The 143,689-nt window shown below is 47.5% G+C and overlaps 2 protein-coding genes, 5 non-coding genes and 1 pseudogene across 7 annotated transcripts in view; 7 read left to right on the top strand and 1 right to left on the bottom strand.

The window, feature by feature from the left end:
• Positions 1-53,199, top strand: part of STK38 (serine/threonine kinase 38) — a 74,478-nt gene extending 21,279 nt beyond the window's left edge. Inside the window, exons 3-14 of the mRNA XM_038749540.1 lie at positions 13,713-13,764; positions 22,646-22,768; positions 24,722-24,805; positions 30,989-31,112; positions 35,232-35,386; positions 42,670-42,772; positions 43,643-43,704; positions 48,388-48,505; positions 48,624-48,747; positions 48,876-48,971; positions 50,425-50,519; positions 50,900-53,199. Of these exons, the coding sequence (XP_038605468.1) occupies positions 13,713-13,764; positions 22,646-22,768; positions 24,722-24,805; positions 30,989-31,112; positions 35,232-35,386; positions 42,670-42,772; positions 43,643-43,704; positions 48,388-48,505; positions 48,624-48,747; positions 48,876-48,971; positions 50,425-50,519; positions 50,900-51,030 (1,267 nt within the window). The 3' untranslated portion in view covers positions 51,031-53,199. The remainder of the gene's footprint in view (positions 1-13,712; positions 13,765-22,645; positions 22,769-24,721; positions 24,806-30,988; positions 31,113-35,231; positions 35,387-42,669; positions 42,773-43,642; positions 43,705-48,387; positions 48,506-48,623; positions 48,748-48,875; positions 48,972-50,424; positions 50,520-50,899) is intronic.
• Positions 53,200-59,820: 6,621 nt separating this feature from the next.
• KCTD20 (potassium channel tetramerization domain containing 20) lies at positions 59,821-110,418 on the bottom strand. The gene is made up of 8 exons (XM_038749652.1): positions 110,376-110,418; positions 79,948-80,123; positions 76,442-76,661; positions 74,973-75,075; positions 72,900-73,020; positions 67,205-67,402; positions 66,476-66,586; positions 59,821-60,626 (listed from the first exon to the last, which is right to left on the bottom strand). The coding sequence occupies exons 1-8, from the start codon at positions 110,384-110,386 to the stop codon at positions 60,325-60,327; spliced, it is 1,242 nt and encodes a 413-aa protein (XP_038605580.1). The 5' UTR covers positions 110,387-110,418; the 3' UTR covers positions 59,821-60,324.
• Positions 110,419-113,207: 2,789 nt separating this feature from the next.
• Positions 113,208-113,371, top strand: LOC119931031. The gene has a single exon (XR_005451900.1). It is a non-coding gene; the product is annotated as a U1 spliceosomal RNA (small nuclear RNA).
• Positions 113,372-116,195: 2,824 nt separating this feature from the next.
• Positions 116,196-116,339, top strand: LOC119931066 (annotated as a pseudogene).
• A 4,563-nt stretch (positions 116,340-120,902) lies between these two features.
• LOC119931043 lies at positions 120,903-121,066 on the top strand. The gene has a single exon (XR_005451911.1). It is a non-coding gene; the product is annotated as a U1 spliceosomal RNA (small nuclear RNA).
• Positions 121,067-121,642: 576 nt separating this feature from the next.
• Positions 121,643-121,806, top strand: LOC119931019. Its single transcript, XR_005451889.1, has one exon. It is a non-coding gene; the product is annotated as a U1 spliceosomal RNA (small nuclear RNA).
• Positions 121,807-122,395: 589 nt separating this feature from the next.
• LOC119931008 lies at positions 122,396-122,559 on the top strand. The gene has a single exon (XR_005451878.1). It is a non-coding gene; the product is annotated as a U1 spliceosomal RNA (small nuclear RNA).
• A 4,542-nt stretch (positions 122,560-127,101) lies between these two features.
• On the top strand, positions 127,102-127,183 carry TRNAS-AGA. The gene has a single exon. It is a non-coding gene; the product is annotated as a tRNA-Ser (tRNA).
• Positions 127,184-143,689: the final 16,506 nt, after the last annotated feature.

The following is a 143,689-nucleotide window of genomic DNA, read 5'->3' as shown; positions in this document are numbered from 1 at the left end:
AGTCCCTACCCAACAGTGGGCTCACAGTCTAAAAGGACTTGCCACTTGCCTGTTGAGTGACATCAGGCAGGTCACTTTACTTCTCTGTACCTCAGCTACCTCATCTGTAAAGTGGTCATTAAAACTGTGAACCCTGGGTGGGAAATGGAGTGTGTCTAACCTGATTAGCTTTTTTCTACTCCGGAGCCTAGTACAGTGTTTGGCATATAGTATGCACTTAACAAATACCATTAAAAAATATGAAATCCAGCCCACATTCTCCAGGGTTATAAATAGCCGACAAATAATAATAAAATAATAATAATAATAATGGCATTTATTAAGTGCTTACTATGTGCAAAGCACTGTTCTAAGCGCTGGGGGATACAAGGTGATCAGGTTGTCCCACGTGGGGCTCACAGTCCTAATCCCATTTTACAGATGAGGTAACTGAGGCACAGAGAAGTTAAGTGGCTTGCCCAAGGCCCCACAGCTGACAAGTGGCGGAGCCGGGATTCGAACCCATGACCTCTGACTCCAAAGCCCGGGCTCTTTCCACTGAGCCATGCTGCTTCACGTATACAAATATTCTTTAGATTCACAGTAACTGTTTGAATCTCTTCTGCTTGAAGTATTTGTTCTATAGGGCAACACTCATTTACTTGGCTGGACTTTCCCTGGTTGGGATTTACACCATAAATTTAAACTCACACATTAAACTCCTCAGAGAAGTGTTCCTCTCTAACGCTAAAGAAGATTGTTGATGCGTATTTAATTAGGGTTTTCACTTGTCTATTTGTTTTCACTTGTCTACCCCAAATGATCAGGTACCTTAGTGTGTTTGGAAAAAAAACAAAACAAGGTATTTGTGAAGCACTTACTATGTGCCAGGCACTGTACTAAGCGTTGTGGTAGGTGTAAGATAAGTCCCTCATGGGGCTCACAGTCTTAATTCCCATTTTACAGATGAGGTAACTGAGACCCAGAGAAGCGACCTGACTTAAGCAGGGTCACACAGCAGACAAGTGGCCGACCTGGGATTAGAACCCACGTCCTTCTTACTCCAAGGCCTGCGCTCGAGCCGTTAGGGCACACGGCTTCTCACCAATACTAATATGTACAAATTAATAATAATAATAATAATAATGGTATTTGATAAGTGCTTATTATGTACCTAGCACTGTTCTAAGCACTACGGTAGGTACAAGGTAATCAGGTTGTCTCACGTGGGGCTCACATTCTTAATCCCCATTTTACAGATGAGGTAACTGAGGCACACACAGCAGACAAGTGGCTGACCTGGGATTAGAACCCACGTCCTTCTTACTCCAAGGCCTGCGCTCTAGCCATTAGGGCACACGGCCTCTCACCAATACTAATATGTACAAATTAATAAGAATAATAATAATAATGGTATTTGATAAGCGCTTATTATGTACCTAGCACTGTTCTAAGCACTAGGGTAGGTACAAGGTAATCAGGTTGTCTCACGTGGGGCGCACATTCTTAATCCCCATTTTACAGATGAGGTAACCGAGGCACAGAGAAGTGAAGCGACTTGCCTGAAGTCACCCAGCTGATAAGCGGCGGAGCTGGGATTAGAATTTCCGACCTCTGATTCCCAAGCTTGTGCTCTTGCCACTAAGCCGCACTGCTTTTAATGTAGTGTACTTTCCCAACCGTTTAGTACAGTGCTGTGTACACAGTAAGTGCTCAATAAATACCCCTGATGGATCAGCGGAAAATGCAGTGAATAAAAAAAGAGTATTCTGCCATAATAAGCAGAGGTTTGGGTGGGTGGGAGTTAGTGTTCTCTATAGTTTTCAGTCAAGGCCCACTGTTGTAGAGGGCTAAGGTTTTTGAGGCTCAAGGTGAGAATTCATTTCCAGGTGTTTTCTATTTCTTTAGGCTCAGAATAAAAAAGTGGGCACAGGGGAGAGTGTTCGTTTGTGGTAAGCCCACAAATGTTGCTATCATCATCATCAATCATATTTATTGAGCGCTTACTATGTGCAGAGCACTGTACTAAGCGCTATCAAAAGGGCAATTGGGCCCTGGGTACTGACTGAATCCCTTTAGGGTGGTATTAATAGTGCCTCTTTTTCTCATGGTAAACCTACTGAACAGGGGGAGGCCTGGTGCCAGTTCTCTAATTCATTCATTCATTCGATCGTATTTATTGAGCGCTTACTGTGTGCAGAGCACTGTACTAAGCGCTTGGGAAGTACAAGTCAGCAACATATAGAGACGGTCCCTACCCAACAACGGGCTCACAGTCTAGAAGGGGGAGACAGACAACAAAACATGCAGACAGGTGTCAAAACCGTCCGAATAAACAGAATTAGAGCTATATGCACATCATTAATAAAATAGAGTAGTAAATATGTAGAAGTAAAATAGAGTAATACATCTGTACAAATATATACAAGTGCTGTGGGGAGGGGATGGAGGTAGGGTGGGGGGGGATGGGGAGGGGATGGAGGTAGGGTCGGGGGGATAGGGAGGAGGAGAGGAAAAAGGGGACTCAGTCTGGGGAGGCTTCCTGGAGGAGGGGAGCTCTCAGTAGGGCTTTGAAGGGAGGAAGAGAGCTTGTTTGGCGGATGGGCAGAGGGGAAGGATGTGGGCCGGGGGTCGACGGCGGGACAGGCGAGAACGAGGCACAGTGAGGAGGTGAGCGGCAGAAGAGCTCTAATCCCAGCTCTGCCAAATGTCTGCTGTGTGACCTTGGGCAAGTCACTTCACTTCTCCGGGCCTCCATTCCCTCATCTGTAAAATGGGGATTAAGAGCGTCAGCCACCCCGTCCCCCAGCCCCAAAGCACTTACGAATATATCTGTAATTCTATTTATTTGTATTGATGTCTGTCTCCCCGCCTCTAGGCTGTGAGCTCACTGTGGGCAGGTATTGTCACTGTTTATTGTTGCATTGTACTTTCCCAAGCGCTTAGTAGAGTGCTCTGCACACAGTAAGTGCTTAATAAATACGATTGAATGAATGACTGGGACTGTGTCCAACCTGATTAATTTGTATGTAGCACAGCGCTTAGTAGAGTGCTTGGCACAAAGTAAGTGCTTAAATCAATCAATCGTATTTATTGAGCGCTTACTGTGTGCAGAGCACTGTACTAAGGAGCGTGGAGAAGCAGCGTGGCTCAATGGAAAGAGCCCGGGCTTTGGAGTCAGAGGTCATGGGTTCAAATCCCGGCTCCGCCAACTGTCAGCTGTGTGACTTTGGGCAAGTCACTTAACTTCTCTGGGCCTCAGTTACCTCATCTGTAAAATGGGGACTAAGACTGTGAGCCCCCCATGGGACAACCCGATCACCGTGTAACCTCCCCAGCGCTTAGAACAGTGCTTTGCACATAGTAAGCGCTTAACAAATACCATTATTATTATTATTATTATTATTATTATTATTATTATTACTAAGCACTTGGGAAGTACAAGTTGGCAACATAAAAGTACCATAATGTACCATAATGAGATTCGCTTGTATATAATGTGATTAGCTTGTATTTACCCCAGTGCTTAGTACAGTGCCTGGCACATAGTAAGCGCTTAACAAATACCACAATAATAATAATTATTATTATTAACAATAGTAGTGAGAGGAATTAAAGTCCTGTTGTCATGGGGCATTCCGTCATAGAAAGCACAGCATCCATCTCCTCCCCTCCATACGTGTTGCCCCAGCCAGTAGAACACGGACCGGCTTGGTGAGCTGGCTTCTAGCCAGAATAATAATAATAATTTGTGGTATTTATTAAGAGCTTACTATGTGCTAAGCACTGGGGTAGATACAAGCAAATAGGGTCGGACACAGTCCCCGACCCCCACGGGGCTCACAGTGATAGTCCTCATTTTTACAGGTGAAGTAGCTGAGGCCCAGAGAAGTGAAGCGACTCGCCCAGGGTCACACAGCAGGCACACGGCAGAGCTGGGATTAGAACCCGTGCTCTTCCCACTGGGCCATGCTGCTTCCCTAGAAGCAGTGAGATCGAATCAGGAGATGGTTTGGGGTAGGTGGCAAGAATTTTGTCTGGCTTCACGTAGGTGGAGGCTTAGCTTGTTTGGGAGAGAGGAACTGTAGACTGAACGCTCCTTGTGGGCACCCAGCAAGCGCTCAATAAAGCAGGAATTTTGGGCGTAAAACAGCTCCTCTTCTCCCCTGTCCTCCTTGGAGACCTTTATTTCAGTTCAGTCGTATTTACTGAGCATTTACGGTATGCAAGGCACTGTACTAGAGAAGCAGCGTGGCTCAGTGGAAAGAGCACGGGCTTTGGAGTCAGTGGTTGTGGGTTCAAATCCCGGCTCTGCCAAGTGTCAGCTGTGTGACCTCGGGCAAGTCACTTAACTTCTCTGGGCCTCAGTTCCCTCATCTGTAAAATGGGGGTTGACTGTGAGCCCCCCGTGGGACAACCTGATCACCTTGTAACCCCCCAGCGCTTAGAACAGTGCTTTGCACATAGTAAGCGCTTAATAAATGCCATTATTATTATTATTATTATTACTACATGCTTGGGAGATGTACAGTATAACAGGGAACAGACCCATTCCCTGCCCACAGCAAGCTTACCGTCTAGAGGGGGAGATGGACATTAATCTGAATAAATACGTATTTATAAATATTTCTTTGTGGAGCTGTATGAGCAGTGCCCACGGGTTGCCAGTCCGCACGGCACCTGCAGCAGCACCACCCTCGTGAGTTCTAATCGTGGTCATGGGTTCTAATCCTGGCTCCGCCACTTGTATATATGTTTGTACATATTTATTACTCTATTTATTTTACTTGTACGGATCTATTCTATTTATTTTATTTTGTTAGTCTGGTTTTGTTCTCTGTCTCCCCCTTTTAGACTGTGAGCCCACTGTTGGGTAGGGACTGTCTCTAGATGTTGCCAACTTGTACTTCCCAAGCGCTTAGTCCAGTGCTCTGCACACAGTAAGCGCTCAATAAATACGATTGATTGATTGATTGTCAGCTGTGTGACTTTGGGCAAGTCACTTCTCCGAGCCTCAGTTCCCTCAACTGGAAAATGGGGATTAGGACTGAGCACCCCGTGTGGGACAAGCTGATTACCTGGTATCCCCCCCAGTGCTTAGAACGGTGCTTGGCACATAGTAAGCGCTTGAGAAATACCGTCATCATCATCATCATCATCCCCCGCCCTGGTAGTCAAGCTGCTCCTCGGGAGCCTTGGCCAGAATCTCGTTTAAGAACAGGTTCCAGTTGCCAGATGTGGTCCAGCCCATCCCACAGATGGGTATGTGATCTCCAGAAGGGAGTTGGCGGCCGGGTTTTTCAGGCTCTACTGAGACGCGTCTGGATAAACTCTCTGGATCCACTACCAGAACGATTGCAGATGGAGGGCGGGGGGTTCTGGGAGCGATGCGTCCTTGGAGTCGCTATGGGTCGGAGATGTCTCGACGGCATAAGACAAGACGGACATCTGTAGATCATCATCATCATCATCATCAATCGTATTTATTGAGCGCTTACTATGTGCAGAGCAGTGTACCAAGCGCTTCAGAAGTACAAATTGGCAACATACAGAGACAGTCCCTACCCAACAGTGGGCTCACAGTCTAAAAGGGGGAGACAGAGAACAAAACCAAACATACTAACAAAATAAAACAAATAAATAGATCGTCATCATCATCATCAATCGTATTTACTGAGCGCTTACTATGTGCAGAGCACTGTACTAAGCGCTTGGGAAGTACAAATTGGCAACATATAGGGACAGTCCCTACCCAACAGTGGGCTCACAGTCTAAAAGAAATAGTAAGCGCTTAACAAATGCCATCATTAATATTATTCGGCTTTTCTGAGGAGTTGGGCCCCAGACAAGGGCCTCTCCCGCCCCGGCTCCCTTCCGACGGGACTTGCCCCAAGTCACACAGCTGACAATTGGCGGAGCCAGGGTTTCTAAGTGAACTGTCAATAATAATAATAATAATGATAATAATAATGATGGCATTTATTAAGCGCTTACTATGTGCCAAGCACTGTTGTAAGCGCTGGGGTCGATACAAGTTTATCAGGTTGTTCCACTTGGGGCTCACAGTCTTCATCCCCATTTTACAGATGAGGTAACTGAGGCACAAAGAAGTTGTGACTTGTCCAAAGTCACACAGCTGATAAGTGGCAGAGCTGGGATTCGAACCCACGCCCTCTGACTCCCAAACCCAGGCTCTTTCCAGTAAGCCACTCTGCCTCTCACGGAGATTAGAATTGGGAGCCCCATGTTGGACAGGGACTGCGGCCAACCTGATTAGCTTGGATCTATCCCACCGCTTAGTAAAATGCCTGGCACATAGTAAGTGTGTTAAAAAAAAAATATATATATATGTTTTTTTTAAAAAAAAGACCCATCTCGTAATGCCTCGAGTTCACAACAAGGCTGCACAATGAATAAACTCCTGAGCAAAGCAGAGCAGCATCGTGGTCCCCATCTTCAAAGCCCTTGTGAAATCACCCATCCTCCAGGAAGCCTGTTTATATCTGTAATTTATTTAATCTATTTACATTAATGTCTGTCTCCCCCTCTAGACCGAAAGCTTGTTGTGGGTAGGAACGTTTCAGCTGTCACTGTCCCAAGCACATCTCGCAGTGCCTTGCACACAGTAAGCGCTCAATAAATACAATTGAATGAATGAAAAGCCTTCCATGATGAATTTCCAGTCTTCCTAAATTATTCCCCTTAGTGCCTCATTAGCATTGCTATGCTTCTTGAGCAGTTGGGCCCTCTCTTGAGGACATATTTGTGCTCTATCACTTCCTCCTATTGGTAGTGTATTTTAGCATCTGCCTCTCCCACTAGATTATAAACTCTCTGAGGGTTATTATAAGCCCTCTCTGAGGGTAGATTATAAACTCTCTGACCACCTTTTGGAGGTCAGGTGGGTCCCAGTTGGGTGCTTTGCTGCGCTGACCTCTTCGCCTCTAGACTCTCCCTTCTCCAGTCAATCAATCAATTGTATTTATTGAGCGCTTACTGTGTGCAGAGCACTGTACTAAGCGCTTGGGAAGTACAAGCTGGCAACATATAGAGACAGTCCCTACCCAACAGTGGGCTCGCAGTCTAGAAGGGGGAGACAGAGAACAAAACCAAACATACTAACAAAATAAAATAAATAGAATAGATAGGTACAAGTAAAATAAATAGAGTAATAAATATGTACAAACATATATACAGGTGCTGTGGGGAAGGGAAGGAGGTAAGATGCGGGGGATGGAGAGGGGGACGAGGGGGAGAGGAAGGAAGGGGCTCAGTCTGGGAAGGCCTCCTGGAGGAGGTGAGCTCAGTCCTTAGATCACTCTGCTGCCTCAATCATTTTTCTAAAACAACATTCAGTTCACGTCTCCCCAGTCTTCAGAAGCCTTCTGTAGTGGCTATCTACCTCTGCGTCAAACAGAAACTCCTTGCTCAAATACTTTTGATGGCATCAGTCAATCAGTGGTATTTACTGAGCACTTACTGTTTGCAGAGTACTGTACTGAGTGTACAATATAAAAGAGTTGGTAGACATATTCCCTGCCCACAGTAATAATAATAATAATGATGGCATTTATTCAGTGCTTACTCTGTGCAAAGCACTATTCTAAGCACTGGGGAGGTTACAAGGTGATCAGGTTGTCCCATGTGGGTCTCACAGTCTTAATCCCCATTTTACAGTTGAGGGAACTGAGGCCCAGAGAAGTGAAGTGACTTGCCCAAAGTCACACAGCTGACAATTGGTGGAGCCGGGATTTGAACCCATGACCTCCGACTCCAAAGCCCGGGCTCTTTCCACTGAGCCACACTGCTTCTCAGTGAGTTTACAGTCTAGTGGGGGAGACAGACATTAATGTAAATAAATTACAGATAAGTGCCTTGGACTGAGGGAGGGTTGATTATTCATTCAGTTGTATTTATTGAGTGCTTACTGTGTGCAGAGCACTGTACTTAGCTCTTGGAAAGTATAATGTAGCCACAGAGACAGTCCCCACCCAACAAGGGGCTCACAGTCTAGAAGGGGGAGACAGACATCAAAGCAAGTAAACAGGCATCAAAAGCATCAATATAAATAAAGAGAATTAGAGATATGTGCACATCATTAATAGAACAATAGATATGTACATATATACACAAGTGCTGTGGGGCGGGGAGGAGGGTAGAGCAGAGGGAGGGAGTCGGGGCGATGAGGAGGAGCAGAGGAAAAAGAGGGGCTCAGTCTGGGAAGGCGTCCTGGAGGAGGTGAGCTCTCAGTAGGTCTTTGAAGGGAGGAAGAGAGCTAGTTTGGTGGATGTGTGGAGGGAGGGAGGGCATTCCAGGCCAGAGGTGGGATGTGAGCAGGACAGGCAAGAAGGAGGCCCAGTGAGGAGGTTAGCGGCAGAGGAGTGGAGTGTGTGGGCTGGGCCTTAGAAGGAGAGAAGGGAGGTGAGGTAGGAAGGGGTGAGGTGATAGCTTTGAAGCCAATAGTGGGAATAAAGGAAGCAAATCAGGGTGGTGCAGAAGGGAGTGGGAGATGAGGAAATGAGGGTTTAGTCAGGGAAGGCCTCTTGGAGTCGATATGCCTTCCATGAGGCTTTGGGTTGGAGGAGAGTAATTGTCATCGGTCGTGTTGCCCTCTCCCCTTCCACCTGTTGGAGGTCAGGTGGGTCCCAGTTAACCGCATATTGGGTGCTTTGCTGCACTGACCTCCTCGCCTCTAGACTCTCCCTTCTCCAGTCCTTAGATCAGTCTGCTGCCTCAATCATTTTCCTAAAACAACATTCAGTTCCCCTCTCCCCAGTCTTCAGAAGCCTCCAATGGTGGCTATCTACCTCTGCACCAAACAGAAACTCCTTACCGATGGTTTTAAAACACTGTCAGCTCACCCCTCGCTATCTTCTCTGATCTCCAATTACAACCCAGGCCAAATGCTTCACTCCTCCAACCCCAGCCTACCCTCTGTCCCTTGATCTCATCTGTCTTGCCACTAACTCGTTGCCCACTTCTTAGGCTTGGAACTCCCTCTCCCTTCATTAATGCAGACCCCTCCCCACTCTCCTCACCTTCGAAGCCTTATTACAGGCATATCATCATCGTCATCAATCGTATTTATTGAGCGCTTACTATGTGCAGAGCACTGTACTAAGCGCTTGGGAAGTCCAAGTTGGCAACATATACAGTCCCTACCCAACAGTGGGCTCACAGGCTAAAAGGGGGAGACAGAGAACAAAACCAAACATACTAACGAAATAAAATAAATAGAATAGACATGTACAAATAAAATAAATAAATAGAGTAATAAATATGTACAAACATATATACATATATACAGGCATATTTCTTCTGCGAGGCCTTCCCCAGTTGAGCTCTCACTTCCCCTTCTCCCTTCTGTGTCACCTGTGCACTTGAATCAGTGTCCTTTAAACCCTTACTGTTCACCCACCCTCAGCCCCACAGCTCTTATGTACCTCCCTGAAATCTTATCCCCCCACCCTACCTCTTTCCCCTCCCCACAGCACCTGTATATATGTACAGATTTATTACTCTATTTATTTTACTTGTACATATTTACTATTCTATTTATTTTGTTAATGATGTGCATCTAATGATTCGAACCCATGACCTCTGACTCCAAAGCCCGGGCCCCTTCCGCTGAGCCACGCTGCTTCTCTGTTGTGTAGTGTAATGTTCTGCACACAGTAAGCACGTAAGAAATAGAGACATGGGATGGCGTAGTAGAGCCCAGGCCTGAGTGTCAGAAGGTCATGGCTCTATTCCCGACTCCGCCACTTGTCTGCTGTGTGACCTTAGGCAAGTCACTTCACTTCTCTGGGCCTCCGGTTCCCTCATCTGTCAAATGGGGATTGAGACTGTGAGCCCCGTGTGGGACAGTGACTGTGTCCAACTAATGCCCTCCCTCCGCACATCCGCCAAGCTAGCTCTCTTCCTCCCTTCAAAGCCCTACTGAGTGCTCACCTCCTCCAGGAGGCCTTCCCAGCCTGAGCCCCCTCCTTCCTCTCCCCTCCTTCCCCTTCCCCATCCCCCCGCCTTACCCTCCTTCCCCACTCCACAGCACCTGTATATATGTATATATGTTTGTACATATTTATTACTCTATTTATTTTACTTGTACATATTCTATTTATTTTATTTTGTTAATATGTTGTGTTTTGTTGTCTGTCTCCCCCTTCTAGACTGAGCCCGCTGTTGGGTAGGGACCGTCTCTATATGTTGCCAACTTGTACTTCCCAAGCACTAGTACTGTGCTCTGCACACAGTAAGCACTCAATAAAAACGATTGAATGAATGAATCTAGCTTTATTTCTATTTATTCTGATAATAATAATAATAGTAATGATGGCATTTATTAAGCGCTTACTATGTGCAAAGCACTGTTCTAAGTGCTGGGGAGGTTACAAGGTGATCAGGTTGTCCCATGGGGGGGCTCATAGTCTTAATCCCCATTTTACAGATGAGGTAACTGAGACACAGAGAAGTTAAGTGACTTGCCCAAAGTCACACAGCTGACAATTGGCGGAGCCAGTTGGATCTCTGATTCCAAAGCCTGTGCTCTTTCCACTGTGTCCACATGTTTTGTTTTGTTTTTCTGTCTCCCCCTTCTAGACTGTGAGCTCGTTGTTGGGTAGGGACCATCTCTATATGTTGCCAACTTGTCTTCCCAAGAGCTTAGTACAGTGCTCTGCACACAGTAAGCGCTCAATAAATACGATTGAATGAATGAATGACTGTCTCCCCCTCCAGAGTGTAAGCTCCTGTTGGGTGGTGAATGTGTCTCCCAACTCCTCTGTATTCTCCCAGGTGCTTAGTAATAACCACTGTGGTATTTGTTAAGCGCTTATTATATGCCAGGCACTGTACTAAACACGGGGGTGGTTACAAGCAAATTGAGTTGGACCCACTCCCTGTCCCATGTGGGGTTCACAGTCTCAATCCCTATTTTACAGATGAGATAACTGAGGCACAGAGAAGTGAAGTGACTTGCCTAAGGTCACACAGCCGACAAGTGGCAGAGACAGAATTAGAACCTATGTACAGTGCTGTGCACACACTAAGCACCCAGTAAATACCATTAATCCAGTGAGTCGGGGCTCATCGGCCTTGACTCGAATTGTGCTTTCCAGGCGCTTAGTACAGTGCTCTGCACACAGTAAGCGCTCAATAAATGTGATTGAATGAATAAGGCCCCGGAACTTTAGCTCCTGTCTTCGCCCACCAGGTAGTAGAGTTTGAATTTGTCAGGATAGCTGGAAAAACTGAGCCTTGAAGGGCGGGCTGTCAGTTGAAGCCCAGTAGAAGGCATTTCAGTCAGAGATATACAGTCATATGAAGGGACTGACAGTCAGTCAGAGGACCTTAGACTCTAATCCCAGCTCCACCGCTTGTCTGCTGTGTGACCTTGGGTAAGTCACTTCCCTTTTCTATGCCTGTTACCTCATTCGGAAACTGGGGATTAAGACCGTGAGCCCTGTGTGGGATGGGGACCGTGTTCAAACCAGTTACGTTGTAGCTGCCCCTACAGTGCTTGACTGTAATGCAGCGCTTAGCAAGTACCATAAAAAAGACAATCAAAATAATTTCTTCAGCTCTTCACTTCACGTGGGCCTCGAAGGCCTGGCTCGTTTCCACCCTGTTAGAGCATTTGAAACTGGGGCAAAAAACATCAGGACCTGGGGAAATACATTCAGTTCTTCCACGATGAAGACTTTCCCAGACTGAGCCCCTTCCTTCCTCTCCCCCTCGTCCCCCTCTCCATCCCCCCCATCTTACCTCCTTCCCTTCCCCACAGCACCTGTATATATGTATGTATGTTTGTACATATTTATTACTCTATTTTACTTGTACATATCTATTCTATCTCTTTTATTTTGTTAATATGTTTGGTTTTGTTCTCCGTCTCCCCCTTTTAGACTGTGAGCCCACTGTTGGGTAGGGACTGTCTCTATATGTTGCCAACTGGTACTTCCCAAGCGCTTAGTCCAGTGCTCTGCACACAGTAAGCGCTCAATAAATACGATTGATTGATTTGAGCTCGTTGTGGGCAGGGATAGTCACTCTTTATTGGTGCATTGCATTTTTCCAAGCGCTTAGTACAGTGCTCTGCACAAAGTAAGCACTCAGTAAATACGATTGAATGAATAAATGAGTGAATGAGTTTAGCTCCGAGTTTTGGATAGGAGCATTAGGGAATGTTATTCCAGCAGCAGGCCTCAGTCCAGGTAGATCACGACACGGTATCGAAAGAAATGGTGTTGCACACTCTTTCAACCTGATGAGTCTTCCTTAACGCACCGTCCGACAGGAACGTAATCCCCGTGTTTGAAGAGAACCAAGCGTCCTTGGCTCTACTTCCATCCAGGGTGACGATCCTGGTTTCCGAGCCGGGTTGTCAGTCCCCTTTTTCCAGGTTACCGCTCCCTCCTGGATGGTCTCTAATGCAATTAAGGCCTTGGAGGGCAGCGTTCCCTGGCATAAAATCTGAGCCTGCTCTCTGAGCTGCCCATCCAGTGGGTTCATCTGCCACGCAGCCTCAACTGTGGAGAGGGAGGAGTCCTTCCTGCCCAGCTGGGGAGTCCTGCTGGGGTTCCCGTTTGTTCCGGGCAGCCAGGCGTGCCTTGGTAACCTCCGAGCCTTCACATCTGTTGTTTACCCACCCCATGTGCTTGGGCAATGGTGTGGCAAGGCGGAGGAGGAAGATGTGAAATGGAAGGAAGTAGATTTCAGTCCCTAGGAGAGGGACCTTGGGGGTAAGAGGTTATCAAACACCAGCTGTGTTGCGGTTTGGAGGAGAGGAAGTTCTGCAAGAACAGAACCAAGAGAAGACTTTCATGTTGAATAGAGGTCTGGGTTGCATCAGTGTTTTCGGGGGCCGCTTGCTTTTTGTAAATGCAAAAGCGAGAGAGGAGAGCTGCTTTGAAACTTGTCAAGAGCAGTGTGTTTCCCTGTGAAAAATGACCCTTTCTGATCTCCCATCCTCGTGTCTCTCCCCACTTCAGTCCATACTTCATGGTGCTGCCCGGATTGTCTTTGTCCAGAAACGCTCTGGGCATGTTACTTCCCTCCTCAAAAATCTCCAGTGGCTATCAGTCAATCTGCGCATCAGGCAGAAGCCCCTCACCCTGGGCTTCAAGGCTGTCCATCACCTCCCCCCTCCTACCTCACCTCCCTTCTCTCCTTCTCCAGCCCAGCCCGCACCCTCCGCTCCTCTGCCGCTAATCTCCTCACCGTACCTCGTTCTCGCCTGTCCCGCCGTCGACCCCCGGCCCACGTCCTCCCCAGGGCCTGGAATGCCCTCCCTCCCCACATCCGCCAAGCTAGTTCTCTTCCTCCCTTCAAGGCCCTACTGAGAGCTCACCTCCTCCAGGAGGCCTTCCCAGACTGAGCCCCCTCCTTTCTCTCCCCCTCATCCCCTTCTCTATCCCCCGTCTTACCTCCTTCCCTTCCCCACAGCACCTGTATATACGTATATATGTTTGTACATATTTATTACTCTATTTATTTTACTTGTACATATCTATTCTATTTATTTTATTTTGTTAATATGTTTGGTTTTGTTCTCTGTCTCCCCGTTCTAGACTGTGAGCCCACTGTTGGGTAGGGACTGTCTCTATATGTTGCCAACTTGTACTTCCCAAGCGCTTAGTACAGTGCTCTGCACACAGTAAGCGCTCAATAAATACGATTGATTGATTGATTGAAGATGACATGGAGTTATTTCTCAATCTTCTGTGTCTTTCTAGGCAAAAGAAACTGGAAAAAGTGATGGAAGAAGAAGGTTTAAAGGATGAAGAGGTAACCCACGCAGGAACATCGTGCTCTGAAACCTATTTTTTTTATGGTATTTAAGCGCTTACTGTGTGCCAGGCACTGTACTAAGCACTGGGGTAGATAGAAGCTAATCAGATTGGACACAGTCTCTGTCCCACAGGGAATTCATAGTCTTAATCCCCATTTTACAGAAGAGGTGACAGAAGCCCAGAGTAGTGAAGTGACTTGGCCAAGGACGGACAGCAGACAGATTGGGGAGCTGGGATTAAGATCCAGTCCTCCAAGCGATGTAGTGTCTGGGAATAGGTTGCTGGTTCTGAGAGGAGCAGAAACAATTGGGCAATGAGTATATGTTCCCCTTCTGGTTAGAGCACGGGCCTGGGCGTCCGAAAGGCCTGGGTTCTAATCCCGGCTCCCCCACTTCCCATTTCACAGTTGAGGTAAGTGAGGCGCCGAGAAGCGGATTGACTTGCGTAAGGTCACCCAGCCAAGTGGCAGAGCGGGGATTAGAGCCCAGGTCCTTCCAACTCCCAGGCCCGTGCGCTCTATCCACTAGGCCACACTGCTTCTCCTTCTTTCCCACCTTGTGGCTCTGAGGGAGTCCCAAGCAGAGCAGGCTGGAGGGGAAGGGGCCGGGGCGGCCGCGGAGAGACACCGTTTAAATACAGAAGTCACACGGACCAGGTTCTCTTCCTGGTTTGCAAGATTGGGCGACATCTCAGGGCCTGGGGCCGTGGGTTTGGTCTGCCAGGAATCAAGGGCGCAGAACCGATGTGGAGGTTTAAAAGAGCCACAGGTAGGGCTGAGGAATTCGGGAAGGGTGCTGAGTTTACCTGGAGAACAGGTGGGAATTTGAAATTAAGTAATTTTTTTAAAAGTATGTGGAAATCTATTTTTTTAAATAGATTATTTTATTTAGCACTGTCACTTGCAATCTTTAGCCCACCCCCTTTTTTAAAAATTAAGAAGCATCTTTACAGTCACCCTGTTGCCTCATCTCAAGACACAATAGAGATGGAGAAGGCCACCAAAATGAATGGACCACCTTTCCTCAGAGGAAATATGAATACATTGGGGTGCAAACGAAGGCTGAGACCGACCTGATGAGTGGGTCAAATTTGGAATGGTGGGGGTGGGGCATTATTGTTCACTAAATCCTACACCAGCGGGACTGAGGAAAACCACTGAGGGTTGTAAGTGGTAGTTCAGGACTAACAAAAGGAGGAAATTCTTGACCCATCAGGTGCAGGAGGTTAGCATTTGGAATTCACTGCCACAGGAAACTGTGCAGGCAGAAAATAGGAGGAGGTTCAAGAAAGGAGTAGATTGATTCATGGACATTAGAACCGTGATGGATTTGTTTCTGAGGAAAAGTTAGCATTGGCCAGTATATCCAGTTCCGGACTGCAGGGATTACAGTTCTTGCAGAACCCCGCGTTAAGGAAAGCTCACGTTCCCTCTAGACTGTGAGCTCGTTGTGGGCAGGGAATGTGTCGTTATACTGTACTCTCCCAAGCGCTTAGTACAGTGCTTCGCACACAGTAAGCACCCAATAAATACGATTGAATGAGTGAAAACTCAGTCTGACACGGTGTCACAAATGTAAGATCGTTTCTTCTGCCACTGCACCATACTGTGTCCAGGCGGACGCGTGTGTCAGAAGAACATCCCCTAATTCTTCCATTGCATTCTAGCCGAGGCACATGGTAAAGACATGCGTTCAGGACACAGCGTACAGCTCTAACCAAGCTCAAACATTCGTTGGAAGCAGAATTCCACCCATCTGATCCAGTGTGGCTTGTATGATGGCAGTAACTGTGGTATTTAATTGAAGTGCTTACTCTGTACCAGGCACTCTGCTAAGCACGGGGGTGGATACAAGCAATTTGGGTTGGACACAGGCCCTGTCCCATATTCATTCATTCGTATTTATTGAGCGCTTACTGTATGCAGAGCACAGTCTCAATCCCCATTTTCCAAATGAGGTAACTTGAGGCCCAGAGAAGTGAAGTGACTTGCCCAAGGTCACACAGCAGACACGTGGCAGAGCCAGGATTAGAACCCAGAACCTTCCCACTCCCAAGCTGTGCTCTATCCACTATGCTGTGCTCTTTTGGGACTCGATAAGGAGTAGTTCAGAGAAATAGCTAAGACTTATAGGAGTAGTCATATTTATTGAGTGCTTACTGTGCAGAGCACTGTACTAAACGCTTGGAAGAGTAAAATGTGACATTATGCAGATACATTCCCTGCCTACATAACAAGCTTACAGTCTAGAGGACGAGTAGAGTCAGAAAAGCCGAAGGAGAGATTTGACGCAACTTGTGAAATATATAAAGAAAAACAAGTCATCTTTAAATATGTATTATTTCATCTCAGTGAAGATGTGTGTTTTCACTCCTACGTGCCCATCAGGAATTTTTGATCAGTAGACACCCTTCCTGTTGTTCGTCTTGGGAAGAGCGGGGCTAGGAGAAAGCTGATTTGGGGAGGAGTTTCAGTGGGGCTGGAGAGAAGTCTTGGTTTTCCTAAAGCTGGGTAGCGTCTCAGCCCCTTACTATTCTATCATATTTACTATTCTGTTTATTGTGTTAAGGATGTGCATCTAGCTTTATTTCTCTTTATTCTGATGACACCTGTCCGCCTGTTTTGTCTTGTTGTCTGTCTCCTCCCTCTAGACTGTGAGCCCGTTGTTGGGTAGGGACCGTCTCTGTATGTTGCCAACTTGTACTTCCCAAGCGCTTAGTACAGTGCTCTGCACACAGTAAGCGCTCAATAAATATGATTGAATGAACGAATGTATTCGGGGGAGAAGCCGGAGGAACCGTGCAGGGATCTGGGTGGAGGGTGATGATTCCAGAATCCTCATAGCCTGGTCTTTGGCAAACCTCCCGCCTCTCCCTCCCTAATGTCCCATGGATCCGCTCTCTCTGGCCACCTCTCCTGCTGCCCTTCAACATCTGGCATTGGTATCAGGGGCGAGAAAGAGGTAAAATAAAACCTCGCCCTCTTTGTCGTCAGTCAGCAACATTTATTGAGTGCTTACTGTGCGCAGAGCACTGTACTAAGTGCTTGGCAGAGGACAGTATAATAGGTAGACCAGACCCCTGATCACGAGGGGTTTAGATACTAGAAGGGGAGATGGACGTGAAAATGCAGTTGTTCAGTGTTTTGTTTTGGGAAGTCTGTTTCGAAAAGGGAAGTGAAATCAGAGCATTCATTCATTTAGTCGTATTTATTGAGCACTTACTGTGTGCAGAGCACTGGACTAGCACTTGGGAAGTACAAGTTGGCAACATATAGAGATGGTCCCTACCCAGCAATGGGCTCACAGTCTAGAAGGGGGAGACAGGCAACGAAACAAAACATGTGGACAGGTGTCAAGTCGACAGAACAAATAGAATAAAAGCTAGATGCACATCATTAATAAAATAAGTAGAATAGTAAATATGTACAAGTAAAATAAATAAATCTGTACAAATATATATACAGGTGCTGCAGGGAGGGGAAGGAGGTGGGGAGGAGGAGAGGAAAAAGGGGGACTCAGTCTGGGAAGGCCTTTTGGAGAAGGTGAGATCTCAGTAGGGCTTTGAAGGGAGGAAGAGAGCCATTTTGGCAGATGTGTGGAGGGAGGGCATTCCAGGCCAGGGGGAGGACGGGGGCCGGGGGTCGACGGTGGGACAGGCGAGAATTTATTCATTCATTCAATAATATTTATTGAGTACTTACTCTGTGCAGAGCACTGTACTAAGTGCTTGGGAAGTACAGTGAGGAGGTTAGCGGCAGCAGAGGAGCGGAGGGTGCGGGCTGGGCTGGGGAAGGAGAGAAGGGAGGTGAGGGAGGAGGGGGCGAGGGGATGGACAGCCTTGCAGCCGAGAGAGAGAGAGAGAGCAGAGCCCAGTCCCACGCAAATTAGAGCGGGGGGGAAATCTAGGAGTAAGGGAATGGGAAGATGTACATGAACACGTCTGCTGTGTCACATGTCACAACTTCTCTGTGCCTCAGTTACCTCATCTGTAAAATGGGGATTAAGATTATGAGCCCCACCTGAGACAACCTGATCACCTTGTATCCTCCCCAGCGCTTAGAACATTGCTCTGCACATAGTAAGCGCTTAGCAAATGCCATCATTATTATTATTATTATTATTATTATTATATGGAGAAATAACCCTCAGGCCTTGGGCCTGGGGGGGGGATCTCCTCCATTTTCCCTACTGAGAGCTCACCTCCTCCAGGAGGGCTTCCCACACTCAGCCCACTCCTTCCTCTCCCCCTCCTCCCCCTCCCCCCCTTACCTCCTTCTCCTCCCCACAGCACCTGTACATCTGTATATATGTTTGGACGTATTTATTCCTCTATTTTATTTGTACATGTTTGTTCATCTTTATTTGTACAATTGTTTATTTGTACATTTATTTGTACTTTGCAATTTGTATTTGTACGTATTCTATTTATTTTATTTTGTTACTATGTTTGGTTTTGTTCTCTGTCTCCCCCTCCTAGACTGTGAGCCCACTGTTGGGTAGGGACCGTCTTTATATGTTGCCAACTTGGACTTCCCAAGCGCTTAACACAGTGCTCTGCACACAGTAAGCGCTCAATAAGTACGATTGAATGAATCCCCCCCTTCCCTCCTTCCCCTCCCCATAGCACCTGTATATATATTTGTACGTATTTATTACTCTATTTATTTGTACATGTTTATTTTATTTTGTTAATATGTTTTGTTTGGTTCTCCGTCTCCCCCTTCTAGACTGTGAGCCCGCTGTTGGGTAGGGACCGTCTCTAGATGTTGCCAACTTGGACTTCCCAAGCGCTTAGTACAGTGCTCCGCACACAGTAAGCGCTCAATAAATACGATTGAATGAATGAACCCAGCCATTAACTATCCAGTTCCCTTAGAATGCAGGGCCTATGAATGAGGAAAGCACACGTGGCCCTTCTCCCCCACGTTTACCACAGCGGGCAGACAACTTGTTTAATACCCGTTCTTCTCCCTACCTAGATGTGAGCCCTGTGGGGGACAGGTACGGTGGCCAACCTAATTAGCCTGTAGCTTCCCCAGTGCTAAGAATAATAAATAATAATAAGGATGGCATTTATTAAGCGCTTACTATGTGCAAAGCACTGTTCTAAGCGCTGGGGAGGTTACAAGGTGGTCAGGTTGTCCCACGGGGGGCTCACAGTCTTAATCCCCATTTTACAGATGAGGGAACTGAGGCCCAGAGAAGTCAAGCGACTTGCCCAAAGTCACACAGCTGACAACTGGCGGAGCCGGGATTTGAACCCATGACCTCTGACTCCAAAGCCCATGGTCTTTCCACTGAGCCACGGTGCTTCTCTGAGCAGTGCTTCACGTAGATAGGACACAGCCCTGGGAGTCAGAAGGTCATGGGTTCTAATCCCAGCTCCACCATTTGTCTGCTGTGTGACCTTCGGCAAGTCACTTCATTTCTCCCGCCTCAGTTACCTCATCTGGAAAGTGGGGATTGAGACTGAGTCCCACATGGGACAACCCGATGTCCAACCCGATTCTCCTGTATCCACCCCAGCACTTAGTACAGTACTGCTTAGAGAATCAATCAATCAATCGTATTTATTGAGCGCTTACTGTCTGCAGAGCACTGTACTAAGCGCCTGGGAAGTACAAGTTGGTAACATATAGAGACGGTCCCTACGCAACAGTGGGCTCACAGTCTAGAAGGGGGAGACAGACAACAAAACAAAACGTATTAACAAAATAAAATAGGATAGATATGTGGCTCAGTGGAAGCAGCACGGGCTTTGGAGTCAGAGGTCATGGGTTCAAATCCCGGCTCCGCCAATTGTCAGCTGTGTGACTTTGGGCAAGTCACTTCACTTCTCTGGACCTCAGTTCCCTCATCTGGAAAATGGGGATGAAGACTGTGAGCCCCCCGTGGGGCAACCTGATCACCTTGTAACCTCCCCAGCGCTTAGAACAGTGCTTTGCACATAGTAAGCACTTAATAAATGCCATTAAAAAAAGTATCTGGCACGTAGCGCTTACCAAATACCACAATTATTATTATTGCTTTTATCATTATTATTATTATTATTATAATTACTACTACTGCATGTGCACCCATTTCTTAACCCATTTTGCACTGGAACATATCCAGCCAGATGTGCCTTGTTAGGTGACCCCAAATTCTACCATCATGTTCATGCATAGTGAAAACCTGCATTGTGGCAGAATGCTTTGCACATAGTAAGCGCTTAATAAATGCCATCATTACTATGTGTATTTGATTTGGTCACAACCAGTTTTTGGGGACTTAATCTGTGCAGATCTTCAGATCTTCAAGCTGCAGATCTTTAAGCAGCGTGGCTCAGTGGAAAGAGCCCGGGCTTGGGAGTCAGAGGTCATGGGTTCGAATCCCGAGCCTGAGCGTGGCTCAGTGGAAAGAGCCCGGGCTTGGGAGTCAGAGGTCATGGGTTCGAATCCCGGCTCTGCCACGTGTCTGCTGTGTGACCTTGGGCAAGTCACTTAACTTCTCTGTACCTCAGTTACCTCGTCTGTAAAATGGGGATTCAGATTGTGAGCCCCACGTGGGACAATCTGATCATCTTGTATCATCCCCAGCGCTTAGAACAGTGCTTTGCACATAGTAAGCGCTTAACAAATGCCGCTATTATTATTATTATTATTATTAAAGGCCCGAAAAATTGAAAAGGAGGAAACATTAAAGGAACCGAAGAAGAGAAGCAGCATACCCCAGTGGATATCGCACAGGCCTGGAAGTCAGAAGGACCTGGGTTCTAATCCTGGCTCTGCCACTTGGCTGCTCTGTGTCCTTGTATGCCTCAGTTCCCTCATCTGCAAAATGGGGATTAAGAGAGTGAGCCCCACGTGGGACAGGGACTGTGTCCAACTTGATTAATTTGTATCTATCCCAGTGTTTAGAACAGTGCTTGGCACGTAGTAACGAGTACCATAATTATTGGAGAAGCAGCGTGGCTCAATGGAAAGAGCCCGGGCTTTGGAGTCGGAGGTCAGAGGTTCAATTCCCGGCTCTGCCACTTGTCAGCTGTGGGACTTTGGGCAAGTCACTTAACTTCTCTGGGCCTCAGGTACCTCATCTGTAAAATGGGGATTAAGACTGGGAGCCCCTTGGGACAATCTGATCACTTTGTAACCTCCCCAGCGCTTCGAACAGTGCTTTGCACATAGTAAGCGCTTAATAAATGCTATTATAAAAAAAAATTATTATTTATTTGATTTACCTACCCCAGTGCTTAATACAGTGCCTGGCACATAGTAAGCGCTGAACACATTTCATTAAAAACAAAAAGATTAGAACCCAGGTCCTCTGCTCTTTCCAGTAGGCCGCACTGCTTCACATTGAGGATAAGGTTCATAATTCCTGGCTCTGTTTTTCTTTCCCAAGGGCTTAGTTCAGTGCTCTGCACCGAGTAAGCACTCAACGTATACTGTTGTTTGTGGAGTACCCTCAAGTAGCTCGCTCCGTGTGGTACAGAGCGCTGGTCCCTCTCGCCCATCGTCCATCTTCCACTCCTGGGGTGGTAATGCCCCAACCTGCGGTGACTGACAGCTTGGCGGGGGGATTGGGGGTACACATGGCTGCAGGAACACCCCTCCCCTTTCACCCCCCAAAACCCAGCTCTAGTGGCACAGGTCTTTCAAAAAACTAGAGAAAGCCTGGTCCTAATTGTGGTATTTCTTCATCATCAATCGTATTTACTGAGCGCTTACTATGTGCAGAGCACTGGACTAAGCGCTTGGGAAGTACAAATTGGCAACATAGAGAGACCGTCCCTACCCAACGGTGGGCTCACAGTCTAAAAGGGGACTAAAAACAGTCTAAAGTCTAAAAATAAATAGAATAGGTATGTACAAATAAAATAAATCATCATCATCAATCGTATTTATTGAGCGCTTACTATGCGCAGAGCACTGTACCAAGCGCTTGGGAAGTACAAATTGGCAACATACAGAGACTAGGTACGAAGCACTGTGTTGTGTGCTGGGATCTCTGTTAAACATATTGGACGCAGTCCCTGTCCCACATGGGGCTCACGGTCCGAAGGGGAGGGAGAAGAAGTATTGTTGAATCCCTGTTTCACAGATGAGGAAACTAAGGCCCAGAGAAGTAAAGTGACAGCGGACAAGTGGCGGATCTGGGATTAGAACCCCCCAGGTCTCCTGGTTTCCAGTTCTCAATCAATCAATCAATCAATCAATCGTATTTATTGAGCGCTTACTATGTGCAGAGCACTGTACTAAGCGCCTGGGAAGTCAAATTGGCAACACATAGAGACAGTCCCTACCCAACAGTGGGCTCACAGTCTAAAAGGGGGAGACAGAGAACAAAACCAAACATACCAACAAAATAAAATAAATAGGATAGAAATGTACAAGTAAAATAAATAAATAAATGAATATTCTGTGCTCTTTTCACTAACCCCCCAGCTTCCTGGTCCCACTAAGACTCCCTTCCCGCGGGCTTCTCCTGGCCCTAAGCCTATGATAATAATAATTATAATAATGATGGCATTTATTAAGTGCTTACTATGTGTAAAGCACTTTTCTAAGTGCTGGGGAGGTGACAAGGTGATCAGGTTGTTCCACGGGGGGGCTCACAGTCTTAATCCCCATTTTCCAGATGAGGTCACTGAGGCACAGAGAAATGAAGTGACTTGCCCAAAGTCACACAGCTGACAATTGGCGGAGCCGGGATTTGAACCCATGACCTCTGACTCCAAAGCCCGTGCTCTTTCCACTGAGCCATGCTGCTTCTATAGGGAAAACTGAGGCTCCACAGTCCTGCCGTCTTCATTGGTCAGAAAGGAGTTGGTGTCTGCAGAATTCAGTAAATAATTTTGTTTCCCCCCCGCCCCCTCTCTCCCATCTAAACCATTAGAAGCGACTCCGGAGATCTGCACACGCCCGCAAGGAAACTGAGTTTCTTCGTTTAAAGAGAACAAGGCTTGGCCTGGAAGATTTTGAATCTCTAAAAGTAATAGGCAGAGGAGCCTTTGGAGAGGTAAAATGCACCGTAGCGTTGGATCAAATCCAGTCAGCTCTCTTAGTGCTTGGGGGGTTGTGCTTCCGAAGCACCTAACATTATCGTTCTTTCGCCCTGACCATTCTCACGTGGGCAAGGCTGTTTCTTCCCACACTGTCACGCCGATTCCAGCCGTGATGCGTGAAGAACATTCCCCTAATTCCTCGGAGTTTCATCCACTTTGGGGGGCGGGTAGTGAAAATACGGAACTGGCCAAATGGGAGTGGATCCCTATCCCGCCCGTGACTTTATAGCTCCAAATCAACACCAGAAGCGAGGGTGGGGCCCAACTTCTGACGTAGATTAGAGGTCTGTGGTTGAGGAGGAAATGGCAGCAGCGGCAGACACAGACGAGAGGAAAACTGACCGGACTAGGTAGACACCCCTGCCTGCCCCCCAAAAACAGCCTCAGTGATTTTTGACAGTGTTGATTTAAAGGGCATTAGGCATTTTTTCCAAAAACTGTCGAGACACTGTCATCAGTACATGAACCAAAGAGGGACGTCGGGTGGTTGTCTACAGGTAAGAAGCCTCCAGCTCATCGTGGTCCGGGCTGTCCCACGTCTTTGAACAAGTGATTCTTACAGGTGTCCCTTACAAGGTCTTACAGGTGTGGTAACCTAAAGCCCCTTCCCACGAGTCAAGGGGCTCTGACCCATCTGCCTCGCAGCTGTCTCCCTCTGGACCTGGGCTGGAAGGCCTTTGGGAGGGGATGGGACAATAATAGTAATAATAATGATCACATTTTATTAAGCGCTTACTATGTGCAAAGCACTGTTCTAAGCACTGGGGAGGTTACAAGGTGATCAGGTTGTCCCACGGGGGGCTCACAGTCTTAATCCCCATTTTCCAGATGAGGTAATTGAGGCCCAGAGAAGTTAAGTGACTTGCCCCAAGTCACACAGCTGACAGTTGGCGGAGCCGGGATTTGAACCCATGACCTCTGGCTCCAAAGCCCGTTACCCTTTCCACTGAGCCACGCTGCTTCTCGAAAGATAAATCCATGAAGTTTGACAAGTTTATTCATTCATTCATTCAATCAGTCATATTTATTGAGTGCTTACTGTGTGCATGCTTTGTGCGTAGGAGGCATTCATTCACACAGTCCTATTATTTGAGCGCCTACTGCGTGCAGAGCACTGTACTAAGCGCTTGGGAGAATACAACAATAAACAGACACATTCCCCGCCCACAACTAGCTCACACTCAAACACGCAAACACCACCAACTAAATATTAATAATAATGATAATGGTATTTGTTAAGCACTTACTATGTGCAAAGCACTGTTCTAAGCGCTGGGGAGGATACAACGTGATCAGGTTGTCCCACGGGGGGCTCACAGTCTTAATCCCCATTTTACAGATGAGGTAAGTGAGGCCTAGAGAAGTTGATGTGACTGGCCCAAAGTCACACAGCTGGCAGTTGGCGGAGCTGGGATTTGAACCCATGACCTCTGACTCCAATGCCCGGGCTCTTTCCACCGAGCCGTGCTGCTTCGCTGGAAGATGGCAGAGGTTGGGGAGACGGGAGGGGGGGGAGCCAATTTGAGTGAAGGGTGCAGAGGGACTTCCATGTGCAAGTGCCCCCTTCCCAGCCCACCTCCACCCCCTCTAAAAGCCAGACGAGTGCCCGTGGCCCGTGAGGAGGCAGCTGCCCACCTGTGCCCTCGAGTGCCCTTCCTAAAATCGGGGAGAGACCCTATTGTACCATCCTTGGTCTCTCACAGGCCCTCCTGCCTCTCCTCCCTTGAGCCGGCCCTTTCCGGTCTCCTTTCCCACACAGTAGCGCGCTCTTCGGATTCCCTTCGATTAGTCCTCTTCGATGGGGAAATCTCCCTTTTGCCGCAGCGTCCGCCTTCCAGTTAAGAACAACAACCCGGCTCGTGGTTCCAAATTTCCAACAGTCTGTTTTTCCTCGTTGAACCCGACAGGTGCGGCTCGTTCAGAAGAAAGACACGGGGCACGTGTACGCGATGAAAATTCTACGCAAAGCGGACATGCTTGAAAAAGAGCAGGTAAAGAGAACCCCCAGCAGAGTTGAGGTTCAGGATGTAAGGGAGCGGGTTTGTTCTGACCTTCCCGCCTTGGTTCAAGAAGCCTGAAGTGATGTCCCTTTCAGCTTGGTGGAAAATTCCAGTGCCTCAAGTATTTTTCTTGAGCTCTCTCTTGGTTACGTGTGTGGTTTGTGAGTGAGTGTGTGAGTGGGTGGTTTTTATTTTTATTATTCTTTTGAATGAGTAATCATTCCCAGGGACTGCCAGGTTTTTAAAATAAAAATAGTTTTCGGGATTTAAAGCGTGAATTTTTGTAGAGGTGACCCGCGCTGGCTCTTCTGTTGAACTGCTGACTGCTCCCTGCAATTCGCAGTATTAGCGCGGTGCTAGGAACTCAGAACCTAAATGGAGCGGAGGCAGAAATACGGCCCGGCACAGTGGGGAATAGGACACCGGCCATGTTAGGTCAGGCCTGTGACATCAGATCTTTCAGGTCCCATGGGATTAAGTCCTGAGGCAGCTGGTGAGGATGATGAAGGTATTTAAGTGCTTACTAGGTGCCAGGCACTGTACTAAGCACAGAAGCAGCGTGGCTCAGTGGAAAGAGCCCGGGCTTTGGAGTCAGAGGTCATGGGTTCAAATCCTGGCCCCGCCAATTGTCAGCTGTGTGACCTTGGACAAGTCACTTCACTTCTCTGTGCCTCAGACACCTCATCTGTGAAATGGGGATTAAGACTGTGAGCCCCCCCAAGGGACAACCTTACCACCTTGTAACCTCGCCAGCGCTTAGAGCAGTGCTTTGCACATAGTGCTTAAGAAATCATCATCATCATCAATCGTATTTATTGAGCGCTTACTGTGTGCAGAGCACTGTACTAAGCGCTTGGGAAGCACAAATTGGCAACATATTTTGGCAACATTGGCAAGAAATGCCATCATTATTATTATTACTAAGCTCTGGAAGTGCCCTCACATTAATTAGTTCATTTTCAACCCTCACAACAACTGTGTAAGGTAGGGACACAAGGCAGATGGGGGGAAACTGAGCTACAAGGAAGTGAAGTGACTCACCCGCGGTCACACAGCAGACGGACAGAACAGCTTGGACTCGAGCCCGGGTCCTCCAGAGTCCCAAGGGCGGTGTAGGGCAGTGGTCTCTGCCTGCCGGGGGAAGCGTTGCCCCATTTCCCAGCTGCCTTTTGAGTTTGGATCCCATTCCGTGGCCCCCCGAGAAACTCTGCCGCCCCACCCTTCCCCTGGCCCAAGCCCCCACTTGTGTGTAGAGAAGCAGCATGGTCTAGTGGATAGAGCATGGGCTCGGGAGTCAAAAGGACGTGGGTTCTAATCCCGGCTTTGCCACTTGTCTGCCGTGTGGCCTTGGACAAGTCACTTCACTTCTTTGGGCCTCAGTTCCCTCCTCTGGGGATAGGGATCAAGACTAAGAGCCCCGTGTGGGACAGGGACCGTGGCCAACCCAATTTGCTCGGAACCAGCCCTGGGTTTAGTACAGCGCCTGGCAATAGCACTTAACAAATACCACAAGTATTATTATTACTTAAAGATTGAAATGGGGGCCCCGCCTATTTGGCGAGCTCACTTTGGGGTGGGTGGGGGTGTCTGTTGTTTAACACTGCAGGCGAATTAACTGTTTAACTGTTGCAGGGCAACAGTGGCCTCTCTCTTTTGAATTAATCCAGGGTGTGAGACCATCTCCTCCCCATCGCCTGCAATGCAACCCGTCTCGGGGCTGGGTTTGGGGCAGCGCCGAGTCCTGGAAATGTTTCTGCCTGGAACTTCCTGGAATGTCCTCGATAATGGCCAGGACTTTCCACCCCTTCCTGCTTCTGCCCCTCAATCAATCAATCAATCAGTCGTATTTATTGAGCGCTTACTGTGTGCAGAGCACTGTATTAAGCCCTTGGGAAGTACAAGTTGGCAACATATAGAGACAGTCCCTACCCAACAGTGGGCTCGCAGTCTATAAGGGGGAGACAGAGAACAAAACCAAACATACTAACAAAATAAAATAAATAGAACAGATATGTACAAGTAAAATAGAGTAATAAATATGTACGAACATATATACATATACACAGGTGCTGTGGGGAAGGGAAGGAGGTAAGATGAGGGGGATGGAGAGGGTGTCGGCAGCTGAGGGGCAGTGAATCAGTCGATGGCATTTACTGTGCAGAGCACTGTACTAAGCGTTTGGGAGAATACAGTACATCAGAATTGTCAGGCAGGGAATCTGAGTGTTCGGTGCTTTGGTCTCTTTAGGGGGAAAAGCAGACCGAATTCTAGGTCTTTGTGCCCAAGATGATAGAGGCCAGGGGTCCTCAGGGACGTTTTTGCCACTATAAAAGTTGGATATAAGTTCCTCTAGAGGATTACGGCTTTCAGAAAGTGGGATACCTGATATGGGATAATGTTTATTAGTTATGTTCAAATACAGATGAAGAAAACCTCAAGCTCCAACAGGTGTTTGCCTTCGTGAGTTTGGTCATTACACAAGGCCGAGGGCAGCTTCCTTTGTCTCGGGTGGAGAGCCCAACTCGGGCCCTCTTTTCCACGTATCTTTTCTAAAAGATCGGAGAGAGGAGACATAGTGGGAAGTTGAAGACCGAAAGCAGCATGGCCTAGTGGATAGCACATGGTCCTGGGAGTCAGAAGGTCATGGATTCTAATTCCGGCTCTGCTGCTTCTCGGCTGGGTGACCTTGGGCAAGTCACTTCACTTCTCCGAGCCTCAGTTCCCTCATCTGTAAAATGGGGATGAAGACTGTGAGCCCACTGTGGGACAACCTGATCACCTTGTAACCTCCCCAGCACTTAGAACAGTGCTTTGCACATAGTAAGCGCTTAATAAATACCATTATTATTATTATTATTATTCTCGGCGTCTCAGTTCCCTCATCTGTAACATGGGGATTAAGACTGTGAGCCTGAAGTAGGACAGGGACTGTGTCCAACCATTCATTCATTCAATCTTTTTTTATCGAGTGCTTACTGTGTGCAGAGCACTGTACTAAGCGCTTGGGAAGTACAAGTTGGCAACATATAGAGATGGTCCCTACCCAACAGTGGGCTCACAGTCTAGAAGAGTGGGCTCACAGTCTAGATGCAGACTTGCATTCCTCCCAGTGTGTAGTACAGTGCGTGACACACAGTAAGCGCTTAACAGATGAGAAGCAGTGTGGCTCAGCGGAAAGAGCCCAAGCTTTGGAGTCAGAGGTCATGGGTTCAAACCCCGGCTCCGCCAATTGTCAGCTGTGTGACTTTGGGCAAGTCACTTCACTTCTCTGGGCCTCAGTTACCTCATCTGTAAAATGAGGATTAAGACTGTGAGCCCCACAGGGGACAACCTGATCACCTTGTAACCTCCCCAGCGCTTAGAACAGTGCTTTGCACATAGTAAGCGCTTAATAAATGCCATCATCATCATCAGACACCACAGTTGTTGCAAATACCACCACTACTCAAAGCCAAGAGTGACCGAGAGTTGTAAAGTGGAGTGTCCAGGCCCGCCTTTTCCATTTATCTTTCCTAGCAGACTGGTCCCCGTCATCCAGAACGGGGTAACGGCGAGGAGAGACGTAGGCAGAAAATGAAGACTCAAAATCAAGACTGATTGAGAAGTGTAATGAGCCAACTCACATAGAGAAACACCTGTTGGGGCTTGAGGTTTTCTTCCATCTGTATTTGAACATAAATAATAAGCATTACCCCGTATCAAGTATGCCACTTTCTGAAAGTCATAATCCCCTAGATGAACTTTTATTCAGTTTCTATAGTGGCAGAAGTGTCCTTACTAAGAAGTGGTATGTGTATTCCCAGAGTCCAGGGGCTGTATAGAATAGGTGGCTGAGGGGTGGTTTTCTCAATCAATCGCACTTACTGTTTGCGGAGTCCTGAACTAAACATGTGGGAAGAGGGTGCAGTAGAAGTAGAAGACTCAGCATGGATAGAGCCCAAGGATCTGGGTTTTAATCCCAGCTCTGCCACATTCATTCATTCAATCGTATTTATTGAGCACTTACTGTGTGCAGAGCACTGTACTAAGCGCTTGGGAAATACAAGTTGGCAACATATAGAGACGGTCCCTACCCAGCAGCGGGCTCACATGTCTGCCGTGTGACCTTGGGAAAGTCACTTGTCTGGGCCTCAGTTCCCTCATCTGTAAAATGAGGATTAAGTCTGTGAACCCTAAGTGAGACAGGCTCTGTGCTCAACCTGATTATTCAAGCGCTTACTACAGTGCTGTGGACACAGTGAGCGCTCAGTAAATACGTTTGAATGAATTTTGAATCCACTCCAGAGTTTGGAACAGTGCCTGGTGCATAGTAAGTGCTTAACAAATGCCACAGTTGTTGTTGTTATTATTTTGACAGTCTAGAGGAGGAGGTGATCACGAAATAGTTTACAGATCAGAGGAAAAAAGAATCAATCAGTGGCATTTATTGAGCGCTTACTATGTGCAGAGCGCTGTACTAAAGTGTTTGGGAGAGTATAAGACAACAAAAAGAATGCGGAGATGGGTGTGTTGGTAAGTGCTTAAGTAGCATAGCGGTAGTGTTAGTTGATATGTACATAGTCACGTAGCTCCTCTATTTCCCATTCTCAGTTCATCATTATCAATCGTATTTATTGAGCGCTTACTGTGTGCAGAGCGCTCACAGTTCAGTTCAGTTTAGCACTTGGAAGGACTCACTTCTTCCCAGTTCTAGAAGCCGTTTTTTGCAAGAGGGAAAATAAACATTTCTGGGTTTTGTCTCCGGAGACTTTCCTCCGAGTTGTGGGGGTAGGAATGTCCAGAGGATAATGCCCCAGGCCCCGCTTCCGAACCAATACAGGTGGATTATCCTCATTTAGTTCAGTGCTGTGTGCACATTAGGCTCTCAATAAGTACCAGTGACTGATCGATTAATTCAGCACTTTCTGGCTCCAGAAAGCGGTGCTGTACTAATGTACGTCTAGATAGCTTTGCAGTTGATAGGGGAGAGGAATCCTGATTTCAGTTGGACCCAGATGATCAATTTTGTTTAGATGTGCTCAAAAGGTAAATCCGCTTTGGTCCCTTTTATTTGAGAGTAGGTTGCATGGCTTAGTGGCAAGAGCCCGGGCTCGGGAGTCAGAGGACGTGGGTTCTAATCCCGGCTCTGCCACTTCTAGACTGTGAGCCCACTGTTGGGTAGGGACTGTCTCTATATGTTGCCAACTTGTACTTCCCAAACTCTTAGTACAGTGCTCTGCACACAGTAAGCGCTCAATAAATACGATTGATTGATTGATTTGGCTGCTGTGTGACCTTGGGCAAGCCACTTCTCTGGGCCTCAGTTCCCTCGTCTATAACATGGGGATTAAGTGTGTGAGCCCCATGTGGGATAACCTGATGACCTTGCTACCCCATCGTTTAGAACAGTGCTTGGCATCTAGTAAGTGCTTAACAAATACCATTGTTATTATTATTATTTTGATGCCCAAGGTCAGCTTGGGTCTTTGTTCAAAATACACTCAGGACAGTGTCAGAGCTGAAGAGCCAAAAAAAAAAAAAAGTGTGGGGTATGTGTATTTATAAATGGTTTTTTTGTTTTGTTTTGTTTTTTTGAGGAGCTGGTGCTGTTGTCAGCTTTCGATGATGATGGTATTTAAGTGCTTACTATGTGCCAAGCACTGTTCTAAGCGCTGGAGTAACTACAAAGTAATCAGGTTGCCTCATGTGGGGCTCACAGTCTCAATCCTCATTTTACAGGTGAGGTAACAGGCACAGAGAAGTGAGGTGACTTGCCCAGGGTCACACAGCAGACAAGTGACAGAGCTGGGATTAGAACCCACGACCTCTGACTCCCAAGCCCGTGCCAGGCTGCTTCTCGCTCCTTCTCTTTGTTAGTACTGTTTTTTGGGGAGTTTTTTGACCTTGCCATTTGCTTCCAAACCACCGTGTGTGAATGTGTGCGTGCGTTTGGGGGGTCGTTCACGCTTCTCATCCCCCACGTCTTTCCAACCGTTGCCGAATTCCAAGACTAACGCGATATTCCCCCTTTTGGTTTGAGAGCTTTTGACCGCTTTGAGCGGAAGCCTCAATGCCTTGAAAGGGTCAGTACCATAAACGTGGGTGAATTCTCAGAACTACTTGAATTGTTTGAACAAAAATGCATCTGATGAAGCCGAGCAAAGCCTGTAATTAATCCAATGCGTATACCTCCAGGTCGGCCACATTCGTGCGGAGCGGGACATTCTAGTGGAGGCAGACAGTTTGTGGGTTGTGAAAATGTTCTATAGTTTTCAGGATAAGCTAAACCTCTACCTAATCATGGAGTTCCTGCCCGGAGGTAATTACTTGATGACAAAACGGTCTTTTTCCTTTTTGTTCTATGGCTGTTTTCTCTCTTATCAATAATTAACCCCCCTTTCTAACCTCTGATTGTACTTACCAAACTTGCTCTCTACTCTGCCCTTTTTTTTTTTTTAGGTTCATAAAGCAGGCTGATAAACCCATCCCTTCATGTCGGGGTGCTCTTTAACAGCATTAGTGCCATAAAAAAGTAACTTTTTTTCATCGGGGCTCCTGATTTTAAGATTTGCATCTTACTTTTTCTTTTTCATTTCTGTTTCCATCCCTGTAGAATGGGGAGGTGGGGGCCAGGGGTCACTAATCGTTAGGTCCAGATGGCTCATTCATTCATTCAGTCGTATTTACTGAGCACTTACTGTGTGCAAAGCATTGTCCTAAGCACTTGGAAGGGTACAATACAGCAGCAGAGACACACAGTTCCTGTCCGTTAACAAGCTGACAAAACCCCAAGGGATAATGCTGCGACTCCAGTCGTCTTGAGTTGGTCTAGCTTGAGAGGCAACCAACCAACCAACCAATCAATCAATAGTATGTATTGAGCGCTTACTATATGCAGAGCACTGTACTAAGTGCCTGGGAGAGTACAATCGGGTTCAAATCCCGGCTCCGCCGATTGTCAGCTGTGTGACCTTGGGCAAGTCACTTAACTTCTCTGTGCCTCAGTTACCTCATCTGTAAAATGGGGATTAAGACTGTGAGCCCCCCGGGGGACAACCTGATCACCTTGTAACCTCCCCAGCGCTTAGAACAGTGCTTTGCACATAGTAAGCGCTTAATAAATGCCATCATCATCTGTAAAATGGGGATGAAGACTGTGAGCCCCCCGGGGAACAACCTGATCACCTTGTAACCTCCCCAGCACTTAGAACAGTGCTTTGCACATAGTAAGCACTTAATAAATGCCATTATTATTATTATTATTACAATAGAATTAGCAGACCCATTCCCTTCCCGTGATGAGCTTTCAACATTCATAATCCAATAAAAAGGGCGAACATAGTCAGCCTCTTGAAGCGCAAAGGCAGCATTTCACCTTTTTGAGCGAATATTAAAATTTCAGGACCTTTATGAGGGGAAAAGGAAAAGGTAATAATGTTTGGAAGCGCAGAGCAAAATCGACATTCTTGTAAGTGAACGCCTCCACTTTGGCGAAGTGCCATTTTCGTTAGCGGCTTTACCTATTTTAAGAAAAAAATGTTGCAGATTTTCAAAGGGCTTGGGAAAAAAAATCTGTCCACTAAACCAACGCCCTTGCACTCCGATCTATCCCCTTTATTCACCGCACCCCCACAGCACTTACGTCCGTATCTGCAATTTATTGTATTGTCTGTCTCGCTGCCCACCCACCTCCCAGCATCACATGCTGGAGCTGTGCCTTTAATAATAACAATAATAATGATAATAACTGTCATATTTAAGTGCTTACTGTGTGCCAAGCACAATACTAAGCACTGGGGCAGATACAAGATAATCAGGTCCCACATGGGACTCACAGTCGAAGCAGGAGGGAGAACAGGGATTGAATCCCCGTTTTGCAGATGAGGGAACGGAGGCCCAGAGCAGTGAAGGACCTTGCCCAAGGTCACCCAGCAGGGAAGAGGCGGAGCCAGGATTAGAACCCAGGACCTCTGATTCTCAGGCCGGCCCATGCTCTTTCCACTTAGCCACACTGCCCTCGGTTGCATTCCCCTCCCCTGAGGGGCCCTGATTTCAACTTTCTGACCAGCGAGTGAGACAGACCCCCGTTGCCTCCCTTGGCTTGTGATAACCGCACTGCCCCGACATGAACGGTGCGGGGGAGCGGAGCCCCCCACTTACCTACCGGGCACATAAGGAGCTCCCTGGTGATGGACATGTTTCCAATCCTCCCGTCATTCATTCATTCAGTCGTATTTATTGAGCGCCAACTGTGTGCAGAGCACTGGACTAAGCGCTTGGGAAGTACAAGTCGGCAACATATAGAGACGGTCCCAGTGGAGAGAGCACGGGCCTCGGAGCCCGAAGATCATGGCTTCTAATCCCGGCTCCGCCCCTTGTCTGCTGTGTGACCGTGGGCAAGCCGCTTCATTTCTCTGGACCTCAGTGCCCTCCTTTGTAAATTGGGGATTAAGACTACAAGCCCCTCGTGGGGCAGGGGACTGTGTCCAACCCAACTTGCTTGTATCCACCCCAGCGTTTAGTACAGTGCCTGGCACATCGTCATCAATCGTATTCATTGAGCGCTTACTGTGTGCAGAGCACTGTACTAAGCGCTTGGGAAGTACAAGTTGGCAACACATATAGACAGGCACATTGTAAGTGCTTAACAAATAGCAGAATTATTAGTATTATTAATATTATATATTATATAAAATATAGTTTTAGTATAGTAATTTAAAAAAGGAAGAGTCTCCTGGTGGATGAAGACGGCTGTTGTTCCCTTAAGTATAAAAGACAATAATTGTAAGCATGATAGTGGTGATTAATTTGGCTCCTACATCGTGCGGTGCCCTCTAAGCACTTGAGGCGTTCAGAATAAGGAAACGACACATTTCCTGCCCATGAGGGGTTTACATTAGGGAACAGCATGGCCGAGTGGATCCTAGTAGACAGAGCACGGGCCTGGGATTCAGAAGGACCCCTGTTCTAATCCCGGTGCCACCACTTGTCTGCTGTGTGGCCTTGGGCAAATCGCTTCACTTCTCTGTCCCTCAGTTACCTCATCAGTCAAATGGGGATTAAGACTGTGAGCCCAATGTGGGATAGAGACTGTGACCAACCTGATTAGCTTGTATGTACCCCAGCACTCAGGATAGTGCTTGACACATTGTAAGCGCTTCACAAATACCATCATCATCGTTATTATTATTATTACATTCTAATGGGTGAGATATGTATAGAAATATTATAGTCAGTCGATCGTATTTACTGAGCACTTACTATGTGCAGAGCACAGTATTAAGTGCCTGGGAGACGACATTACAACAGACACATTCTGTGCCCACAACGAGCTTACTTAGGGGAGTAGTCAATGCAGAACACTTGTACTTCCCAAGCGCTTAGTACAGTGCTCTGCACACAGTAAGCGCTCAGTAAATACGATTGATGATTGATGATGCTCTGCACACAGTAAGCGCTCAATAAATACGATTGATTGAGAACACCCATGACACCATGATCGATCAGATCCAGGATTTGTTTGTATCTCCATCACTCTCTCGCTCACTCGCTTACTCTCTCTTTCTCGCTTTCTCTCTCTGTGTCTCTCGCTTTTCTCATTTAAGTGCCGTATTACAGTTATATTTGTGTAACCTGCTACTGATTAACTACTGGTTCTGAACCCAGAGTCCTGCTTGAATCTTCCATGTTGTTGGGATAAAACAGAAATAACCAGACATTTCCTTCTCAGAAGGTTAAGGATGATACCGCTTGGCTATTCTAGAATATTAACATTGTGCTGAAATTGTTACCTGCAGTACAATGGTACACAGCGTAAAAGGATCTTTTATGAAATTAAAAAAAAAAAAACCATGCAGCTGGAGAGGAGCTGGGGATGGGTTATCCCGTGTGCTTGTAGAAGCAGAGTTATTTTGTTATTTCCATGTGGAGTTTGTTATTGCTCGTTTCTAATTTTGTGCTGACTAACACTTCTCTGCATGAGTCAAGTTCATTGGATGGTGTGGTGATGTTGCAATGGGAACAAAGGGAACTGGAAAGAGTTTCTCTAAAAAATCAAAAGTCATTCACCCATTGGCAAAGTAGCCTTTCTGTAATATCCTGAGTGGAGCGCATTTGAAAGCCCCTCTTTTTTTTAACCCGGGCTGTGGGATGAGTCCTCCCTTAGGCTGAAATCAGACCCCAGCTGAGCGGGCAGGGCCACAAAAATCGCTTTCATTTTGTGGCTGTGGATTTTGGTTTAACTTGAATGCCACCTACCAATCTCCCTAAAGAATGGCAGTGAGAACAAATGTTTGGCACCCCAAAATCCAGCTGGCCATTCTGGGACCTCCGTGAGTCTGCAGTGAGGAAGAAGAGATGGGGTTGGGGGGAGCCCAGGCCCCAACATCTTATTCATTTGGTTTCGGGGGTGGCTCTTTTTGTTCTTTTTTCTCTCCAGGTGACATGATGACTTTATTGATGAAGAAAGACACCCTGACAGAAGAGGAGACCCAGTTTTATATAGCGGAGACGGTGTTAGCTATCGACTCGATTCATCAGCTTGGGTTTATCCACCGAGACATCAAGCCAGATAACCTGCTCTTGGACAGCAAGGTATATCTGCAGTCACCCACTGGGACCTTAGGTGGTTCTGGAGTGGTAGTAGTATGTATTCTAGGCTGGAAGCTCACTGTGGGCAAGCCAGTCGTGTTTATTGAGTGCTCATTCTGTGCAGAGCACTGTACTAAGCGCTTGGGAGAGTACAAAACAAACAGGCATATTCCCTGCCCACACAAACTTAGTCTAGAGAGGGAGACAGACATTAATATAAATTACATAAATTACAGATTTAATAGCAGTAATAATTATGGAGTTTGTTAAGCGCTTACTATGTGCCAAGCACTGTTCTAAGCACTGGGGTAGATACAGTGCTAAGCGCTTAGTACAGTGCTCGGCACACGGTAAGCACTCAATAAATATGATTGACTGAACGTAATCAGGTTGTCCCACAGTAAGCACTCAATAAATACGATTGAACGGAATCAGGTTGTCCCACTTGGGACTCACAGTCTTAATCCCCGTTTTGCAGGTGAGGTAACTGAGGCACAGAGAAATTAAGTGGCTGGCCCAAGGTCACATAGGAGACAAGTGGTACATAAGTCTTTTAGACTGTGAGCCCACTGTTGGGTAGGGACTATCTCTATATGCTGCCAATTTGTACTTCCCAAGCGCTTAGTACAGTGCTCTGCACATAGCGCTCAATAAATACGATTGACGATGATAAGTGCTCTGGGGCTGGGAAGGGGGATGAATAAAGGGAGCAAGTAAAGAAGGGAATGGAAGAAGAGGAAAGAAGGGCTTAGAGGAGGCCTCTTGGAGGAGATGTGCCTTCATTAAGGCTTTGAAGCAGGGGCGAGTAACGTGGAGTGGGGAACAAAAGACATTTTCACCAACTCTTGTATTACCAACAATTAATTATTAATTATTAATAATAATTATTAATACAATTGTATTACAACAATTAATTGTTGTATTACCAACTGTAATACAACAGTATTACACTCTCCCAAGTGCTTAGTACAGTGGTCTGCCCATAGAAAGCGCTCAATTTCATTCATTTCATTTATTCATTTAATCGTATTTATTGAGCTCTTACTGTATGCCGAACGCTGTACTAAGTGCTTGGAAAGTACAATTCAGCAATAGAGACAATAAATACCATTGATGATGATTTATTCAGTGCCTACTGTTTGCAGAGCACTATACTAGCTAAGGGAGAGACTACACAGGTAGGAATTAGGGTCCTGGCCGTTTGTCTTATAGGAATTAAGATGGGCACATGACGGATGGGCCTGGGGTTTTTCCCTCCTCTTGCCGGAGACCCTCCGGTCCCAAGAAGTTTGGAGGTGGTGGTTGATGGGGAAAACGTGCCAGGGCAGTAGGAACCTGGCTGACCTTGGGCAGAAGTAACCTAGCAGGTTCATCTGCTCTGCACACAGTAAGCGCTCAATAAATACGATTGATGATGATGATCTGGAAATCATCAAAGGAAGATGTTCTCACCGCTAACGAGCAGCCAGCCAAATGTACTCTGTGTTAGAACCCGGCAAGGGATCATGCCGCGGGAGAAGTTGAGAAGCAGCTGGAAGGACAGCCGGGTTCCTCTCATTTCCAGAAGAGAGGAAGTTGGCTGGTTGGTTGATTCGGGGCCCAGAGCACACGGCACCCGATTTGGTTCTCCTCTCCCCCTATTCTGGGTTTCTTCTGCTTTGATTTTGCGGCTTCCACACGTCGGTGCCCAACCGTGTATTTTGAGTGTGGTGGTGGTGGACAGGGTTGGGTTTGAGAATGGCAGGTAGGGTTCAAAGAGCAAATGGGTCAAAACTGATTGACCCCCCCTCCTCTAGTCCGTAACCTTGTTGTGGGCAGGGATTGTGTCCGTTTACTGTTATACTGTACTCTCCCAAGTGCCTAGTATAGTGCTCGGTACACAGGATAATGCTCAATAAATACGACTGACTGATCGGATGGGGCGGGGGCAGGAGGAGCACTCAGTCCTGCTTGAAAGCTCTCAATAATAATAATAATAATGATGATATTTAAGTGCTTATTATGGGTCAGGCACTATTCTAAGCACTGGAGTAGGTAATAATAATGTAATAATAATGATGGCATTTATTAAGCGCTTACTATGTGCAAAGCACTGTTCTAAACACTGGGGAGGATACAAGGTGATCAGGTTGCCCCACAGGGGGCTCACAGTCTTAATCCCCATTTTACAGATGGGGTAACTGAGGCCCAGAGAAGTGAAGTGACTTGCCCAAAGTCACACAGCTGACAGTTGGCGGAGCTGGGATTTGAACCCATGACCTCTGACTCCAAAGCCCGGGCTCCTTTCCACTGAGCCACATGCAAGCTAATCTGGTTGGACACAGTCCCTGTCCCACATGGGACTCCCAGTCTCAATCCCCATTTAACAGATGAGGTAACTGAGGCCCATCATCATCATCATCATCATCATCAATCGTATTTATTGAGTGCTTACTATGTGCAGAGCACTGTACTGAGCGCTTGGGAAGTACACATTGGCAACGTATAGAGACAGTCCCTACCCAACAGTGGGCTCACAGTCTAAAAGGGGGCCCAGAAAAAGGGGCCCAGAAAAGTGAAGAGTCTTGCCCAAGGTCACACAGCAGATAGGTGTCAGAGCCAGGATTAGAACCCAGGTTCTTCTGACGAGCAGCTAGCTGTCCCGGGGGGGTCTGGCCTTAGGCTCCAGCACATCTCTTCCCTCAGGTGGGGATCACAGCGGCTGTTCCTGCCTGAAGCTCCTCTTGGGTCTGGGAGACCAGAAATTGGAGAGATCAGTCATTCCACCAGTGGTATTTAGTGAGTGCTTACTGTGTGCAGAACACTGTACTAAGCACTCAGGAGAGTTCAGTACCATAGAGTTGGTAGACACTCACCCTGCTTTCAAGGAGTTTCAAGTCTCGACTTTCTAGACTTCCTAGTTTCTAGACTTTCAGGTCTGGTGGGGGATGTCTCCCGCTTCTAGACTGTGAGCCCGTTGTTGGGTAGGGACCGTCTCTATATGTTGCCAACTTGTACTTCCCAAGCGCTTAGTACAGTGCTCTGCACACAGTAAGCGCTCAATAAATACGATTGAAGGAATGAATGTTAAATTACAGATAGATGAAGTGGCAGGATATAGGATGTGTGCATAAGTGCTCTGGGGATGCAGGCTGTCTGACCCAGAGATAAGCAGGGATGTTTTCAAAGCCCTTGTGAAATCACCCATCCTCCAGGAAGCCTGCATAAACTGGTTGGTTGGTTGGTTATTTTATTTATTTATTTTATTTTATTTATTATTTGTTCATTATATTTATTTATATTTATTTATTTATTATTTATTCATTCATTCATTCATTCATTTATTTATTTATTTATTTTTGTAGTCGTTTATCTATCTATCCATTTATTTATTTATTTATTTATTTGATCAATCAATCTATATTAATGTCTGCCTCCCCCTCTAGACCATAAGCTCATTGTGGGCAAGACTGTGTCTCTTGTTATATTGTGCTCTCCCACGCTGTTAGTACAGTGCTCTGCACACAGTAAGTTCTCAGTAAATACGATTGAATGAATGAATCAGGGGTCCCGAGTCACAGAGGTAGCATGAAACTCCAGCGGTTTTCAGTTTAACAGCTTTAATGAAGCTAGAATTGGGGAGGACAGTTAAGCTCCTGACAGACTTGTGGCCTGTCTGCCCATTCAATCAATCAATCAATCAATCGTATTTATTGAGCACTTACTGTGTGCAGAGCACTGTACTAAGCGCTTGGGAAGTACAAGTTGGCAACATATAGAGACAGTCCCTACCCGACAGTGGGCTCACAGTCTAAAAGGGGGAGACAGAGAACAAAACTAAACATACTAACAAAATAAAATAAATAGAATAGATATGTACAAGTAAAATAAATGAATAAATAGAGTAATAAATATGTACAACCATATATACATATATACAGGTGCTGTGGGGAAGGGAAGGAGGTAAGATGGGGGGATGGAGAGGGGGACGAGAGAGAGAGGAAGGAAGGGGCTCAGTCTGGGAAGGTCTCTTGGAGGACATTCCTGCCCTTGGATGGCCCGAGAGTTGCCAGGCTACAGAAATCAATCAGTCAGTAGTATTTATTGAGCACTTTACTATGTGCAGAACCCTATTTATTGAGCACTTACTAAGTGCAGAGCCCAGTGAGCTTGGGAGAGTACGGTGCAACCGAGTTAACAGGCACATTCCCTGCTAACAGTGAGCTTAGAGTCTAGAGGAAGAGAGAGAGGTGGTGAGACCAACATCCGCCAAGCTAGCTCTCTTCCTCCCTTCAAGGCCCTACTGAGAGCTCACCTCCTCCAGGAGGCCTTCCCACACTCAGCCCCCTCCTTCCTCTCCCCCTCATCCCCCCTCCATCCCCCCGTCTTACCTCCTTCCCTTCCCCACAGCACCTGTATATATGTATATATGTTTGTACATATTTATTACTCTATTTATTTTACTTGTACATATCTATTCTGTTTATTTTATTTTGCTAATATGTTTGGTTTTGTTCTCTGTCTCCCCCTTCTAGACTGTGAGCCCACTGTTGGGTGGGGACTGTCTCTATATGTTGCCAACTTGTACTTCCCAAGCACTTAGTACAGTGCTCTGCACACAGTAAGCGCTCAATAAATACGATTGATGATGATGATGACTGTCTCTATATGTTGCCAACTTGTACTTCCCAAGCGCTTAGTACAGTGCTCTGCACACAGTAAGCGCTCAATATGATTGATTGATTGGGTTTCGAGCCGCTCGGAGCCTGCTCAGAAAGATTTTCTTTGCTGGCTGCTCTTGGGACCGTCTCGGCTTTTCCCCACAGCCTTAAGGGAGCAAGGGGGTTGTTTGGCCAACCGATCCTCATCCACCAGGAAGGTTCCAGATGCACCCTTCCAGCCTTGTAGAACAAAGTAGTGAGCAGAAGAAGGCGTCAGGCACCCGGTGGATTTATTGGTTATGGAATGTAGTTCAGCACCACCCTTGTTGGCTTCGTGTCCGGCTGGTTTTTCTGGAGACGTTTCAGGTGGGGCAGGGTGACTGGGTAACCCTGACAGTTGGTTTTTCCCCCCGCTCTCTCTCCCCGACCCTCCTACTCCTAATAATAGTAATCATCATTCATTCATTCATTCATTCGATCGTATTTATTGAGTGCTTAATGTGTGCAGAGCACTGTACTAAGCGCTTGGGAAGTACAAGTCGGCAACATATAGAGATGGTCCCTACCCAACAACGGGCTCATAGTCTAGAAGGGGGAGACAGACAACAAAACAAAACGTGGAGATAGGTGTCAAAATCATCAGAACAAATAGAATTAAAGCTATATTCATTCATTCAGTCATATTTATTGAGCGCTTTCTGTGTGCAGAGCACTGGACTAAGCACTTGGGAAGTACAAGTCGGCAACATATAGAGACGGTCCCTACCCAACAACGGGCTCATAGTTTAGAAGGGGGAGACAGGCAACAAAACAAAACGTGGAGGTAGGTGTCAGAATCATCAGAACAGATAGAATTAAAGCTATATTCATTTATTCAATCGTATTGAGCGCTTACTGTGTGCAGAGCACTGTATTAAGCGCTTGGGAAGTACAAGTCGGCAACATATAGAGACGGTCCCTACCCAACAACGGGCTCATAGTCTAGAAGGGGGAAACAGACAACAAGACAAAATGTGGAGATAGGTGTCAAAGTCATCAGAACAAATAGAATTAAAGCTATATTCATTCATTCAATCGTATTTGAGAGCTTACTGTGTGCAGAGCACTGTATTAAGCGCTTGGGAAGTACACGTTGGCAACATATACAGACGGTCCCTACCCAACAGCAGGCTCACAATCTAGAAGAGGGAGACAGAGAACAAAACGAAACATATTAACAAAATAAAATAAATGGAATGAATATGTACAAATAGAGTAATAAATATGTACAAACATATATATATATATACAGGTGCACATCATTAACAAAATAAATAGTAAATATGTGCAAGTAAAATAGAGTAATAAATCTGTACAGATATATATACAGGTGCTGTGGGGAGGGGAAGGAGGTAGGGCTGGGGGGATAGGGAGGAGGAGAGGAAAAAGGGGGCTCAGACTGGGAAGGCCTCCTGGAGGAGGTGAGCTCTCAGTAGGGCTTTGAAGGGAGGAAGAGAGCTAGCTTGGCGGATGGGCAGAGGGATTGGGGGCATTCCAGGCCAGGGGGAGGACGGGGGCTGGGGGTCGATGGCGGGACAGGAGAGAACGAGGGACGGTGAGGAGATTAGCGGCGGAGGAGCGGAGGGTGCGGGCTGGGCTGGAGAAGGACAGAAGGGAGGTGAGGTAGGAGTTAATCACAATGATGGGATGGGTTAAGTGTTTACTATGTGTCAAGCCTTGTTCTAAACTCTGGGGTAGATAAAAGCTAATCAGGTTGGACACATGGGGCTCACAGTCTCCATCTCCATTTTACAGATGAGGTAACAGACCTGGAGAAGTGAAGTAACTTGTCTTATGTACATATTTATTATTTTATTTATTTTATTGATGGTGTGTATATATAATTCTATTTATCAATTTTGATGCTATTGACGCCTGTCTACTTGTTTTGTTGTCTGGCTCCCCCCTTCTAGACTGTGAGCCCGTTGTTGGGTAGGGACCGTCTCTATATGTTGCCGACTTGTACTTCCTAAGCGCTTAGTGCAGTGCTCTGCACACAGTAAGTGCTCAATAAATGCGATTGAATGAATGAATGAAGTGGCGGAGCCAGGATTAGAGCCCAGGTCCTTCTGATTCCCGGGCCCGTGCTCTATCCATTAGGCCACACCGCTTCTCTACAATCCCAAGTGATTTCTTTGCCCAGATTCCTGGCTCTTGGGTCACGTATCCAAGAGGATCAGAGTGGCAAGGTCCAGCTGGTGGGCAGGGTGCCACTTTGGCTCAGTGGAAAGAGCACAGGCTATGGACTGTGGCGTCAGAGGTCATGGGTTCAAACCCCGACTCCGCCAACTGTCAGCTGTGTGACTTTGGGCAAGTCACTTCACTTCTCTGGGCCTCAGTTATGACATCTGTGAAGTGGGGATTAAGACTGTGAGCCCCCCGTGGGACAACCTGATCACCTTGTATCCTCCCCAGCGCTTAGAACAGTGCTTTGCACATAGTAAGCGCTTAATAAATGCCGTCATTATTATTATTGTGGCCCAGGATTTCCCCAGGGGCGGGGTGGATGGCGGGGCAGAGCCAGGCAGGAGCCGTGGGGTGGGACATCCTCTGCTCTTCAGTCCAGTCCCTCTCTCTCCTCACATTTTCCGTTCTCTTCCCACACAGGGCCACGTGAAGCTGTCCGACTTCGGCCTCTGCACGGGCCTGAAGAAGGCGCATAGGACTGAATTTTATAGGAACCTAAACCACAGCCTTCCCAGTGACTTCAGTAAGCTGCAGGCATCTTCCCCAACCCAAGGGCTGTCCAACTAATAGCCGGCTGATGGTGAAAATTGGGGTTTGAGCAGGGGTGGCCGGTGAGGGCAAGAGCCCCTCTGCCCAGGGGCGGCAGTTCTGAAAGGCCCCATCCCAGCTCGTTGGCCCGGTGGGTGGTTCCCCGCCCCCCGTCCCGCCTTGGTGGGCCTTCCCATCACCACTGCCTCAAGGGATCTGGGAATAGCAGGAGGAAATCAATCAATCAATCAATCAATTGTATTTATTGAGCGCTTACTGTGTGCGGAGCACTGTACTAAGCACTTGGGAAGTACAAGTTGGCAACATATAGAGACGGTCCCTACCCAACAGTGGGCTCACAGTCTAGAGAGCTCACCTCCTCCAGAAGGCCTTCTCAGACTGAGCCCCCTCCTTCCTCTCCCCCTCATCCCCCCCTCCATCCCCCCTTCCCTTCCCCACAGCACATGTATATATATTTGTACATATTTATTACTCATTTATTTTACTTGTACATAGCTATTCTATTTATTTTATTTTGTTAGTATGTTCGGTTTTGTTCTCTGTCTCCCCCTTTCAGACTGTGAGCCCACTGCTGGGTAGGGACTGTCTCTAGATGTTGCCAACTTGGACTTCCCAAGCGCGTAGTACAGTGCTCTGCACACAGTAAGCGCTCAATAAATACGATTAACTGACTGATTGATAGAAAAGGCACACAGGAAAGGCACTCCCAGGGCAGCCGAACCTTGGGGGCTGACCCGTTTGTGTCGTAGAAGTGGGGAGAGAGAGCCGGGGGGTGTGGAAAAGGCTGCCTCTGGCTGATCGGTGCCCGTCTTCTCCCCCAACCCCACTTTTCCCTTCCACTTAGCTTTCCAGAACATGAATTCCAAAAGGAAGGCGGAGACGTGGAAAAGAAACCGCCGCCAGCTAGTGAGTAGCCTCTGTGCTCGCCTGTCCCGCCATCGACCCCCGGCCCACGTCCTCCCCCGGGCCTGGAATGCCCTCCCTCTGCCCATCCGCCAAGCTAGCTCTCTTCCTCCCTTCAAGGCCCTGCTGAGAGCTCACCTCCTCCAGGAGGCCTTCCCAGACTGAGCCCCTTCCTTCCTCTCCCCCTCGTCCCCCTCTCCATCCCCCCCATCTTACCTCCTTCCCTTCCCCACAGCACCTGTATATATGTATATATGTTTGTACATATTTATTACTCTATTTATTTATTTATTTATTTTATTTGTACATATCTATTCTATTTATTTTATTTTGTTAGTATGTTTGGTTTTGTTCTCTGTCTCCCCCTTTTAGACTGTGAGCCCACTGTTGGGTAGGGACTGTCTCTATATGTTGCCAATTTGTACTTCCCAAGCGCTTAGTACAGTGCTCTGCACATAGTAAGCGCTCAATAAATACGATTGATGATGATGATGATGAAGTCAGAGCCGGCCGGATCATTATGGGGCTCCTGACGGCCGCCTCTTTGGGGACTCGCGCCCATCAGGGTCACAGATGCCGGTCCGAACCTCCTGCGGCTGCACCTGGAGTGTTTGGTCGGGGGGCAGGGTGAAGGGGGTGTGTGTGGGGTTGTGTGTTGGTATGTGTGTGCATTCGTGTGTGCCTTTCTGAGTCTGTTTGCCTTTTTGTGTGCCTGTGCCTTTAAGTGTGGGGGCCTGTTTGTGTATCTGTGTGTACCAATCAATCAATCAGTGGTATTTATTGAGCGCTTACTGTGTGCAGAGCACTGTACTAAGCGCTTGGGAAGTACAAGTCGGCAACACCTAGAGACAGTCCCTGCCCAACAGCGGGCTCACAGTCTAGAAGGCGGGCTCAGAGTCTAGAATGTATGTATGTGTATTTGTGTGTCTAGTATGTATATGTATTTGTGTGTCTTTGCCTTTGTGTGTGTGTGTGTGTGTGCACTTTTTTCTGCCTAATGTGTGTGATCTGGTATTTGTGAACGTCTAATAAGAGTTCTAAATATGCGTGTGTGTGTGTGTTTGTGTGTGCAGTCGTCTGCCCGATGTGCCCTAAATGTGGTGATGATAATAATTGCGGTATCTGTTAAAGTGCTTCCTACGTGCCAAACGCTGCACGAAGAACTGGGGTAGATGCAAGATAATCAGGTCCCACGCGAGGCCCGTAGTAAGAGGGAGAACAGGTATTGCACCCCCATTTTGCAGATGAGGGAACTGAGGTATAGAGAAGTGAAGTGACTTGTCCGAGGCCTCAGAGCAGGCACGTCGTGGAGCCAGGATTAGAACCCAGGATGATGATGATGATGATGGCATTTGTTAAGTGCTTACTATGTGCAGAGCACTGTTCTAAGCGCTGGGGAGGATACAAGGTGATCAGGTTGTCCCAAGTGGGGCCCACAGTCTTAATCCCCATTTTACAGATGAGGTAACTGAGGCCCAGAGAAGTTAAGTGACTTGCCCAAAGTCACACAGCTAACAATCGGCAGAGCAGGGATTTGAACCCGTGAACTCCGACTCCAAAGCCCGGGCTCTTTCCACTAAGCCACGCTGCTGTGATCTGTTGGCGATACGTGTATTTATTTATGCACAGCACAGTTATTTGTCCCCAACTGGGTCAATCTTGCCCTGAATGCATAAACACTCATAATGGGGACGTCTCTGTACTGGGTTTGGATATTAGCAAATTTTAAAGCTTCCATCGGATTCCATTAGTCAGATTACCGGTCTGGTAGCAGGGGACGCCCTTCGAAGTCCCTGTTCTCGTTTTCTCAGTTCACATTCGCCTTTAAGTGGCCGGCGGCCTTTTGGAATCTAAATGCGTCTGGAGTTAGACATTTGCAGGGTATAGTTGCCTCTGGAGACTGCTAATCGTGAGCCCACTGTTGGGTAGGGACTGTCTCTATATGTTGCCAATTTGTACTTCCCAAGCGCTTAGTACAGTGCTCTGCACATAGTAAGCGCTCAATAAATACGATTGATGATGATGATCCATGCCCGTAAATAGGTCGGGGTAGTATCAGGAAGCTGATGAGCTCCCCCTTGTCCCCCTCTCCATCCCCCCCATCTTACCTCCTTCCCTTCCCCACAGCACCTGTATAGATGTTTGTACATATTTATTACTCTATTTTACTTGTACATATCTATTCTATTTATTTTATTTTGTTAGTATGTTTGGTTTTGTTCTCTGTCTCCCCCTTTTAGACTGTGAGCCCACTGTTGGGTAGGGACTGTCTCTATCTGTTGCCAATTTGTACTTCCCAAGCGCTTAGTACAGTGCTCTGCACACAGTAAGCGCTCAATAAATACGACTGATGATGATGATGATGATGATGAAAGTGGGGTTCTGACCCACCCAGACTTGGGGGCCAGTGCCAAGGCGTTTTGATGCCCTACGTGGGTTTGGTGGATAGAGTCTCTTACCTGCTGTGTGATCTCGGGCAGGTCACTTCATTTCTCTTTGCCTTGTTTTCCTAATCTGTGAAATAATACAAATAATAATGATAGCATTTATTAAGCGCTTACCTTGGGCAAAGTCAAAGTAAAATGGGGGCCATCCCTCCAAGCTTGTGGGCCCTATGTGAGACAGGGACTGCATTCAATCTGATTGCATTAATTCCAGTGCTTAGCCCAAAGAAAGCCCTTAAAAATACCACTGTTATTATTGTAATAATAATAATTACTAAGAGTCGTGGTTTTTCCCAAGCTGGACTAGCTGTTGGTAGCCCGGGCTATAGGGATGCAGCATGGTCTTTTGGAAAGAACACAGGCACCAGAGGACAAGGGTTCCAGTCCCTGCTCTGCCACCTGTCTGCTGGGTGACCTTGGGCAAGTCACTTCACTTCTCTGGGCCTCAGTTTCCTCATCTGTAAAATGGCGATTAAGACCGTGAGCCCCATGTGGGACAGGGACTGTGTCCAACCTGATTACCATGTTTCTACCCCATTGCTTAGAACAGGGCGTAAGCACTTAACAAGTACCATTATTATTATTACTATTGCTATTATTATTATTATCATTATTATTATTATTATTATTATTTCAGAATCGAGCCCATGGCCACAGTGGAATTGTCAGTGTGGCTTGAGTGAACCCCGCCTCTCCCATGGGGCTCCTTGTGTCCATTTGTGAGCCCACTGCTGGGTAGGGACTGTCTCTATATGTTGCCAACTTGTACTTCCCAAGCGCTTAGTACAGTGTTCTGCACACAGTAAGCGCTCAATAAATACGACTGATGATGATGATGATGAATGGAGGCTCGGGGGATTAGAGAAGCAGCGTGGTTTAGCGGCAAGATCCCGGGCTTGGGAGTGAGAGGACGGGGGTTCTAATCCCAGCTCCGCCACACTTGTCTGCTGTGTGACTTTGGGCAAGTCACTTCACTTCTCTCTGCCTCTCACCTCATCTGTAAAATGGGGATTAAGACTGTGAGCCCCCCGTGGGACAACCTGATCATCTTGTATCCCCCCCAGCGCTTAGAACAGTGCTTTGCACATAGTAAGCGCTTTACAAATGCCATCGTTATTATTATGGCTCAGTGGAAAGAGCATGAGCCCACTGTTGGGTAGGGACCGTCTCTATATGTTGCCAACTTGTACTTCCCAAGTGCTTGGTACAGTGCTGTGCACACAGTAAGCGCTCAATAAATGCGACTGAATGAATGAATGGGCTTTGGAGTCAGAGATCATTGGTTCCCCACCAATTGTCAGCTGTGTGACTTCTCTGTGCCTCGGTTACCTCATCTGTAAAATGGGGATTAAGACTGTGAGCTCCCCATGGAACAGCCTGACCACCTTGTAACCTCCCCAGTGCTTAGAACAGTGCTTGGCACATAGTAAGCATTTAATAAATGCCATCATTATTATTATTATTACTCCAGCGCTAGAACAGTGCTTGGAACATAGGCGCTTAACAAATACTATTGTTAGTCTATCACAGTAGGGAAGCAGGGGCCTCCAGCGGGCAAGGCTCTCCTGCATAAAGTAAGAGAAGCCCATTGTGGCTAGTGGGCACTGACCAGGGTCCCTTCCCTGCCTCTTCCCTGGCATCCAGCGCTTAGAACATTGCTTTGCACATAGTAAGCGCTTAATAAATGCCATGAAACAAACAAACAAATCTGCCCATTCCAAACAGTCTTCTGCATCGGGAGGAGGCTGTCAGTAGGCAGTTTGGGGGCTCTAGTGCCAGGGCTTGGGTGACCGGGTCTCCCCAGGGCACCTCATGGCCCTCATTCATTCATTCAGTCATATTTATTGAGCGCTTACTGTGTGCAGAGCACTGTACTAAGCACTTGGGAAGTACAAGTTGGCAACGTATAGAGACAGCCCCTACCCAACAGCGGGCTCACAGTCTAGGAGGGGGAGACAGAGAACAAAGCATATTAACAAAATAAAATAATTAGAATAAATACGTACAAATAAAATAAATAAAGAGTAATAAATACGTACAGACATATATACAGGTGCTGTGGGGAGGGGAAGGAGGGGGCTGAGTGTGGGAAGGCCTCCTGGAGGAGGTGAGCTCTCAGTAGGGCCTTGAAGGGAGGAAGAGAGCTAGAGCCCTCAAGACACACGTACAAAATTCAGTGCCAGCTGCTTGCGGGCCGGGCCGGCGAGCGTGCCCAGGTTGACCCGCCTCCTTGCCATCCCAGGCCTTCTCCACGGTTGGCACCCCGGACTACATCGCCCCCGAGGTCTTCATGCAGACGGGCTACAACAAGCTGTGCGATTGGTGGTCCCTCGGGGTCATCATGTACGAGATGCTCATCGGTACGTGGCGCGGGTAGCCACGGGAAGGTGGCCGGCCCCGAAGGGGAGACGGGGGTACGCGGGGTGGCGGGAGTCCCGCCCTCGGTCTCGAGGCCCATCCCGGCCCCCTCTATTCCAGGTTACCCGCCCTTCTGCTCCGAGACCCCCCAAGAGACCTACAAGAAAGTGATGAACTGGAAAGAAACTCTGACCTTCCCTCCGGAGGTGCCCATCTCGGAAAGAGCCAAGGACCTCATTCTGAGGTGACGACGGGAGGACGCCGCCCGGGCTCCCGTGACCCACTTCGGTCCCCGGCTCGCTCTCGAAGAGACGGGATCGTCCCCTCCGCCTCCCGCGGCTACTACACTGATGGGGCTTCTGTCCTTCCCAGGTTTTGCTGTGAGTGGGAACACCGGATCGGAGCCCCCGGAGTAGAGGAGATCAAGAGCAACCTTTTCTTCGAAGGCGTCGACTGGGAGCATATCAGGTCAGCGACGGGAGGCCGGGCGGGATAGAAAAGAGCGGGATGGAGGCACCGTGGGGCTGTGGTGCTCCCGCATTTATCGCAGGGGAACAGCTCCGGGAGATCCTGCTGAACAACTTGAATCCTCCAGGAAGCGGGGAGAGGCAGGGATTACCCGTAGTTTGGGGAAGCGGGCCCTGAGAGGTTAATAGTAATAAGAATAATAATTGTGGTATTTAAGTGCCTACTATAATAATAATTAATAATTATGGTATTTGTTAAGCACTTACTATGTGCCACGCACTGTTCTAAGCACTGGGGTAGATACAGGTCATCAGGTTGTCCCAGTTTTCATTCCCATTTTACAGATGAGGTCACTGGGGCAAAGAGAAGTAATGTGCCAAGCACTCTATTAAGTGCTGGAGTGGACACAAGCAAATTAGGTTGGACACAGTCCCTGTCCCACGTGGAGCTCACAGTGTCAATCCCCATTTTCCAGATGAGGGAACTGAGGCCCAGAGAATTGAAGTGACTTGCCCAGGGTCACCCAGCAGACACGTGGCGGAGCCAGGATTAGAACCCATGACCTTCTGACTCCCAGGCTGGGTTCTGTCCGCTACGCCTTGTTAAGTAACAGCCCCGAGGGTCCCACAGTGAGTCTGAAGTAAAGCTGGGGCTTCCCCGCTGTAGACGTTGTCTAGGCCCCCCACCCCCGGGGCCCTTTTCCCAGTCAGCCAGGGGCCACTGGGAAAGGGCCGGCACGAGATCGGCTGACTGATCCGTGTGAGCTCCGAGCTTTGTGACACCCCCTGCTTCCCCTCCCCTCCCCGGCCATCTGTTCATCATCAATCATATTTATTGAGCGCTTACTATGTGCAGAGCACTGTACTAAGCGCTTGGGAAGTACAAATTGGCAATATATAGAGACAGTCCCTACCCAACAGTGGGCTCACAGTCTAAAAGGGGGAGACAGAGAACAAAACCAAACATACTAACAAAATAAAATAAATAGAATAGATATGTACAAGTAAAATAGAGTAATAAATATGTACAAACATATATACATATATACAGGTGCTGTGGGGAAGGGAAGGAGGTAAGATGGGGGGGATGGAGAGGGAGATGAGGGGGAGAGGAAGGAAGGGGCTCAGTCTGGGAAGGCCTCCTGGAGGAGGTGAGCTCTCAGTAGGGCCTTGAAGGGAGGAAGAGAGCTAGCTTGGCGGATGGGCAGAGGGAGGGCATTCCAGGCCCGGGGGAGGACGTGGTCCGGGGGTTGATGGCGGGACAGGCGAGAACGAGGTACGGTGAGGAGATTAGCGGCGGAGGAGCAGAGGGTGCGGGCTGGGCTGGAGAAGGAGAGGAGGGAGGTGAGGTAGGAGGGGGCGAAGTGATGGACAGCCTTGAAGCCCAGGGGGAGGAGTTTCTGCCTGATGCGCAGATTGATTGGTAGCCACTGGAGATTTTCTGTTCTTGGCAGAGAGCGACCTGCTGCCATATCCATTGAGATCAAGAGCATCGATGACACCTCCAACTTCGATGAATTTCCAGAATCTGATATACTTAAGCCGACAGGTAAGGCCGGCTCTCCCTCCCTGGGTTTCCCCCATTTTTGGGTTGGGCCTGTCCCGGGCCGGCAGGTTGGCTTCCGCTGCCCTCGGCAAGTCTGTTTTTTCCCGGTACCGGCGATCGGCCAGCTGGCCCGGGACACGGTCTTTTCCCGCCTCGGGCCGGGGTGATCCGGGCAGGGGATTCCCCGGCCTGCCCTGAGGCTCGGAGGAAAGGGAGGCCTGAAAAGGAAGTCGGGACCGAGCTGAGGAGGGAGACGGGAAGTTCAGAGACGCCGGAGGGCAGAGCGTGGGAGCCCCCTGGGCTGGAGGGGAGGCTTCCCACTCAAAATCCGTCAGGTGGTATGGGGAGAGAGAAGCCCACCCTCCCTTCTCATCCTCTTCCAGTGGCCACCAGCAACCACCCAGAGACCGACTACAAAAACAAAGACTGGGTCTTCATCAACTACACGTACAAGCGCTTCGAGGGGCTCACTGCCCGGGGGGCCATCCCGACTTACATGAAGGCAGGAAAGTAGCGTGAGCCTGGGGTCTGTGCCCCCGTCCCCCGTACCCCCCGTGCGGCTCCCCTGAGCGGCGGAGCTCGACCCTGGCTATGGATTCGGGGCTCCCCCCCCCACTCCCCATCCCAGACCCTCTCACTAGGGCTATGGGCTCCTAACGGGTCTGCGGGGCCCAGGATGCGGACCCGAGCGCAGATTTTGAGCAGCGTGATACTGAAACGGACCTTCTGCCGCCGCCGCGGCCAGCGGGGGAGACCACTGGAGGTCCTCAAGAAGCGCAGCGGGTGCCCGGCCCCCACATACCAAAACCCTTCCTTTTTTCCGAAGTCCACCCGCGGCGTCCGAGGGAAGGAGGGACCCGGCGGGTCTCCCCAGGCGGGCGGCGTGTCCGGCCCGGCCCCCGAGGAGATGAAGCAATAATGGAAGCTTGAGGCTCCGGCTTTCCCGCCTCCTCTCCCCACCGCCCTGCGTCTCGCCGGCCCTCTCAGGAGGCTTTTCCCGGCTCCCCTCCTCCTTCCATCCCCCCGGCACCCCTGCTCCCAGCGTGCACTTTACTGAAGGTACTAGGGACGGGCCCCTCAGACCCCTTCTCCTTTTCTTCTCGAACGAAGCTGCTTGGGTGGGTTGATGTCGTAGGGACGAGCGGGACCCCCCAAGCAGCCGCGGGAAGGTGTGCGCTGTGGGGGACACCATTACCCATACCGGAGCGCCCAGAGCTTCCTGGCAGGCAGCGAGCTGGCCCGGAGCAGTGCCCCCATCCCCGCCCGACACTGGACCCCCTAACCTTCAGGGCCCCGGGGAGGACTGGTGGCTTCCGTCACCTACGTTGGCCTCCATTCGAGGGAAGGGGAGGAAGCCAGGTTACCCCAGGGGCCTCCTAAACGCCCACCTGCCCTCGCCTCTTCGGCAGAAATTGTGCTTCTTGTCTGACGCCTCCCTGGGGGCAGCCTCCATTCTGTTGGGATTCTCCGAAACGCAGGAGCCGCAGGCCCCGGAACCCGGGGGGTGTGCGCCAACGCGTTGTTCCTTCGTAACGGGGAGGGGGGCTGCCCTCCACGCGAGCCCCCCAGCTCAGCACCAAGTGCCTTCCGGTCCCGGCCCCCCGGCCACCGCTGTCACCTCCCGAGAGGCCTCGGGGGGTTGGAGCAGCCCAGGGTTCCCCGAACCCGCCTCGTCGGCATCGTCTTCATTTTTTTAAAAAGGAAACTTTTGATAATTCTTAAAGCATTATTTGCACCTAGTTGGTAATTCTTCCTGCGCAGACAGGGCTAATAGGCTCCATTGTGCTGGAGACTTTTGAAAATGACTGGTCTTCTTTTGGAGGGGGAGGGAGGGTGGTATTTTTTTTTTTAAGAAAAGAAACAGCCTACCAGCCTAACCGGTGCAAAGAGGAAAAGCCCTGGGAGAGTTGGAAGTCAGGAGAAAGGGCAGGTGCACCTGCTTGGCTTTAAGGCCCATTCTTTGGACAAAGTACTAAGCGCTCGGGTGTCGTTGGACCTCTGATGGGGAACAGGCGCTGGCCACCGGGGTGTCCAAGTCGTCTGCTGCACTGCGGTGCCTCAGGGGCGAGGGCAGCGGTGGGGACCCCCTACGGATCCCCCCCCTTCTGATGGCTCTCCTGGGAGCGGTGTCGTGCAGATGAAAAAGGATGCCCCCCAAGAGGACAGAGGGACCCTGGGAGGGGGCGACTGCTGCTGAAGAAGGGGAAATTAAGATGGTTAGGATTTCAGCATCAGTGATGTGGAAAGGGCAGTGAAAGGCTGGGCTGTGTGCTTTGGAGTCTGAGCGAGCTCTTCTGCCTGGCCATCCCTCCGTGAGGGATGTGACAATTGTCTCCAGAGACAATGTGGGCCGTACATGGCCACCGGTTGCGGGTGGGGGCTATCCAGTAACCAACTTCTCCATCCAGCCCCGAACAGAACAGCTCCCTGGAGCCCCATCTTCCCTTCCCACCCCGCGCCAAGGCCTCTGGTCCAGGAGTCACACTTGCCCGGTGCTTCCAGCCTGTCGCCCCCCTTCTTTCCCAAAGGCCCTTTGGCCGGCAGAAGGGCAGAATCCGGGGGAGGCGTCCCACAGTCGTTGCCGCTTTTGTGAAGACTTGGGCCGTGGCTTGTGTAGTGTAGTGGCGGGAGAGGGTGGTGTGGTTTTTTTCAAATAGCACAATAAAAGCCCCTTTGCCTCTGTTCTCCAGGGTTGCATGGTGTATCTTTGCAAGGCATGGAAGGTCCACGCGGTGGTTGCTTGGGAGCCGGGGCAGGGGGTTCTGGAGGTCTTGGGGACGGGCCACTGCCCTGCGGTTCGAGCTCGAGGGTCAGAGCGGGACTGGCTTCAGAATCAGTAGCTCTGTGCTTGGGTCCCGGCCCGTGTCTCCCCAGGAACGGGGAAACTGCCCCCCATGAAGACCACCACCCCTGCAGACACAAGCCCCTGCTAGTACCTGGGAAAGCTCTGACAGACCAGTCCGGAATGCCGGGGGAATGAGTCAGCCATCCCTTTGGGGAGCTTAGGGCCTCTCCCCTTGAAATTTGGCCTGGGGGAATAGTCCTGGGTTTTCCTTTCCAGGAGCGGAGGCCCCCTGGGGTGTGAGAAGCAGCATGGCTCAATGGAAAGAGCCCCGGCTTTGGAGTCAGAGGTCATGGGTTCAAATGCCGGCCCTGCCAACTGTCAGCTGTGTGACTTTGGTCAAGTCACTTCTCTGGGCCTCAGTTACCTCATCTTTAAAATGGGGATTAAAACTGTGAGCCCCCCGTGGGACAGCCTGATCGCTTTGTAACCACCCCAGCGCTTAGAACAGTGGTTTGCACTTAGTAAGTGCTTAACAAATACCATCATTATTTTCTTCTAGACTCTGAGCCTGTTGTTGGGTAGGGACCGTCTCTCTATGTTGCCAACTTGTACTTCCCAAGTGCTTAGTACAGTGCTCTGCGCACAGTAAGCGCTCAATAAATGCGATTGAATGAATGAAAAACATTGGGCCAAAGAGGCCTTGAGGAGTCAACAGGAGGCCATCGGGAGCTAATAATAATAATAATTATGGTATTGGTTAAGTGCTTACCATGTAAGCACTGAGGTAGATACCAGGCAATCAGATTGTCCCTTTTACCTCATTTTACAGATGAGGTAGTTGGGGCACAGAGAATTTAAGTGATTTGCCCAAGGTCACACAGCAGACAAATGGCAGAGCTGGGATTAGAGCCCGGGCTGTTTCCACTATGCCTTGCTGCTTCTCGAGCTCATGCCTCAAGCCTCAGACCCCGGAGGGAAGAGTTGGGAAGGGGTGAATGTCAAGTGAGCCGAGCATCCTCCGGTTCAGTGGGCCAACGTCTCGCCCCCGAGAAGCAGGATCAGTTGCCAAAGGGTGAGGACTAACTTTCGAACCTGACACGGCGCTCACTGTGTGCGCTGCCTACCCTTCACCCAGCCTGCTCAATTACAGATTGTTCTCCCCAAGTCGTCGGCCTGTGCCGGTTTGCTGCGACCCGGTCAATCAATCCCTCATATATATTGGGCGTTCACTGTGTGCAGAATGCTGTACTTGGGAGAGCACAATATACCAACAGTAATCAGTTGGACACAGTCCCTGTCCCATTTGGGTCTCACTTTGGGTAGGTGGGAGAACAGGTATTGAATCCCCATTTTTTCAGCTGGAGAAACTGAGGCACAGTGCAACGACTCGCCCAAGGTCACACAGCGGGCAAGTGGTGGAGCTGCGCCTAGAACCCGGGGCCTCTGGCTCCCAGGCTTTATCCACTAAGCCACACTGCTTCCTTTCATTCATTCATTCATTCATTCAATCGTATTTATCGAGCGCTTACTGTGTGCAGAGCTCTGTACTAAGTGCTTGGGAAGTACAAGTTGCTTTCTTGTCTAGGCGCTCGCTCGAGAAGGGGAAGATGGGACATGAGACGGCACCCAAGCCTGATGGGGATGGGGGCGTCCACCTAGCCTCCGGTTCGCTTTGGGTCAAAAGCAGACTGGCCTAATGGTTAGAGCATGGGCCTCGTTAGAGAAGCCCTCCGGAGTCAAGGAGGATTTTGAGGGGGCCAGGAGAGTGGTGGTCTCTCTGATACGACGGGGTACGGTGCCTAGCGCTAGAGACTGCTGCCCTCACTGCCACCCTAAGGGCAACAACCACTTATTTTTCCACGGAAACCACTTGCCCAGTTGTTCAGCCTCTTCAATGGGCCATTTGTGCATCTCAGTGGGCAAAATGACTAGGCTGCACTGCTTCCTGTGAACGTCCGCCCACCCCCAGGCTTTTTTTTTAAAAAATAATAATAATGATGGTATTTGTTAAGCACTTACCATCTGCCAAGCACCATCTTAAGCGCCGGGGTAGATGCAAGGTTACCGGGTTGTCCTACGTGGGCTCGGTCTTAGTCCCCGTTTTCCAGATGAGGTAACTGAGGCCCAGAGCAGTGAAATGACTTGCCCAAAGTCACACAGCTGACAAGTGGCAGAGCGGGGATTAGAACCCACAACCTCTGGCTCTTGCTACTGAGCCACACTGCTTCTCATTAAGCACTTAAGCGGCAAACAGTAGAGAAGCAGCATGGCCAGATGGAGAGAGAGAGAGCACAGGCCTGGAAGCCAGAAAGACCCGAGTGCTGATCCTGACTCTGCCACTTGCATGCTGTGTGACCTTGGGCAAGTCGCTTCACTTCTCTGGGTCTGAGTTCCCTCATCTGTAGATGGGGATTAAGACTGGGAGCCCCATATGGGACTGTGTCCATCCTGATTAACTTGTATGCAAGGGATGTTGAAGCTCCGGCTGCGGAGGACTCTGGAGAAGTCAAGGAAAAGTGGGAAGGAGGAGCCGGTAGCTCCTTTGGGGTGAGTGAGTTTTCCTGAGGGATTTACAGCCAAGCACGCCCAGGCCAATGAAGTCTGGGCAAGGGATGCCAATCAGCACGGCCTAGCGGGAAGAGCACGGGCCTAGGGTCAGAGGAGCTGGGTTCTAATCCCTGCTCTGCCCTTTGCCGGGTGGCCTTGGGCAACTCGTTTCACTTCACCTGGGAGAGTACAACAGAGCTAGACACGTTCCCTGCCCACAATGAGCTTAGACTGGAGATTCCTCTAGTAGAGAAGCGGCGTGGCTCAGTGGAAAGAGCACGGGCTTTGGAGCCAGAGGTCATGGGTTCAAATCCCATCTCCGGCGACAGCTGTTGTGACTTTGGGCAAGTCACTTAACTTCCCCTTGCCGCAGGTTGGGACCTCTGTCTTTTAGACCGTGAGCCCACTGTTGGGTAGGGACTGTCTCTATGTGTTGCCAATTTGTACTTCCCAAGCGCTTAGTACAGTGCTCTGCACATAGTAAGCGCTCAATAAATACGACTGATGATGATTGATGATGCCCCAGGACGGTAATGGCGCAGTTACCTCATCTGTAAAATGGGGATTAAGACAGATGGGGATTAAGACTGTGAGGCCCCCGTGGGACAACCTCATCACCTTGCAATCTCTCCAGCGCTTAGAACAGTGCTTTGCACATAGCGCTTAATAAATGCCATTATTATTATTATTATTAGAGAATGCATCTTTATGGGGCCTAGCATTCTCTTGGAGTTCAATAAATACTGTTCACATGGGAAACACAAATCAATCCATCAGTGGCATTTATTGAGCACTTGCTTACTGTGTGCAGAGCACCATACTAAGCGCTTTGGGGGAGTACAATACACTAGAGTAAGGTAGACACGATCCTGCCCACAACGAGCTAGCAGACTAATGTGCCTGAAACGCTGAATGGGCTTGAAACATTCAGTTCCATTTCAAAACGCTCCTGTGGATGGAAAATGGTGCAAAAAAATGATACTTGATCTCTCAAAATGCTACTTGGGAAAATCAATGCGAACAAAATATTTTATTGAAAAGAAGCCAGCCCTTCTCCACCTCGCTCCATCAACAGGACTGAGGCACTTGGAAAGAAAACTTCACTTAAGCCACATTAAGACGAATTGGGAAAAAGACGAAGATGTTGACCTGCCAAGATGAGGATAACAGAGTATTTACAACCACCCACCCCTCTAGTTCGCTAACGGCATCGCTGTACTTGATCTTAAGCAGCTGTAGACCTGTTACACCTCAAGAGGGGGAGAACTATGGACACTTCAGCAGCAAATTTAAAGTCATAAAAATATTACAATACACCAACACAGATGGTTGAAAAAAAGAATGCAGATCTCTGCAATGGCAGCCGGCCCTGGAGGGCACTAAAGGAAGCACCTTGTTAAAGAGATATCCGTTTTGGATTCCGACGGTCCCCCAACATCCCTATGTCCCAGAAGCATAGAGCAGGAATTTAACAGCTCTGGGGTTTGAATGTTCAGCCTCGAAGATGAGTAGAGGCGAAACTACAGGGTAAGGCAGAGATGGAGAGGTAAAAGGTGGGAGTGATAGCTGGTCTATCCCGGATCGTTCGGCAAGATGACTAGGGAGGCAGCCGACGTGTGGCTTCCCTGAGCCTCCTGGGGCTACTGAGGGGGACCAAATACTGGGCAGGTTGGTACCTCTGGTCTAACGCAGGACGGTAATGGCACAGCTTCAAGTCTTCCGAGAGGATCCAGGGGTGAAATGGATGGCACAGGTGACTGGGCGGGGGTCTCTCCCTGCACCTGCAACACATTACTGTCCCAGGTGAGTGCAACAAGTCATTTTCAAGGCTGTAACAGGCCCCCGAAGATGGGTCAAGCCAATTCCATGCCTATAGTGGGAGCGCTGGGACTTAAAACCCCGGTGAATACGAGTCACTGGTGGAAGAGTCGGCAAATGAGAATGAGGCCTCTGGGTGAGTGTGCTGGCTACTTAGTGACAAAGGGGGGGGAGATAAGTGCCCGATTCCTCCCCTCTGCCCAGCTATAGACTCTTCCCTCGGATTGGAAGAAGACACTCCAGATGGTGAAGTTCACCTGCCAGAGGGAGAGAGACTGTGTGTCCGTGTGGGAATGCTCACTGGGCATGGGAGGGCAGGGATCTCGCCAGTACAGCATCCTAAGGGGGCCACAGACTGGAGACCCCATTCTCAGTCTTGCAGGGAGAATGTATGCTCTGGCTGCCAACAAGTACCACCATCTGAACCCTCCAGGGTCATTTACGGGTGGAAACTTGGTGGTTTGGTACCTTTGGGGGCAGGAGTGAAGAGTGTTTTGGGTGAGGTCCCCAACGCCTTCCTTTTCCTTCTGGTAAAAGCACCTGAATATATGTATGTATGTATGTATGTAATGTATGTATGTGTCTGTGTGTGTGCTGTATGGTGGGATTGGGGGAGGAGTGAAGAGCTATTGAGTAGTAGGGCCTCTAACTCTGATGGTGGGTCTATGGCCTTGTGGAATTTCCAGTCTCTTCAGGGAACACGTTGGGAAAAACGCTCCTCGCAGGGTTTTGCCCTGATTTTCACTGAACTCAACTGGCTCTCAGGCTTCAGTTCTCCCTCCCTGGGTAAAGGGCTTTACCCTCCCTGGGTAAAGGGCTGGTGTGAGGGCTGGCAACATTTCTGTGCAAAAGTCGAAGAAAATCAAAGCTCTGAGCATTTAGGGCGTCCAAAGTTGGTGCACAACGAGCCAGTCGTACCGTTGGAACCCACATTAACGCATCTTACTTCGCTGTAAATCCAACCTTCCCCCACCCCACTTCCACGCAACAGCCGCTGCCCAGAGGCTGGGATGGATTAATACACAGGCCCCGGGGCCCCCATGGGCCACTGTTACACCAAGCTGGGCAGAGCCCCATTTGATGTCTTTGCTGAGCCGCTTGCCTGCTCCAGAGCGACAGCTGTTGCTGCCAGGGCAGGAGGGTGAGGATGGCAACCTGAGGGAGCACAAAGAGAGGTCAGTCCCCTCCTCCTTCCCTTTCTCACCCTTCCCTCTCCCTGCCCCAGCGAGTTGACAGGGTGGCATCCAACGGGGCACAAGCCACAGCAACGCTTCTTTCTCCTCCTCCATTCCGGGGTTGAGTCTATCGTGCTCAACCCAGCTTCCCACAGGATGATGACCAGATTTGGCAAGGGTGAGGAGAGAGCATTGAGGGCTGCAAGCCGAGTGCCTCAGGCATGCTCTTGCTTCAAGTCCCCCTCCCTGGGCAGGAACAAGCGAAACCTCTCCGGTCTGAACGGCCCAGGGAGGGTGGTGGGAGCAAGTAAGGGCCCGGCCCCACTTGGAGTTGCTCCCTGGGGGCTTCTGAGGGAGACCCTGGGTCAGAGCCTTCTGCGGGGGAGGGAGGGGTTATTGGAGATGCACCGGGCCTGACGGAAGGCCCCGGGATGGTTACCTGTGGCTCACCCCTCACCCCTTCACGGCGACAATTTGTACTTCCCAAGCGCTTAGTACAGTGCTCTGCACATAGTAAGCGCTCAATAAATACGATTGATGATGATGATGACAAGTCAGCTGCAAATTGCAGTCGAACTGGACCACCATTCCCATTGTAGGGGTGGGGGGAGTCCAGTGGGGGCCTCCCCCTTGAACCCCAGGCCCTGGACGGTGGTTTGTAACGGTCTCCCCTCTTCCCCCGGCTCGAGAGCCACATTTGGTTCCAAGAAGAGCCGGCTCCAGGTCCAAGCGGCAGCAAGCCAAGGCCGGGTCAGAGGAACGGGACCGACCGCCGGCAGGCCCTGCCCTCGCCCCGGCCGCTCAACAATCTGTGTGAGGCTCAGAAAAAACCATTTAAGCTCCCTCCGAGGACTGGCCTGGAACGTTTCAGTCTCACAACTGCTCTCAGTTCTTTCGAAGGCCCAGAGAAGTGGCTTGGCCAAAGCCACACAGCTGCCAGGTGGAGCCGCTGGGATTTGAACCCACGACCTCTGCCTCCTAAGCCCGCGCTCTCTCCGCTGAGCCACGCTGCTTCTCTGTAACTTTCTCGAGGTCACATCTCCTCCGGAGGCAAGGGTGGGGTTGGGTTCTCTCCGCTCTTTCCGGCTCACGGCTTTCTATCTATCTGGTCCTCATGTGACTGGGATCTTCCCAGAGGAAATGGCGCTTGATCCCTGGAGGTGGGATCCCCGGGGGGGTGGGAAGGGGGCCTGGATCTTCCGGCTGCGCACGGCTGGCGATACCCTCAGCCAACAGAGCACAAGGGCCCACAGGGCTCTCTCGGGGGTGGGGGGTTCTCTCTCCTCTCCCGCTTCCCCCCCCATTTGAGGATTCCGGTCGGGACCCCCCGGTGAGGCGGGGGGGGAAGGGGGGAGATGCGGCTTGCCCACCTCGAGCGCTCAGTACAGTGCTCTGCACACAGTGAGCGCTCAATAAATACGATCGAATGAATCTCGGCCCCCACGGGCACCCCGAGCGGAGGAGGCCGGAGGGGCGGGCGGCGCTAGTCCAGGGGGTCTCCCGGGGCCCCCTGCGAGGCGGGGGCGTTGAGGCGGTCCAACTCGTCCACCTGGGGAGGCGGGGGGGGCCCCAGGTCCCGGGCCTCGGGGGCGCCGGCCTCCCCGCCGCCCACCGCCGCCAGGTTGGTCAGGGATTTGCTGCGCACGCACTGAAAATCCACGTGGCGACTCTTCCCCTCCTCCTTCTCCCAGGACATCTGGATGAAGGGGCGCTGCACGTAGTTGTAGATGACTTCCGACCGGCCTCCGGGCCTCCTCTTGACCTTCTCTTTGCAGGTGGGGTAGCCTGCCAGGCGCCGTTGGACAGAGAGAGAGGGGACGGGAGAAGCGGCGCGGCTCAGTGGAAACAGCCCGGGCTTTGGACTCCGAGGTCATGGGTTCAAATCCCTGCTCTGCCACTTGTCAGCTGTGTGACTTTTTCACTTCACTCCTCTGGGCCTCAGTTCCCTCATCTGGAGAACGGGGATTGATCAATCGACCAATCGTATTTATTGAGCGCTTACTGTGTGCACGGCACTGGACTAAGCGCTTGGGAAGTACAAGCTGGCAACGTATAGAGACAGTCCCTACCCGACAGTGGGCTCACGGTCTAGAAGATTAAGACCGTGAGCCCCATGTAGGACAACCGGATCACCTTGTATCCCCCCCAGCGCTTAGAACAGTGCTTTGCACATAGTAAGCGCTTAACAAATACCAGCAAAAAAAAAAAAAAATGGGTGGGTAGCTGGACTCCAGGCCTGCCCTTCTCTTCCCCATGTCCACCCTCTGGCCTGGGACTCTCTCCTCCCCCAAAGCCTTATAATAATAATAATAATAATTTTAGTATTTGTTAAGCACTCACTACGTGCAAAGCACTGTTCTAAGCGCTGGGGAGGATACAAGGTGATCGGGTTATCCCACGTGGGGCTCACAATCTTAATCCCCATTTTGCAGATGAGGTAACTGAGGCCCAGAAAAGTGACTTACCCAAAGTCACACAGCTGACAATCAATCAATCGTATTTATTGAGCGCTTACTATGTGCAGAGCACTGTACTAAGCGCTTGGGAAGTACAAATTGGCAACATACAGAGACAGTCGCCGGGATTTGAACCCATGACCTCTGACTCCCAAGCTCGTGCTCTTTCCGCTGGGCCACGCTGCTTCTCTGTAACCTTATCAAGGTCACATGATCGCCCTGTAACCTCCCCAGTGCTTAGAACAGTGCTTGGCACATAGTAAGCGCTTAATAAATGCCATTATTATTATTATTATTATTAATTATCTCCTCCAGAGGCCTTCCCTGATTAGGTTATCTTTTCCCCGACTCCCTCTCGCCTTCTGCATCAGTTCTGCACTTGGATCCGTACCTTTTGGGTGTTTGGTATTCACCCCACCCTCAGTCCCACAGCGCTTACGCACACAGAAGCAGCAGCATGGCTTAGTGGCTAGAGCATGGCCCTAGGAGTCACAAGGTCATGGGTTCTAATCCTGAATCTGCCACATAATAATAATAATAATAATGGTGGTATTTGTTAAGCGCTTACTACGTGCCAAGCACTGTTCTAAGCACTGGGGGGGATACAAGGTGATCAAGGTTGTCCCACGTGGGGTTCACAGTCTTAGTCCCCATTTTACAGATGAGGGAACTGAGGCCCAGAGAAGTTAAGTGACTTGCCCAAGGTCACACAGCTGACAAGTGGCGGAGCCGGGACTCAAACCCATGACCTCTGACTCCCAAGCCTGTGCTCTTTCCATTGAGCGACACTGCTTCTCTGCTGTATGCCCTTGGGCAAGTCACTTCGCTTCTCTGGGCCTCAATTACCTCATCTGTAAAATGGGGATTAAGATTGTGAGCCCCCCGTGGGACAACCTGATTACCTTGTATCCCCCCCAGTGCTTAGAACAGTGCTTGGCACACAGTGTGCGCTTAACAAGTACCATAAGTACTGTATCCATACCATTCGTTTATATTAATTTCTGTCTCCCCCTCTAGACTGCCAGCTTTTTTTAAAATTTATGGTATTTGGTAAGCGCTTACTATATGCCAGGCACTGTATTAAGCACTACGGTTGATACGGGCTAATCAGGTTGGACAAATTCCTGTCCCACACAGGACTCACCATCTTAATTCCCCCTTCTAGACTGTGAGCCCACTGTTGGGTAGGGACCGTCTCTATGTGTTGCCAACTTGGACTTCCCAAGCGCTTAGTACAGTGCTCTGCACACAGTGAGCGCTCAATAAATACGATTGATTGATTGATTGATTCCCAGTTTACAGACAGGGTAACTGAGGTCCAGAGAAGTGAAGTGACTTGCCCAAGGTCACACGGCAGGCAAGCGGCGGGGCCGGAATTAGAACCCAGGTCCTTCTGACTCCCATCCCCACGGGCCGCTCCCCCCAGGCCCCTCCTTTTCAAAGGACCCACAGCACTTATGGACAGCACTTATTGCCCAAAAGCAGCAGCATGGCTTAGTGGATAGACCATGGGCCTGGGATTCAGGTCACGGGTTCTAATCCTCACTCCTCCACTTGTCTGCCGTGTGCCGCTCGTCTTCACTTCTCTGGGTGCCTCAGTTACCTCATCTGCAAAATGGGGATCGAGACTGTGAGCCCCACGTGGGACAGGGACTGTGTCCAACCCGATTAGCATGTATCCACTCCAGTGCTTAGTACAGTGCCTGGCATGCAATAAGCACTTAAATACCATAATTATATCTTTATTATTAGGACTGGGTCTGGGATCGAATCCCAGAACTGCCACTTGTCTGCTCTATGACCTTGGGCAAGTCACCTAATTTCTCTGCCTCAGTTCCTTCATCTGCAAAATGGGGTCCTAACTATGTGCAAGTTTTGTCAGGCATCAATCGACTGGGAGTGCTTATTCTCCACCAAGCACTGTGCAAAATGCTCAAGCCATAGAGTTAAAAGGTTGATCATTTAATAACAATAATAATAATGACTGCATTTAGTAAGCGCTTACTATGTGCAAAGCACTGTTCTAAGCACTGGGGAGGTTACATGGTGATCAGGTTGTTCCCCGGGGGTCTCACAGTCTTAATCCCCATTTTACAGATGAGGTAACTGAAGCTCAGAGAAGTTAAGTGACTTGCCCAAAGTCACACAGCTGACAATTGGCGGAGCTGGAATTTGAACTCATGACCTCTGACTCCAAAGCCCGGGCTCTTTCCACTGAGCCACGCTGCTTCTCTAAGGTTTCATCCAACCTTCTTTCATTTTAATGCCTGTCTCCTCTGAAGACAGTAAGCTCCTTGTAGGCAGGGATTGGGTCAACCAACTTTACTGTATTGTACTCTCCCAGGCGCTTAATGTAGTGGTGTGCATGGAGTAAGCGCTCAATAAATACCACTGATTGACTGCACACAGTTTAGCTTATGTATATATGTTTGTATGTATTTATTACTCTATTTTATTTGTACAAATTTATTCTATTTATTTTATTTTGTTAATAGGTTTTGTTTTGTTGTCTGTCTCCCCCTTCTAGACTGTGAGCCCGCTGTTGGGTAGGGACCGTCTCTATATGTTGCCAACTTGTACTTCCCAAGCGCTTAGTACAGTGCTCTGCACACAGTAAGCGCTCAATAAATACGATTGAATGAATGAATGAATGAATGGGGCCTGTGGCTGGGAAAAACCGTCCCCAGTCTGCCACAATGTCACTTAATAATAATAATAATAATAATGATGGCATTTGTTAAGCACTTACTATGTGCAAAGCACTGTTCTAAGCACTGGGGAGGTTATAAGGTGATCAGGTTGTCCCACCGGGGGGCTCACAGTCTTAATCCCCATTTTCCAGATGAGGGAACTGAAGCCCAGAGAAGTGAAGTGACATAATAATAATATAACAATGGCATTTATTAAGCGCTCACTATGTGCAAAGCACTGTTCTAAGCACTGGGGAGGTTACAAGGTGATCAGGCTGTCCCACGGGGGGCTCACAATTTAATCCCCATTTTACAGATGAGGGAACTGAGGCCCAGAGAAGCGAAGTGACTTGGCCAAAGTCACACAGCTGACAATTGGCGGAGCCGGGATTCGAACCCATGACCTCTGACTCCAAAGCCCGGGCTCTTTCCACTGAGCCACGCTGCTTCTCTAATGGCATTTAGTGAGTACGGTGTGCAGAGCACTGTCCCGAGCACTTGGGAGAGTACGATAGATAGAGGCAGCCCAGCCGAGGGGAAAGAGCTCGGGCCTGGGATCTAATCCCAGAACTGCCATTTGTCTGCTCTAAGACCTTGGGCAAGTCACCTAATTTCTCTGCCTCAGTTCCTTCATCTGCAAAATGGGGATTCAATCCCAGTTCTTCCTCCTACTTCGACTGTGACCTGATGATCTTGTACCCACCCCAGCGCTTAGTATGGCGCTTGATGCAGAGGAAGCGCTTAACAAATACCACAATTATGATTATTACAATAGAGTAAGTAAACCCCCGCCCTGCCGCCTTCACTTTCTGCTCCCTGGCACTGCTCTAAGCGCTGAGGTAGATACACACAGTCCCCGTCATCATCAATCATCATCAATCGTATTTATGGAGCGCTTACTGTGTGCAGAGCACTGGACTAAGCGCTTGGGAAGTCCAAGTTGGCAACATATAGAGACGGTCCCTACCCAACAGTGGGCTCCCAGTCTGTCCCCCATGGGGCTCCCAGTCTTAATCCCTACTTTACAGACGAGGGAACTGAGGCAGAGAGAAGTGAAGTGACTGGCCCAAGGTCACACAGCAGACACGGGATTAGAACCCAAGTCCTTCTGACTCCCAGCCCCGTCACTAGGCAACCCTGCTTCTTCCCAGGGAGGTCCCGTGGGTCGAAAGTGGGAAGACATCAGTTTCTTTTCACCCCACCAGCCAAACCCTGTAGCTCACCCTGAGAGGGGCTAGTTTCAAGACCTGTAAAAGTCTCCCCCGTGGAAAAGAAGAATAAAAAATATTTGATCAAGAAAAATTCAGAGAAAACCACTCACAGCCCCTCTGGGTGGGTCTGGCAGTATGTAGATGGCAAAACTCTCTGAGGGCAGGGATCAATCAATCAATCGTATTTATTGAGCGCTTACTGTGTGCAGGGCACTGTACTAAGCACTTGGGAAGTCCAAGTTGGCAACATATAGAGACGGTCCCTACCCAACAGTGGGCTCCCAGTCTGTCCCCCATGGGGCTCCCAGTCTTAATCCCTACTTTACAGACGAGGGAACTGAGGCAGAGAGAAGTGAAGTGACTGGCCCAGGGTCACACAGCAGACACGTGGCAGAGCCAGGATTAGAACCCAAGTCCTGACTCCCACCCCATCACTAGGCAACCCTGCTTCTTCCCAGGGAGGTCCCGTGGGTCGAAAGTGGGCAGACATCAGTTTCTTTTCACCCCACCAGCCAAACCCTGTAGCTCACCCTGAGAGGGGCTAGTTTCAAGACCTGTAAAAGTCTCCCCGGTGGAAGAGAAGAATAAAAAATATTTGATCAAGAAAAATTCAGAGAAAACCACTCACAGCCCCTCTGGGTGGGTCTGGCAGTATGTAGATGGCAAAACTCTCCGAGGGCAGGGATCAATCAATCAATCGTATTTATTGAGCGCTTACTGTGTGCAGGGCACTGTACTAAGCGTGTGGGAAGTCCAAGTTGGCAACATAGAGAGACAGTCCCTACCCAACAGTGGGCTCATCATCAATCGTATTTATCATCAATCGTATTTATTGAGTGCTTTCTATGGGCAGAGCACTGTACTAAGCGCTTGGGAAGTACAAATTGGCAACGTACAGAGACAGTCCCTACCCAACAGTGGGCTCACAGTCTAAAAGGGGGAGACAGAGAACAAAACCAAACATACTAACAAAATAAAATAAATAGAATAGATATGTACAAGTAAAATAAATAGAGTAATAAATATGTACAAACATATATACATATATACAGGTGCTGTGGGGAAGGGAAGGAGGTAAGATGGGGGGATGGAGAGGGGGACGAGGGGGAGAGGAAGGAAGGGGCTCAGTCTGGGAAGGCTTCCTGGAGGAGGTGAGCTCTCAGTAGGGCTCACAGTCTAAAAGAAGGATGGGGCCCCACAGTTGGAAAAGTGTGCGACTGGAAAATTGGAAAAGTGGTCCTGAAATGGGGGTGGGAGGGGGGCGGTTTCTCTTTTACCTTCAATGCCAATGCGGATGTTTTTCAGCCCCCGCTCCTTCAGGACCGTCTTGGCCACATCTCGGTTCTCGATGTACTTGAAGAATCTGTAGAGCTTGGAGCTGTAAAGAACTGACAGGGCCAGTAGTAGGTCAGACCCGGCCTGCGCGGAGACGAGGGAGGAAGGGGCGTGGCTCAGTGGAAACAGCCCGGGCTTTGGAGTCAGAGGTCATGGGTTCGAATCCCGGCTCTGCCACATGTCTGCTGTGTGTGACCTTGAGTAAGTCAGTTAACTTCTCTGAGCCTCAGGTCCCTCATCTGGAAAATGGGGATTAAGACTGTGAGCCCCCGTGGGACAACCTGATCACCTTGTATCCCCCTCAGCGCTTAGAACAGTGCTTTGCACATAGTAAGCACTTAACAAATACCATTGTTATTACCTGTATATATGTATATATGTTTGTACATATTTATTTATTTATTTATTTATTTTACTTGTACATATCTATCCTATTTATTTTATTTTGTTAGTATGTTTGGTTTTGTTCTCTGTCTCCCCCTTTTAGACTGTGAGCCCACTGCTGGGTAGGGACCGTCTCTATATGTTGCCAACTTGTACTTCCCAAGCGTTTAGTACAGTGCTCTGCACACAGTAAGCGCTCAATAAATACGATTGATGATGATGATGATCCGGGGCCCACCCCAATCCCGGGCAACTGCCCAATCAGCGGAGCCTCTCCGGCATCTTACTTTGGGAATATTCCTCCCCCATGGGCGGAGGGTGGTCTTCGTCCCAGTCCACCGAGTCTTCGTCCGTCAGCACGACAATGTGGCACTCGCGCTCCCCTTTCTTGGCGCTGCCCACCATGATGGGCAGGATCAACTCTTCGAGGTAATGGTCGAACTGCTTGTGGGCGCCGTCGTTTGAGAGCTCGTGCAGCAGCGCACCTGGACAGGGGAGGAGAGGCAGGTGGAAAGGAAGGTTCCAGGGCCACCGGCCAGGAGAGCGTGGCTTCGTGGAAAGGGCACGGGCTTGGGACTCAGAAGTCGTGGGTTCTAATCCCGGTTCCACTACTTAGCAGCTGTGTGACTTTGGGAAAGTCACTTAACTTCTCTGGGCCTCAGTGACCTCATCTGTACCACTGTTAGGTAGGGACTGTCTCTATATGTTGCCAATTTGTACTTCCCAAGCGCTTAGTACAGTGCTCTGCACATAGTAAGCACTCAATAATTGATGATGATGATGATGATCTGTAAAATGGGGATTAAGACTGTAAGCCCCATGTGGGACAACCTGATTACCTTGTATCGACCCCAGAGCTTAAAACAACGCTTGTCACGGAGTAAGCGCTTAACAAATACCATCATCATCATCATCACTTCTAGACTGGAACCTCCTTGTGGGCAGGGAATGCGGCTGTTATACTATTATAGCGTACTCACCCAAGTACTTGGTACAGTGCTGTGCACATAGTAAGCACTCAAGAAACACGACTGAATGAATGAATGTTATATTGTATTTGTATCCTCCCAAGTGCTTAGTACAGTGCTCTGCATATGGTAAGCGCTCAATAATTACGATATTGGCTGACTGACTGAGGTGGTTCTTTCCTGGGAGGTGGAGAAGAGGTTTACGGGAGTAAACTGATGCTCAGGGAAGTTAGTGACAAAGGGAGAGAGCCAGAGGCTTGGTCTCGGGATCAGACAGTGTGGATCTGTCTGTCTCTCTCTCTATTTTAATAATATTTGTTATCACTTAAATAGCAGTGCCTGCTTACCATGTGTCAGGCACTCCACTAAGTACTGGAGCAGATACAAGTTAATCAGGTTGGAACGCTATCCAACCTTGGCTTCACTGACTCTGTCCTCTCCTGGTTCTCCTCTTATCTCTCTGGCAGTTCATTCTCAGTCTCCTTTGTGGGCTCCTCCTCCCCCTCCCATCCCCTAACAACTGTAGGGGTTCCTCAAGGGTTCAGTTCTTGGTCCCACTGTTGGGTAGGGACTGTCTCTATATGTTGCCAACTTGTACTTCCCAAGCGCTTAGTACAGTGCTCTGCACACAGTAAGCGCTCAATAAATACGATTGATTGATGGGTCCCCTTCTACTGTCCATCTACAATCACTTCCTTGGAGAATTCATTCGCTCCCACAGCTTCAACTATCATCTCTATGCGGACGACACTCATATCTGTATCCCCTCCCCTGTTCTCCTTCCCTCCCTCCAGGCTTGCATCTTCTCCTGCCTTCAGGACATCTCTACTTGGAAGTCCTCCTGCCTCTAAAAATCAACATGTCCAAGACAGAGCTCCAACTTGTACCTCCCAAGCGCTTAGTACAGTGCTCTACACACAGTAAGCACTCAATAAATACGACTGATTGATTATCTTTCCTCCCAAACCCTGTCCTCTTCCTGACTTTCCTGTCACTGTGGACGGCACTACCATCGTTCACGTCTTACAAGCCTGTAATCTTGGTGTCATCCTTGACTTCGTTCTCTCATTCGCCCCACTTATCCAATCTGTCATCAAAACCTGTTTGTCTCACCTTCCCAACATCGTCAAGATCCGCCCTTTCCTCTCCATCCAAACCGCTCCCACGTTAGTACAATCACTCATCCTATCCCGATTGGATTACTGCATCAGCCTCCTTTCTGACCTACCAATCTCCTGCCTCTCCCCACTTCAGTCCATACTTCACTCTGCTGTCCAGTTTATCTTTCTATAGAAACGTTGAGGGCATGTCACCCCCCCAACCTTCAAAAAATCTCCAATAGTTTTCCATCCACCTCCATATCCAACAAAAATTCTTCATTATTGGCTTTAAAGCGGTCCATCACCTTGCCCCCTCCTACCTCACCTTCCTTCTCTCCTTCTACATCCCAGACCGCGCACTCCGCTCCCCTGCCGCTAACCTCCTCACTGGGCCTCCATCTCGCCTGTCTCGCTGCCAACCCCTGGCCCTACCTCTGGCCTTGAAAGCCCTCCCTCCCCAAATCCTCCAATCACTCTTTCCCTCTTCAAAGCCCTACTGAAAGCACACCTCCTCCAAGAGGCCTTCCCAGACTAAGCCCCCTTTTCCTCAGCTCCCCCTCCCTTCTGCGTCACCTCAACTTGCTCCCTTTGCTCTCCCCCCCCTCCCCCCCACAGCACTTAGGTATATATCTATAATTCTACTTATTTATATATATATATATAATCCATGCCCACAACAGTCTTACAGTCTAGACGGTGGGAGACGGGCATCAAATCAATATATATGTGTATATATATATATAGATAGATAGATAGATAGATAGATAGATATAAATCCATGCCCACAACAGTCTTACAGTCTAGACGGGGGGAGAGGTACATCAAATCAATATATATATATATTGATATATCCAGACTGTAAGACTGTTGTGGGCATGGATTGTCTCTCTTTATTGCTATATTGTACTTTCCAAGCACTTAGTACAGTGCTCTGCACACAGTAAGCGCTCAATAAATACGACTGTTCTATTCTATTTATTTTATTTTGTTAGTATGTTTGGTTTTGTTCTCTGTCTCCCCCTTTTAGACTGTGAGCCCACTGTTGGGTAGGGACTGTCTCTATATGTTGCCAATTTGTACTGCCCAAGCGCTTAGTACAGTGCTCTGCACATAGTAAGCGCTCAATAAATACGATTGATGATGATGATGATGACTGAATGAATGAACAGTCCCTGTCTCACAAAGGGCTCATAAATCCCCCATTTTACAGATGAGGTAACTGAGGTGTAGAGAAACTAAGTGACTTGCCCTAGGTCACACAGCAGACAAAGTGGCAGAGTCAGGATTAGAACCCAGGTCCTTTTGACGCCCAGGCCCGGGCTCTTTCCCCTAGCCCACGCCATAATGATAATGATGGCATTTGTTAAACATTTCTATGTGCCAAGCACTGTTTGAAATGCTGGAATAAATAAAAGGTAACCTGGTTGGACAAAATCCCTGTCCCATATAGGGCTCAAAGTCTAAGTACTAGGGAGAACAGGTATTGATTTCCCATTTTATAGATGAAACTGAGGCATCGAGAAATGCAGTGACTTGCCCAAAGTCACTCAGCAGGCAAGTGGCAGAGCTAGCGTTAGAACTCAGGTCCTCCGACACCCAGGCGCGTGCTCTTTCCACTAGGCCCCGCAGCTTCATCATTGGTATTTGAGTGTTTACTGTGTGCAGAGCACTGTACTAAGTGCTTTTAGACTGTGAGCCCATTGTTGGGTAGGGACCGTCTCTATATGTTGCCAACTTGTACTTCCCAAGCGCTTAGTACAGTGCTCTGCACACAGTAAGCGCTCAATAAATACGATTGATGATGATGATGATGAAGTGCTTGGGAGAGTACGACACAATTGAGTTGGTAGTCACTTTCCCTGCCTACAACGAGCTTCACCGGCCCTTAGTGAAGAGTTTCCACACTAAACCCCTTTCCCCAACCATTCAGCAACAGTTTTCATTTCTAACAGCCCTTCTAATAATAATAATAATAATGGCATTTGTTAAGCGCTTACTATGTGCAAAGCACTGTTCTAAGCGCTGGGGAGGTTACAAGGTGATCAGGTTGTCCCACGGGGGGGCTCACAGTTTTAATCCCCATTTTCCAGATGAGGTAACTGAGGCCCAGAGAAGTTAAGTGACTTGCCCAAAGTCACCCAGCTGACAGTTGGCGGAGCCGGGATTTGAACCCATGACCTCTGACTCCAAAGCCCGGGCTCTTTCCACTGAGCCACGCTGCTTCTAACATCCCTCTACTGGGGGAACTGCGACCCAGAGAGGTGAAGTGTCTTGACACGCTGCGGAGAAGCAGCGTGGCTCAGTGGAAAGAGCACGGGCTTTGGTCATGGGTTCAAATCCCGGCTCCGCCAACTGTCAGCTGTGTGACTTTGGGCAAGTCACTTCTCTGTGCTTCAGTTACCTCATCTGAAAAATGGGGATTAAAAACTGTGAGCCCCCCCGTGGGACAACCTGATCACCTTGTAACCTCCCCAGCGCTTAGAACAGTGCTTTGCACATAGTCAGCGCTTAAAAAATACCATCATTATTATTATTATTTTATTATTGTCCAACACCACCCAGCAAGTGAGAGGGTGAGCCGGCTTTAAATAAGCCCCGTTTTTCCTCTTCTCCTCCCCATCCCCCCGCCCTACCTCCCTCCCCTCCCCACAGCACCTATATATAGGTTTGTACAGATTTATTACTCTTTTTATTTTACTTGTACATATTTACTATTCTATTTATTTTGTTAATGATGTGCATTTATATATATAAATCATGTACATATGTTTGTGCATATTTATTACTCTATTTTACTTGTTCATATCTATTCTATTTATTTTATTTTGTTAGTATGTTTGGTTTTGTTCTCTGTCTCCCCCTTTTAGACTGTGAGCCCACTGTTGGGTAGGGACTGTCTCTATATGTTGCCAACTTGGACTTCCCAAGCGCTTAGTACAGTGCTCTGCACACAGTAAGCGCTCAATAAATACGACTGATTGATTGATTTAAATCACAAGTCTTCCGAGAGTCTGCGCTTCTGTCCAACCTAACACCCCACAATGCCTCAAAATCAGGGCAGATAAAGTAAGTGGTGGGCGCCGCCCGGTCCTGCTGCTTCCTTCCACCTCCAGACCCTCCCCACCTCCTACTCTCCCCCAGCTCCTCCTTGCCCCCCTAACTCCTGCTCTCCTCCCCCCCCAAAACTCCTGCTCCTCCCCCCCACCTCCTGCTCTCCCCCCACCCACCTCCTGCTCTCCCCCGACTCACCTCCTGCTCTCCCCCCACTCACCTCCTGCTCTCCCCCCACCCACCTCCTGCTCTCCCCCCACCCAACTCCTGCTTCCCCCTCAACTCCTGCTCTCCACCCCCCAGATCCCACTTCCAGCCCCTCCCCAACTCCTGCTCCTTTCCCCCCAAATCCTCCTTCTCCCCCATCCTCCTTTCCCCCCATCCTCCTTCCCCCCCCATCCTCCTTTCCCCCATCCTCCTTTCCCCCCCATCCTCCTTTCCCCCCATCCTCCTTTCCCCCCATCCTCCTTCCCCCCCATCCTCCTTTCCCCCATCCTCCTTTCCCCCCCATCCTCTTTCCCCCCGATCCTCCTTCCCCACCAAACTTGTACTTCCCAAGCGCTTAGTACAGTGCTCTGCATACAGTAAGCGCTCAATAAATACGATTGATTGATTGATTGATTGATTGACTTTTTGCCGTCTGAATCTGAATTCTCAGATGCTTCCCTGCCTAGGATCCCTCTGGCTGGATCTGGAAGAGCCCCTTGTAGCCAAACCCTGGGAAACTACCGACTTGTTGTGGGCAGGGAATGTGTCCGTTTGTTGTTCTATTGTACTCTCCCGAGTTCTTAGCACACAATAAGCGTTCAGTGAATACGATCGAATCAATAAATACGATTCAATAGCTCATCCCCGGCACTTACTCAGGTCTTGACATTTGATAGTGTTGAAATCAAAGTTGATGCAGAGATAATCACATGTATCTCTCAGGTCAGGTATAGAAATGCCATCTGGACAGTTAATGATTCCAGTCTTGTAGTAATCCTGTAAAGCAGATCACCAAAAGAGTGTCACATCATCATCATCATCATCCTCATCATCAATGGTATTTATTGAGTGCTTATTTTATGCAGAGCACTGTCACATGAGAAGAGAGAAGCAGTGTGGCTTCGTGGAAAGAGCCGGGCTTGGGAGTCAGAGGTCGTGGGTTCTAATCCTGGCTCCGCCCCTTGTCGGCTGTGAGATTTTGGGCAAGTCACTTCACTTCTCTGTGCCTCAGTTACCTCATCTGTAAAATGAGGATGAAGACTGTGAGCCCCACGTGGGACAACCCAACTACCTTGTATCTACCCCAGCGCTTAGAACAGTGCTTGGCACATAATAATAATAATAATGGCATTTATTAAGCGCTTACTATGTGCTAAACACTGTTCTAAGCACTGGGGAGGTTACAAGGTGATCAGGTTGTCCCACGTGGGGCTCACAGTCTTAACCCCCATTTTACAGATGAGGTCACTGAGGCACGGAGAAGGGAAGTGACTTGCCCAATGTCACCCAGCTGACAATTGGCAGAGCCGGGATTTGCACCCATGACCTCTGACTCCAAAGCCCGGGCTCTTTCCACTGAGCCACGCTGCTTCTCTATAGTAAGCGCATAGTAAGTGCTTAAATACCATCATCGGCATCAGCATCATCACCCACGTCCTTCCGTTCTGATAAAGGAGAAGGTTGTCTGAGTGTGGCCTAGGGCAAAGAGCACAGGCCTGGGAGTAAGAGGACCTGGGTTCTAATCCCAGTTCCGCCACTTGTCTGCTGTGTGACCTTGGGCAAGTCACTTCAATCAATCAATCAATCGTACTTATTGAGCGCTTACTGTGTGCAGAACACTGTATTAAGCGCTTGGGAAGTACAAGTTGGCAACATATAGAGACAGTCCCTACCCAACAGTGGGCTCACAGTCTAAAAGCTTTTATTTTATTTTATTTATTTTTATTTTATTTTATTTTTATTTTATTCGATTGAGGCTACTTCACTTTTCTATGCTTCAGTATTACCTGCAAAATGGGGATTAAAACGGTGAGCCCCATGTGGGACATGGACTGGGTCCGACCCAAATATCTTCTATCTACCCCAGTACTTAGTACAGTCCCTGGCACATAGTAAGCGCTTAACAAATACCATGGAAAAAAAATGCCTGTTCTCTCTCCTACTCAGATTGTGAGCCCTATGTGGGATCTGATCATCTTGCACCTACTCCAGAACTTAGGACAGTTCTTAGCTCGTGGTGGGCAGGGAATGTGTCTGTTTATTGTTACGCTGTACTCTCCCAAGTGCTTAGTACAGTGTTTTGCACACAGGAAGCGCTCATTAAATACGCCTGACTGAATGAATGAATGAATGTTTAGCACATAGGAAGCGCTTAAAAACCACAGTTACTATTAAAAACTACAAGGGGATTCGATTGAGGCCAAAGCATCACCAGGACATTTGTCTAGGCAAACATGGCTTCTCGGGAGAGAGAGGCCAAACTCAGGGGTGGGAGGATATATATAAGTATATATGTTTGTACGTATTTATTACTCTATATATTATTTATTTTATTGGTACATGTTTATTCTATTTATTTTATTTTGTTAATATGTTTTGTTTTGTTCTCTGTCTCCCCCTTCTAGACTGTGAGCCCACTGCTGGGTAGGGACCGTCTCTATATGTTGCCAACTTGGACTTCCCAAGCGCTTAGTACAGTGCTCTGCATGCAGTAAGCACTCAATCATCATCATCATCACCGTATTTATTGAGCGCTTACTATGTGCAGAGCACTGTACTAAGCGCTTGGGAAGTACAAATTGGCAACATATAGAGACAGTCAATAAATATGATTGAATGAATGAATGAATGAATGAGGAGACCGGGCCATGGTGGCTATGGTGGCCACGTCCCGTTAGCCGGCCGAGCCCGCCCCCTCCCCTTCCCCACTGTAGACGGTCCCCCCTCACCAGCACTGTTCGAAACACTGTGGAGCTGATCCCCTCCGCGATCTCAAACTCCCCCTTGTCGTTGGGCCGGGTGAAATTGTATTCTCTCCCAGGGCCGAACATCCTGGAAGACATGAGAGAGAGAGTGAGAGAGTGAGAGAGTGAGAGAGGGAGGGAGAGATGAAATGCAACTGCCCAGGGTGGTAGGGACCCCTCTCCCCACAGGACCAACTCCATTCTGGCCCCTTCCATGATGAGAAGCAGAAACCGGAGAAGCAGTGTGGCCTAGTGGACAGAAAACAGGCCTGGGAGTCAGAAGGACCTGGGTTCTAATCCCAGCTCTGTCACTTGTCTGCTGCGTGACCCTGGGCAAGTCACTTCACTTCTCTGGGCCTCAGACTATTAGCCCCGGGTGGGACACGGACTGTGTCCAACTTTATTACCTTATATCTCCCCTAGCGCTTAGTGCCTGGCACCTAGTAAGCGCTTAAGATCCGCCAAGATCCGCCCTTTCCTCTCCATCCATACCGCTACCCTGCTCGTTCATGCTCTCATCCTATCCCGTCTGGACTACTGCACCAGCTTCCTTTCTGATCTCCCATCCTCGTGTCTCTCCCCACTTCAAACCATACTTCATGCTGCTGCCCGGATTGTCTTTGTCCAGAAACGCTGTGGGCATGTTACTCCCCTCCTCAAAAATCTCCAGTGGCTACCAATCAATCTGCGCATCAGGCAGAAACTCCTCACCCTGGGCTTCCAGGCTGTCCATCCCCTCGCCCCCTCCTACCTCACCTCCCTTCTCTCCTTCTCCAGCCCAGCCCGCACCCTCCGCTCCTCCGCCGCTGATCTCCTCACCGTACCTCGCTCTCGCCTGTCCCGCCATCGACCCCCGGCCCACGTCATCCCCCGGGCCTGGAATGCCCTCCCTCTGCCCATCCGCCAAGCTAGCTCTCTTCCTCCCTTCAAGGCCCTACTGAGAGCTCCCCTCCTCCAGGAGGCCTTCCCAGACTGAGCCCCTTCCTTCCTCTCCCCCTTGTTCCCCTCTCCATCCCCCCCATCTTACCTCCTTCCCTTCCCCACAGCACCTGTATATATGTATATATGTTTGTACATATTTATTACTCTATTAATTAATTTATTTATTTTACTTGTCCATATCTATTCTATTTATTTTATTTTGTTAGTATGTTTTGTTTTGTTCTCTGTCTCCCCCTTTTAGACTGAGCCCACTGTTGGGTAGGGACTGTCTCTATATGTTGCCAACTTGTGCTCCCCAAGCGTTTAGTACAGTGCTCTGCACACAGTAAGTGCTCAATAAATACGATTGATTGATTGATTAATAGATATCAGAAAAAAAGCCCAATGATCCAGTGCTTAGGTGTCACGCTCTGCATTTAGCACACGCTCAATAAACACCACTGAAGGATCCCTCCCACAGTTCCCTCCCTGGGATAGGTTTGCCCGCTGGCCAGCCGGCCCGAATCAGTTACCTGCCGAGCATGGTGTCCGGGTGGGCGGTGAAGATCTGCGGGTTGACGACGAAGCGAGCGTCGTCCACGATCAGGGTGACCTTCTCCGGGGCGTGGGGGTGGGCGCCGTCTGGGCTCCTCTTCCTGGCGGCCGGGCAGCCCGGGCTCTGGGGGACGGCAGCGGTGGCGTCCGCGGGGGGTTTGGCGGCCGGGGACTGAGCGGGTCGCTCCACGGGGGGATCTGAAAGTGCCGGCCAATGGACCCAGGTGAGCTTAGCCATTCTGGCCGTCCGCGGAAGTCGCCTGCGCTGGGTCGGGGGGGAGTGGGCTGCATGGCAGGGGACTTCATGCTGCTGCCCGGATTATTTTTGTCCAGAAACGCTCTGGGCACATCACTCCCCTCCTTAAAAATCTCCAGTGGCTACCAATCAATCTGCGTATCAGGCAGAAACTCCTCACCCTGGGCTTCAAGGCTGGCCATCCCCTCGCCCCCTCCTACCTCACCTCCCTTCTCTCCTTCTACAGCCCAGCCTGCATCCTCCGCTCCTCCACCGCTGATCTCCTCACCGTACCTTGCCCTCGCCTGTCCCGCCATCGACCCCCGGACCACGTCATCCCCGGGCCCGGAATGCCCTCCCTCTGCCCATCCGCCAAGCTAGCTCTCTTCCTCCCTTCAAGGCCCTGCTGAGAGCTCACCTCCTCCAGGAGGCCTTCCCAGACTGAGCCCCTTCCTTCCTCTCCCCCTCGTCTCCCTCTCCATCCCCACCATCTTACCTCCTTCCCTTCCCCACAGCACCTGTATATATGTATATATGTTTGTACATATTTTTTACTCTATTTATTTATTTTATTTGTATATATCTATTCTATTTATTTTATTTTGTTAGTATGTTTGGTTTTGTTCTCTGTCTCCCCCTTTTAGACTGTGAGCCCACTGTTGGGTAGGGACTGTCTCTGTATGTTGCCAATTTGTACTTCCCAAGCGCTTAGTACAGTGCTCTGCACATAGTAAGCGCTCAATAAATACGATTGATGATGATGATGATGATGGGGAACAAAGGGATGGGGAGCCAGATGCTCCTCGCTGAGAGCGAGTCGGGGAGGGGCAGCCCTGGCCAGCAGGCTGACTTGGCCGCTGTCCCGAGCCCTGAAATTTGTACAGCGCCTCCCATCATCATCATCATCATCAATCGTATTTATTGAGCGCTTACTGTGTGCAGAGCACTGGACTAAGCGCTTGGGAAGTACCAGTTGGCAACATATAGAGACAGTCCCTACCCAACAGCGGGCTCACAGTCTAAAAGGGGGAGACAGAGAACAAAACCAAACACACTAACAAAATAAAATAAATAGAATAGATATGTACAAGTAAAATAAACAGAGTAACAAATATGTACAAACATATATACATATAAACAGGTGCTGTGGGGAAGGGAAGGAGGTAAGATCGGGGTGATGGAGAGGGGGATGAGGGGGAGAGGAAGGAAGGGGCTCAGTCTGGGAAGGCCTCCTGGAGGAGGTGAGCTCTCAGTAGGGCCGTAGGGCCTTGAAGGGAGGAAGAGAGCTCCCAGGAGGTCTGCCCTATTTCAACAAATACAAATGCAAACACACACACACACACACACACCCATCTCAATTGCATGTACATATGCACAAATACACACACCCTATCTCTCACACCCACCCACACACTCATTCCATCTCAAACAATGGGCAGGGAATGTTTCTACCAACTGTTAAACTATATCATCATCATCATCATCAATCGTATTTATTGAGCGCTTACTGTGTGCAGAGCACTGTACTAAGCGCTTGGGAAGTACAAGTTGGCAACATATAGAGACAGTCCCTACCCAACAGTGGGCTCACAGTCTAAAAGGGGGAGACAGAGAACAAAACCAAACATACTAACAAAATAAAATAGAGTGGATATGTACAAGTAAAATAAATAGAGTAACAAATACGTACAAACATATATACATATAAAGGGAAGGAGGTAAGATGGGGGGTGGAGAGGGGGACGAGGGGGAGAGGAAGGAAGGGGCTCAGTCTGGGAAGGCCTCCTGGAGTAGGTGAGCTCTCAGTAGGGCAACTATATGAGACAACTATATAACTATAGTTATAACTATATACTATATAAACTATATAACAACTATATGCTCCCAAATGCTTAGTACAGTGCTCTGCACACAATCTGGTGCCCCCACACTGTCTCCTTATCTGTCGCTAATCCCTTCTTCCTCTCTTTGTTTTTAAGATTGCTAGCGCCCTAAGGGGCAGGGGCAGTGTCTAGACTGAAACTCCTTGTGGGCAGGGAACGTTTCTACCGACTCTGTTATACTGGACTTTCCCAAGTGCTTAGTAGAGTGCTCTGCACACAGTATGCGCTCAATAAATGCCACTGATTGACAGATATTCATGTCCGTCTCCCCGTCTAGATCGTAAGAAGCAGCGTGGCTCAGAGAAGTGAAGTGAAGTGAAGTGACTTGCCCAAAGTCACACAGCTGACAAGTGTGTGACACTGCCTTGAGAAGCAGCATGGCTCAGTGGAAAGAGCCCGGGCTTTGGAGTCGGAGGTCATGGGTTCAAATCCCGGCTCCGCCACTTGTCAGCTGTGTGACTTTGGGCAAGTCACTTCACTTCTCTGGGCCTCAGTTCCCTCATCTGTAAAATGGGGATTAAGACTGTGAGCCCCCCGTGGGACAACCTCATCACCTTGTATCTCCCCAGTGCTTAGAACAGTGCTTTGCACATAGTAAGCGCTTAACAAATGCCATCATCATTATTATTATTGTAAGGTGGTTGTGGGCAGGGAGTGTGTCTGTATATTGTTATATTGTCCTCTTCCAAGCGCACAGAAAGCACACAGTAAGAGCTCAATAAACATGACTGACTGATGTTTCACGGCAGTTGTCGAGAGCCGCTAATCTCCTCACTGTACCTCGTTCTCGCCTGTCCCGCCGTCGACCCCCGGCCCACGTCATCCCCCGGGCCTGGAATGCCCTCCCTCTGCCCCTCCGCCAAGCTAGCTCTCTTCCTCCCTTCAAGGCCCTGCTGAGAGCTCACCTCCTCCAGGAGGCCTTCCCAGACTGAGCCCCTTCCCTCCTCTCCCCCCTCGTCCCCCTCTCCATCCCCCCCCATCTTACCTCCTTCCCTTCCCCACAGCACCTGTATATATGTATATATGGTTGTACATATTTATTACTCTATTTATTTATTTATTTATTTATTTTACTTGTACATTTCTATCCTATTTATTTTATTTTGTTGGTATGTTTGGTTCTGTTCTCTGTCTCCCCCTTTTAGACTGTGAGCCCACTGTTGGGTAGGGACTGTCTCTATGTGTTGCCAATTTGTACTTCCCAAGCGCTTAGTACAGTGCTCTGCACATAGTAAGCGCTCAATAAATACGATTGATTGATTGATTGATTGAGAGGCAGTTCGAGAGACCTCGGCCCCTGTTCGAGCCCCTCCATCCCTCTCCACGCTCCGACCGACTGTCTGACAGGAAGGTCCCCTCGCCCTACCGTGGCTCCGCGGCCCCACAGAGAGGCTCATGTTCTGGATGCCGGCGGTCGGCGGATTTTCTTCAGACTGGTGGGGCGCGGCAGGGAGCATCTCCCCTGGGCAGCTGAACTCCACAGGCGGGGTCCCGTCGCCGCTGATGTTCATCCTGGCACTCTCGCTCGCCCGGGGAAACAACCTGGAAGGAGGCAAACACACCCAGTACGTCACCCTCGAGCAGTGCCAACGTGGGTTTCCGTCTCCGATTATCGGGGTCGGGCGCGGGGCCCGAGTAGGCTGTCCTCTCTGGAGGGCACCTGAGATCTGGACCGGTGCCAGGGAAGCAGGCTTCAGAGCTGGAAGCGGTGAGCTCTTAAAACTCACGTGGGCACACCGGGTTGCCCCCTCCTCTCGATGCCCGCCCACACTCCCTGCTCTCATTAGATCGCCTCGCTGAACGCTCCTACGGTTCTTGAGGTCAGCGGACTGGGATGAATGACCTCTCCAAGGCCCTTACGCAGCGTGGTCTAGTGGTTCGAGCATGGGCTTGGGAGTCGGAATGACCTGGGTTCTAATCGCGGCTCCGTCACCCCGTGTCTGCCGTGTGACTCCGGGCAAGTCACTTCACTTCTCCGGGCCTCATTTCCCTCATCTGTAAAACGGGGATTATGACTGGTGAGCCCTCTGTGGGACATGGATTGTGCCGAATCTTATTAGCTTATATCTACCCCAGTGCTTAGTTCAGTATCTGGCTAAGTAAACACTTAACAAACGTCCAAAATATAAAAACGCAAGCCTTCCTTAGTAGGAAGTTAGGCACCTAGTAATAATAATAATTGTGGTATTTGTTAAGCGCTTACTATGTGCCATGCACTGTTCAAAGCTCTGGAGTAGAAACAAGCTAATCACATTGGACCCAATCATCATCATCAATCGCATTTATTGAGCGCTTACTATGTGCAGAGCACATAGTAACATAGAACAGACCCAATCTGTTCTTCCTCCCCACAATCAACCGCATTTATTCGACTAAGACTAAGCCCCACCTTTCCTCATTATCCCACTCCCTTCTGCATCGCTCTGACATGGGGCTCACCGTCTTAATCCCCGTTTTACAGATGAGGTAGCCAGAGAAGTGAAGTGACTGGCCCGAGGTCGCACGGCAGACAAGTGGCAGAGCTGGGATAAGAACCCACGTCCTTCGGACCCCCAGGCCCTTGCTGTACCCACTTCTCATCTGAGGAGAAAACGAGCCAGAAGGCGTCGCGAAACCGCCGTCCTTGTTGCGGGCTTATTTCAGCTTTGCCTCGCCCGGTGGTGTCTGCTTTTCCAGTTCCGTTCTCTCCCAAGAGCTTGTGAGTCAGGCTCAGACGGTGGGTCTGGCTTGCTGACTTTCCCCTGAGCTGGAAATCAACAGGCTTCGAGTCAGCCAAACGTACGGATTGATTCCTTAAATTCTATCTCGGACAAGGAAGACTGTGGGAACTCCCTTTGCTGGTGTTATAGAGGTACTGGGGTCCTGAGTCTGGGCGGCACATTTTCCACCTAATTGTCCTATGGAAATTCTAAGGGTAAATAAAGAAGGAACACAACAGTGTAGCCTTGGGGAAAGAACTCAGGTTTCGGTCAGGAAACCTGAGTTTTAACTAAGGTCTGCCACTTGACTGATAGGGAGCTTGGGTGAAGTTACTTCAATTCTCTGTGCCTCAGTTTCCCCATCAATAAAATGGGAGTAAATATCTGTTCTTCCTCCCCCCAATCAATCATATTTATTCGACTAAGACTAAGCCCCACCTTTCCTCATCTCCCACTCCCTTCTGCATCACTCTGACTTGCTCCCTTTGCTCTTTCCCCCCTCTCATCCCTACAGCACTTATGTTCATATCTGTCATTTTATTTATTTGTATTGATCTCTGTCTCTCCCCTCTAGACTATAAGCTCATTGTGGGCAGGGAACATATCCGTTTACTGTTGTATTGGGCTCTCCTAAGTGCTTAGTACAGTGCTCTGCACACAGTAAGCGCTCAACAAATACAATTGAATTAATTTACTGAGTGCATACTGTGGTCAGAACACTGTACTAAGGGCTTGGGAAAGTACAGTAGAGTTGGTAGACATAATCCCTGCCCACAAAAGGCTTACAATCTGCGGAATAAAAATTAATAATTACGGTATTTGAGTACTTACTATGTGCCAAGCACTGTTCTAAGCACTGGAGTAGATACCAAGTTATCAGTTTGGATACAGTCCTTGTCCCGCATGGGGCTCACAATATAGGTAGGTGGGAGTAGGACTGAACCCCCATTTTACAGATGAGGAAACTGAAGCACAGAGAAGTGAAATGACTTGCTCAAGGTCACACAGCAGACTAGTGGTGGAGCTGAGAGTAGAGCCCACATCCTCTAACTCCCAGACTTAGAGTTGCTTTACTAGGCCACACTGCTTCTATATTCAACGGGAATACAATTCCCCACCTCACCATCCCAACCTGACCCTATCCAGGAGCACAGGTCCATGGGACAAGGGTTAAATTGTGACATTGCTTTAGCCCGAGAGCCCCATATGTGACAGAGACTGTGTCCAATCTGATTCATTCATTCATTCAATGAATGAATCGTATTTATTGAGCACTGTGTGCAGAGCACTGTACTAAGCACTTGGGAAGTACAAGTTGGCAACATATAGAGATGGTCCCTACCCAACAACGGGGTCACACTCTAGAAGGGGGAGACAGACAACAAAACAAAACACATGGACAGGTGTTAAGTCATCACAATAAAATAGAAATAAAGCTAGATGCACATTAACAAAATAAATAGAATAGTAAATATGTACAAGTAAAATAGAATAATAAATCTGTACAACATATATACAGGTGCTGTGGGATGGGGAAGGAGGTAGGGCGGGGGGGATGGGGAGGAGGAGAGGAAAAAGGGGGTTCAGTCTGGGAAGGCCTCCTGGAGGAGGTGAGCTTTCAGTAGGGCTTTGAAGGGAGGAAGAGAGCGAGCTTGGCAGATGTGCGGTGGGAGGGCATTCCAGGCCCGGGGGAGGACGGGGGCCGGGGGTCGAAGGTGGGACGGGCGAGAACGAGGTACAGTGAGGAGGTGAGCGGCAGAGGAGCGGAGGGTGCGGGCTGGGCTGGAGAAGGACAGAAGGGAGGTAAGGTAGGAGGGGGCGAGGGGATGGACAGCCTCGAAGCTGAGAGTGAGGAGTTTTTGCTTGATTTGTAGGTTGACAGGCAGCCACTGGAGGTTTTTGAGGAGGGGAGTGACATGCCCAGAGCGTTTCTGCACAAACAGCACTTATAAATAATAATAATGTTGGCATTTGTTAAGCGCTTACTATGTGCAAAGCACTGTTCTAAGTGCTGGGGAGGGTACTGGGTGATCAGGTTGTCCCACTGTGGACAACCTGATCACCCAGTATCCTCCCCAGCACTAAGACTGTGGGACTCACAGTCTTAATCCCCATTTTACAGATGAGGGAACTGAGGCCCAGAGAAGTTGTGACTTGCCCATGACCTCTGACTCCCAAGCCCATGCTCTTTCCACTGAGCCACGCTACATCCCTATATACTTATGTATATATCTGTTATATATTTATTAATATTAATGTCTGTCTTTCCCCTCTAGACTGTGAGCTCACTGTGGGCAGGGAATGTGTCTGTTTATTGGTATATTGTACTCCCCCAAGCACTTAGGACAGTGCTCTGCATTCAGTAAGTGCTCAATAAAAGTAACTGAATGAATGAAAAAAAAAGGGACCGTGGCATCCATTTCTAAACTCCCTGCCCTCTACATGATTAAGTGTAATTTATTCCAATGCCCATATCCCCATGTAGATTGTAAGCTCCTTGTGGGCAAGGATAGCATCTACCAACTGCTTTACCAAGCTCTAAGGACAGCGCTCCGCACACAGGCAGTTGCCCTAATAATAATGATAATAATAACTGTGGTATTTGTTAAGTGCTTACTATGTGCCAAGCACTGTTCTAAGCACTGGAGTAGATACAAGCTAATCAGGTTGGATATAGTCCCTGTCTCACAAGGGCCTCACGGTTTTGATCCCCATTTTACAGATGAGGTAACTGAGGCACAGAGGAGTGAAGCGATGACCTTGGGCACTTCACTTTTTGTGCCTCAGTTATCCTAACGCAAATGTTGACTGGTAATAGAAGCTAGCTTACTCTGCCGTATTGCGGTTGTTTCAGATTTCTTCTTAGCAAAATGACTCCAATAAAAGGTTTTTTTGTTTGCTTGTTTGTGTTTTTACAATTCCTCACTTGAGGCTTAATTTTATAGAATTTTTGTCCATTGGAGAAACTTTGCAATTATCTGCCCCCAGGTGCTCATGACTATTAAATATTAGGCTGTTGCATTAAGCACAATTTCTCCCCAATATTCAGAAATAAATACACATGAAGGTCCTTATCTACTAAATGGTTATTGTTCCTTTTGCTTATTTGCTAGACCCAAGCTTTGAAAGCAACTTCTCTCACTGATAGCCTTGGAAAACTCTCCCAGAGGCACTACAGTAATTAAAAAGTAAGTCACTGTTTTGAATTTCCCAGGGTAAAGGACTTAATAAAGGCCAACTTCCTCACCGCCATTCTTTAGAATATTTCTTTATTACGACATTTCTTTTGGTAGGATCCCAGACATGGGTGAGGGAATCTCGCCAATATCTTCTTCACTGAGAATTCCCTAAACCTCTCAGTAATCTCCTTTTCATGCCCAATGGCCCCTTTGCCCCCTCAATTGTCAAGTGGCTCCACAAAACCCGTAGCTGGATTCTGGTTTTTAATATATTTGAAGAATCTTTGTTGCTGGCTTTGGAATCCCTCGCGAAGGGTTCTTTCAGTTTCATCTGGGCCCCCTGATTTCCTGATGGCACCCATTTTCCGCTCTTTATGCGCTTTCCTATTCTCCTCATTCTGATGTCACAGATGTTAGAGAAGCAGTGAGGCCTAAAAGCACGGTCCTGGGAGCCAAGAGGACCTGGGTTCCAATCCTGACTGCGCCACTTGTCTGCTGTGTGACCTTGGGCAAGTTGCTTCCCTTCTCTGGACCTCAGTTTGACCTCATCTGTAAAAAGGGGATTAAGACGGTGAGGCCCATGTAGGTCAAGGACTCTATCATTCATTCAATTGTATTTATTGAGCGCTTACTGTGTGCAGAGCACTGTACTAAGCGGTTGGGAAGTACACGTTGTCCAACCTGATTAGTCTGTATCCTCTAGACTGTAAGCCCGTTGTGGGAAGGGAATGTGCCTGCTAACTCTGTTGCATTGTACTCTCCCAAGTGCTTAGTACAGTGTTCTCCACTTATTAAAGGCTCAATAAATACCACTGATCGATTGGTTGATCAACTCCAGTGCTCAGTATGGTGCCTGGCTTATAGTAAGCACTTAATAAATACCATTAAAAAAAAGTTAAGTGATTTGCTCGTGGTCATGCAGTGGCAGACTGGGATTAGAACTCAGGTCCTTCTGACTTCCATGCCTGTGCTCTGTCACCACATAGTAAGAGACAGGCGAGCAGAAAGAGGAAAGCAGGAGTGCTCGGCAACAACCACTCTAGTCCCTCAACCCCATTAATCAATCAAGGCTATGTACTGAGCGCCTACTGTGTGCTAACAGCTTGGGAAAAGTACAATATAGAGTGAGTAGACATGATCTCTGCCTACATATTGTATTCTCCCAAGCACTTAGTACAGTGCCCTGCGCCCAATAAGTGCTCAATAAATACCACTGATGATGATGAAGGACCTTACAGTTTCTGCAGGAGGAGACAGACATTAGAACCATTCTCTGTGCCTCAGTTACCTCATCTGTAAAATGGGGATGAAGACTAAGCCCCATGTGGGACAATCTGATCACCCTGTATCCTCCCCAGCGCTTAGAACAGTGCTTTGCACATAGTAAGCGCTTAACAAATGCCATCATTATTATTATTATTATTAACCAGTTACAGAGGGGGGAAACAGTAGAGCATTATTATCATCATCAACTGCTGTCGAGTCGTTTCCGATTCATAGCGACTCTACGGATATATTTTCTCCAGAATGTTCTGTCTTCTGCCGTGATCTGCACCTTCCTAATGGTTCTTCCGTTATCATTATGGTCTCTAGCTGCTGATCTGCCTCTTCCATGTTTTCCCTGGACTTTTCCTAGCATTAGTGTCTTCTCCAGAGAATTAGTCCTCCTGATGATGTGTCCAAAATATGCTCATCTAAGACGAGTCATTTGGCCTTCCAAAGCCCACTTTGCCTTAATTTGCTACAAAACCCATTTATTTGCTTTTCAGGCAGTCCTAGGTATTCCCCAAAGCCTTCTCCAACACCAACTTTCAAAAGATATCGATGCTCTTTCTGTCTTTCTTTTTTCCACCGTCCAGCTCTCTCGCCTATGAATCAACACCTTACCGTTGCAGGAGAGTTTGCGTACGCCAATGGAACTTAGAGCCGTGCCACTGAGAGATACTCTCTCAATCAATCAATCAATCGTATTTATTGAGCGCTTACTGTGTGCAGAGCACTGTACTAAGCGCTTGGGAAGTACAAGTTGGCAACATAGAGAGACAGTCCCTACCCAACAGTGGGCTCACAGTCTAAAGGGGGAGACAGAGAACAAAACCAAACATACTAACAAAATAAAATAAATAGAATAGATATGTATAAGTAAAATAAATAAATAAATAGAGTAATAAATATGTACAAACATATATATATATAAAGGTGCTGTGGGGAAGGGTTACCCATAATGGAAAGGTCTAAGCTGAAGCATTACGGTTGATTCACCTGTGCTGGGCAGCAGCGGCATGGCAGAGTCAAAGGCGGATGATGGAGTGATCAAAATGCTGATTAAAGACAATGGCAGAGTCTCGAGTTTTCACCGCGCAGAAGGCGGCAATGGTAAACCACTTCTGTATTTTTAACCAAGAAAACTCTACGGACATACATACCAGAATGACTACGGTAGAGCATTACGAGATTTATATAAATTTTACGGGGTTGGGGTGAGTATTAAAATGCTTGAGGGGCAGTGGGGGGAATGTGAGGTTAAAATTCCCCAACATTTTGGAATGTTTGAACAAGTCTCAAAAAGGGAAGGGTGGTTGGAGGGAGGGTCCTAAATTGAGCAGAACGGAGCTGACCACATTCAAAGCAGAAAGTGAAATTCTAAGCACGGAAGGTGAGCGAGAACAGCTGGGAGTCAGTGCTAAAGCAGATTGCCCAATCCGTCCCAATCCTGGGGCATTTCTAGCTTTATTTTCCATAACCCAAGACAGTCTACAAATATCCCCAACTGACCTCACTAGGCCAGAATATAGGGTCAGCCTATTTATATTTTATACCCTGACTGAAAAACATGCCTTTAAGTTTACTTCTACAAAAACATCTACTGGAGCCATTCAGATGACTAAAGCTACCGGGAGAGACAGGGTTCAAATAAGGTTGCTGTCATCTGGACTGGAGGGAAAGTTCTTTTTGGAATTGGGTCCTAAAATTCATGCAGGCTGGCAACTCAAATACGTATTATGAAACAAGACCTTTAAAATGTAGCAATTATGGTCTGAGTAATGTCCTTTGGGTTTAAATGAGGCATCACTCTCTTTGTTTTTAACAGCATCTGTTAAGTGCTATTTTCCAGGCACTGTACTTAAGTGCTGGGATAGATGCAAGCTAATCATTCATTCACCCACAATAATAATAATAATAATAATAATAATGGCATTTATTAAGGGCTTACTATGTGCAAAGCACTGTTCTAAGTGCTGGGGTGGTTACAAGGTGATCAGGTTGTCCCACAGGGGGCTCACAGTCTTAATCCCCATTTTACAGATGAAGGAATGAGGCACAGAGAAGTTAAGTGACTTTCCCAAAGTCACACAGCTGACAATTGGCAGAGTCGGCATTTGAACCCATGACCTCTGACTCCAAAGCCCGTGCTCTTTCCACTGAGCCACGCTGCTTCTAACCATCTATCCATCCATCCATTCATTCAATTTATTTATATTAATGTCTGTCTTCCCCTCTAGACTGTAAGCTCATTGTGGGCAGGGAATGTGTCTGTTTATTGTTGTATTGTACTCTCCCAAGCGCTCAGTAAAGTGCTCTGTACACAGTAAGTGCTCAATAAATACAACTGAATGAATGAGTGAAACCCCTGCTCTTAGGAAAGGGACTCCCTGGGCTTTTTGACAGCCACCTTTTGGCTAGGTTTTCCTTGGCCAAAAGCCACGGAGAACTGGGGACATTTTCTGAATAATTCAGGTTCAAAATTCACATCTGACTTTGTTCGGAACCTAGCAGGTAGGCCCTGGGCTGGGGAGTTAGAAGGACCTGGGTTCTAACCCTAGCTCCGACACTTGTCGGCTGTGTTATCCTGGGCAAGTCACTTCACTTCTCTGTGCCTCAGTTACCTCATCTGTAAAATGGGGATTAAGACTATGAGCATCACGTGGGGCTGGACTGTGACCAACCTGATTAGCTTGTATCTACCCCAGCACAACAGTAAGCGCCTCACAAATGCCATCAAAAAAGCGGTTCACGGATACCATTTTGAAAACAAAAACAAAAAAAAACCCTACAAAACCTCAAGAGGGGTGCTTTTCCATTGTTTACCCCAAGCGTGAGTTACCTGGATTCTTAGCCTTAATTCTCAATTTCATTTCACAAGGGCAAGCCCTGGTCTTTGTGAACTCAGAGCTTGTTTCAGGGAGGGGCAGGTGAGCAGAGAGGGAGGTGTGGGTGAAGTATTCTTATCAGCAGAACTGAACTGTTCCGGCCGGATCAGCCACCCCAGGAAGACAACTGCCCCTTCCTGCTGGGAGGAAGGAGGCCTCTCCACCGACATAATAATAATGATGGTATTTATTAAGCGCTTACTATGTGCAAAGCACTGTTCTAAGCGCTGGGGAGGTTACAAGGTGATCAGGTTGTCCCACGGGGGGGCTCACAGTTTTTATCCCCATTTTACAGATGAGGGAACTGAGGCACAGAGAAGTTACGTGACTTGCCCGGTCACACAGCTGACAGTTGGCGGAGTCAGGATTTGAACCCATGACTTCTGACTCCAAAGCCCGGGCTCTTTGCACTGAGCCACGCTGCTTCTCCATCACGGTCAGCCGCAGCCAACTCCAGAATGTAGGAACTGGGGGAATTTCTTCTAGAATCCCTCGAATAATTACGGTATTTGTTGAGCGCTTACTCTGGGCCAGGCACTGAACTGAGCTCTGGGGTGGACCCAAGTAAATTGGGCTGGACCGAGCCCCTGTCCCATGTGGAGCTCATGATCTCAATCCCCATTTTACAGATCAGGAAACTGTGGCACAGAGGAGGGAAGTGACTTGTCCAGGGCCAAACAGCAGACTAGCGGCAGACTAGTCTGACTCATAGGCCCGTGCTCTATCTACTAGGCCGTGCTGCTTCTCTAGACTGTGAGCTCCTTGGAGGCAGGAGACGTGTCTACTAATTGTTATACTGTACTCTCCCAAGCGGTTAGTACAGTGCTCTGCCCTCAGTCAGGGTTTAATAGGGGAAGCAACATGGTGTAGTGGACTGAAAACAAGTCTGGGAATCAGAAGACTGGGATTCTGCCACCTGCCTGCTGTGTGGCCTTGGCCAAGTCACTTCCCTTGGACTGATGAGAAAGGGCAGATGTGGGCCGACAATGGGCAGTAGACTATTTACACCTATTCCTAAAAAGAGTTTTTCACTTTTGAGTTCCTCAGTCTCTTTGGCTGGGCCTAACCATTTACTCAATCAGGTAATCGATGGTATGTACTGAACACTTACTGTGGGCAGAACACTGTACTGAGAGCTTGGGGGAATACACTGAGATAGAGCGGGCAGACAAGATCACTGCCCTCAAAGAGTTTACGGTCTAGTCGGGGAGGCATACATTAGAAGAAATTACAGACGGGTACGGTGGAGTATAAGAATATGGACATAAGTGCCTTGCGGTTGGGGACATTATTAAACTGTTTAAAGGGTACAGACCCACGTGCGTGGGTGATATAGAAGGGTGGGTGAAAGGGGTGGGGAGATGAAGCAGTATAGTTTAGTGGATAGAAAACAGCCTGGGAGTCATGGGTTCTAATTACGCGCCTCAGTTACCTCATCTGTAAAAAATTTAAGACTGGCAGCCCAATGTGGGACAGGGACTGTGTCCAACCTGATTAACTTGTACCTACCCCAGCGCTTAGGAAAGTACTTGGCACATAGTAAGCGCTTAACAATGGCCATAATTATTATTATGAAGGGTTAGTCAAGGAAGGCCTCTTGGAGGAGATGATGATGATGATGGTATTTGTCAAGCGCTTACTATGAGATGTGATTTTAGTAGGGCTTGGAAGATGGGGAGAGTGGTCCTCTCATCCCACTGACCAAAGCTCTTCTTTCCACTCTCATCCCACCCCCGCCTCCCCTCGCCGATGAACCCAATGCCAGGGATATAACCAAACCCAGGCCAAAGCCAACAGAAATGCAATCAGACTGGATCTACTTTCTGGACAATGAAGCAATCATTCAGACCATTCAGGGAACAACAACTATGTAGCCAAACAATGATTTCATGTCAACCCAACAACCCCCTTAGTACTGAGGTGTATTTACATCCAGCCTCAGTCCTTACATATTCAGCGTATATCTATTCGACTGTACATTCAGTTATGTATTCAGCTATTTCAAACAGCCAATCAGTGGTATTTATTAAGCACTTACTATCTGCAGAGCACTGTACTAAGTGCTTGGGAGAGTACGATTCATCCTGATATTTGTGCTCCTTCTAGTGGTAATATACGCCTGCCAACCTGTCTCCTCTGTTGGATAGTATCATCATCATCATCATCAATCGTATTTATTGAGCGCTTACTGTGTGCAGAGCACTGTACTAAGCACTTGGGAAGTACAAGTTGGCAACATATAGAGACAGTCCCTACCCAACAGTGGGCTCACAGTCTAAAAGGGGGAGACAGAGAACAAAACCCCGAGGGCAGGGGCTGGAACTCTGCTTCTGCCAAATTCTCCCAAGCGCTTAGGAGAGTGCTCTGCTCACAGTGGATGCTCAATAAATACAACTAATTGAATTAGCCGCCATCGAGACCAAAGGATATTTTTAGATTTAAGTTACCCAAACGATTTGCCTGCCTAGACCAACGCCATCACTGTGTCTTTGACCAAAGAAATCACAAGTCAAGCTGTCTCCGGGGAGCCTAATTTAGGGTTGGAACCGCGCATTCCGCTTGAGTGCCTCTCTCAGTTCAGAACAGGAATGTGACGCTGAATAAAGTGGTGAACACGCCCGGGACTCACTGTCCTGACTATGAATTATGGTCATGAACTTCTGCGGGTAAAGACCCTGTGAAGAGTAATTAAGCAATTGGCCTCCTCACGGTGTATCTCTGGAGAGTGGAAGCTCGTCTCTGGTGAGGGATAGGGTGGGTCAAACTTTTAGTTCAACCACTTTCTGCATTCTGGAACCCCAAAAAGCAAATATTGCTCTTGAAATATACTGCCCAAAGTGTTTGGGTATTACAGAACAGAATTCAGAGAGGTGGGGGAATAAAAAAGAGAATTCTCAGATCCATGCATCTGGAAGAAACTGAACTGCCACTGGTGCGTGACAGGCAATCTAGTAAGCTTCATTTAGAATTTCTAATCAGTGTGCTCCGCTAGATTGTAAGCTCCTTGTACTCACGGATTCATTCATTCAATCATATTTATTGAGCGCTTACTGTGGGCAGAGCACTGGACTAAGTGTTTGGGAAGTACAAGTTGGCAACATATAGAGATGGTCCCTATCCAACAACGGGCTCACAGTCTAGAAGGGATCATGTCTAACGACTCTGTTGGATTTTCCCAAGTCTTTAGTACAGTGCTCTGCACACAATTAACAGCTCTATAAATACCACTGATTGGCTGACTTGTTTATGAAGTGCACTCTGATTCCCCCACACTATATGAGGGGATTTTCCTCAAAACCATTTAACATTTACTCATCAGAAACAGCTCTCAGCACCTGGTACGGTGCTCCACACACTGAAGGGACTCAAATGCTGATGACTAATAGAATGTACTACATAATTATTATGGTATTTCACATCTCTGTAGAAGGGAAGTATGTCCGCTAACCATTGCTCTCAGTGGCCTGTGCAAAATACGCTCTATTTAGGACATACTCTGAGCTTTAAAGGGTGCTTGGCTGAAAAGGCCATCACGCATGTGAAAAAGGAAATGTTTTAAATTATATTTAGCCAAGCCAACTAGAATTGTTGGAGTGTAGCGTTTGGAGTGTGTTAACTCAACCAACTCATATAGTGTATAAAGTATGGCTTCCGAGCTTGGGTGGCAGGTGTTTCAGGAGCTGTTGTGTTTGATTTAAAAACTGGTTTAAGTAAGGTGGGGCCTCTGTTGATCTGTAACTTACAATGTACCCTCTATAAATAACCCAAGACATGGACAAAAAATCTGTGTGTGTGCTGGTTTTCAAATATCAATCCACCCACTTTGGAGAGTTATTTACAATTTTGTAAAGTATATATAGCATTTCAACTTGAAAATAGCTTCGTTTAAAAAAATGGTATTTGTTAAGCACTTCCTACGTGCCAGGCAGTATTTTGACTCCAAAATAGCCTCTCCCCTCCATCCAAACTGCTACCTTGTTGGTACAATCTCTCATCCTATCCCGACTGGATTACTGCATCAGCCTCCTTTCTGAGCTCCCAACCTCCTGTCTCTCCCTGCTTCAGTCTATACTTCACTCTGCTGCCGGATTCTCTTTCTACAGAAATGCTCTGGGCATGTCACCCCCAACTTCAAAAATCTCCAATGGTTGCCTATCAACCTTCGAATGAAGCAAAAACTCCTCACTGTTGGCTTCAAAGCTCTCCATCCCCTCGCCCCCTCTTTCCTCACCTCCCTTCTCGCCTTCTCTGTCTCTGTCTTTGTTTTGTGGTCTGTTTCCTCCTTGCAGACTGTGAGCCCGTTGTTAGGTAGGGATTGTCTCTATCTGTTGCCAAATTGTACTTTACAAGCGCTTAGTACAGTGCTCTGCACACAGTAAGTGCTCAATAAATACGACAATGAATGCATGATTGTTTGTAAAAGGTACAGCCCAGGTGAATGTGAGGATTTTTTTTTCCTGGTATCTGGTACGTGCCAGGCACTCATTAAGCACTGGGGTAGATACAAGCTAATCAGGTTGGACATGGCCCATGTCATACACGGGGTTCACAGTCATAATCCCCAGTTTACAGATGCGGTAACTGAGGCACAGAGAATTTAAGTGACTTTCCAAGGTTGCCCAGCCAATGTGTGTAGAACCAGGATTAGAACCCAAGTCTTCTGGCTCCCAAGTCTAGCCTATGACTTGTCATTTACAGCTTTACCTGATTCAGTAACTGTTATCGTGGACATCTCCCTGAGAAATGAGAAGGGGAGAAAGAATTCCATGCTTTTCCCCTTGTCGGAGCCAGGTTCGGTCCTAAAACCTGAGGCCTGAAGCACAGAGAATTTCTTTTCTCCAAACAGAAATATATGGGCTAGACAGTAAGCTCTTTATGGGCAGGCAACCTGTCTGCTGACTCTGTTGTACTGTACTCTCCCAAGTACTTAGTCAGCTGTGTGACTTTGGGCAAGTCACTTAACTTCTCTGTGCCTCAGTTACCTCATCTGTAAAATGGGGATTGACCGTTAGCCCCCTGTGGGACAACCTGACCACCTTGTAGGCTTCCCAGTGCTTAGAACAGTGCTTTGCACATAGTAAGCGCTTAACAAATGCCATCATTATTATTATTATTATTATTATTCTTACGATGCTCTGCACAGAATAAGTGCTCAATAAAAAGCATTGATGATGATGAAATAAGAAGTTGCTTAGACAAGCAGCATGGCCTAGTGGATACGGCCTGGGAGTCGGAAGGACCTGGGTTCTAGCCCCGGCTCCACCACCTGTCTGCTGTGTGACCTTGAGCAAGTCACTACACTTCTCTGGGCCTCAGTTCCCTCATCCATAAAATGGGGATTAAGACTGTGAGCCCCAGGTGGGACAGGGATTGTGTCCAACCTGATTAGAGTGTATCTACTCCAGCGCTAAGAACAGTGCTTGACATACAGTAAATGCTTAATAAATATTATTATTATTGCTATTATAAAAAAAGTAACTATACTGAGAGCAGAGCAAAATACCACAGTTTCCTACTGGTTTTGAAATGCATTTTTCATGAGATTCCATTATTAGGTTTGTTTTGGAAACATGAGTAACAAGGAAAACAAAAAGGGTGTGCCCAATCTAATTGTGACATTAGACCGCAGGGCTGCATGCCTAACACAGGACAAACCTTTCTGATTGATTTTCCCTTAACCCACTTCCGTAAGCCCCAAGAACTCACCAGTATATACTCCTTGAGAGGAAAACAAAACAGGCCACTTATTTATCCTTGCCCTATTCTCCCCTTGAAGAGGAATAAGAAATGAAAATAAAGAATAATATATGCAACTAAGGACACCTGGGTTCCCTTAGCATCAAAGGAATCAATATGATATTAGACTGTGAGCCCACTGTTGGGTAGGGACTGTCTCTATATGTTGCCAACTTGTACTTCCCAAGGGCTTAGTACAGTGCTCTGCACACAGTAAGCGCTCAATAAATACGATTGATGATGATAATGTTACTTTGAAAGATTGAAACAAAATTATAACAATGGAGACTAAAATTGGAATTTTTGTGGTCAGATCACGGGAAAGAATACAAGGAGGTCAGTACTTGGCATAAGGGGGAAAACTCCAGTTTATTACTGTATAAACCGTAACATGTCCTCACACAAAGAAGAAAAGTGACCCAGGGAAACAGCAGGGGCATTTTCACAAACCAGCTCGTAACCGCGATAGTAGCTATTAACTCTCAAATGTTACTTGGGCTGCTTATAATAATGATGATGATGGTATTTGTTAAGCGCTTGCTATGTGTCAAGCACTGTTCTAAGCGCTGATGTGTTCAACTCGCACCAACAAACATAGGCTCCCCCTCTTCCCACACCCACATTTCCTCTTAGCCACAGCTAATCCAATGCAAAGGGAGTGCTATAGTTCAGACGTCCGGGAAATATAAAGTAACCACGTATTCTGGAGCGCAAAGGAGAATGGGACGTGTGACTTTCAAGGGGATCTGATTATCTTGTTTCTATCCCAGAGTAAAGTGTAATGCTTGGCACAAAGTGAACGCCAAACAAATACCACAGTTATTATTATTACAGGTGAGACAGAAGGTCCAAGCTTGTCAGGGAAGGAGAAGAGAGAGAAAGGCAGGAAAGCAAGAAAGACACGAGGGGAGACCAAGACTCAAAGGGGAGATTTAGGGACAGGCCGATAGGCAAGGGAGAAACAAAAAACATACACACACTCACACTCTTTCTCTCTCTTGACAGCTCCAATTGCGTGGGGGGGCTGAATGTGAGCATTTTATAGGGTGACCGAAGGTGATCCTCAAATATACCAACATTCAGAAGCACGTGAGACATGCATGCAGTTCCGCTGGGCCCAGACCGCAACGTCATTACAACACACATGCCATTTTGCGGAAGTCCGCCTGAATTTCCTCTGAAACCGAAGCCCAGAGACATAAAGTGATAAGCCCAAGGTCACTCAGCAGGCAAGTAGGGATGAGAATCCAGGTCCCCGGCCGCCACAGCTGTCAGACCAGCTGAAAAACAGACAGGTAATAATAATAATGATGGCATTTGTTAAGCGCTTACTATGTGCAAAGCACTGTTCTAAGCGCTGAATGGTCACTCTAGTACATGTCGGTCAGCAGCCGAGTCCCATCTCCTATCTTGTCTCTACCCCAGTGTTTAGGACAGTGCATGGCACCTAGTTAGTGCTATTATACGGTGAAAACAAAGAACAGAGAAGCAACAGGAGGATGAGGTACGCTAAACGTGCCATCCGAGGAATCATAATAATAACAACGGTGGTATTCGTTAAGCGCTTACAGTGAGCCTAGCACTGTAGTATGTGCTGGGGTAGATTCAAGATAATTAGGTCAAACACAGTCCCTGTCACACAAGGGGTTCACAATGGCAACCTGCACTGCTAACTCCCAGAGTCCTCTTGGGCTGTCACAGTAATAATAAAAACAATAATAATAATAAAACATATAATAATATAATAATAATATGTGCCAAACACTGTTTTAAATGCTGGGGTATATTCAATTCATTCAATCATATTTATTGAGCGCTTACTATGTACAAAGCACTGTATGTAAGGCTTGGAAGAGTACAATATAACAACAGACATAATCCTGCCCACAACGAGCTCACAGTCTAGAGGGGGAGACAGACATTAATATCAATCAATAAATAAATTACAGACTTATACAGCTACATCCATATGTGCTGTGGGGACAGGAGGGAGGATGAGTGAAGGAGCAGCACAGATAGGAATGGGAGAAGAGGAGCGGAGGGTTTATTCAGGGAAGGCTTCTTGGAGGAGATGTGCCTTACAAGGCAATCAGATCGGACACAGTCCCTGTCCCACATGGGGCTCACAGTCTCCCCATTTTACAGATGAGGTAACAAGCACAGAGATGTGAAGTGACTTGCCCTAGGTCACACAGCAGACACACGGCGATGCTGGGATTAGAACCCACGTCCTCTGACTCCCAGGATCCTGCTCTTTCCACTAGGCCATGCTGCTTCTTCCATTAGGCCACTGAACCCCTCCAGCCTCTGCTGTCGCTCTTCAGACTCCCTAGAATTTTTTCCACTGCTCTAACACCCCAGCTACCAAACATGAGACTGGAGAGTTAAGAGTCCTGGGTTCTAATCTCAGGTTCACCACTGGCCTACTGTGTGATCATCGGCAAGTCACTTCACCTCTCCGGGCCTCATCTGTAAAATGCAGGATAAGATACATTGTGAGCCCCATGCAGGTCAGGGACCGTTTCTGATCTTGTAATCCTCTGTGTACTACAGTCCCTAACTCATTAAAAGTGTCATTATAATTCTGCCAGTCCTGGCGGCTTTTCTAGTTCAAAATCTTATATTATGGGTACATATTTCCATTAAGCCAACGTGGTCTCTGGAAGGTCAAGTGACTCGATTTAGATTAGCATATTTTGGACACATAATAGAATGGAGAAGACACTAATGCTAGGAAAAGTCCAGGGAAAACTTGGAGGAGACAGACCAGCAGCTAGATGGATAGAGACCATAACAATGATAACAATGATTATTATTATTATTATTATTAACACAAGAACCGTCAGAAAGGTTACGGATTATGGCAGAAGACAGGATGTTCTGGAGAAAATATATCCATAGAGTCTCTAGGAATCAGAAACGGCGTGATGACACTTGGATAATAATAATTTCCATTATGGTAGCCAGGATCAAGGGCGAAATAATAATAATGATGGCATATATTAAGCACTTACTATGTGCAAAGCACGGTTCTAAGCGCTGGGGAGGTTAACGTGGTCAGGTTGTCTCACATGGGGCTCACAGTCTTAATCCCCATTTTACAGATGAGGTAACTGAGGCACAGAGAAGTTAAGTGACTTACCCAAAATCACACAGCTGACAACTGGCGGAGCCGGGATTCGAACCCATGACCTCTGACTCCAAAGCCCGGGCTCTTTCCACTGAGCCATGCTGCGAAATTCATGATGGTCCAGTCAAAGGTGCAATACACTGATGTGTTGAGAAGCAGCATGGACCACTGGACAGAGTAGAGGCCTAAGAATAAGAAAGACCTGGGTTCTAATTCCAGCTCTGCCATCTACCTGCTGTAGGACCTTAGGCAAGTCACTTACCATCTCCGTACCTTAGTTACCTCAACTGTAAAATTGGGATTCCACGCCTAACCCCCCCTCCTACTTAGCCTGTGAGGTCTGTATGGGACAGGGACTGTGTCCAACCTGATTAACGTGTATTTACCCCAGTGCTTAGAACAGTGCTTGGCACCTAGTAAACACTTAATATAATAATAACATCAACAACAACCACGAGCAGCCCTTTTTCAGAAGGAAAATTGTCTAAGGTTTAGTGCCCAGTCCCTCAAACAAACCTAGTCACCTCTCTTCACTCAGCTCTCTCTTGTTAGTGCTTCTAATTGGTTCCAGGAAAATAGTATTAAGCAAAAAAGAATGCTGACTGAGTTCAGTTTCCCAAAAACGTAAGATGCAATAATGAACTTCCCAAATCCCAAAAGACCATAACAATATAAATGTGTTTTAAAAGTGATAAAAAGTTACATGAGCAAATAATGCAAATATGTACTGATAAGAAAAGAATTTGAGTGCTATCTTTCACATCCTACTCAGTGAAATGGCACTCTGTACTGGTGATTCTTCATTATCCCTATTAAAGAGATTTGTCATTATCTAAAGCTAAGTCATAACAAATAATAATTAGGCCCTGGTGACACACTGCAAATTAGCATATACTTTCTAAGTATAGCACTAGCAGCATGGCCTAGTGGAGAGATAATGGGTCTGGGAGACAAAGGACCTGGGTTCTAATCCTGACTCTGCCACTTGTCTGCTGTGACCTTGGGCAAGTCACTTCACTTTCCTGCCCCTCGGTTACCTCATCTGTAAAATGGGGATTGAGACTGTGAGCCCCACATAGGACAGGGGCTATGTCCAACCTGATTAACTTTATCTACCCTAACGCTTAGAACAGTGCTTAGCACATGGTAAGCACTTAAGTACCATAATAGGGAAGCAGCGTGGCTCAGTGGAAGCACGAGCTTTGGAGTCAGGGGTCATGGGTTCGAATCCCGGCTCTGCCAATTGTCAGCTGTGTGACTTTAGGCAAGTCACTTAACTTCTCTGTGCCTCAGTTCCCTCATCTGTAAAATGGGGATTAAGACTGTGAGCCCCCTGTGGGACAACCTGATCTCCTTGTAATCTCCCCAGCGCTTAGAACAGTGCTTTGCACATAGTAAGCGCTTAATGCCATTATTATTATTATTATTAGCACTACCCTACAAAGATTTGCCTAACTTGCTCTTGAAACCGAAGAGTCTCCCAATTCATTTATTAAGCAAATCTGAACTCAAGGAAAGATTAATGTAAGCAGGTAATTGTTCTCTTTTTCTAGTATTTTGGATGCTTTATTAAATAACTTTACAAGGTTTTCATATCCTCCTTGGAGTGACCACGATCAAGAACACCGCACTCAACTCGCCGCTTTTCCCCACATCTCCACAATACCTGGCACTGAACAAATCCTCTGAAAACCGAATGAACAGTTACCTAAATCCTCCTAATAAATCACATGAAAAATCCATATGGATAACTCACCCCCACCCCGTTGTCATAAATTATTGTTATCCTGTGATTTGTATTCGGTATCCAAATTTCACCACGAGGAACAAACTCTGTTGTATTGTATAATAGTAATAATAACGGCATTTGTTAAGCGCTTACTATTTGCAAAGCACTGTTCTAAGCGCCGCGGAGGATACAAGGTGATCAGGTTGTCCCACGGGGGGCTCACAGTCTTAATCCCCATTTTACAGATGAGGTAACTGAGGCACAGGGAAGTTAAGTGACATGCCCAAAGTCACCCAGCTGACAAGCGGCGGAGCCGGGATTTGAACCCATGACCTCTGACTCCCAAGCCCATGGTCTTTCCACTGAGCCACACTGTTTCTCTCTTGTATGCTCCCAAGCGCTTAGGTCAGTGCTCTGTACCACAAAAACACTCAATAAATACTGCTGACTGAGGAAGACTTTCAATCAATCAATCAATCAATCAATCGTATTTATTGAGCGCTTACTGTGTGCAGAGCACTGTACTAAGCGCTTGGGAAGTACAAGCTGGCAACATATAGAGACGGTCCCTACCCAAAAGTGGGCTCACAGTCTAGAAGGGGGAGACGGAGAACAAAACCAAACATATTAACAAAATAAAATAAATTATTTATGAATCCCATATTTGCAAAGTAGCAGGAATAAGCAGAATTTTGTATAGAGAAGCACCATGGACTAGTGAATAAAGCATCGGCCTGGGAGCCAGGAGGACCTGGGTTCTAATCCCAGCTCTGCCACTTGTCTGCTGTGTGACCTTGGGGAAGTCACTTCACTTCACGGTGCCTCAGTTCCCTCATCTGTAAAATGGGAATTAAGACCGTGAGCCCCATGTGGGACATGAACTATTTTCAACCTTGTATCGACCCCAGTGCTTACTATAATAATAATAACGATGGCATCTGTTAAGCGCTTACTATGTGCAAACTGAGGTAACTGAGGTAAGTGAGGCTCAGAGAAGTTAAGTGACTTGCCCAAGATCAAACAGCAGACAAGCGGCGAAGCCTGGATTAGAACCCATGACCTCTGACCCCCAAGCCCGTGCTCTTTCCACTGAGCCACGCTGCTTCTCATTTTTGTTAAGCGCTTACTATGTGCCAAGCACTGTTCTAAGCTCTGGGGTAGATATAAGGTAATCACGTTGTCCCACATTGGGCTCACAGTCTTCACCCCCATTTTACAGATGAGGGAACTGAGGCCCAGAGAAGTGAAGTGACTTGCCCAAAGTCACACAGCTGACAAGTGGCAGAGGCGGGATTAGAACCCATGACCTCTGACTCCTAAGCCCGGGTTCTTTCCACTAAGCCATGCTGCTCCTCTATAGCACCTGGCACAGCACTTAGAACAGTGCCCAGTGCTTAGAACAGTGCTTTGCACATAGTAAGCGCTTAACAAATGCCGTTATTATTATTATTGACAAATATCATATATGTCCTTCAAGTCTAGCCATAGTGGCCTTCTTTTCTAAAAATGGAAAGGACTCTTTTATGTTTAACCTAGGTGTGGAATAAATGGGCATCGCTCGTTATCATCATCAATCGTATTTATTGAGCGCTTACTATGTGCAGAGCACTGTACTAAGCGCTTGGGAAGTACAAATTGGCAACATATAGAGACAGTCCCTACCCAACAGTGGGCTCACAGTCTAAAAATGATTATAACAGTAATGCCTATTTAACCTTTAATACAAACCGATGAGCCAAAGTAAACTCCAGATCTAAATTTTTTGTACCTACATCCCAATTTTTCTACTCAACTTATCCAAATGATTTCTTGAGGGCAAGACCAGTGAAAAATTTTCATTTCTCATTTTTCCAAGTGGACAACTGAAGGAAATCCTCAAGTTTTAATGGATCACTGTGAAGGTGTCTATGCTCACCAAGGTCTGCAAAATGGGCAGACTCATGGATGAAATTGGAAATGCCGGAGAAAAAAGCTGGATGTGGAATTGGCAAATGTAAATTCTGGTGGTCAAAGAGAATTCTGACAGCCTGTTGTTTTTGAAAACTCTTTACAAGGTTGTACCGAGATGCCACTGTTCCCAAATTCTCAGAATCATTAGCCGACTGGAAGGAGAAGCAAATTAAGAGGTAAGCAGAAGCAATTTTCTGGATAATTAAGGCAAAAGTACCAACAGATACTGAGGAGAAAAAAAGAAACGTTTGAGACCCAAATTCTGCAGATTGCCCTCCCCAAGGATCAATTATTAGATAACTGCTCAACTTTCCACTTCATTCTACCTGTGTAGACATGACCTTTTTGCTGAGTTCTAGTCTTGGGGGTTTTGCTTTGTTTTACATCCATAATCAGACTGAAAAATGGTAAAAATAAAATTACAAAAAACAATTTTCCCAGGACGTGAAACCCTGCTATTACAGAAAAAGCTTTGCTCTTCACCAGAGAGAATTCTAATCCATGTCCACTCAATATATCCTTTCTTGTACTTTTACAATTTCTTGGGCAATAACTGGTATATGCCCCCAACTACTGACCACAGGCATTATTTCTGAAAGTCACAGGAAATGCCTATCATTCCTGTCTCACATAATAGTACTTTGCTGTCCACCAAATGTACTGCATTGGTAATTTATTTGCCTTCTAACAACAATTAACTGCTTCTAAAAATATATACTGAAATCCTGGTTTTGAAAATGCTTTTTACATTTCATGATTTGTGGCCCTTATTTTGGAAGTCTGGTTTTAAGTAATAAACCAATTTTAGATGTCCAATTTTTCAATAAAGTCAGAAAAATTTAAATACAAAACTATGACTAATGATAGGGTTTAACAATGGATTAGGGAAGAACTGTGGCTTAATGGATAAAGTCTGGGCCTGGGGGCCAGAGGACCTGGGTTTTAATCCTGGCTTCATCACCTGCCTGCTGTGGGACCTTGGGCAAGTCACTTAACATCTCTGTGCCTCAGTTTCCTCAACTGCAAAATGGGGATTCAATACCTGTTTTCCTTCCTACTTTGACTGTGAGCCCCATGTGGGACAGGGACTGTATCTGGCCTAATTAACTTGTATCTACCCCAGGATTGTATATTTGTTCAGTGTTATCAATCAATCAATCGTATTTATTGAGCGCTTACTGTGTGCAGAGCACTGTACTAAGCGCTTGGGAAGTACAAGTTGGCAACATATAGAGACAGTCCCTACCCAACAGTGGGCTCACAGTCTAAAAGGGGGAACTTAGAACACTACTTGATGCATAGCAAGCGCTTAAATACCAATTAAAAAAAAGATTCATGGGCACGCTGTATGTAGGAAAAACAAACGCAGAACAATTTTTCCATTGAGCAAAATCAACTTAAATACAACAGATAACGCTTTTATAATAGTAATGATGGTATCTGTTAAGTGCTTACTATGTGCAGGCACTGTACTAAGCGCTGGGGTACATACAAGCAAATTGAGTTGGACACAGTCCCTGTTCCACGTGGGGCTCACAGTCTCAAATTCCCACTTTACAGATGAAGTAACTGAGGCCCAAAGAAGGGATGTGACTTGCCCAAGGTCTGCTGTGTGACACGGCAGACAAGTGGCAGAGGAGGGATTAGAACCCATGACCTTGTGACTCCCAGCCTCATGCTCTAGCCACCACGCCATAGGACAAAAAGAAAAACCAACCCCCAAACCCATCCACACAATTGCTACTTACATGCAGTTTTTCTAAAACAATTCTTGGGAAAAACAGGATATTGTTATCTCTATTCAGGTCAAAGCTCCATTTATTTCAGTATCCTGTCTCTCTGACCTATCCCCAGATGCTCTAAATGAAGGGGGAAAAAGGCCCGTATTACAACCGGCCAAATGTACAATCCTGCATTATTTATCTGAGTCGGCCAGAGCGTTTTCAGTATCGTTACTGATGCAGAAAGTACTTTAAGCCTAGCTAAGGGACAAAGAACATCAGCCATGACTGACGTTATAATGGAAGTCACTTACTTCCAGAGAAGTAAGTGACTTCCAAGCAGCGTGGCTCAGTGAAAAGAGCACGGCTTTGGAGTTAGAGGTCACGGGTTTAATTCCGGCTCCGCCAATTGTCAGCTTTGCGACTTTGGGCAAGTCACAACTTTTCTGGGCCTCAGTTACCTCATCTGTAAAATGGGGATGAAGACTGTGAGCCCCCCGTGGGACAACCTGGTCACCTTGTAACCTCCCTGGCGCTTAGAACAGTGCTTTGCACATAGTAAGCGCTTGACAGATACCATCATCATTATTATTATTATTACTTGAGCTGAACTCCAATTCAGTTTTCACACTGAAAAGTATCAGTCACCATGGCGGGGCTTTTTTGAGAGCCACTCTCCACAGCCCAATGGCACTTATTGAGCACTTACTGTGCGCAGGGCACTGTGCTAAGCACCTGAGATGGTAAAATGCAACAGAGTTGGCAGGCTCATTCCCTGTCCATGGGCTTACAGTCTCAAGGCGGAGACGGACATTAATATGAATGATTTATAATACATAATTTAAAGATATGTACATCAGCGCTGTGGGGTTGAGGGTGGGGTAAATATCAAATGCCTAAAGGTCAGAAGTCCAAGCACACAGATGACGCAGGAGGGAAGAGAGAGGCGGGGAAAAGATGGCTTAATTGGGAAATGTGGCCTTAATAATGCTCTGAAGGTGGGGAAGGTGGTGGTCAAGCGTTTATGGAGGGGGTAGGAGTTCCAGGCCAGCGGGAGGATTTGGGAAAGGGGTCGACGGTGAGATGGATGAGATGGGGGGCACAGTGTGTAACCTGGAGCTGGGAGAGCAGAGTGTGTGGGCTGGGCTGGAATAAGAGATTGGTGAGGGGACGTAGGAGGGGGCGAACTGTTCAGCCGCTATAAATCAATTCAGCGGCTGTAATGATCCAGATTCAGCTTTTGTGGGTTGGTTCTCGGTATTGAAAGAGATTCTGTGGACGGTCCCCAAATCATCCTGGACTTTTGGCCTAATCAGTCAATCACTCGTATTTATTGAGCGCTTACTGTGTGCAGAGCACTGGACTAAGCGCTTGGGAAGTACAAGTTGGCAACATATAGAGACGGGCCCTACCCAACAGTGGGCTCACAGTCTAGAAGAGGGAGACAGAGAACAAAACCAAACATACTAACAAAATAAAATAGAATAGATAGGTACAAGTAAAATAAATACAGTAATAAATATGTACAAACATATATACATATATACAGGTGCTGTGGGGAAGGGAAGGAGGTAAGACGGGGGGATGGAGAGGGGGACGAGGGGGAGAGGAATGAGGGGGCTGAGTGTGGGAAGGCCTCCTGGAGGAGGTGAGCTCTCAGTAGGGCCTTGAAGGGAGGAAGAGAGCTAGCTTGGCGGATGGGCAGAGGGAGGACATTCCAGGCCAGGGGGATGACGTGGGCCGGGGGTCGACGGCCTAAGTAGGGTGTGCGAATGCAGGCAGGATCCAGATATTCTACAGAAAAATTTATCTCCAGAAAACACACTCTCTTTGAGTCAGCAAGATTGGGGTGGTAGCAGGACAGGTGACGGTATTGCTCGGGGTTCATTCATTCATTCAATCATATTTATTGAGTGCTTACTGTGTGCAGAGCACTGTACTAAGCGCTTAGGAAGCACAAGCTGTCAACATAAAGAGACGGTCCCTACCCAACAACGGGCTCACAGTCTAGAAGGGGGAGACAGACAACAAAACATAACATGTGGACAGGCGTCATCAGAATAAATAGAAGTAAAGCTAGATGCACATCATTAACAAAATAAATTGAATAGTAGATATGTACAAGTAAAATAAATAGAGTAATAAATCTGTACAAACATACATACAGGTGCCGTGGGGAGGGGAAGGAGGTAGGGCAAGGGGGATGTGGAGGAGGAGAGGAAAAAGGGGGCTCAGTTTGGGAAGGCATCCTGGAGGAGGTGAGCTCTCAGTAGGGCTAGGACTACGGGCAGGGTTCAGAGCAGGGGGTTGATCTGAAAGCAAAGAGGGTGCTCTCTGCTCCCCCTATTTTCACTGTCCTCCACTTTTTCCCCCTCAACCTCTCCTTTCATTCATTCATTCAACCGTATTGAGCGCTTACCGTGTGCAAAGCACTGTACTAAGCCCTTGAGAGACTACAATATAACAACAGACACATTCTTGCCCACAACAAGCTCACAGTCTAGAGAGGGAGACAGACATTAATATAAATAAATAATAAATAAATAAATTACTGTCATATACAGATATCCTGACTGCCTTTTTTTCTTCTTTCCATGGGAGCAGGGTGGAGAATTTTAGAGTCCCGGGAAGGCCTTCAATTTAGATATATCAAAAAAAGCCTTCTGTGGGGGTTTCCCCGGATTTCCTGGAGCACCATCAGTATAGAAACGAAACAGGCCACCAGCTATCACCTATCGTCTTTGCTCCTGTTCTAAAGTTTGGTAGCTGACCTATTTTCATTTCCTACTAAGTCTCCTTGGTTGTCCCTATCTGCTCTTCCCACCAGTAACTCTGCAACTGCCACCCAAGACTGCCTGTCTCAATCAATTACTCAATCAACCATATTTATTGAGTGCTTACTGTGTGCACAGCAAGCAGCTTGGCTTAGTGGATGGAGCCCGAGGCCGGGAGGCAGAAGGACCTGGGTTCTAATCCCAGCCCCGCCACTTGTCTGCTCTGTGACCTTGGACAAGTCCCTTAACTTCTCTGGGGCTCAATGATCTCATCTGCAAAATGGGGATTAAGAGTGAGAGCTCCATATGGAACAGGGACTTTGTCCAACCTGACTGATTTGTATCTACCCCAGTGCCTAGAACAGTGCTTGGCATGTAGTAAGTGCTTAACAGGTACCATAATAATTATTATTATCATTACTAAGCACTCGGGTTCCTCAACAAACAAAAAATATTTATTTTTGATTGATATTTCTTGTGCTCTTCCTCTGTGCACAGCAATACCACGAGTGCCTTGGAGGAAGCAAAAGAGTGAATCCCTTGCCCCCAAGAGGCTTTCAATCTATTGGAGGAATCAGACACTAAAATAAATTACAGGTAGGAGGAGGCCTCAGAGTTGAAAAATGTGTACATAATAATAATAATAATGGTATTTGTTAAGTGCTTACTATGTGCAAAGCACTGTTCTAAGAGCTGGGGGGGCTACAAGGTGATCAGGTTGTCCCGTGTGGCATCCCCATTTTAAAGACGAGGTAACTGAGGCACATAGAAGTTGTTCCCCCTCGTCCCCCTCTCCATCCCCCCATCTTACCTCCTTCCCTTCCCCACAGCACCTGTATATATGTATATATGTTTGTACACATTTATTACTCTATTTATTTATTTATTTTACTTGTACATATCTATTCTATTTATTTTATTTTGTTAGTATGTTTGGTTTTGTTCTCTGTCTCCCCCTTCTAGACTGTGAGCCCACTGTTGGGTAGGGACTGTCTCTATATGTTGCCAACTTGGACTTCCCAAGTGCTTAGTACAACACTGATCAATCAATCAATCAATCAATTGTATTTATTGAGCGCTTACTGTGTGCAGAGCACTGTACTAAGCGCTTGGGAAGTACAAGGTGGCAACATATAGAGACAGTCCCTACCCAACAGTGGGCTCACAGTCTAAAAGCAGCGTGCAAGAGAAGCAGCGTGGCTCAGTGGAAAGAGCACAGACTTTGGAGTCAGAGGTCATGGGTTCGTATCCTGGCTCTGCCACTTGTCAGCTGTGTGACTTCGGGCAAGTCACTTCACTTCTCTGGGCCTCAGTTCCCTCATCTGTAAAATGGGGATGAAGACTGTGAGCCCCCTGTGGGACAACCTGATCACCTTGTATCCCCCCAGCGCTTAGAACAGTGCCTTTGCACATAGTAAGCACTTAATAAATGCCATTATTATTAGAAAAGAAAGTCAGGAGGAGGGGAGGATTTGGAAGGGAAGATGAGGAGTTCGGTTATGGACATATTAAGCTTGAGGTTCAGAAGGCATAGGCCTTGGAAGTCAGAAGGTCATGGGTTCTAATCTAAGCACATAGTAAGCGCTTAACAAATACCATCATTATTATCAGAGCTTAGAATACTGCTTGGCACATAGTAAGTGCTTAACAAATGCCATTATGAGTAGTAGCAGTAGTAATTGGGAGTTTTTACTGCCCTCGGAGTTTCATGCCTCCTCCACTCCCTTCCTGTCCTGCCCGAATGCCATGGCCAGAATATTCCAGTATTCATTCATTCATTCAGTCGTATTTATTGAGCGCTTACTGTGTGCTGAGCACTGTACTAAGCGCTTGGGAAGTACAATTCGGCAACAGATAAAGACAATCCCTACGCAACAACGGGCTCACAGTCTAGAAGGGGGAGACAGACAACAAAACAAGTATAGAGGTACAGTGCCCAGCGCTTAGTACAGTGCTTGGCACATAGTAAGCACTTAACAAATGCCATTAATAATAATAATAATAATAATAATGGCATTTATTAAGCGCTTACTATGTGCAAAGCACCGTTCTAAGCGCTGGGGAGGTTACCAGGGGATCAGGTTGTCCCATGGGGGGCTCACAGTCGTAATCCCTTTTAGACTGTGAGCCCATTGTTGGGTATTGGACCATCTCTATATGTTGCCGATTTGTGCTTCCCAAGCGCTTAGTACAGTGCTCTGCAAACAAGCGCTCAATAAATATGATTGAAAGAATGAATGAATCCCCTTCTAGACTGTGAGCCCATTGTTGGGTATTGGACCATCTCTATATGTTGCCGATTTGTACTTCCCAAGCGCTTAGTACAGTGCTCTGCAAACAAGCGCTTAATAAATACGATTGAAAGAATGAATGAATCCCCATTTTACAGATGAGGTAACTGAGGCCCAGAGAAGTGAAGTGACTTGCCCAAAGTCACACAGCTGACAATTGGCGGAGCCGGGATTTGAACCCATGACCTCTTGACTCGAAAGCCCGGTCTCTTTCCACTGAGCCACGCTGCTTCTCTTATTATTATTATTACTATTCATTCATTCAGTCATATCTGTTGAGCGCTTACTGGGCGCAGAACACTGTACTAAGCGCTTGGGAAGTACAAGTTGGCAACATATACAGTCCCTGCCCAACAGTGGGCTCACAGTCTAGAAACTATTATTATTATTATTATTATGACCGGAGATGAAGAGTTCCCCTCCGCCCCACCTCCGGCCTGGAGTTTGGTGAAGCAACGTGTCTTAGTGAAAAGAGCCCGGGCTTGGGAGTCAGAGGTCATGGGTTCTAATCCCGCTCCGCCACTTGTCACTGCATTCATTCATTCAATCGTATTTATTGAGCGCTTACTGTGTGCAGAGCACTGTACTAAGCGCTTGGGAAGTACAAGTTGGCAACATATAGAGACAGTCCCTACCCAACAGCAGGCTCACAGTCTAGAAACTATTATTATTATTGCCAGAGATGAAGAGTCCCGCCCCCCTGCCAACTCCCGGTTGGAGTTTGGTGAAGCAACGTGTCTTAGTGAAAAGAGCCCGGGCTTGGGAGTCAAAGGTCATGGGTTCTAATCCCGCTCCGCCACTTGTCAGCTGTATTCATTCATTCATTCAATCGTATTTACTGAGCGCTTACTGTGTGCATCCATTCATTCAATCGTACTTATTGAGCGCTAACTGTGCACAGAGCACTGTACTAAACACTTGACTTCGGGCAAGCCCCTTCACTTCTCTGGGCCTCAGTGATCTCCTCTGCAAAATGGGGACGAAGACTGTGAGCCCCACGTGGGACAACCTGATCACCTTGTAACCTCCCCAGCGCTTAGAACAGTGCTTCTAGACTGTGAGCCCACTGTTGAGTAGGGACCGTCTCTATATGTTGCCAACTTGTACTTCCCAAGCGCTTACTACAGTGCTCTGCACACAGTAAGCGCTCAATAAATACGATTGATTGATTGCTTTGCCCATAGTAAGCGCTTAATAAATGCCATCATCATCATCTGTAAAATGGGGATGAAGACTGTGAGCCCCACGTGGGACAACCTGATCACCCTGTAACCTCCCCAGCGCTTGGAACAGTGCTCTGCACATAGTAAGCGCTTAATAAATGCCACCACCATCATCACCTGTAAAATGGGGATGAAGACTGTGAGCCCCCCGTGGGACAACCTGATCACCTTGTAACCTCCCCAGCGCCTAGAACAGTGCTTTGCCCATAGTAAGCGCTTAATAAATGCCATCACCATCATCATCTGTAAAATGGGGGTGAAGACTGTGAGCCCCACGTGGGACAACCTAATCACCCTGTAACCTCCCCAGCGCTTAGAACAGTGCTGTGCCCATAGTAAGCGCTTAATCAATCAATCAATCAATCAATCGTATTTATTGAGCGCTTACTGTGTGCAGAGCACTGTACTAAGCGCTTGGGAAGTACAAACTGGCAACATCTAGAGACAGTCCCTACCCAACAGTGGGCTCACAGTCTAAAAGGGGGAGACAAAACCAAACATACTAACAAAATAAAATAAATAGAATAGATATGTACAAGTAAAATAAATAAATAAATAAGCCATCATCATCATCATCATCTGTAAAATGGGGACGAAGACCGTGAGCCCCACGTGGGACAAGACTGAGCCCCTTCCTTCCTCTCCCCCTCGTCCCCCTCTCCATCCCCCCCGTCTCACCTCCTTCCCTTCCCCACAGCACCTGTCTATATGTATATATGTTTGTACATATTTATTACTCTATTTATTTATTTTACTTGTACCTATCTATCCTATTTATTTTATTTTGTTAGCATGTTTGGTTTTGTTCTCCGTCTTCCCCTTCTAGACCGTGAGCCCACTGTTGGGTAGGGACTGTCTCTAGATGTTGCCAATTTGCACTTCCCAAGCGCTCAGTACAGTGCTCTGCACATAGTAAGCGCTCAATAAATACGAAAAATACAATAAAATACAACCTGATCACCTTGTATCACCCCCCAAGCGCTTAGAATAGCGCTTCGTACATAGTAAGCGCTTAACAAATGCCCTCATTATTATTATTATTACTATTATTCACAGGCGTGTCGGTGGGCTCCCGGTTGGGAGAGGCGGGCCCATCCTGAACAACTTTCCACTGGCTTTCCCGGGAAGTTTGTCCCTTTCCCGGCCGGGGGCCTTGGCTGCTGCGGACCCCCCCGGGATCCCCCCGGGACCCCCCGGGACCCCCAACTTACTCGGGGTTCATGACGTCACGGGCGGCAAAGAGCGGCACGTCTCCCCCCTTCCCCGGGCCCAGGGGGAAGCCGAGCGCCGGACCCCGCCGGAGCCCGCCTGCCAAAATAAGAGTCCCCCACCCCGGAGCCCGCCTGCCAAAGTAAAAGTCGCCTCCCCCCTCCCCGAGCCGGGCTGTCAAAGTAAAAGTCTCCCACCCCTCCGGAGCCCGCTGGCCAAAGTAAAAGAGTTTCTCCCCCCCCCCCAACCCCCGCCGAGCCCGGGGATATCAAAGTAAAAGCCCCTCCGGAGCCCGCCCGTCAAAATGAAAGTCTCCTCCCCCACCCCCGAGCCCGGGGGTGTCAAAGTAAAAGTCCCTCCGGAGCCGCTTGTCAAAGTAAAAGTTTTCCACCCCCTCCCCCCCACCCCCGAGCCCGGGGATGTCAAAGTAAAAGCCCCTCCGGAGCCCGATTGCCAAAGTAAAAGCTCCTTCCTCCCCTACCCCTGAGCCCGGGGATATCAAAGTAAAAGCCTCTCCGGAGCCCGATTGTCAAAGTAAAAGTCACCTTCCTCCCCCACCCCAGAGCCCGGGGATATCAAAGTAAAAGCCCCTTCAGAGCCCGATTGCCAAAGTAAAAGTTCCTCCCCCCCACCGAGCCCGGTGATATCAAAGTAAAAGCCCCTCTGCAGCCCGCCTGTCAAAGTAAAAGTTTCCTCCCTCAGCCCCACACCCGACCCCTCCCCGAGTCCTGGGGTATCAAAGTAAAAGCCCCCCTCATTCATTCATTCAATCGTATTTATTGAGCGCTTACTGTGTGCAGAGCACTGTACTAAGCGCTTGGGAAGTACAAGTTGGCAACATATAGAGACGGTCCCTACACAACACTGTCAAAGTAAAAGTCTCCTTCCTCCCCCACCCCCAGAGCCCGGGGATATCAAAGTAAAAGCCCCTCCGGAGCCCACCTGTCAAAGTAAAAGTTCCACCCCCAGCCCTACACCCGACCCCTCCCCGAGCCCTGGGCTATCAAAGTAAAAGCCCCCTCATTCATTCAATCGTATTTATTGAGCGCTTACTGTGTGCAGAGCACTGTACTAAGCGCTTGGGAAGTACAGGTTGGCAACATCTAGAGACGGTCCCTACCCAACAGCGGGCTCACAGTCTAGAAGGGGGAGACAGAGAACAAAACCAAACTTATTAACAAAATAAAATAAATAGGAAATATGTAACCAATACCACTTCAAAAAAAAAAGTAAAAAGTGTCTGCTTTCCCCCAGCATTGTGCAAGGTACTGTCCTCGCCTGCCAACACTTGCCTAATTAATAATAATGGTATTTGTTAAGCGCTTACTATGTGCAAAGCACTGTTCTAATTGCTGGGGAGGTTACAAGGTGATCAGGTTGTCCCACAGGGGCTCACAGTTTTAATCCCCGTTTTACAGATGAGGTAACTGAGGCACAGAGAAGTTAAGTGACTTGTCCAAAGTCACACAGCTGACAAGTGGCGGAGCCGGGATTTGAACCCGTGACCTCTGACTCCAAAGCCCGGGCTCTTTCCATTGAGCCAAACTGCTTCTAAGCCCACTTTCCCATCCCAGCCCCCCTCAGTGGGAATAAGGATTATTATTATTAACAACTATTTTAGTTTGGGGTCTTTGAACGAAGGGCCCTAAGCAGGCCCTACAATCAATCATCAATCAATCGTATTTATTGAGCGCTTACTTTGTGCAGCGCACTGTACTAAGCGCTTGGGAAGTACAAGTTGGCACCATATAGAGACGGTCCCTACCCAACAGTGGGCTCACAGTCTAGAATTGCCAATTGTCAGCTGTGTGACTTTGGGCAAGTCACTTCGCTTCTCTGTGCCTCAGTTCCCTCATCTGTAAAATGGGGACTAAGACTGTGAGCCCCCCATGGGACAACCTGATCACCTCGTAACCTCCCCAGCGCTTAGAACAGTGCTTTGCACGTAGTAAGTGCTTAATAAATGCCATTATTATTGTTTTTTAGAAGAAATCAATCAATCAATCAATCATATTTATTGAGCGCCTACTGTGTGCAGAGCACTGTACTAAGCGCTTGAGAAGTACAAGTTGGCGACATATAGAGATGGTCCCTACCCAACAGTGGGCTCACAGTCTGGAAATCACGGAAAACCAACACAGAGGAATCAATCAATCGTATTTTTTGAGCGCTTACTGTGTGCAGAGCACTGTACTAAGCGCTTGGGAAGTACAAGTTGGCAACATATACAGACAGTCCCTACCCAACAGTGGGCTCACAGTCTAAAAGGGGGAGACAGAGAACAAAACCGAACATACTAGAGGAAGGCAGAGAACGTAGGCTCTAGACTGTGAGCCCACTGTTGGGTAAGGATTGTCTTTATATGTTGCCAACTTGTACTTCCCAAGCGCTTAGTACAGTGCTCTGCACACAGTGAGCGCTCAATAAATACAATTGAATGAATGAATGAACGAATGAATGAATGAATGAATGAACGAACGAATGAATGAATGAACGAACGAATGAATGAATGAATGAATGAATGAATGAATGAATGAATGAATGAATGAACGAACGGAGTGACGGATGCAGGAGAAACGCCAAGAGGAGGATGGCCTATGTAAATGAGGGGTGGGGCGCTGGGCCCGCCGGGAAATTCTTCAGTACTCCGCTCCTTCGGAGTTATTTTCATTTTTTGAGGGAATCCAGCCGATGTGCGCATCATTTCGAAGCTGAAGAGTTTTAAAAGTGCTCTAAAGCTTAGCACACGTAAACTGAGTCAAGCCGTGGTGTAGTAGACGTGAGCCTACAGTGGTGTGCGTGGCCTGGCCTGCCGGCAGTAAGAGAAAACACTCATACTTACCTGGCAGGGGAGACACCATGATCACGTAGGTGGTTTTCCCAGGGTGAGGCTCCGCCATTGCACTCCGGCTGTGCTGACCCCTGCGATTTCCCCAAATGCGGGAAACTCGACTGCATAATTTGTGGTAGTGGGGGACTGCGTTCGCGCTCTCCCCTGTTTGGCGTTCAAAAAGTAGGTTTTGCTACGAATTATCCGGTCCAGTTTGTGGCGAATACGAACACACCCGTATTATCGAAGAGGAGGTTAGTACTAGGGGGGGAGGCAAAACTGGCGGGTGTTCATTTGCCGTTCAAGGAGCAGCGTTGCTCAGTGAAAGAACCCAGGCTCTGGAGATACATGTATATGTTGGTTATCTAGTTATATACGTTACGAACTTTTACTTCCTAAGCGCTTAGTACAGTGCTCTGCATGCAGTGGGAGCTCAATAAATACGATTGAATGAATGAATGAACGGAGTGAAGGATGCAGAACGAGGAACGCCAACAGGAGGATGGCCTATGTAAATGAGGGATGGAGCGCTGGGCCCGCCGGGAAATTCTTCGGTACTCCGCTCCTTCGGAGTTATTTTCGTTTTCTGAGGGACTCCAGCTCTTCCGTACATTCAACTCCCTTCTCAGGCCCCCGGTTCCTCCCCCTCCTCCTTCCCTCACCCCCAACGATCTGGCCTCCTACTTCATTAACAAAATTAAATCCATCAGGTCCGACCTCCCCAAAGTCTCTTCCCCCCTTTCTCCAACCCCCCGGCTCTCAACACTCTCTGCTACTCTCCCATCCTTCCCAGCGGTATCCTCAGAGGAACTCTCCTCCCTCCTCTCAAGTGCTACTCCGGCCACCTGTGCTTCTGACCCCATTCCCTCTCATCTTATGAAATCTCTCGCTCCATCCCTTCTCCCCTCCTTAACTTCCATCTTCAACCGCTCACTCTCCACTGGTTCCTTCCCCTCTGCCTTCAAACATGCCCATGTCTCTCCCATCCTAAAAAAACCCTCTCTTGACCCCACCTCACCTTCTAGTTATCGTCCCATATCCCTCCTACCATTCCTTTCCAAACTCCTTGAACGAGTTGTCTACACGCGCTGCCTAGAATTCCTCAACAACAACTCTCTCCTCGACCCCCTCCAGTCTGGCTTCCGTCCCCTTCATTCCACGGAAACTGCGCTCTCAAAGGTCACCAATGACCTCCTGCTTGCCAAATCCAACGGCTCATACTCTGTCCTAATCCTCCTCGACCTCTCAGCTGCCTTTGACACTGTGGACCACCCCCTTCTCCTCAACACGCTATCTGACCTTGGCTTCACAGACTCCGTCCTCTCCTGGTTCTCCTCTTATCTCTCCGGTCGTTCTTTCTCAGTCTCTTTTGCAGGCTCCTCCTCCCCCTCCCATCCTCTCACTGTGGGGGTTCCCCAAGGTTCAGTGCTTGGTCCCCTTCTGTTCTCAATCTACACTCACTCCCTTGGTGACCTCATTCGCTCCCACGGCTTCAACTATCATCTCTACGCTGATGACACCCAGATCTACATCTCTGCCCCTGCTCTCTCCCCCTCCCTCCGGGCTCGCATCTCCTCCTGCCTTCAGGACATCTCCATCTGGATGTCCGCCCGCCACCTAAAGCTCAACATGTCGAAGACTGAGCTCCTTGTCTTCCCTCCCAAACCTTGTCCTCTCCCTGACTTTCCCATCTCTGTTGACGGCACTACCATCCTTCCCGTCTCACAAGCCCGCAACCTTGGTGTCATCCTCGACTCCGCTCTCTCATTCACCCCTCACATCCAAGCCGTCACCAAAACCTGTCGGTCTCAGCTCCGCAACATTGCCAAGATCCGCCCTTTCCTCTCCATCCAAACCGCTACCCTGCTCATTCAAGCTCTCATCCTATCCCGTCTGGACTACTGCACCAGCCTTCTCTCTGATCTCCCATCCTCGTGTCTCTCTCCACTTCAATCCATACTTCATGCTGCTGCCCGGATTGTCTTTGTCCAGAAACGCTCTGGGAATGTTACTCCCCTCCTCAAAAATCTCCAGTGGCTACCAATCAATCTGCGCATCAGGCAGAAACTCCTCACCCTGGGCTTCAAGGCTGTCCATCCCCTCGCCCCCTCCTACCTCACCTCCCTTCTGTCCTTCTCCAGCCCAGCCCGCACCCTCCGCTCCTCCACCACTAATCTCCTCACCGTACCTCGCTCTCGCCTGTCCCGCCATCGACTCCCGGCCCACGTCATCCCCCGGGCCTGGAATGCCCTCCCTCTGCCCATCCGCCAAGCTAGCTCTCTTCCTCCCTTCAAGGCCCTGCTGAGAGCTCACCTCCTCCAGGAGGCCTTCCCAGACTGAGCCCCTTCTTTCCTCTCCCCCTCGTCCCCCTCTCCATCCCCCCGTCTTACCTCCTTCCCTTCCCCACAGCACCTGTATATATGTATATATGGTTGTACATATTTATTACTCTATTTATTTATTTATTTTACTTGTACATTTCTATCCTACTTATTTTATTTTGTTGGTATGTTTGGTTCTGTTCTCTGTCTCCCCCTTTTAGACTGTGAGCCCACTGTTGGGTAGGGACTGTCTCTATGTGATGCCAATTTGTACTTCCCAAGCGCTTAGTACAGTGCTCTGCACATAGTAAGCGCTCAATAAATACGATTGATTGATTGATTGATTGAATGAATGAATGAATGAATGAATGAATGGAGTGACAGAAGGAGAAACGCCAACAGGAGGATGGCCTATGTAAATGAGGGATGGAGCGCTGGGCCCGCCGGGAAATTCTTCGGTACTCCGCTCCTTCGGAGTTATTTTCGTTTTTTGAGGGACTTCAGCCGATGTGCGAATCATTTCGAAGCTGAAGAGTTTTAAAAGTGCTCTAAAGCTTAGCACACGTAAACTGAGTCAAGCCGTGGTGTAGTAGACGTGAGCGTACAGTGGTGTGCGTGGCCTGGCGTGGTGGCAATAAAAAAAATGACTCATGCTTACCGGGGGGGTGCGGGGCGGGGAACATGCGCTATAATCACGTTGGTGGTTTTTCCCAGAGTGAGGCTCCGGCTGTACTGACCCCTGCGATTTCCTCAAGTGTGGGAAACTCGACTGCATAATTTGTGGTATTGGGGGACCGCGTTCGCGCTCTCTCCTGATTTGCGTTTAAAAAGTAGGTTTTATTACTTATTAGTCGCCACTTTCGGTGTCTGGTATTAAAAGCTGGTCAGCATTGAGGCTGAAGGGGAAGCAATATAATAATAATGGCATTTATTAAGCGCTTACTATGTGTAATGCACTGTTCTAAGCGGTGGGGAGGTTACAAGGTGATCAGGTTGTCCCACAGGGGGCTCGAAGTCTTAATCCCCATTTTACAGATGAGGTAGCTGAGGCACAGAGAAGTAGTGTGGCTCAGTGGAAAGAGCACGGGCTTTGGAGTCAGGTCATGGGTTCGAATCCCGACTCCGCCACGTCTGCTGTGTGACCTTGGGCAAGTCACTTAACTTCTCTGAGCCTCAGTTCCCTCATCTGCAAAATGGGGATTAAGACTGTGAACCCCACATGGGGCAACCTGATCACTTTGTATCCCCCCAGCGCTTAGAACAGTGCTTTGCACGTAGTAAGCGCTTAACAAATGCCAACATTATTATTATTATTATTATAAAGTGACTTGCCCAAAGTCACACAGCCGGCAATTGGAGGAGGCGGGATTCGAACCCATGACCTCTGACTCCAAAGCCCGTGCTCTTTCCACTGAGCCACGGAGTCAAAGGTGGTTGGGTTTTCATTCCTCATTGGAGAAGCAGCGTGGCTCAGTGAAAGAGTCCGGGCCTTGGATATATATATGTTGCCAACTTGTACTTCCCAAGCGCTTAGTACAGTGCTCTGCACACGGTAAGCGCTCAATAAATACGATTGACGATGATGGAGTCAGAGGTCGTGGGTTCAAGTCCAGCCTCCGCCAACTGTCAGCTGTGAGACTTTGGGCGGGTCATTTCACTTCCCTGTGCCTCAATTCCCTCATCTGGAAAATGGGGATTAAGATTGTGAACCCCCCGTGGGACAACCTGATCACCTTGTAACCTCCCCAGCGCTTCGAACAGTGCTTTGCACATAGTAAGCGCTTAATAAATGCCGTTATTATTATTATTTTTATTGAAAGGCTGAAGAGAACCAATTTGGGCATGAGAGTCAAAGGTGTTGGGTTCAAATCCCGCCTCTGCTACTTACTAGCCGTGTGGCCTTGGGCTAGTCACTACCCTTCAGTTACCTCATCTGCACAATGGGGTTTAATCAATCAATCAATCGTATTTATTGAGCGCTTACTGTGTGCAGAGCACTGTACTAAGCGCTTGGGAAGTACAAGTTGGCAACATATAGAGACAGTCCCTACCCAACAGTTGTCCCCTGAGGGACAACCTGATCACCTTGTAACCTCCCTAGCGCTTAGAACAGTGCTTGGCACATAGGAAGCGCTTAATAAATGCTATCATTATTATCATTACACTTTCTTGCGCCTCGGTGACTTCATCTGAGAAGCAGTGTGGCTCAGTGGAAAGAGCCCGGGCTTTGGAATCAGAGGTCCTGGGTTCAAATCCCGCCTCCGCCAATTGTCAGCTGGGTGACTTTGGGCAAGTCACTTCACTCATTCAATCCCACAGCACCTGTATATATGTTTGTACGTATTTATTACTCTATTTTATTTGTACATATTTATTCTCTTTTGTTAATATGTTTTGCTTTGTTGTCTGTCTCCCCCTTCTAATAATGATAATAATAATGGCATTTATTATGTGCTTACTATGTGCAAGGCACTGTTCTAAGCGCTGGGGAGGTTACAAGGTGATCAAGTTGTCCCATGGGGGGCTCACAGTCTTAATCCCCATTTTACAGATGAGGGAATTGAGGCACAGAGAAGGTAAGTGACTTGCCCAAAGTCACACAGCTGTCGACAATTGGCAGAGTTGGGATTTGAACCCATGACCTGTGACTCCAAAGCCCGGGCTCTTTCCACTAAGCCATGCTGCTCTAGACTGTGAGCCCGCTGTTGGGTAGGGACTGTCTCTATATGTTGCCAACTTGTACTTCCTAACCGCTTAGTACAGTGCTCTGCACACAATAAGTGCTCAATAAATACGATTGAATGAATGAATGAATTAGCCGTGTGACTTTGGGCTAGTCACTACACTTTTTTGTACCTCAGTGACTTCATCTGAGAAGCAGCGCGGCTCAGTGGAAAGAGCCCGGGCTTTGGAGTCAGAGGTCCTGGGTTCAAATCCCGGCTCCACCAATTGTCAGCTGGGTGACTTTGGGCGAGTCATTTCATTCATTCATTCAATCCCACAGCACCTGTATATATGCATATATGTTTGTACGTATTTATTACTCTCATTCATTCAATCGTATTTATTGAGCGCTTACTGTGTGCAGAGCACTGTACTAAGCGCTTGGGAAGTACAAGTTGGCAACATGTAGAGACGGTCCCTACCCAACAGCGGGCTCACAGCATATTAATTTATTTATTTTATTTGTACATATTTATTCTATTTATTTTATTTTGTTAATATGTTTTGTTTCGTTGTCTGTCTCCCCCTTCTAGACTGTGAGCCCACTGACAGTGGGCTCACAGTCTATTTATTTATTTTATTTGTACATATTTATTTTATTTTGTTAATATGTTTTGTTTCGTTGTCTGTCTCCCCCTTCTAGACTGTGAGCCCGCTGTTGGGTAGGGACCGTCTCTAGATGTTGCCAACTTGTACTTCCCAAGCGCTTAGTACAGTGCTCTGCACACAGTAAGCGTTCAATAAATACGATTGAATGAATGAATGAATGAATGAATTAGCCGTGTGACTTTGGGCTAGTCACTACACTTTTTTGTGCCTCAGTGACTTCATCTGAGAAGCAGCGTGGCTCAGTGAGAAAAGCCCGGGCTTTGGAGTCAGAGGTCCTGGGTTCAAATTCCGACTCCACCAATTGTCAGCTGGGTGACTTTGGGCAAGTCAGTTCATTCATTCATTCAATCCCACAGCACCTGTATGTATGTATTTATTACTCTATTTTATTTGTACATACTTATTCTATTTTGTTAATATGTTTTGTTTTGTTGTCTGTTTCCCCCTTCTAATAATAATAATAATGATGGCATTTATTAAGCGCTTACTATGTGCAAGGCACTGTTCTAAGCGCTGGGGAGGGTACAAGGGGATCAGGTTGTCCCACGGGGGGCTCACAGTCTTCATCCCCATTTTACAGATGAGGGAACTGAGGCACAGAGAAGTTAAGTGACTTGCCCAAGGTCACACAGCAGAGAAGCAGCATGGGGCAGTGGAAAGAGCCATGGAATCAGAGGTCATGGGTTCAAATCCTGGCTCTGCCAATTGTCAGCTGTGTGACTTTGGCCAAGTCACTTAACTTCTCTGGGCCTCAGTTACCTCATCTGTAAAATGGGGATGAAGACTGTGAGTCCCCCGTGGGACAACCTGACCACCTTGTAAACCTCCCCAGTGCTTAGAACAGTGCTTTGCACATAGTAAGCGCTTAATAAATGCCATTATCATCATCATCAGACAAGTGGTGGAGGCGGGATTAGAACCTATGTCCTCTGATTCATTAATTCATTCAATCGTATTTATTGAGCGCTTACTGTGTGCAGAGCACTGTACTAAGCGCTTGGGAAGTCCAAGTTCATGCATTCATTCAATTGTATTTATTGAGTGCTTACTGTGTGCATAGCACTGTACTAAGCGCTTGGGAAGTCCACGTTCATTCATTCATTCAATCGTATCTATTGAGTGCTTACTGTGTGCAGAGCACTGTACTAAGCGCTTGGGAAGTACAAGTTGGCAACATATAGAGACGGTCCCTACCCAACAGCGGGCTCACAGTCTTAGAAGGGCTCTTGCCACTAAGCCATGCTGCTTCTCATTGTACTTTCCCATTGCTTCATGCTGTGCACACAGTAAATTCCCAATAAATACCATTGATAATGATGAAATGATAATGATAATGAAATGATAATGATGAAAATGATGAAATGATGAGAAGCAGCATGGCTCAATGGAAAGAGCACGGGCTTTGGAGTCAGTGGTCATGGGTTCAAATCCTGCCCCCTCCAATTGCCAGTTGTGTGACCTTGGGCAAGTCACTTAACTTCTCTGTGCCTCAGTTACCTCATCTGTAAAATGGGGATTGACTGTGAGCCCCCCGTGGGGCAACCTGATCACCTTGTATCCCCCCAGCGCTTAGAACAGTGCTCTGCACACAGTGAGCTCTCAATAAATACGAATGAATGAATGAATGAATGAATGAATGAATGAATGAATGAATGAATGAATGAATGAATGAATGAATGAATGAATGAATGAATGAATGAATGAATGAATGAATGAATGAATGAATGAATGAATGAATGAATGAATGAATGAATGAATGAATGAACGGAGTGACGGATGCAGGAGAAACGCCAAGAGGAGGATGGCCTATGTAAATGAGGGATGGAGCGCTGGGCCCGCCGGGAAATTCTTCCGTACTGCGCTCCTTCGGAGTTATTTTCGTTTTTTGAGGGAATCCAGCCGATGTGCGAATCATTTGGAAGCTGAAGAGTTTTAAAATAGCTCTAAAGCTTAGCACGCGTAAACTGGGTCAGGCCGTGGTGTAGTAGACGTGACCGTACAGTGGTGTGCGTGGCCTGGCCTGCTGGCAGTAAGAGTAAAGGCTCATACTTACCTGGCAGGGGAGACACCATGATCACGTAGGTGGTTTTCCCAGGGTGAGGCTCCGCCATTGCACTCCGGCTGTGCTGACCTCTGCGATTTCCCCAAATGCGGGAAACTCGACTGCATAATTTGTGGTAGTGGGGGACTGCGTTCGCGCTCTCCCCTGATTTGCGTTCAAAAAGCAGGTTTTGTTGTGTTTTGGCCGCCGCACTTCATGACAAATACGAAAAACCGGCTACTATGAAAGCTGAAGCTAAGTAATAGCGGCGTGGAAGGCGAAGGTGTTGCGTGTTCATTTGCTATTGGAGAAGCAGTGTTGCTCAGCGAAAGAGTCCAGGCTTTGGAAATATGTATGCGTTAGTTATATACGTTGCTAATTTTTACTTTCTAAGTGCTTAGTACTGTGCTCTGCACACAGTGAGCGCTCAATAAATACGATTGAATGAATGAATGAATGAACGGAGTGACGGATGCAGAAGGAGAAACGCCAAGAGGAGGATGGCCTATGTAAATGAGGGGTGGAGCGCTGGGCCCGCCGGGAAATTCTTCGGTACTCCGCTCCTTCGGAGTTAATTTCGTTTTTTGAGGGAATCCAGCCGATGTGCGCATCATTTCTAAGCTGAAGAGTTTTAAAATAGCTCTAAAGCCCGGCACGCGTAAACTGAGTCAAGCCGTGGTGTAGTAGACGTGAGCGTACAGTGGTGTGCGTGGCCTGGCCTGGTGGGAGGAGAGTGAAGAAATCATACTTACCTGGCAGGGGAGACACCATGATCACGTAGGTGGTTTTCCCAGGGTGAGGCTCCGCCATTGCACTCCGGCTGTGCTGACCCCTGCGATTTCCCCAAATGCGGGAAACTCGACTGCATAATTTGTGGTAGTGGGGGACTGCGTTCGCGCTCTCCCCTGATTTGCGTTCAAAAAGCAGGTCTTGCTGTGTTTTGGCCGCCGCACTTCGTGACAAATACGGAAAACCGGCTATTATCAAAACTGAAATTAAGTAATATCGGCGTGGAAGGCAAAGGTGTTGCGTGTTCATTTGCTATTGGAGAAGCAGTGTTGCTCGGTGAAAGAGTCCAGGCTTTGGAAATATGTATGCGTTAGTTATATACGTTGCTAATTTTTACTTTCTAAGTAGTACTTAGTACTACTTTCTTAGTACTGTGCTCTGCACACAGTGAGCGCTCAATAAATACGATTGAATGAATGAATGAACGGAGTGACGGATGCAGAAGGAGAAACGCCAACAGGAGGATGGCCTATGTAAATGAGGGGTGGAGCGCTGGGCCCGCCGGGAAATTCTTCGGTACACCGCTCCTTCGGAGTTAATTTCGTTTTTTGAGGGAATCCAGCCGATGTGCGCATCATTTCTAAGCTGAAGAGTTTTAAAATAGCTCTAAAACCCAGCACGCGTAAACTGAGTCAAGCCGTGGTGTAGTAGACGTGAGCGTACAGTGGTGTGCGTGGCCTGGCCTGGTGGGAGGAGAGTGAGGAAATCATACTTACCTGGCAGGGGAGACACCATGATCACGTAGGTGGTTTTCCCAGGGTGAGGCTCCGCCATTGCACTCCGGCTGTGCTGACCCCTGCGATTTCCCCAAATGCGGGAAACTCGACTGCATAATTTGTGGTAGTGGGGGACTGCGTTCGCGCTCTCCCCTGTTTGGCGTTTAGACAGTAGATTTGTTTATTTATTAAGTGTCAACTTTAGTGGCTGGTATTGACGGGTAGTTACTATTCAGGTTGAAAGGGGGCAATATAATAATGATGGTATTTATTAAACACCTACTACGTTTTAAGTGCTGGGGGGAGGTTAAAAGGTGATCAGGTTGTCTTACAGGGGGCTCGAAGTCTTAATCCCCATTTTACAGATGAGGTAGGTGAGGCACAGAGAAGTAAAGTGACTTACCTAAAGTTCTGTCTCCCCCTTTTAGACTGTGAGCCCACTGTTGGGTAGGGATTGTCTCTAGATGTTGCCAATTTGTCCTTCCCAAGCGCTTAGTACAGTGCTCTGCACACAGTAAGCGCTCAATAAATACGGTTGAATGAATGAATGAATGAATTAGCCGTCAGTACACTCGACAGCTGTGACAGTGAGGTAGTCACTACACTCTTTTGTGCCTCAGTGACTTCATCTGAGAAGCAGCGTGGCTCAGTGGGAAGAGCCCTGGCTTTGGAGTCAGAGGTCCTGGGTTCAAATCCTGCCTCGGCCAATTGTCAGCTGGGTGACTTTGGGCAAGTCACTTCATTCATTCATTCATTCAATCCCACAGCACCTGTATATAATAATAATAATAATGGCATTTGGTAAGCGCTTACTATGTGCAAAGCACTGTTCTAAGCGCTGGGGGGGGATACAATGTGATCAAGTTGTCCCACGTGGGGCTCCCAGTCTTAATCCCCCTTTTTACAGATGAGGGAACTGAGGCTCAGAGAAGTTAAGTGGCTTGCCCAAGGTCACACAGCGTATTTATTACTCTATTACATTCATTGTCGTATTTATTGAGCACTTACTGTGTGCAGAGCACTGTACTAATCGCTTAGGAAGTCCAAGTTGGCAACATGTAGAGACGGTCCCTACCCAACAGCGGGCTCACAGCATATTAATTAATTTATTTTATTTGTACATATTTATTCTATTTATTTTATTTTGTTAATATGTTTTGTTTCGTTGTCTGTCTCCCCCTTCTAGACTGTGAGCTCGCTGTTGGGTAGGGACCGTCTCTATATGTTGCCAACTTGTACTTCCCAAGCGCTTAGTACAGTGCTCTGCACACACTAAGTGCTCAATAAATGCGATTGAATGAATGAATGAATGAATTAGCCGTGTGACTTTGGGCTAGTCACTACACTTTTTTGTGCCTCAGTGACTTCATCTGAGAAGCAGCGTGGCTCAGTGGGAAGATCCCGGGCTTTGGAGTCAGAGGTCCTGGGTTCAAATCCCACCTCCACCAATTGTCAGCTGGGTGACTTTGGGCAAGTCACTTCATTCATTCATTCAATCAATCCCACAGCACCTGTATATTTGTATGTATTTATTACTCTATTTTATTTGTACGTATTTATTCTATTTTGTTAATATATTTTGTTTTGTTGTCTGTCTCCCCCTTCTAATAATAATGATAATGATGGCATTTATTAAGCGCTTACTATGTGCAAGGCACTGTTCTAAGCGCTGGGGAGGTTACAAGGTGATCGGGTTGTCTCACGGGGGGCTCACAGATTTACAGATGAGGGAACTGAGGCACAGAGAAGTTAAGTGACTTGCCCAAGGTCACACAGCAGAGAAGCAGCATGGCTCAGTGGAAAGAGCCATGGAATCAGAGGTCATGGGTTCAAATCGTGGCTCTGCCAATTGTCAGCTGTGTGACTTTGGGCAAGTCACTTAACTTCTCTTGGCCTCAGTTACCTCATCTGTAGAATGGGGATGAAGACTGTGAGTCCCCCGTGGGACAACCTGATCACCTTGTAAACCTCCCCAGTGCTTAGAACAGTATTCAATCGTATTTATTGAGCGCTTACTGTGTGCAGAGCACTGTACTAAGCGCTTGGGAAGTCCAAGTTCATTCATTCATTCAATCAATCATATTTATTGAGCGCTTACTGTGTGCAGAGCACTGTACTAAGCACTTGGGAAGTACAATTTGGCAACATATAGAGACGGTCCCTCCCAACAGCGGGCTCACAGTCTAGAAGGGCTCTTGCTTCTCATTGTACTTTCCCATTGTTTCATGCTTTGCACACAGTAAATTCCCAATAAATACCATTGATAATGATGAAATGATAATGATGATAATGATAATGATGAAAATGATGAAATGATGAGAAGCAGCATGGCTCAATGGAAAGAGCACGGGCTTTGGAGTCAGTGGTCATGGGTTCAAATCCTGCCCCCGCCAATTGCCAGCTGTGTGACCTTGGGCAAGTCACTTAAATTCTCTGCGCCTCAGTTACCTCATCTGTAAAATGGGGATTGACTGTGAGCCCCCCGTGGGGCAACCTGATCACCTTGTATCCCCCCAGCGCTTAGAACAGTGCTTTGCGCATAGTAAGCGCTTAATAAATGCCGTTATTATTATTATTATTATTATGAAAAATTCCATTACAGCTGAATTTCACTTCATCTCTTAGGGAAGCAGCACAGCCCAGTGGATAAATCAGGCCTGGGAGCAAGAGGACCTGGGATCTAATCCTCACTCCATCACTTCCCTGCCTGCTGCGTGACCTTGGGCAAGTCACCTAACTTCTCTGTGCCTCAGTTTCCTCAACTGTCAAATGGGGATTCGGAATGTCTTCTCCCTGCGAACCCCATGCGAGGCAGGGACCTGATGAACTTGTATCTCCCCCAGTGCTTAGAACAGTGCTCGACACATAGAAGCAACGTGTCTCAGAGGAAAAAACATGGGCTCGGGAGTCAGAGGACATGGGTTCTAATTCTGCCTCTGCCACTTGTCAGCTGTGTGACCTTGGGCAAGTCACTTCACTTGAGAAGCAGCATGGCTCAGTGGAAAGAGCACGGGCTTGGGAGTCCGAGGTCATGGGTTCAAATCCCAACTCTGCCACTTAGCTGTGTGACCTTGGGCAAGCCACTTAACTTCTCTGGGCCTCACTTACCTCATCTGTAAAATGGGGATTAAGACTGAGCCCCACGTGGGACAACCTGATCACCTTGTATCTCCCCCGGTGCTTAGAACAGTGCTTTGCACATAGTAGGCACTTAACAAATACCACCATCATCATCATCATTCTCTGTGCCTCAGTTCCCTCATCTGTAAAATGGGGATTAAGACTGTGAGCCCCACGTGGGGCAACCTGATCACCTCTTATCTCCCCCGGTGCTTAGAACAGTGCTTTGCACATAGTAAGCGCTTAACAAATACGATCATCATCATTCTCTGTGCCTCAGTTCCCTCATCTGTAAAATGGGGATTAAGACTGTGAGCCCCCCGTGGGACAACCTGATCACCTTGCATCTCCCCTGGTGCTTAGGACAGTGCTTTGCACATAGTAAGCACTTAACAAATACCATCATCATTCTCTGTGCCTCAGTTCCCTCATCTGTAAAATGGGGATTAAGACTGTTAGCCCCACGTGGGACAACCTAATTACCTTGTATCTACCCCAGTGCTTAGAACAGTGCTTGGCACATAGTAAGCGCTTAACAAATACCATTTAAAAAATATTACTGTAATTTTTTGATTTCCTTAGGGTTCATTCTTTGACAGTATTGGTCCTCCAATTCTCCATGCAGTAGTATTAGCAATCTTTGTATGCTCTTATTTTTAAAAAGGTCTGCAAGCAATTTAAAATCCCAACTCTAACCCCGGAAGGAATCCCATATAACTGCTAACTCAGTGCTCCTGAGCCTTTTTATTTAGTGCCCCTCCTGCCCTTGATTTTAAACTAATCCTGACAGCGATTTGAGAGAGCTTGAAAATGCGACCTTCTGGAATATTGTATCTAGGTTACGCTTTTAAGATCCACAGCCCGTGCAGTTTTAAATTGTATTTGTGGGGACTGAGACATATGTCCGTATTTTCAAAGTCTAAGAGGGAAATGTGGTTCTGTTTATAATTATTATGTGATTACTGAAGCACCTTTGGAGAATAAAATGAATGTGATGAGACTAGGGAATAAGGTTACATCTGCAGCGGAGTTAATTAATGCACCTGCCAGAGTGCATCCCTTGGAGAACAGTTGGAGCTGTTTCTACGGAGTAAATAATGTCTGGAGAAACATAGTGCACTAAAATGAGATAAAAATGTCCACCCAGAATACAGAATTTACATCTCCTATTCTTTTTCCGTTTGCTACTAAGGGATGCTTTTTATTTTGCAACAGCTGTGAGAAATGGCGACGGAGGAGTCGATCCGGTGGATCTGGGGTTGATGGGTTGGGCTCTGGAGCTGCAGGGATGAGGTTGGAGGGTTTTAATGATAATGATAGCATTTTTGAAGCGCTTACTATGTGCAAAGCACTGCGGGGGTGGATTTAAACCCTGGTGCAGTTGAGCCAGGGGCATCCTGCTGATCCTTCTTACAGGCAAGTTGGCCTTCTTAACCCTCCCCTGCTCACATAAGCCCCCATCGGCTTCCTGAGCCGGAGGGGAGGGAGAAACGGGATGGGGGTCCTCCTTAGGGTGGCCTTTTCTGTCTTTATTGCTGTATTGTACTTCCCCAGGCGCTTAGTACAGTGCTCTGCACTGTAGTCGTGGCCGAGTGGTTAAGGCGATGGACTAGAAAGCCACTGGGGTTTCCCCATGCAGGTTCGTATCCTGCCGACTACGTGGCTCTTTTATTTTTTCTCCCCCTTCTAGACTGTGAGCCCACTGTTGGGTAGGGACTGTCTCTATATGTTGCCAACTTGGACTTCCCAAGGGCTTTTAGACTGTGAGCCCACTGTTGGGTAGGGACTGTCTCTATATGTTGCCAATTTGTACTTCCCAAGCGCTTAGTACAGTGCTCTGCACATAGTAAGCGCTCAATAAATACGATTGATTGATTGATTGATTAGTACAGTGCTCTGCACACAGTAAGCGCTCAATAAATACGATTGATTGATTGCATGCAGTAAGCGCTCAATAAATATTGAGTGAATGAATGGTTAGCTCTCTTCCTCCCCTCAAAGCCCTACTGAGAGCTCACCTCCTCCAGGAGGCCTTCCCAGACTAAGCCCCATCCTCCCCCTCCCCATCCCTCCACCTTACCTCCTTCCCTTCCCCACAGCACCTGTATATATGTTTGTACATATTTTTTACTCTATTTATTTTACTTGTACATATTTATTCTATTTATTTTATCTTGTTAATATGTTTGGTTTTGGTGTCTGTCTCCCCCTTCTAGACTGTGAGCCCGCTGTTGGGTAGGGACCGTCTCTACATGTTGCCCACTTGTACTTCCCAAGCGCTTAGTACAGTGCTCTGCACACAGTAAGCGCTCAAATAGATACGATTGAATGAATGATGATGATTCCCCCGGCCTTACCTCCTTCCCCTCCCCACAGCACCTGTATATATGTTTGTACATATTTATTACTCTATTTATTTTACTTGTACATATTTATTCTATTTATTTTATTTTGTTAATATGTTTGGTTTTGGTGTCTGTCTCCCTCTTCTAGACTGTGAGCCCGCTGTTGGGTAGGGACTGTCTCTATATGTTGCCAACTTATACTTCCCAAGCGCTTAGTACAGTGCTCTGCACACAGTAAGCGCTCACAATACAGACCACTGATTGATCGAAGTTTCTGGAATAAAACCAGTTACTAGAGAAGCAGCATAGAATAGTGGATGCTTAACTTCTCTGGGCCTCAGTTCCCTTATCTGTAAAATAAGGTTTGCAATACCTGCTCTCCCTCCTACTTAGACATGAGGCCCACAGCACCTGTATGTATGTATATATGTTTGTACATATTTATTACTCTATTTATTTATCTATGTACATATCTATTCTACTTATTTTATTTTGTTAGTATGTTTGGTTTTGTTCTCTGTCTCCCCCTTCTAGACTGTGAGCCCACTGTTGGGTAGGGACTGTCTCTATATGTTGCCAACTTGTACTTCCCAAGCGCTTAGTACAGTGCTCTGCACACAGTAAGCACTCAATAAATACGATTGATTGATTGATTGATTTGGGACATTCGCTGTAACTGCCGATTATCTTAAATCTACCCCAGCACTTAGCACATAGTAAGCGCTTAACAAATATCATGATGATTATTGTTATTTTTATTGACCCTGCCAGTTATTTCCTGATAGGGCAGGAAGCATAAGTGAGTAGGCAGGAAGGAATACAGCACACTGCCAAATGCAGGAAATCTTTTTTCTTTTTTTTTAAATATGACAGGCCCAGATAACATTGTGCGGCGTATTAAGGGCTGTAAGAGCCAAAATTACGTTCCCCTTTTCAAAAATAAGGCCGAACATGCCTGAACTTGCCACAGAGGGCATTTTATGTCAGGCGTGTCCAGAAACAGAGGTAAAACATTTTTGTAAGGATATTAAACTAAAACTAATGCCTGATCCTTTCATACTTGGGTGCCTTGGCACCAGGGAGACCAAACTGGGTAAAAAGTAAATTAATTAAAAAAAAATCCTCCATGAATTAAGAAAGGGCTGCTTAGACTCAATGCCCTTCCAGCTTTAGGGTGATGTAAGAGTGAATTCCAAGTTACTGGAGTAAAATGCTCTTTTCTAAAATATAAATATTTAATAAAAAATAAAATAATGATCAATAATATAAAATTAATATATATAAAACATATAATGTGTTGAGAGAGTTGGAATTGGTTTGCTGTTAGTGGTGGCCCATTAAGGTCTAAATTTCAGAGTCAAACTCTCAAATGTTCCTTAAATGTTGGATTGAAATGACCTCAACCCGCAGTTTGGAGCAGATTGAGCCCGATGCATTTTTACTCTGTGGGAATGGGTGGGGATCATACAAAAATACATGAACCTTCTGTTTCAAAGGAAGAGCCACCGATTATTCTAGTAACGCATTAGGGATAATTTTAGACCAAAGGTATGAAAAAACATCCAGGATTTATACGCTGAACTGTTTTTATTTCGAAAGACTCAAAGATTTTATAGTACTTTCCACACCCAGTGTGATCCCGGTTTGCACTGGAAATCTTTTCAGGAATTGGCAGATCTAATAAATAATAATTATGGTATTTGTTGAGCGCTTACTATGTGCCAGGCGCTGTTCTAAGTGCTGGGGCGGATACAAGCAAATCGGGTTGGTACAGTCTCTGTCCGACATGGGGCTCACAGTCTCAATCTCCATTTTTCAGATGAGGGAACTGAAGCCCAGAGAAGGGCAGCGACTGGCCCCAGGTCACACAGCAAATCGCTTGGATACAAGCAAATCGTGTTGTACACCGTCCCTGTCCCATATGGGGCTCACATTCTCAATCCCCATTTTACAGATGAGGCAGTTTAAGCACAGGGAAGTAAAGTGACTTACCCAAGGTAACAATAATAGTTGCGGCATTTGTTAAGCGCTTAGTGTCTAACCTTTGGGGTAGATAAAAGGTGATCAGGTGAAAAGGTGCCAATTTGTAGTTCCCAAGCGCTTAGTACAGTGCTCTGCACATAGTAAGTGCTCAGTAAATACGATTGATGATGATGATGATGATCAGGTTGTCCCACGTGGGGCTCACAGTCTCAATCTCCATTTTACATTTGAGGTCACTGAGGCTCAGGGCAATGGCTTGCCCCAGGAAGCAGCGTGGCTCGGTGGAAAGAGCACGGGCTTTGGAGTCGGAGTTCACGGGTTCGAATCCCGGCTCCGCCAACTGTCAGCTGTGTGACTTTGGGCAAGTCACTTCTCTGTGCCTCAGTTCCCTCATCTGTAAAATGGGGAATAAGATGGTGGGCCCCCCCCGTGGGACAACCTGATCATCTTGTAACCTCCCCAGCGCTTAGAACAGCGCTTTGCACATAATAAGCGCTTAATAAATGCCATCATCATTATTATTATTACAAGTGGCAGAGGTGGAATTAGAACCCACGACCCTCTGCTTCCTTGGCCTGGCCTGGAGCCACTAGGCCCAAGGCCTCAGGGCCGGTGGCTAGGGATGATGACGATGGTATTTGTTAAGCGCTATGTGCCAAGCATTGTAATATGCGCTGGGGGAGATACAAGGTAATCAGTTTGGCCCACGTGGGGCGCTTAACAAATACCATCATCATCATCACAGTCTTCACCCCCCATTTTCCAGATGAAGTCACTGAGGCCCAGAGAAGGGAAGGGACTTGTCTGAGGTCACACAGCAGACAAGTGGCAGAGGCTGGATTAGAACCCACGGTGTGAGCCGGTTGTTGGGTAGGGACCGTCTCTAGATGTTGCCAACTTGGACTTCCCAAGCGCTTAGTCCGGTGGTCTGCACACAGTAAGCGCTCAATAAGTACGACTGAATGAATGAATGAAGTGAATACCCTCTGCCTCCCAAGGCCGGAGGGGCGGAGCCGTGGGCGCGGGACAGCGGGACGGCAGGACAGCAGGCGCGCGCCATCTAGCGGCCTCCCGGGGCACAGGCACTCATCGGCCGCCCGGCCCCGGGGCCCCGGAGCCCCGGACAACAGGCGCGCGCCATCTAGCGGCCTCCCGGGGCCCACGCACGCAGCCGGCGCCCCGCGCCCCGCGCCCCACCGCCCACCCCAGCCGTGGTCCAGGCTGGGCCCCGCCCCCTAGCGGTTGGGCGCGCTCTTTTCAAATCCACCTCAACGTCCCGACAGTCCGCCCGCCCGCCCGCCCGCCCGCCCGCCCACAGCACGGCTGGCTCAGGGACAACACACCCCCCTTTACTTTTTTTCTTTTTCTTTCTTTCTTTCTTTTTCTTTCTTTCTTTCTTTCTTTCTTGCTTTCTTTCTTTCTCTTTCTTTGTTTCTGTCTTTCTTTCTTTCTGTCTTTCTTTCCTTCTTTCTTTCTTTCTTTTTCTTTCTTTCTTTCTTTCTTTCTTTTTTCTTTCTTTCTTTCTTTCTTTCTTTCTTTCTTTCTTTCTTTCCTTCTTTCCTTCCTTCTTTCCTTCTTTCTTTCTTTTTCTTTCTTTCTTTCTTTTTCTTTCTTTTTCTTTCTTTCTTTATTTTTCTTTCTTTTTCTTTATTTTTCTTTCTTTTCTTTCTTTCTTTCTTTTCTTTCTTTCTCTCTTTCTCTTTCTCTCTTTTTCTCTTCCTTCCTTCTTTCTCTTTCTTTCTTTCTTTTTCTTTCTTTCTTTCTTTTTCTTTCTTTCTTTCTTTCTTTCTTTCTTTCTTTCTTTCTTTCTTTCTTTCTTCCTTCCTCTCTTTCTCTCTTTCCTTTCTCTCTCTCTCTTTCTCTCTCTTTCTTTTCTTTCTTTCCTTTTTTACTTTTTTCTTTTCTTTCTTTCTCTCTCTCTTTCTCTCTTTTTCTCTTCCTTCCTTCTTTCTTTCTTTCTCTCCTTTCTTTCTTTCTCTCTCTCTCCTTCTCTCTTTTCTTCTTTCTTTCTTTCTTTCTTTCTTTCTTTCTTTCCTTTCCTTTCTTTCTCTCTCTGTTTTTCTTTCTCTCTCTCTTTCTCTCTATCTCCCCCTCTCTCTTTCTTTTTTTCTTTCTCCTTTTCTCTCCTCTTTCTCTCTCTCCTTCTCTCTCTCTTTTTTCCTTTCCTTTTTCCTTTCTCTTTTTCTCTCTTCCTCCCTCTCTTTCTTTCTCTCTCTCTGTTTTCTCTCTCTCTCTCTCTCTCCCCCCACCCCGTCCCGCCGTCGACCCCCGGCCCCCGTCCTCCCCCGGGCCTGGAATGCCCTCCCTCCGCCCATCCGCCAAGCTAGCTCTCTTCCTCCCTTCAAAGCCCTACTGAGAGCCCACCTCCTCCAGGAGGCTTTCTCACACTCAGCCCCCTCCTTCCTCTTCCCTCCTCCTCCTCCTCCTCCTCCTCCTCCTCCTCCTCCCCATCATCCCCCACGTCTTACCTCCTTCCCCTCCCCACAGCACCTGTATATATGTATATATGTTTGTACGTATTTATTACTCTATTTATTTTATTTGTACATATTTATTCTATTTATTTTATTTTGTTAATATGTTTAGTTTTGTTGTCTTTCTCCCCCTTCTAGACTGTGAGCCCGCTGTTGGGTAGGGACCATCTCTATAATGTTGCCAACTTGTACTTACTTCCCAAGCGCTTAGTACGGTGCTCTGCACACAGTAAGTGCTCAATAAATACGATTGAATGAATGAATGTTGGGTAGGGACCGTCTCTAGATGTTGCCAATTTGTACCTCCCAAGCGCTTAGTACAGTGCTTTGCACACAGTAAGCGCTCAATAAATACGATTGAGTGAATGAATGAATAATCCCGGCTCTGCCACTACTTCTGCCGTGTGGCCTTGGGCAAGTCACTTCACTTCTCTGGGCCTCAGTTCCCTCCTCTGTAAAATGGGATTAAAACTGTGAACCCCATGTGGGACAATCCTGTATCCTGTATACCCTTTATCTCCACCAGTGCCTAGAACAGTGCTTGGCCCATAGTAAGCGCTTAACAAATCCCATCCCAGCTCTGCCAATTGTCAGCTGTGTAACTTTGGGCAAGTCACTTCACTTCTCTGGGCCTCAGTTCCCTCATCTGTAAAATGGGAATTAAAACTGTGAGCCCCCATGGGACAACCTGATCACCTTATAACCCCCCTCCCGGCGCTTAGAACAGTGCTTTGCACATAGTAAGCGCTTAATAAATGCCATCATTATTATTATTATTTTTATTGTTGTTATTTAAATCCCCAAATCACGTCAACGTCCGCGCACGCGCGGCCCTCCCGCCCACGTCAACCCGGTAGGGCCATGTGCGCATGCGCTCTCCACTCCACCCCCATCACTCCTGGGCTCGGCGCATGCGCACTCGGCACCTCGCCTCAGTGCCCCAGCCCCGCCCCCACCCCGTCACCTTGGAGACGGCTCCGCCCCACCGGCTCGGCTCCCCCGCGCCCCCTGCTGGGCGCTCTCTTTCCCGTCCTTCCTTCTTGGCATCATTCATTCATTCATTCATTCATTCATTCATTCATTCATTCATTCATTCATTCATTCATTCAATCGTATTTATTGAGCGCTTACTGTGTGCAGAGCACTGGACTAAGCGCTTGGGAAGTCCAAGTTGGCAACATCTAGAGACGGTCCCTACCCAACAGCGGGCTCACAGTCTAGAAAGGGGAGACAGACAACAAAACAAAACATATTAACAAAGTAAAATGAATAGAATAAATATGTACAAATAAAATAAATAAATAAACAGAGTAATAAATACGTACAAACATATATACAGGTGATGTGGGGAGGGGAAGGAGGTAAGGCGGGGGGTTAGGGAGGGGGAGAAGGGGTGAAGACTGTGAGCCCACTGTTGGGTAGGGACTGTCTCAAGTGCTTAGGACAGTGCTCTGCACATGGTAAGCGCTCAATAAATACGATTGATGATTGATGATGACTGTCTCTATATGTTGCCAACTTGTACTTCCCAAGCACTTAGTACAGTGCTCTGCACACAGTAAGCGCTCAATAAATACAATTGATTGATTGATTGATTGATTGATGGGAGAAGGTCATTCAAGTGGGGTCGTTCATCCATCCATCCATCCATCCTTCAATTCAATCCTTCATTCATTCGTTCAATCCTTCATTCATTCGTTCAATCCTTCAATCGTGTTTATTGAGCACTTACTGTGTGCAGGGCACTGTACTAAGCGCTTGGGAGAGTACAGTACAACAATAAGCCGACACATTCCCTGCCTACAACAAGCGTACAGTCTAGAGAAGCAGCATGGCCTACTGGATAGAGCCCAGGCCCGGGAGTCACAGGTCATGAGCTAGCTCTCTTCCTCCCTTCAAAGCCCTACTGAGAGCTCACCTCCTCCAGGAGGCCTTTCCAGACTGAGCCCCCCTTTTCCTCTCCTCCTCCCCATCCCCCCAACCCTACCTCCTCCCCCCCCAATACCTGTATATATGTTTGTACAGATTTATTGCTCTATTTATTTTACTTGTACATATTTACTATTCTATTTATTTTGTTAATGATATGCATCTAGCTTTATTTCTATTTATTCTGATGACTTGACACCTGTCCACATGTTTTGTTTTGTTGTCTGTCTCCCCCTTCTAGACTGTGAGCCTGTTGTTGGGTAGGGGCCGTCTCTATATGTTGCCAACTTGGACCTCCCAAGCGCTTAGTAGAGTGCTCTGCACACAGTAAGTGCTCAATAAATATGATTGAATGAAAGGAGCTTACAGTCTAGAGGGGGAGACAGACATTAAAATAAATAATGGATTTGTACTGAGGGGCTGAGGATGGGGGGGTATAATGGGTACAAATCCAAGTACAAGGGTGACATGGGAGGGAGAGGGAGGGAGGAGATGTGCTTAAATTTTAATAAAGCTTTGAAAATGGTGAGATCGTCTGTCAAATATGAAGGGGACGGCGTTCCAGGCCAGAGGCAGGAGATGGGTAAGGGGTCAGCAATGGGATAGAGGCGATCGAGGTGTAGTGAGCAGGTTGGTGTTACAGGACTAAAATGAGCGGCCTGGTTGTGGGGCAAGCTGATCAGATGCTTTAAAGCCTATAGTAAGGAGTTTCTGTTTGACACAGAGATGGAGTCCAACCATCGGAGGCTCTTGAGGGGCGGGAAGTCATGGACTGAACGTTTTTTAAGAAAAATGATCTGTGCAACGGAGTGAAGTAGGAGCTGGAGTGAGGAGAGACAGGAGGCAGGGTGATCAGCAAGGAGGCTGATTCAGAAGTCAAAGAGGGATAACCTAAGTGCTTGGCTCAATATAGTACCAGTTTGGGTGGAAAGGAAAGGGTGGATAAGGATCCACAGGACATATGCAATGCAGAAAGTAGAGGGAGTCGGGGAAAAGAGGGCTTAATTGGGAAAGGCCTCTTGGAGATGTGACCATAATAAGGCTTTGGGGTCTAGCATATATGGAGGGAGAGAAAATTCCAGGTCAGAGGGAGCATGTGGAAAAAGGGGTTGGGTATGAGAAAGATGAGATCAAGGCCTAATAGGATCAGTTAATTAATCAGTGATGTTGAGAGCTTACTGTGTGCAGAGTAAAAAAAAAAAAACTATGGTATTTGCTAAGCGTTTACTATGTGCCAAGCACTATTCTAAGCACTGAGGTGGATACAAGCAAATCAGGTTGGACTCAGTCCCTGTCCCACATGGGGCTCACAGTCTCAATTCCCATTTTATAGATGAGGTAACTGAGGCACAGAGACGTGAAGTGACTTGCCCAAAGCCTCACAGCAGAGAAGTGGCATAGCCGAGATTAGAACCCATGACCTTCTGATTCCCAGGTCCGTGATATATCCACTACACCGTGCTGCTTCTCATATTATACTAAGCACTTGGCAAAGCCCATATAACAAAGTTGGCAGACATGTTACCTGCCCACAACAACCTAACAGTACTAAAGGGGGAATCAGACATTATTGCAAATAGTGAATTTAAGAGGGGTGAAGCGTGTGGGCTGGGCTGTAGTAAAAAATCAGTGAGGAGCTTTAAAATCGATGGTAAGGAGTGGAACCTCCATGGATGGGCAAACACTGGAGGTTCCTAAGGAGTGGGGAGACATGGACTGAACAATTTTTTTAGAAAAATGATCCAGACAGCGGAGTAAAGTATGGACTGGAGCAGGGAGAGACAGCAGGCAGGAAAGTCATCAAAGAGGCAGATGCAGTACTCAAGGTAGGGCATGAAAAAATGCTTGGTTATGCGTAGTACCAATTTGGATGGAGAGGCAAAGGCAGATTTTAGCAATGTGAAGATAGAACCAGGAAGATTTGGTGATAGATTGAATATGTGAGTTGAATGAAAGAAATGAGGATAAGGTCAAGGTTATGGGCTTGTGAGATAGGGAGGATAGTGGTATTGTCTACCATGATGGGAAAGTTTGGGGGAGGACAGGGTTTGGGTGCGAAGATGAGGAGTTCTATTTTGGATGTGTTTGAAGCCAGACATCTAGGTAGAGATGCCCTGAAGGAGGAGGAAATGTGAGTCTGCAGAGGAAAGAGATCAGGGCTGGAGATGGAGATTTAGGAGTCATCTGCATAAAGATGGTAGTTGAAGCCATGGGAGCAAATGAGTTCTCTGAGGGAATGGTTATAGATGCAGAATAGAAGGGGACTCAGAACTGAATCCAGATCCTCTAACAACTTTCCCTCCTAAAGAAAACTGGCCCCTTTGGGTCTTCTACATTCCATAAATTAGGGTTTTTTTCTCTCTGTTTTTTTCTCCCCCTGAAATTTCCACACTTCCTCCTTGCTCCATAACCAAATAACAATTTCTCAACTCACTCTTGAAGTGATTAAGGGTTTTACACGGTCTCTTCCCATTATCTTAATATGGAATATTTAAATAAAGTGTGGCCCAGCAGGAATTCAGAACTGGAATCTTTTCCTTATAAATACTTCCTGATTCTACCACCTGTGAAGAGGGAGAACGGGCTGTCTCTTGTCCTTGTAGAAACACCTGCCTGGACTTAAATTTTGGGGGAGTGGAAAATGTCTATTTTCCGCTTAGGGATGCAGTACCATATCCTTGCATTGGCAGCTAACTTTGCTTTTGAGACAGATTCCCAGAGGTGAGGTAGGGGCAGAGATGCAGGTGCATGCTGACTGGGATCTAATAACAATAATAATTATGATATTTTTCAAGCACCTACTATGTGCCGGGGACTGTAGTAAGTGCCGGGCACTGTACTAAGCGCCGGGGTGCATACAAGCAAATCGGGTTGGACACAGCCCCTGTGGGGCTCACAGTCTCAGTCTCCATTTTATAGATGAGGTAACTGAGGCCCAGTGAGGTGAAGTGACTTGCCCAAGGTCACCCAGCAGACAAGCGGCGGACCCGTGCTCTTCCCGGACCCGTGTTCTACCCAGTGCTTAGAACAGTGCTTGGCACATAGTAAGCGCTTAACAAGTACGCTCATTATTATTATTAGCTATTATTATCCACTCCACCAAGCTGTTCTTGGAAAATATTATGAAGTTTCCAGACTGTGAGCCCGCTGTTGGGTTAGGGACCGTCTCTAGGTGTTGCCAACTTGTACTTCCCAAGCGCTTAGTACAGTGCTCTGCATACAGTAAGCGCTCAATAAATAAATTTGTTGAATGAATGAATGAATGAATGAATGAAAGTTTCATCTCCAACTACCATCTCACTCTTCTCTTGCGATGCTTGCTCTCCTGGGCTTCAAGAACGCTATTGAGGAGGTACCAAAGGCCAAGAGCACCGTCTAAGCTGCTGCTGTCTTAGTCGCTCACTATTCCCATACTACCCCTGTGTCACTCTGGGTTCTAACCCCCATAGTGGCTACATACAGGCCTTGGAGTCAGAAGGTTGTGGGTTCTAATCCTAGCTCCGCCACTTGTCTGCTGTGTGACCTTGAGCAAGTCACTTCACTTCTCTGGGCTTCAGTTACCTCATCTGTAACAAAAGTCACTAACAAAAGGAAAAAAAGAAAAAAAGAAAAGGATGAGGCCTAATATCCTTGCTTGGAAGAGGTGTGGGGTGGTGGGTGTCAATGCAGTTTCCCCCTTTGACTTAATTTGTCAAAGGTATGCACTCAAGAGAAGCAGCCTGGTTCAGTGGAAAGAGCACGGGCTTTGGCGTCAGAGATCATGGGTTCAAATCCCGGCTCCGCCACTTGTCAGCTGTGTGACTTTGGGCAAGTCACTTCACTTCTCTGGGCCTCAGTTACCTCATCTGGAAAATGGGGAGTAAGACTGTGAGCCCTCTTTGGAACAACCTGATCACCTTGTAACCTCCCCAACACTTAGAACAGTGCTTTGCACATAGTAAGTGCTTAATAAATGCGATAAAAAACCTATCAATCAGTCGTATTTACTGAGTACTTACTGTGTGCAGTACTTACTGTGTGCAGAACTCTGTATTAAGCACTTGGGAGAGACTGAGCCCCCTCCCCCAGACTGAGCCCCTTCCTTCCTCTCCCCCTCGTCCCCCTCCCCATCCCCCCACCTTACTTCCTTCCCCTCCCCACAGCACCTGTATACATAAAAATATATATGTATATATATATGTATATATGTTTGTACATATTTATTACTCTATTTTATTTGTACATATTTATTCTATTTATTTTATTTTGTTAATATGGTTTGTTTTGTTCTCTGTCTCCCCTTTCTAGACTGTGAGCCCGCTGTTGGGTAGGGACCGTCTCTATATGTTGCCAACTTGTACTTCCCAAGTGCTTAGTACAGTGCTCTGCACACAGTAAGCGCTCAATAAATACGATTGAATGAATGAATACAATATAACACAGCTGATGGACACATTCCCTCCTTATAAAGCTCGTGTCGTGTCCTTGCAAAATTTCATGTTGAGTATATTTGCACTGTAGTACATTCCTGTCTCGAGAGCAGGTACACGTTTATACATAAACAGGCTTATAGTGTCACATGAACATTTTCTAATTCTCTAACACCTTTCTAGCCAAAACACATTGAGAAAACTCGTAGAATATTTCTCAAATTTCACAGCAAGCAGTCCTGGCACAGTATTTAAAGCAGCTGAACATCTTTTTTAATTTATGATGAAGTTCTTGAAAAATAACCTGTCTTTGCCATGGATAATTTTAGAATTACTTTGCTACTTATCCTTCGTGCCACATTTCTAACATGTGAACATTTTGTGTTTTGTCTTTTTGCAGGATCTTCGATGGGAGGATATGAGATAAATCATTTCGTTTTATTTTTGTTTAGGAAGCCCATTCAATGTTGGGCTCTATCCTGGACTGATGTATTTCTATGATGTGAAACAAAAATGTTTTCTGAGGCTGCATTAAACTGCCAGAAGTTCTTCTCATCTTCCAGGTGATTGCATGCATATATTTTGGAAAGCCTTGTGTGATTAAGCTTCTTGTGGGCAGGGAATGTGTTTGCTTATTGTTGTATTTTACTCTCCCAAGCACTTATTACAGTGCTCTGCATCATCATCATCATCAATTGTATTTATTGAGCGCTTACTATGTGCAGAGCACTGTACTAAGCGCTTGGGAAGTACAAATTGGCAACATATAGAGACAGCACACAGTAAGCGCTCAATAAATACGAGTGAATGAATTTGTTGAATTTAATAAAATCAGCACTTTTATGAGCAGCATATTAGAGATAGTCCCGGCCAATAATAATAATAATAATAATAATGATGGCATTTATTAAGCGTTTACTATGTGCAAAGCACTGTTCTAAGCGCTGGGGAGGTTACAAGGTGATCAGGTTGTCCCAGGGGGGACTCACAGTTTTAATCCCCGTTTTACAGATGAGGTAACTGAGGCACAGAGAAGTTAAGTGGGAAGCAGCGTGGTTCAGTGGAAAGAGCCCGGGCTTTGGAGTCAGAGGTCACGGGTTCAAATCCTGGCTCCGCCACTTGTCAGCTGTGTGACTTTGGGCAGGTCACTTCACTTCTCTGTTCCTCAGTTCCCTCATCTGTAAAATGGGGATTGAGACTGTGAGCCCCCCGTGGGACAACCTGATCACCTTGTAACCTCCCTAGTGCTTAGAACAGTGCTTTGCACATAGTAAGCGCTTAATAAATGCCATCAAAAAAAGTGACTTGCCCAAAGTCACACAGCTGACAACTGGCGGAGTCGGGATTGGAACCCATGACCTCTGACTCCAAAGCCCGTGCTCTTTCCACTGAGCCACGCTGCTTCTCCCAATCTTACAGTGGTCTCCCCCTCTTGTGCTGTCTATTTATTCCTAAACTTGTTCTATTACTGTTTTCTCATTCTTCCCACTGCTCCATTTTGTCCCCATCACCCCATTCCTGAGTGCTCAACATGGCGCAACAGCACAGTGTAGTGGCTATAGTATGGGCCTGGGCGACAGAAGGTCAATCGTTCGAATCCTGGCTCCACCACTTGTCTGCTGTGTGACCTTGGACAAGTCACTTAACTTCTCTGTGCCTCAGTTACCTCATCTATAAAACGGTGATGCAGAGTGTGAGCCCCACATGGACCATGGACAGTGTCCATCCTGAGTAGCTTGTACCTACCCCAGCGCTTAGTACAGTGCCTCAAATACAGCTTAACAATTATTATTATTATTTAGCTGTATGCTGCAAAATGGAAAAAAAAACTTGTATAAACCACAAAGACTTTATAGCCAGCAAAATGTTTAAATAGCAGCCATCCAACTTGATGATCTTTATGATTTCATTAAATAACAGATGAAATAATTGAATTTCCTCCACTAGAAACTTATTACATAATTTGGTTAAACACTTAACTCCCCAGGTACCTATCATTATTCTTTCAGCTTTCTGGGGGTGGGAGTTTGTTGTTATGTAGATTAGAATAGCAAACGTACAAAGTATCCTAAAAATGAATAATCTTGCTTTAAGGAGGCATTACCTTTGGAAAGAGAGGTTGAAAGGCAGCTTGGCCTATAAAAGGAAATATATGGAAAGATTAATAAAATAAAAAAGGTGTTTAATAATTCTTGGCGATATACATTCTAAGACATTCAAAGCTGTTGATGGTGAATTTCTTGTGAATCAGCACAACAATTCTGTGCAGTTGGGTTTTCAGTCAAAATGTTTGCCCCGGTTAAACCCAGTTAGAGGATAAAGGATGAAACTTTAAAGTCTAACTAATCGCCTATGTACAGTACAAAGATATTCTGTAAAATGGCTGTCTAGGCACCTTAAGGCATTTGATATTTGCTCCACCTTCAACCCCATAGCACTTATGTACATATCTTTGAATTATATATGATAAATTATTTATTGATATTAATGTTTGTCTCCCCCGTAGACTATCAGCTCAATGTGGGTAGGGAGCATGTCTGCCAACACTCTTGCATTGTAATAATAATAATGATAATAATAATGGCATTTATTAAGCACTTACTACATGCAAAGCACTGTTCTAAGCACTGGGGAGGTTACAAGGTGATCAGGTTGTCTCTCGGGGGGGCTCGCAGTCTTAATCCCCATTTTACAGATGAGGTAACTGAGGCCCAGAGAAGTGAAGTGACTTGCCCAAAGCCACACAGCTGACAATTGGCGGAGCCGGGGTTTGAACCCATGACCTTTGGCTCCAAAGCCCGGGCTCTTTCCACTGAGCCACGCTGCTTCTCTACTCTCCCAAGTGTTTAGTACAGTGCTCTGCCCATAGTAAGCAGTCAATAAATGCCATTGTTGATGATGATGATGGTATTTCTCATTTACAAGACACCTTATTTTGCCCAGACGTTTTGGGAATGTCACATGCAATTTAAGCACTTCAGAGCATTGAAGCATTTTAATTCAATCTCACAATACCCTTAGAAAGTGGATTTTGCAAGATTCTCTCCGTTTTACTGAGACTCACCCAAATAAATCAATCAATGGTATTTATTGAGTGCTTACTGTGTGCAGGGAACTGTACTAAGTGCTTGTGGAGAGTACAATACAATAGAATTCATCATCCTTAATCATCAACATCATTGGTATTTGTTGAGTGCTTATTATGTGTGGAGCACTGTGCTAAGTACTTGGGCGAGTATAACAGATTTGGCAGATATGTTCCCTGTACACAATGAGCTTACAGTTTAGAGGGGGAGACAGACAACAATATGAATTCATTTATAATATTCATTCATTCAATTGTATTTGAGCGCTTACTGTGTGCAATAAATACGATTGATTGATTGATTGATTGATTGCAGAGCACTGTACTAAGCATTTGGGAAGTACAAGTCGGCAACATATAGAGATGGTCCCTACCCAACAGCGGGCTCACAGTCTAGAAGGGGGAGACAGACAACAAAACAAAGCATGTAGACAGGTGTCAAAATCGTCAGAACAAGTATAATTAAAGCTATATGCACATCATCAACATCTATTTATTTTATTTTGTTAGTATGTTTGGTTTTGTTCTCTGTCTTCCCCTTTTAGACTGTGAGCCCACTGTTGGGTAGGGACTGTCTCTATATGTTGCCAATTTGTACTTCCCAAGTGCTTAGTACAGTGTTCTGCACATAGTAAGCGCTCAATAAATACGATTGGTGATGATGATGATTAACAAAATAAATAGAATAGTAAATATGTACAAGAAAAATAGAGTAATAAATCTGTACAAATATATATACAAGTGCTGTGGGGAGGGGACAGAGGTAGGGCTGGGGGGATGGGGAGGAGGAGAGGACAAAGGGGGCTCAGAGTGGGAAGGCCTCCTGCAAGAGGTGAGCTCTCAGTAGGGCTTTGAAGGGAGGAAGAGAGCTAGCTTGGCGGATGTGTGGAGGGAGGGCAGTCCAGGCCTGGGGAAGGACGTGGGCCGGGGGTCGACGATGGGACAGGCGGGAATGAGGTACAATGAGGAGGTGAGCGGCAGAGGAGCGGAGGGTGCGGGCTGGGCTGGAGAAGGACAGAAGGGAGGTGAGAGAGGAGGGGGCGAGGTGATGGACAGCCTTGAAGCCCAGGGTGAGGAGTTTTTGCTTGATTTGTAGGTTGACAGGCAGCCACTGGAGGTTTTTGAGGAGGGGAGTGACATGCCCAGAGCGTTTCTGCACAAACATAATCTGGGCAGCAGAGTGAAGTATAGCCTGAAGCAGGGAGAGACAGGAGGATGGGAGATCAGAGAGGAGCCTGATGTAGTAATCCAATCAGGATAGGATGAGAGATTGAACCAGCAAGGTAGCGGTTTGGGTGGAGAGGAAAGGGCGGATCTTGGCAATGCTGTGGAGGTGAGACCAGCAGGTTTTGGTGACGGATTGGATGTGTGGGGTGAACTAGAGAGAGGAGTCGAGGATAATAATAATAATAATGATGGCATTTATTAAGTGCTTACTATGTGCAAAGTACTGTTCTAATTGCTGGGGCTGGGGGGGTTACAAGGTGATCAGGTTGTCCCACGGGGGCTCACAGTCTCCATCCCCATTTTACAGATGAGGTAACTGAGGCTCAGGGAAGTTAAGTGACTTGCCCAAGGTCACACAGCAGACATGTGGTGGATCTGGGATTCGAACCCATGACCTCTGATTCCAAAGCCCGAGCTCTTTCCACTGACCAAGGTTGCGGGCTTGTGAGATGGGAAGGATGGTAGTGCCATCTATAGTGATGGGAAAGTCAGGGAGAGGGTGGGGTTTGGGAAGGAAGATAAGGAGCTGAGCTTTAGAGTTTTTGAGTTTTAGAGTTTAGAGTTATTGAGTTTTAGATAATATATAATTTATAGATATGTACATAAGTTCTGTGGGGTTGAGGGTGGGGTGAATATCAAATGTCCCAAGATCACAGAGCCAAGTGCCCAGACTGTGAAGAAGAAAGAGGGAGCCAGGGAAAAAAAAGACTTAAT

This window comes from Tachyglossus aculeatus, chromosome 7 (genome assembly GCF_015852505.1).
Source record: "Tachyglossus aculeatus isolate mTacAcu1 chromosome 7, mTacAcu1.pri, whole genome shotgun sequence".
NCBI classification, from domain to species: domain Eukaryota; kingdom Metazoa; phylum Chordata; class Mammalia; order Monotremata; family Tachyglossidae; genus Tachyglossus; species Tachyglossus aculeatus.
The sequence above is the reverse complement of the archived record's forward strand: the minus strand, read 5'-3'. Positions and strand labels throughout refer to the sequence as shown.

Excerpts from the sequence above, each read along its gene's own strand:
- KCTD20 (XM_038749652.1), bottom strand. Across the intron at positions 75,076-76,441 it reads CCGGACACCATGCTCGGCAG|GATGTTCGGCCCTGGGAGAG; the intron begins GTAACTGATTCG and ends CATGTCTTCCAG. Across the intron at positions 66,587-67,204 it reads GGGGGAGGAATATTCCCAAA|TTCTTTACAGCTCCAAGCTC; the intron begins GTAAGATGCCGG and ends TGGCCCTGTCAG.